The 128,114-nt window shown below is 47.2% G+C and overlaps 1 protein-coding gene, 1 long non-coding RNA gene, 3 other non-coding genes and 2 pseudogenes across 6 annotated transcripts; 4 read left to right on the top strand and 3 right to left on the bottom strand.

Annotated features, from left to right (window-relative positions):
• Nucleotides 1–41,811: 41,811 nt before the first annotated feature.
• TRNAS-CGA (transfer RNA serine (anticodon CGA)) lies at nt 41,812–41,883 on the bottom strand. The gene has a single exon. It is a non-coding gene; the product is annotated as a tRNA-Ser (tRNA).
• Nucleotides 41,884–42,202: 319 nt separating this feature from the next.
• TRNAS-CGA (transfer RNA serine (anticodon CGA)) lies at nt 42,203–42,274 on the top strand. Its single transcript has one exon. It is a non-coding gene; the product is annotated as a tRNA-Ser (tRNA).
• A 4,114-nt stretch (nt 42,275–46,388) lies between these two features.
• On the top strand, nt 46,389–54,362 carry LOC149357881 (uncharacterized). Its single transcript, XM_089576680.1, has 3 exons — nt 46,389–46,508; nt 48,651–49,007; nt 54,333–54,362. The coding sequence occupies exons 2-3, from the start codon at nt 48,687–48,689 to the stop codon at nt 54,360–54,362; spliced, it is 351 nt and encodes a 116-aa protein (XP_089432806.1). The 5' UTR covers nt 46,389–46,508; nt 48,651–48,686.
• Nucleotides 54,363–55,754: 1,392 nt separating this feature from the next.
• Nucleotides 55,755–90,990, top strand: LOC149357878 (uncharacterized; annotated as a pseudogene). Its single transcript, XR_016289374.1, has 10 exons — nt 55,755–55,925; nt 60,886–61,203; nt 66,437–66,793; nt 68,207–68,418; nt 73,752–74,016; nt 79,581–79,767; nt 82,496–82,746; nt 84,206–84,303; nt 89,485–89,671; nt 90,568–90,990. The product of XR_016289374.1 is annotated as an uncharacterized LOC149357878 (transcript).
• TRNAT-GGU (transfer RNA threonine (anticodon GGU)) lies at nt 58,645–58,718 on the top strand. Its single transcript has one exon. It is a non-coding gene; the product is annotated as a tRNA-Thr (tRNA).
• On the bottom strand, nt 71,046–71,788 carry LOC149357879 (uncharacterized; annotated as a pseudogene).
• A 10,296-nt stretch (nt 90,991–101,286) lies between the features above and the next one.
• On the bottom strand, nt 101,287–102,049 carry LOC149357877 (uncharacterized). The gene is made up of 2 exons (XR_016289929.1): nt 101,806–102,049; nt 101,287–101,408 (listed from the first exon to the last, which is right to left on the bottom strand). It is a non-coding gene; the product is annotated as an uncharacterized LOC149357877 (long non-coding RNA).
• Nucleotides 102,050–128,114: the final 26,065 nt, after the last annotated feature.

Here is a 128,114-nt window from a genome sequence, read left to right as displayed (position 1 = left end):
ATATGTACAAATTTTGTGGCTTTTCTAGCTTTGTACACACAGATGTGTTATTGCATCGACTACCAGTGACTGGCTACAGACGTGACATATTTACCATGCGTAGCATGCCTCTGACCTGAACGTGGGCTTGGCCCCGATCAAAAAATGCGGGAGTGTAACATTGCGTATTGTGTGCCGTAAAGCATTGAACAGCATGTGTTCAGTCTTGCTGTGTAATGCTGTGTAATGCACCTTTGCTGTGTAATGTACAGTGCAGCATACGAACAGAACATGGGGTGTAGTCGTATAAACAGATCATGTCATGTTAATTCAGTTGCAGCACATATGCTGTACATTATTATGACGGTTGATGTAACGTCAGCATAAAAACAGCACATCCACCGTGGTATACAGAACATTTGACGTCATAACAGAGTACATAGCATGTGTGCGTTAACCTTGTTGCCGCTCAATGCACCGCACTACTTCACCACGGGGCACGTGCACAACGGAGTGGTACAGCACATGTTGCGGCAACAAGGTTAGCGCCCACATGTTACGTACTTTTGCGGGATTTATTCTTACAGTGTACAGTTGACTGCGGTACATGAAGTGACCACTACCCAGTCACTTTCAGTAGTCCGTGCAATCCAGTCAGGGCGAGTGGTTCGGCACAAAAATTTATCAATACTGCACTGTTCAGGAACCTTCTAGGTGAGGCCCTCTCGTCTGTTGCCCCTCCGATAAATCTAACGGGGGTCTTCAAGTATTAAATTCCTCGCCACTCGGCGAGCAGTCTTTACAGTCCGGTCAGGCGTAAAAAATAAGATTCCTTCGGGCTGGTGGCATGACGACTGCGAAAAAGCCTATCGTCAAAGAAAAGCCGCATGGAAGAGTCTAGCGCATAACCAGTGCCCAAAGAACTGGATAAATTAGAAATTCTTTGCAGCCTCTTTTGAAAGAACAATATCTAAGGCTAAAGATGATTACAATGCCAGTCTGAACACCTGTTTGTCTAACCCTGTCAACCAGAAATCTCTCTATAGATTGTGGGAATCTGGCGCAACCGGCCCAACGGTCGACACGAGAGAGAGAGATCACAGCACTGCCGCGGGGACATTCTCCTGCAGCGGCGTGTTAGCGGCGCGCATTACTCTGGTCGCTTCGTGCGCGCAGCGGAGCCTTGCTCCTCGCGCGCCCCCGGGACGGGGTGACGATTGAGTGTGTGTGTACTGCTGAAGGACGACGTGAATAAACGTCTCCTTGGTGAACTTGGAGGCCTATTTCTTTGCGGCGAATCGCTCTCCTCCCAGCGGAGGTTGAGTGCGCCGCATCGGTGTCCCAGTGGTGTGTGGTGACGGCTGATCGGGGCCCTTGGCTCGCGCGAAGCTCGAACCCGCGGTGGGTGGTGGCCTGTGTCCACGTAGAAACCCACAAGATTCATGGAACGTACTAATGTGCTGCCCTCCTCTCATATCTCTCAGTCCACAGTACTGCCACTTCCGGACAAAAAAGATCAACTAGAGTCCATAGCTCAAGGCCTTGCTGTGCGTTTTCGTGCTCGTACTACCTTTCCATCAACCCCGTTTCGTTTGGGTGGAGACTTCACTAAGGTACTTATATCTGATTTAGTGTCGGTAGTTCATTGCCTGCAATCTGCTGCCCCTGGGATTGACGGAGTAACAGATGCTGAAAATCCTAATGCAAGACTTTGCCCCGTACCTCTCGCAGATTGTGAACTGGTCTTTGGAAAAAGCCTGGGTTCCTCAAATTTGGAAAACAGCGAAAATTATTTTATTGCTGCAAGAGCAGGGGAAGGGTTTTGATCTCGACAATATTCGGCCGATTGCTCTCACATCAAATTTGTATAAGCTTGTAGAGCGACTAGTCTTCAGCCGCCTCACGAGTCATATTCTGATTGGTTTTGTTGGGTTTAACGTCCCAAAGCAACTAAGGCTATGAGAGACGCCGTAGTGGAGGGCTCCGGAAATTTCGACCACCTGGGGTTCTTTAACGTGCACTGACATCGCACTGTACACGGGCCTCTAAAATTTTGCCTCCATCGAAATTCAGCCGCCGCGGCCGGGGTCGAACCCGCGTCTTTCGGGCCAGCAGCCGAGCACCATAACCACTGAGCCACCGCGGCGGGGAATATTCTGAGTCTTCAAGGATACCTCATTTTGCCTCATAGCAACCTTAATACGGCTCTCCAAGTCTATGTGCGCGGTCTAAATCGAACACCCCCGGCGGAAACCAACCTGAGCCTCACTATATTCTGAGTCTTCAAGGATTTAGTGAGGCTCAGTTTGGTTTCCGCCGGGGGTGTTCGATTTAGACCGCGCACATAGACTTGGAGAGCCGTATTAAGGTTGCTATGAGGCAAAATGACGTATCCGCTCTGGTTACTTTAGATATTGCAAAGGCTTACGACAGCGTTGAACACAGCATTTTGCTTCATAAACTGGCTAATGTACAACCTTCTTTGTACCTCTTTGAGTGGATAAAAGAGTTCTTAAGGAATAGAGCATTCTTTTGTTCTAAGGGTACGTTAACTTCTACAACATACGCCCAGTCTAGAGGTGTCCCACGAGGCGCCGTTCTTTCACCTTTATTGTTTAACATACTAATGCGTGATATCCCTATTCACCCAGCCGTAAAAGTTTATGTGTATGCGGATGATATTGCTTTTTTCGCTTCTGCCAAAGATATTCATATCCTGTACCAATTATTGCAAGAGTATTTAAATGCTCTGGAAGTTTGGCTAGACCGCCTGAAGTTAACTTTAAATGTCAACAAGTGTGCCGTCCTTGTTTTCCCACAGGCAACTCCTCTTTACATCTCTCTGTCGTATCACTCTATCCTGATCCCGCAAGTTGTTTCAACAAAATACTTGGGTATAATATATGACCCGCATTTAGACTGGTGGCCAAACATTAGAAGCATTGCGCTTAAGGGTGAGCGTGCCCTTGGCCGGTTGGGGAGGATCAGCAACAAAAAATTCGGTATGCGACGAGACACTCTACTCCTTCTTTATAAGGCTTATCTACGGCCAATACTTGAATTCGGCTCCGTTCTCTTTTCTGGGTGCCCAAAGTACAAGCGAGAACCCCTGTTTGTCCTGTTTGTTATGGAGCGACGCACTCTGCGCCTTTTCTTAGGTCTGCCTAAATCAGTAGCTAATATTTTGTTGTACTTGGAGGCGCGGATACCTGATCTCAATTCGCGGTTTGAGCTTATCACTGTGCGGACATTTTTAATGTCTTTGAAGCGTGTTCCTGGGTTGGCTAACCCTATATTTACAATGAACCCAACTCTCTTCTTTGGTACTACCTGGCCTCGGTATAAGCTCCCTCAGGTGGTGTTCACTAATTCCCTGCTGTCAAATATTTCTGTGTCAATGAGATCATTAGTACTAGTCAACCACAGGCGGGCTGATACGGCAGTCATCTTTGACAACACCCTCCCAAGGAATGCTAAGAACCTGCCAGCCAATGTGTGAAATGGGCTTATAGAGGAGTACCTAGACAATTTCCCTAATCATATTGCTGTTTATACAGATGCCTCCCAGCAAAATGAAAAGGCAGCTATTGGCATTTACTCAGGGGCTCTTGATTGGAGCTATTCATTTCGGGCCCCTGACTATACCCCTATTTTTGTAGCTGAGTTTCTGGCCATTGAGTTGGCCTTAATAAGGATTCCCTGCAGTATCACTCGGGTTATTATACTCTCAGACAACCTTTCTGTTTTGGCAGCGCTCGAAACCTCGAGAGATACTCCTATGAGCCGTTCCCTTCAATTTTTTATTCCTCCACATATTACAGAAGTGCGCTTTCACTCGGTCCCTGGGCACTGTGGCATTGTTTCTAATGAGAGGGCTGATTTTTTAGCAAAGTCTGCCCTTGATGGACCTATTGTCCCTTCCGTCCCAAATACTGTTTACTTGACTCTAGCACGATTTCAGCGATTTCAGCGTCTCCACTCCTTGTCCCATGAGCCTCTCCTTGCTGCAGCGCATTTTCAACACCTGGCATTTTCTTGGAATGTGCGGATGTGCACTTAGAGGCAATGTGAGGTGTCCATGATCCTTTTGCGCTGCAGGATACCGCGGCTAAATCTTTATTTATGCCGATCGGGGTTTTCGATATCCAACCTTTGTGAGTCTTGTGGCGAAATTGTGTCTATAGAACATTTTTTCCTCTCCTGCCGGCGGCTCGCTGCTCTCCGTAGAATTTACTTGGAGATCCCCCTCGCTCGGCTCGGGCTTCCTCTATCTATTCCGATTCTCCTATCCTTCGGGGCAAGCACCAAGGGATATGCCCTGAAACCAGTGTGCGATTATATTCACGATTATAAAATTTCATCTGGTAGATTCCTCTGCTAGAATGTGAATTCACTACTTTTCCTTCTCCGTATTTGTTGTTTGGTACAAATTCTAGCTTTGTGTCCCAAAATTATTAAAGTAATTCATTTACTGTACATGAGTGCGTTTGTAACCGCGAAGCAGCCTGGCCAATCCCCCGCCGGGGTATGTGCCATTAAGCCTGAGGGCATCGTCATCATCATCATCCACATTTTCGAGGATTTCTGGGATGCTGAAGGTTCGCTGGAATCACACCGTCCATTAGATGTTTGGGAATGCCTTGATCACACCTTTACCACTGCCATCCGGCGCGGCGACGTACGAAGTGATGGTCATGTCCTCGCCGTAGGTGAGCAGCTCGACGCTTAGGTAGCGTTCCACTCGTGCCGCGGAAGGGGTGGCTACCGGTATGGTATGTTGCTTGAAATTCAGTAGTAAGCTGTCTTCAGAATATTCCGCCAAGGTGAAACCCAAGGTGGCGGTGAAAAACATTATTTAATACTCAAAGAGCGTTTGGGGGTCAGAAGACCCCGCTATACATGGTCGTTATCCTTAGCCCGGAACACCGCACGACGAGGCACCGTCTCGCGCCCGCTTTACTATAGTCCTTTGGGACTCCAGTGTAGAGCAGTTGAGGAGGGCAGTCTCCCATGCTCCCAGACTGCCCTCCATGCAGGAGGGCAGTCTCCCAGTGGGGGTGGGTGAAGAGGAAAGGTGAGGATTCTGAGTATATGCCACACAATGTGAAATATATCGCAGATCTCTCCAAATTGCGGGCAGCGCCCATGTTCGGATCGAAGTGTTTGGTGATGGCAGCACAGAGAAGAGTTCCTGTCTGCAGACGCCGCAGATTTCGCTCCTCCGCTTTACTCAGCCCCTTGGCAGGTGCTGGGTAGAGATGGTGACTCGCAGTAATGAATTAAGATTTCGCGGAACCGCAGAAGCAGTTTGTGAGCTTCTGAGCCTGGAGAGCTAAGATGATGAGCCCGGTGTGTGAGCGCTCGGGCGGCCGCATCAGCGGCCTCATTGCCTCGTAGACCCTGGTGGCCAGGAGCCCAGATCACTTTTGTGCGAGTTGGATCGACGGGAGCCCATCTTAGACTTCTGGAGGCAATAGGTGATAATTCCTCAGCAAGATAGCGTTCACAGCCCGGCGAAAGTCTGTGATAACCGTTCTCGATTTTGGATCACCGGCAGCGAGAGGTACTGCAACTTCCTCCGATGGCGTTAAATTTGGAGCCCGGAAAGATAGCCCATCGACATATCATTCCCCGGTGAACTACGGCAGCCGTGTACAATCCTGAGGACGAAGGCCCTGTAATGTCCACGTAGTAGACGCCCTGTTTAGATCCATGTTGCCTCTCAAGCGTGCGAACCCGCGCTTGTAGTCTGCCTTCATGTGAAGTCGTGTCCATGTTATGCGGGAGTGGAGCGACCCAGAGCATATGGCGCCACTGCACCGGGATGTTCTCCGTCCCCTCTGATATGCATGCGTGTTGGGTGTGTAAGCGGTTTAGCAGGCGGCGCCCAAGAACCGTCTGCGATAGCCGCGTATATTGGTTCACGAGGTGTGCCTCCCGCAATTCCTGATAGGAGTTTACCACCCGCAACGCCTTCAGTTTGGCGTTGGAGGTAGCCGCCGGGAGGTCCAGTGCTCGCTTTGTTGCCTTCGTGCTGATGGCATCAGTGCGCTCGTCTTCCTGCTTGGTGGTGCGAAGGTATACGGCACGACGTAGAGGATCTAGGTGGTCACGAAGGCATGGGCGAGCCGTAGCGCGTCCCTGCCCCGCAGACCACCCCGCTTGTTGGAAACGCGGTGCATCATGCCCCCTACCTGTCCAGCTATGCTCTTGAGCTTCGCTATAGTACAGTCCGGCCTAAGCCTGTTATTGATGAACAGACCCAGGATCCGGAGCTCAGCCACTTCTCTAATGGGACCGCCCGACAGAGATATGTCTAGGGACTTGTTGTCCTTGTGATTTGCCCTGACATGCAGAAGCTCTGATTTGACGGGAGCCCATTGAAGACCAAAGTCGGCAGCATATGCATCGACTATGGAGGCGGCCTGCTGAAGGTGGTCCTTCATTTCCCCAAAGCTCCCCTCACGACGTCACTAGTGAGTTGAAAAATGTCGAGTTGGCCACAGCTCTCGAGTATACGGAGGCCACCCGATGGCTGGAGTATCCCCTTGGTTAGGCCCTTGGATAGGCGAGGTAGGTTCGACGCCACCGATTGCCGGGCAAATCGGCGGTCAAGCCTTTTCGGAGAGGAGTCGGCAGAGGGCCGCATGCCACCCTGTCCCTGGGCGCGATCGGTTCCATTGTGTGTCGCTGGGTCATCTTTGGAGTTCGGGACCAGGTCGTTTCGATCCACCGACGGTGAACCAACCATATTGGTGAGGAAATTCATCGGGGACTATAGCGGTCTCCTCCACGTCACTTCCATGCTCAAGGTTACATCCTGCCCGGTGTTGGGCTAAAATCCCAAACATAAGCGGCACAGCCCCGTCAGAGCGGGTTTGCTAGGCCTAGCGTAGGCCTAGCGGGCCGTGCCTACCGGCGAGAGCCGAAACGCAGAAATGGCCGCAGAAACAGGCAAAAGGGACCTTGCCGACGCGTCCGACGGAAGTATCCCAGCTTCAATGACGAATTCCAGGCGATAGCGGTGTTGACCGTCGCTGAATTCAGCGCTGGGCAGGAGAGTTCGCGCGAGCGTCCGATCCGCGCCACGTCTGGTCGAGACTCGGTCATCCGCGGTGTCTAAATTTTGCCGGTAACACTTCCTCCTCAAGAACCCACCCCTAGACTCGAAAAGCAAACCACTCTTTTGGAATTGGTGAAAAAGTGTTCCCTTTCAATCTTACGATTAGTCGTTCTATGGAGCTCCAACGTCGGCTTATCCAGCATTCTATTTTGGCACTGAGTACTTCCTGAAGGTCGTACTTCCTGCTTCAAGATGTTACGGTTGTACTAGGTACGTTTTGCTATCGGTTTCTTTCCTTTGACATTTGTATTTTGTGGGGTTTTAATTGGGGAGATAAACACGTTTTCCCCGTCTAACCGCGGCTGAACCTGTTCAAAACCGCCGGACCCCACCCCGTGGTCGGGTACGCTGCCGAGCGCACGCCGACCACGGTGGGCCTTGCTCTAAAGGAACAAAGGAACGACTCACTGCCTGACACAAACAAGGCATTTATTGCTACAACAACAATAACGCCAGCTAGCAACCAAATACGCTGAGGAATCGAGGACGTCCGACTCACCAGCACAGTTCCGAGCGAATGTTCGCCCACGCGAGGGCAAGGGTTAAACTCCGAGGCCGAACGGGACGAGCTGACGGGAACATGTTTCCACCACGAGGTCGCCCGCCGGCAAAGAGCGGAGCATTGAATTGAATTGAATTTATTTCTCCAGAAGAACTGGAAGGATTTCCAATCAAAAAGCTGCTTTGGGCCCTAAAAACTGTTAGATAGCAATGGCTTCGACATATAAGGTGATGGAAATAAACATAAGAAAGATACAACAAAAGGAGAACAAAAGCACACACTATAGAATATAAACAATGAAATATACTCAAATACAATTGCATGGTTAAAACAATAGCTTCTAGGCTCGTGTAGTGCAAAATGATACATAATCAATAAATACGCTTGCAATAGAATCACAAAGATTTACTTAATGTTCACTAATGCATATTTTGAACATATATGCATACATTAAAGCAGAATACACACATCAAGTTGTATGAAATGATCAAAATTTTAGAGAAATGCACAAAATTGTCTCTTTAGATCATAGTGCACCTAGAGAATCACAAGTAATGAATGTAAAAAAAATACATCACATATCAACAAAATACCTTCGCAATTGTTTTAATCTGAAATTTCTGGTATGTTTATATTTCTTGAGTACATGCGGAAGATTGTGTTGCAGTGTTTGGAGTTTATAATCAGTCCTAAAATGAGAAACAAACCAAGTATCCCTGCTGCGGGTATGAACAGAGGTATGTTTAGTTTTTAAGGACGCTGTTTCAGGAATAAAGGCAGTAAATTCTAAGGCAGTAATAAGGCAGTAATAAAGGCAGTAATAAAGGCAGTAAATAAAGGCTGTAAATTCTTTGCTTTATTCAGGTTCGTTTAAGTCTCTTCGGGGGAATTCGGCCTCCTCCAAACATGAGTAGTTCGGTGGTGTTTGAAGCAGAGAAGTCCAGAAGCAGAAGGTACGAAGGGGAAATTATATTTACAGAGTATATACAAGGCAAACTCAGTTGCAGAAGCGTGAAGTCACACCGACGTTTCAAGTACTGCAACTTAGAAGGCACTTATCTCACACAGAGATACAAATTCAGAAAATCTTACTCGTCGACCGGCGGTCTCGGTTAGTTCTTTCCGTACGTGCTAAGCACGGAGCCTGGTTGCGACTGCCATTCCTGGCTTTTTCTTCCGTTTTTATTACTTACAAAAACAAAGGCGCTGGGGCGGTCATTTCTCTTGACCCGCTCTAGTCTTTGAACAACCAATCGCTGCTTAGTTGCGCAGTAGCCACAGCCCTGCGGGTTGGGAATAGCCTCAAAACCAGGGCTCGAATAAATAAAACAAACTAATGAACAAAACATTCATAAAACGCTCTCCACGCAACACCCTCGCCTTCCCCCAAGAACGCACTTTTCGTCTCCAAGTGCATGCACGTGTGTAAGCGCCTCAGGGCCGCCACCCTCGCGTGCTGTGTCCGACCGGAAGACCTTTGTTTACCTCCCCGCATGGCTACAACGGTATCAGTCAGCCGATCAGTCCTTTGATCCGTCGCGGTGGGAGGGAGACCACCCCTTTCGGGACGACAAGGCCACGCAGTACGCGCGAAGTCTGCCCGAGGCGTCACGTCTACATTCCAGGAGGGCGTCATCCCCATGCGGGTAATTGCTTCAGCATGTGTCGCTCGCTGCACTGCGCGAGCCACGTGGGAAGTACAAAGGGGAGAACCGGCGAGGTCGTTTACGAAGCGGGATCTTACAAAGGCCTTGTAAGAACTATTAGAAAAAGAAAACAAACGTAGCATCCAGATGTCATACATGTGGCCAGTGGCGGTCATAAGGGGGGGGGGGGGGGGGGGGGCGGTCGCCCCTTCCCCCCCCCCCCCTCAAAACTTGCACATCTTCCCGAACGTCTGTTTTCGGTCTCTCACAGGGCGAGTTGTGATTTTAACGTAGAAATAGAAAGCTTTTTCGTCTGTGATGAGTCAAGCCGCCCCCGCTTTGTACGTTCACCGTGTTCGCAGCTGTCTTATTTCTACATTGTACGGTTTGCTACTTATACAATTCTTAGTAATTGTCGAGGTATCATGGTCCTGCCGTGCCCCCCCCCCCCCCCCCTGTCTTGCCTTGGCTCTGCTGCGGCGACCACAGCTGCGGTTGCGGTGGCCAGCAACCTCGTCGGGGCCATAAGGAGCCACCCACTCATGGCGTTACCCCATCATGGGACACGGCGACGTCAGCGAGGGGATCATCCCTTTTTGGCTTGACAAGGAGCGCTCACCAGCCGCCTGGTCGGAGGGTACTGTTAGCATGCTGCCGACGGGCACATTTCTCGCCCAGCCAGCCCAGGAAAGTTCCAAGAATTCGCTAACTGCTTCGACCTTCGGACAGAACGCACTTTCTACAAATTTATGGCCTGGAGAAAGTGGACGTCGCGACGTCTCCCGCACTTCAAAGGGAAGAGGAGGGACATCACGCGAGCGGGGGGGGGGGGGGGGGGGGGGGTGGCGGGGGGGTGGAAGAAACGGACCGAAGGACACACGGGGAGACGAGCGCACGAGAGGGAACAGGAGAGTCGACGCAGAACGCGGCGAGAGCAGCGCAGTTCGCACGGCGCTATCTCCATCGAAAGCGTGGACTGGCATCCCTCTAAATTTTCTTGAGCGACCTCAATAAATAGTTTTTAAACATCCACTGAGTGTGCGCTAACAGTACCAAGGGCGGAACAAAGCCCTTCCCAGGACTGAGTTATGAAGGCCGCTAACCCAGCTCATGAAATGTCAGGGCAGGTGCTTTGACCTTCCTGGACTCGCTGTGGCGGGATATCTCAGCCGTCGACCTCTATTCCCCCGGTATCAAAATGAATATTGCCCACGTGACTGTTAACATTCAAAGCAAGACTTATGGTATATCTATATCATTCGCCATTTATTTTTCAGCAACAAAGCGCACAAAAGTTGTTGTACAAATAAAATGTGAATAGAATAATCGTTGTTTCTATTTTTTGTTATTTCTTTTTTATTTTTTATTTATTTATTTACTTATTTTTGTTGTTTTCTATTTTTCATTTTATTTTTTGGCATAAGGAAGTCCGTCCGCCCCCCCCCCCCCTAAAACCAGTCTCTGGGACCGCCACTGCATGCGGCCAATGCTGATGAAGTGATACAATGGAAAGAGAACGTTTGTTGGGGATAAGTAGTGTACGTTTGCGATGTGACGAAGGATTTTCTTTTGGAGGCACAGAATCTTCACAATATTTGTTTTCGTAGTGGTTGCCCATATTAAGCTGCAATAATTAATATGATATTCGAAGAGTGCATAATAAATTTGTCGCTTAACCTTTGAGGGTAGCAGCGTGCGGCATCGTGACAGTGCTCCTGTTGTCGCAGCGAGCTTTTTACAGATGTTATAAACCTGCGTATCCCAGCTGAGATTAGCTGAGAAAGCAACTCCCGGAATTTTGTGCCCATGCATAATTTCAATCTCATTATCAGCATATCTGATTTCGCGTTGAATTTCAAGGGGTTTATTTTTTGCCCAGAAGATGATTGCTTTTGTTTTTGCTGCATTAATATTTATCTTGTTGCTCTGCGACCAGAGCAAGAGCTTGTCAAGCACATCATTGCATTTTAATACTAATTAGGTACACTTGGACCAGAAAATAAGACTGTGCTGTCATGTGCATGTATTATGAACTTCGCCGTTTGGTCCAGTGTAACAATATCATTTATATATAAATTAAATAATAAAGGCCCCAAAACACTTCCTTGTGGCACACCATGAGTAACTGTTAAAAAGTTTCACTGTTCGCTATCGACGCATACGCACTGAGTTCTATCACTGATATATGATCGAAACAGTTCTAGTAGTATGCCCCGAATTCCGTAGTGGGAAAGTTTATGCAGTAGTGTATCATGAATAAGAAAATCAAAGGCCTTCGTAAAATCAATAAATAAACCTAAAGTATAATTGTTATTTTCTATATTTTGTATTATATTTTCTTTCAGAGTAAATAAGGCTGTCTCGGTTGATCTATTTTTCCGAAATCCATGTTGAACATTGGTTAGCACTTCATGCTTATCTTGAAAAAGAATTACTCGATCATAAATTAATTTCTCTAGGCCCTTTAAAAATATTGGGAGGACAGATAGTGGCCTGTAATTTGAAACCAAATTTTTATCTCCTCCTTTATGAACTGCAGTTAATCTAGTTAAAACAGATGCTTGGGCAAGTTGGTAACTCATTTTCACCGGAACAGCGCGCACTAAGACACGGACAAGAAGGGAGACGCGACACACACGAGCGCTGACTTTCAACTAGTGTTTATTGTTTGGAACGAGGCATATATAGACAGTTCCAACAACACAAGGAAAACAACCATTCATTCATAGATTCATAGTCAATTCATGCATGTCACACTGAACAAGGACGATAACAACATTATCATTTTCCCTTCACTAAAAATGCCAATTCTTTTGAACTGATCGATAAAGAGGGGCTACTGACGCATGCGTCTTTAGACCAGGCGATGTGCGCTGCTTCGATTATTTCGCGTGTTAATTGGTCACTGTGTTTACTTAAAATTCGTGTGCTAGTGAAGTCAGGGTGGCAAGTTTTGTTTTCACAGTCTCTACAATGAATCCCGAGATGCCCTTTTACTGTGTTATGCACGTTATTATTGTGCTCCTTCAGGCGTTCATTGAGGCATCTCCCCGTCTGACCCACATACAGCTTGCCGCATGACAAGGGAATGGCATACACTACACCTTCTTCACATGACACGAATCGATTTTCATGCTTGATGTCGCAATCTCTGGGAACGAAATCAGTATTAACCATTTTGCACATCTTCCCAAGCTTATCTGGAGCCGAAAATATAACCTTAACTCGTGCTCTATTCGCTATCTTTTTTAGTCTGTGGGAGAAATGATGAATGTAAGGTACAACAGTAATTTTTTCTTTTTCCTTCCGCGTCTCTGAATCTACCTGCTTCCCTTTTCCATTTTTGCTCAAGCTACTGAGAATAGATTCGGACACTGATATTAGTAGCTGCTTGGGATAACCAGCCTTAACGAGCCGATCGGTTTGGCGAAGGAAACTATCTTGCATGGAGTGCATGCAGGATTTGTTAAGCGCGTTGTGATAGCATGACTTCACCACGGCCGTTTCACCAGCTTAGAATGAGATGACGTAAAAGAGAGCAATGGCTTTCTGCTTCGTGGCTGGTAAGACCAACACATGTGATGGTGCATTAATCTGAGTTTGAGGTCTAAAAATTGGATGACATTGTTTTCTGGCACTTCAGTAGTTAGTATGAGGGGATGAAGGCACTCAACAAAGTTAGCTTTGATCTGCGTAAAGACTGCGTCAAATTCGTCCACATTAGAGTCTATAAGAACGAGAAAGTCATCTACATATCGAAAACATTGTACAACCTTAGACCCTTTCAATCTTTCTTGAAGCATTCTACCCTTTTGTGCTAACAACAAGTCACTAAGCACGGGAGCTATGCATGACCCGATGCAAACTCCTCGTTTTTGCAGGTAAAACTCACCATCCCAGGAAATGAAGGTAGAAGTTAAATACACCTGAAGTAGTTCTAAAAAGCCTTCGGCGGATATGCCGTTCTTGTTTTGGAATTCAATTACTCCTTGCTGGTCAATACTCCTTGCTTGTCCGTGTCTTAGTGCGCGCTGTTCCGGTGAAAAAGAGTTCATCTAGCTTTCTTCATGGCAACTGGAAATACGCCCGTTTCAAGGACCAAGTTATAGATATGAGTTAGAACAGGAACAATATGCTCCAAAACATATTTAACAGGCTTTACTAGGATATTATCTACATCTAATGTTGTACTGTTCTTCAAATGCATAAATTTTGTGTAAACTTCTGATTCATTAGTTGGGTGCAAAAACATACTTTCAGGAACACTATGAAACGCCATATCTAAACTTACTGGGTTATTGTCCCTTGGTACAGATTTCATAAAATGTTCATTAAAATGTTCCGCGAGTGCCTTTCCAGTCAATTCGGAGTTGTTAAAAGTAATTCTGTTTGGCTCTGTGTTCTTCTTTCTGTGACCTAAGACCTTGTTTGCTACTTTCCAAACGATATTTGGGCTTTTTCGCGCAGTATCAGTGAATAATGCCTGGAAGTACACTCTCTTGGCCCGCCTGAATTCGGCATTCAACCTGTTTTTGGCTGCTTTAAGACTGTCTAGATCGGCAGGTGAGCGCGTGCGCATAAAAGCATGATAAAGAGCATTCTTCTTTACGATCGCTCCTAGGTGAGCCCTTGTCTTACGTATATCTGTACGAAGATTTCAATGAATGCAGTATAAGCATTACTTGGATCTTTAATGTGAAGTATGAACGACCAATCACAAAGGGCGACATCATGTTTGAATGACTGCAAAGCCAGATCTGTTATGTACTGGAATGCAATCGGGCAAGAAACATCAGTTTTAGCTCTTGTTTCTGAGTTGTAGATCATAAAGACCGGTTAGTGGTCACTAATATCTGATGTAATAGTACCAGCGTCGGAAATGACGGTCTCTATGTTTGTTATCAGTAAATCAAGTACAGGCGTACCAGATGTCGTGACGCGAGTTGGTGTTTCAGTTATATTTGTGAAACCAGAGCTGTGAAGCATTGTGATAAGGTCATTTGCCGCAGTATTGTGTTGAGAAATGTTAATATTAAAATCACCCCCGCAAATTAATCTGAGGTTATTAACAAGCATGTAGTCAAGAATTATTTATTTATTTCTGATACCCTCATGGCCCTAAGGGCATTATTGAGGGCAGTGGTACATAGATATAAAATGAAACTCTTACAAAAAGGGGGGTAACGCATACATAGACATGCCTGCAAAAAAATGACACGCATGATTGCAAAAAGAATTATGTCAAATAAGGAAAGAAAATTCGAAACAGTGCCGTCGGGGGGGGGGGGGGCGGTACACAACTGTAACCGCTTCCTGCTTATATTTCAAAGTTAACATTTCAAAATCATTGCATGATTTTGAAAACTCTGGAACTATTTCGCAGTCATGGGCAGAATCAACATACATACCCTTACGAAAATGGCAGATATCGGCCAGATATATTTTATATATGGCTGTATATACTCATATATGGGATCATATACAGTTAAATAGGTCCATATATGGTCGTATATACGGCCAGATATGACCATGGGAAACCTGATATGCCGCCATATACTGCTAATGGGCGTATAAGACCACAAATACGGGTATATACGGCCATAAGGTACCTTATATTGCCATATACTGCTGTATATAGTCGTATTTGCGTCCTTATATAGATGCTCTTTCTTTATATGGGGACCTTCAAATCCTTATATGGAAACAATCTCGCATATATGGAACATATCCTACCTCATATATGGGATGCTTGTGCCATATACTTCCGAACTTAAACAATTAACTTTGTGTCAAACATGATATTATTGGTTAATTAAGATGGTGAAACTCACCGCACAACAAGGTACTAAGCTTTGTATGATTGAGGCTTCAATCAAGTTAGACTGCTATTACATAGCGGTGTTTAATTAAGGTGAATTAAAGTACAGTGCTATAAATCGCCTTCAACTTTGCTATGATTTAAATGCACTAATACATGCATTTACGCGCTTTCTATCTTGGGTGGACTTCGAATCTTCCTGACGAACTGAACCTTCCTGTCTGGGTCTAAATAAGTTGATTACAAGTCCAGCGAGTTGGTTGCGATCGATATCATAGTTTTTAGGAACATTGATAGATTATAGAATCCCGAACGTACAACAAGCGCTTGGGGATCGAACTCAGCCCCTTCGCAAACGTGATGAATACTCAAACCATCAAGCCGGTCGTGCGGTGTACGTTCCTTCTTTGGGCGCTGTTCCCCAAAACTATGTCGTTCTGAAGGAATGGGAAACCTGCATTGTTTGCGGTAATGCCAGACAATAAACGTTTGCAAAACCGCTGCAGCATACAGCCATTTCTTGTCCAGGAGCGTAAATAAATCGCTGCTTGCGGCACAGGAATGAAGATTAAAACGCTCTAGTATAATTGTCAGATAAAAAATACAAAATGCCGCCGCGGTGGCTCAGCGGCTATGGTGCTTGGCTGCTGACCCAAAAGACGCGGGTTCGATCCCGGCCGCGGTGGCTAGAATTTCTTTGGAGGAGAAATTCTAGAGGCCCGTGTACTGTGCAATGTCAGTGCACGTTAAAGAACCCCAGGTGGTCGAAATTTCCGGAGCCCTACACTACGGCGTCTCTCATAGCCTTAGTCGCTCTGGGACGTTAAACCCCATAAACCAAACCAAACCAAACCAAAAAGTACAAAATGTTTGGAAATTCATCTATCTAGAGTTCCCAGCAAAACGTTTACAATGCAGACGAGAAAAACTCCACAGCTACCCGCAAATCTTTTACCCATCGCCTTTTCCGCGCCGCCGAGTCTCCGTGGTGTACTGACCAAGCTCGCAATTCTACTCCGACTGTTGTGCCACAGCTGAACAATTTGTAAAAAATCTTCTGCAAATAGTTCTTGATACTATGCGCGTTGGTCTGTTTATTTTCGCCTCAACTTTTTCTTCCCTTCATAATCCACCCTCCCCTGCCGGCCGATATTCAGATGCCAGTTCTGAGACCGGCAGTCACGGGGAAGCAAGACATCCTTTATTTGCGTAATAAATGAGTCGCCGCTGTGTCCACGGTCAGCCACCACTCACGGCGAAATGTTTCTTACCCTACTGAGCGAGAGATGGCGTTGCTGAGGCGGTGAAAAAGCGGACCCTCGAGACCCCCCAGAACAGCACAAACGCGACACATTGCCGCCTTCGGCGGTTCTCAGTCAGAAGATAGCTGGGGGGTGGCTAGGTGGTGTTGGCCTAGTCCAGCTCTGTGTCACTTTCCCTCTTTCTTTCGCTCCGGAAGGCACGCAGAGGGAACCAGAGCTTGGCAGAGGGGCGCTGCAAGCGCGAGTGGAAAGCACCGTCTCCCGCGACTCCCCACAATCGACCGGGCAGACCTGTCCCCCATTGAGAAGCTCCGCGTAAAGCCTTTTCTCTTGAAATAAGACCAGTTCCGCACATGCTTTGCACGTGTTGGACTGCCTGGAAATCTGTTTGCGCTGACGCTTGCTTTTAGAGCGCAGCTCTTTGGCGTCCGTTCCTGGGTTTCGCGTCGTCGTCGGCGTCGGCCTCGTAACCAGCTCCGCCCCCAATGTCACGCTTTTCAATTGGTCGAAATGCTCGTGACGTCACAGTGCGCGAATTTCAAATGGGGCCAATTGTACTTTGGCTAGTAACCATGCAACCAATCAAAGGGATCGTATAGTGATGCTGCAACTAAGTTGGACTGAGTTTAGTTAATTGCTTAATTAATCAATTAACCTAATTAATATAGAGGAGAATGAAGAGGTCAGAAGAAAAGAAAAGAAAGACGCGCGCCGCAGCGACAACAGCGTCCGCGGAAGGAGACGCTGCTGAAAAAAACATAAGTACGAAGCCGCGTTCCCTCCACCACCACGCACTTCCCCACTCAGTAAGACGTTGCTCGTTTCATATACGTTGTGTCGAACATCCTAGACAGTTCCAACAATTGACAGGTTAATGACAGAACACGATGGATAGAAATACAATGATATAAATATGAAATAGCCTAATTAACCTTTCTAGTTAGACCGCATAAATCAATAAAACCGACAACGAAATTGGTCGAGTTGGGGAATCGAACCAGGGTCTCCGGAGTGCGATACGAGCACGCTAGCCACTCCGTAATGCCAGCTGAATGGTTTGGAATGAACAAAGGCGCGTCTAGCTAATACGGCGTCTTCGTTCACTCCCATCTTCCCCCTTTCCCTTACGGCGAGGTGCAGGTGTCCACCCAGATATGCGAGAGAGATACATTTCCTTTCCTCAAAAAATAAATTTACCGTCCAGCAAGGCGTACAGCCGAATTGGCGATGGCGTTCTGTGGACTCCCTGGCAGCGTTGCAAGACGCTGTCGCGTTCCACTCTTACAGGCGAAGCTTAACATGTTAACCACGCATCAGTAACACACGCAGACAGCCAATGGACGCGTCATTCGCTGGCAGCACTTGATTCATCATTCACAACCACATTCTTAACGTACGCTCCCTTGCCGCACATGCCAAGGACGTACACCACGATCACATTCTGCGCCATTCCTCTGTACTTTGCTTTGCTGAAACCTGGATGGATCCCGAAGAGCCTCTCAAAATCATAGATTTCCTATACTGCTGTGGTGCTCGCAGAGACCACAACAGAGCGGCGGGAGTCGCTATCTACTTGCGCGCAGGTCTCTCTGCAATACCAGTCGAAATGTTTGGCACGTCACATGAAGTTGGCGAACTGTGCGCCGCAAAGTTGCCCAACGGCTTGCTGGTAGTAGCTGCCTACTTCGCCCCTACCGCACTCACGAAAGACGTCGTGCACTTCCTGCAACTCGCATTAACCGTCCATCGATCCACACCGATGTTAGTAGTGGGGGACTTTAATGTTGACATAAAGACAAACAGCAATTTCCTAACACTTATGCGGGAGAACATCCCGTTCCTCTCGCTCGTAACGCGTCCCACGGCTGTGACAACCTCGCGAGGCACTTGTATAGATCTCGTCTTTGAGAATCAAGCATTGGTGTACCAAGTCGAACATATATCAGTCTATTTCTCCGACCACAAAGCTTCCTTTAATGATTGTCAAGAACTGTTAGTGGAGTCTTTGTTAAAGGAATACGTGTGAAAAATAAAAAAAAAAATTCTGTGATAGCGCATACATGTGTTGCTCGATTTCTTTCCCTCAATCTATCGAAAAGGTGAAACAGCTTATTTGCTGCGCTCAAATTTCGCATTAGGAAGTAACGTAATCGTCGGTAATTTTTTCCTTCGTGCTAGAACGCTGACGAGATTAAGAGGATTAGGAAAATGTACAAGGGCGATAGAAAATAATGTAAACAGCATGTCGCCTACGCACTGCGAAATTGGAATTCATGTCTGTAGCGTACTTGTGTTCGAATTAGGCGCCGCGCTGTTCGCATTTCTTTCTATCGCGACAGTACCCTCTCCAGTGTAGGTTCCAAGAAAGAGTGGTCAGAGATTTTTTTTTTCTGCGCTGACTTGAAAAAAAAAAGAGAACTGACAGTGCATCAGGCCCACTTCGTGGAGCAGATTGTTGACGAAACCGCCGTTACCGTTGCGGCGAAATGTGTGTCGCAAGTAAATAGCAAGTTCATTTAAGGCGTGTAATTCGAGCTTAATACCTTTTTTTTATGGCAGGGACATTTTCGCAAAATAATTAATTTTGTTGGGTAGCTGAGCAGTTCGATGTACGTAACTTTTTTGGCCAAATTGTTGGAATTTCTTTACGTTTTTCGCTGAATAATAACGAGTATGTGTTTATTCGGACGTATAATATAGATAGGCGAGGCTGAAAAGAAAAACGAAAACACGCGCGAAATGCGCTTACCAGCTGCTCGCTTACGGCTAACAGAAAAAATGCTCTAGTTTGGTCAATCACTACGCAGTGGTTGGTACATTTAATTTAATGCCGACTGCAGCGCATGTGCATTCCCAAAACAATTTATTTGCAGAGCCATGTCTTATATTCAAATGCTCGCTCATGTGCAAGCTAATATCTTTACTACTTTTACTTTTAGACATTTTTTACATCTAGCAAAATAACTTGGAAATTGAGCCGGGCGTCACACAAAGGAACAATGAGGCGATCACTGACCTTGCCTCACACGCGTCTGCCTAACGCAGCTGTTGATGTCAGCCTCCAAAATATTTGTTTGCGTTACCTGACCGGCGGAGGGTTTTACAGGAAAAAAAAATAGTTTCGTTAGCGTGAGCTCTACGACTAAACACTGCATGCTTAGCGATATACAATGAAAATTCGTCAGAAATAATATACACGCGCAACATACCAAACCAATTTAGCAAGAGAAAACCGCCTACTTCAGTTTGCGCACAGATGTTATCCAGGCTTGCCGTCTCTCGTTCTCAATCATTTCACAGACAACAATTCCGTGGAAAACCATTTTTGAATGGGAAAAAGTGTATGAACGCATTTTTTTTTTATACACTGGAAGATTTCACTATACCAACCTCCCGTGAAATGCTTGCATGGTTTTGTTTTTTTGTCTTGCTATTAATGTTTTTGTTATCGCTCGATGCAAGCGATGGAAAAGTTCTGCAAGATTTTTCTACACATCGAAAAAATCCCCACTACCTCCAAAATTTCCTCAGCAGTAGATTACAAATTTCGAATATTGAGTTTTTTTCCAGGAATGTGGGACATATGTCCAGGAAATCTATAGAGTTACACAGGCTGCTCTTGGCTGTTGATGTTGTGAGAAACTATTATGGCAGCAAACGACACAACAATACGTTTCTCCACTCTCTCAACGTCGCGGCATTCCAGTCATGACTCACAACGAGCGGCAACCCCTCTTTTGTGCACCCACGAGCAGGAAGGCACGTGCTCACAATGAAAGAAATAGTGTCAGCAGCGCGAGCAGCACGGGTACCAGTCGAGGCGTTGCCGACTCCATGCGCTCCGCCGGCGACGTGCCCCCACAGAATTTCGGAAATGACCAGCAGGCATGAAAAAAGTGCAATATAATCGCTGTTTTACATTCGTTACAAGTCCGGATAGTGAAGCTGGCTGACTGGCTCCAGGATTGTATTGAATTAAAACGAGGACGCAGCTATTATATCGCAGTTTTTCATGCCTCACTCATTGTCGTCCCACTCATAGTGAAGTTATTGAAATTTAAACAGCAAGACAAAAATCGATTGTAAATTATTTAGCAGTTGTAGGAACACCACGTGGCACTCCATGTATAATAATGCCTCACGCATCATTACAAAGAAGAAAACACGCACCCAAAAGTTAGGTGTCCATACTCCTTTAAGAGCCCTTACAGTTTGAAGAACAGGTGTCTAATTGACTCGCATAATGAAATCAGCCGCATACCTAACATACGCATTCATAACATGGTCGGCTGGAATTGCGAAAAACGCATCGTTACTACACAAAGACAATGGTAGTGCTATATACTGGATGTCTCAGGATGAACACTGCTTTGCTTTATGTATATGTATTCCGCTCAGAGAAGCATGGGTGTAAGTAAACAAAAAGACTAAGCATTTCTTGCTGAGTATGTTACAGGACTTTTGTGTTAGGTATTTCCTCAGGGCATTCATTTAATTAGGGACAGCAAAGGAATTTTGACGTGATGTATAGCATTGTGATGATAAACTTCAGGAAGGGTTTAGCGATGTGAAATGCAATAAATTACTTTACAAAATGTAATGCACTTTCTAGTTTTCTTTCTATTGATCCAGAAAAGGGTTTTAGATGGCGGGAATTCACCAATATCAATATAAAAATTTTAAACCGCTCTATGCAACGTGATACAAATCCATACAGAAAAACTTGTAAGCGAAACATCTAGAAAAACTACATAAGCACGCTCAGAAAAACGACATCGTACCCACAACGCGCACGCATGCATGTAAAAAAACTGCCCTAACCCGCTGAACCACACAGATGTATAAAAAACCGTAGTCTGAAACTACAGATGCCCGCTCCAAGAACGCCCCCCAAAACCACTGCCTATTACTCAGCGGATTCCTTCTCTTTACACAAAGAAACAAAGCAACTCCTAGGACTCCTACCAGTGATGGCACATTGAAAACACCCCAGACTATGTAAATCCGCTCCCAGTTTGTACTCATGAATTTAGTTCTAAAATAGACTCTGTTCCAGTGGACCCTCATGTACATGCGCAAGCATGCATGATCGCCATGGAAAGAGATGAAATTTTATCTTCGATATATAAACACAGCAGTAGGTCGAGCCACCCATAATTAGCGAAGTTTGTTTTCGCTTTCGGAGGGAATATCTTGCAGCTCTCCTAGCTGACTGCAAACTGAACGAGAGAGCGACGTCCACCTCTCCCCCTTCCCTGTTACCCAGATGACGTCACTCGTGCTCGCCAAACTGCAGCGCATGGAGCCTATACTTAACTTCGACACCACAGCCATCGTTCGGCTATTAAAACCCCATTCGAAACACCATGTGAGAAAAAAAATGCTATGTAAATTATTTACTGGTCACATGTTAACAGCCCATTTTGTTCCGTCTACAGCAAGGCAAGCGAACAGCCCATGTGAACAAAACAAAATATTTCGCCTCTACTTTCAGCTGTTGTGCAGAACTAGGCTGATTCCTGTGTCTGGGTGAAGGGTCTATCTAAGTACATATTTTTTTAACTGGCTGCAAGTGAATACTTCTCTGCAATGTAGAAAAAGAAGGCGATATGCGTGTTCGCGTTTCATTCCGGCTGGATTGTACAGTCGATCCTACTTATAATGAACCTGACGCTCACGCTCATTCTGTTTGCTTCTTAGTATGATGACACCCCATATTTCCGCAAAAAATACTAAATCATAGAAAGATAGCTTTTGTCTCTTGAATTGAAGTCCATTGTGCACGCAACCAGATCATATCACGGCGCTTTCCGAGCTCTCCAGCGCCGTCATGAGCTGCTTCGATGAGACCCTTGCTTTCGACGAATAAGCGCTAGACCTCATTGTTAGCGTATGTGGTCTGGGCTTTTGTGGAGAGCGAATACACAAGTTTTGGCGAATGCAAATGGTCATAAGTGAAGTTTTGGAAACTGCAACCCTTAGCAGAGGATTGCTGATATCGCAGGACGAATAGAAAGAGCGGGAAGCGCCGGTGTCACCAGGCATGCCGAGCATTGCTTTAGGGAGCCGTCAACAGTCGACCACTGGCGCCGCTCGTGGATAACAAATGAGATCATTTTCATTGATGTGATCAATCGTCGAACATGCTTCTGGATAAAGCAGTTCAGCACCGAGTATTAGTGGTATGGAAGAAAGCGGATCTACCACGACCGGGAAGCGCCAGTTCTCCGGCTATCAAGTGTTTCATCGCAATCAACCGGTCTTCTTGCAGTGATCATGCTGTGTAAACAAGCATAGTTACAATCCGCGCATCAGAAAGAGAAAAATTCAGGGGGCACTTTGACTGTCTAAAGTGGGTAGAGGCGGAAGCGTTTTCCGCACCACCTTCGCTGTTTCTGTGGCACTGGTGGCGTCACATATAATTGAGTACTAATTACTAAGTGATGACAAATCACTAATTAATAGTTAATTACTGATTAATGCCTCAATACTAATTAACTGCTAATTAATGACGCTTAAGCCTCGCCTTTAGGAGTGGAACGCGACAGCGCGTTGTAGCGCTGCCAGGGAGTCCACGGAACGCCACCACCCGTTCGGCGCGATGCCTTACCCTTTGAACGCAACGCTTTTTGAGGAAAGGAAATGGCGCAGTAATTCTCTGTCATCTCGGTGGACACCTGAACCGCACCGTAGAGGAAGGGAGGAATTGGGAGTGAAAGAAGATAGATAAAGAGGAGCCGTAATGAAGAAAATGAAAATTGTATTTGAGGAAAGGAAATTACGCAGTAACTGTCTCACAAAATTCAGGGGGGCACTTTTTTGACCTAAAGTGTGGTCACTGATGTGTGGTTAAGATGTTAAGCTTCGCCCCTAAGAGTGGAACGCGACAGCGTCTTGCAACGCTGCCAAGGAGTCCATAGAACGCCATCGCCCATTCGGTTCTACGCCTCGCTCGTCGGTAAATTGGTTTTTGAGGAAAGGAAATGTATCTGCCTCTCATTTGTCGGTAGACACCTAAACCTCGTCGGAAGGGAATGGAGGAGGATGAGAGTGAGTGAAGACACCGCATTCACTAGACGCGCCTTTGTTCATTCCAAACCATCGGGCTGGCATGGCGGAGTGGATAGCATGCTCGTCTCTCACGCCGAAGAACGGGGTTCGATTCCTGAGCTCGACCAATTTCTTAATCGGTTTTATTTATTTATATGGCCTGACTAGTAAATCTAATTAGGCTAATTGGGTAATTAATCAAGTAACTAAGCTCAGTCCCACTTACTTGGAGCATCACTATACGATCCCTTCAATTGGTTGCATGGTTACTAGCCATAGTACAATTGGCCCCGTTTGAAATTCGCGCACTGTGACATCACGACCGTTTCCACCAATTGAAAAGCGTGACATTTTCTGTCGACAACTGCTGCTTACAACGATGAGACATTAAAGGCTTCCGCCTTACTATTTAACATAGCTTGCGTTTTATGCCATACAAACGATAACAGGTATGCAGACAACGGTGGTACTGCAGTGCAGTCGACATTTGTGTATTCCCGCTGAAATTTCACGCGCACGCTATAAATGCTGAATGACGAGTCATTAACTTGAAGCACTAAATTAGCGACAACGCAAGCAGTGTGCTAAAAAAAGAGGAGAAGAAACAAGTCAGCAGCAGATGTCGAAATCAAGAGGGCCGAAGCAGTTGCGGGACGCGGCTCTGAGGCAAGATAACGGCCACCGCCAATGACAGGGGCGGTCTCTGTTCGCATTTCATAAGCATTTGAAACCGTCGAATGTCGGCCGGACGCCGAAGAGCCTCGGAGTGCTCAACTTTCCGCTAAGATATCTTTTTCTCATTTTCCGCAAAGCTCTGTCGACTCGAATGGCGATCGGTTCGACGGGATTTCAAGCAGCCGTGTAGCACGCATTGGGCATGGCAAGGAAAATACTAGCGATAACGTCAAGGGGAACGATTAGAATATTACAGAACAAACTGGTGTCATCCATATCTTAGCACTAACAAAATGCGGAAAAATGAGCTTAGGGTGGCCAAGTAACGAGCCAAACAAAGGTCGGCGTTCAGAGTGGCAGAGTGGACTCCAAGGGCAGCGAGTCACAGTCAAAGCTTATGGAATGTCTAATGAGCAGATGTGACAAAAATCAAGGGTAGCCTGACCCTTCCCGACTCAATTCAACAACAGCTAATCGGCGGTCGATGGTAGGGTTCTTTCTCTTCTAAAATTGATCACGGATGACGATGATGACGATCCCCGTCTTCAACTTTGGAGTGAAAAGCGACCCTCACATCAGGCAATTCGGTTTTTATAGCCGTTGCAGCCTTCTGCTTCTCCTAAAGAACTACAACATGTTGTTGTGTGCTGCAATGGAGTACAGCGCACACAAAAAAAAAAAAAAATCCGACCCAATCTGTGCAATTATGCATACAAAACAGTATATATCAGCGATCTAATTTTTCCAAAGAAGTTTGCTAACTGCTGTTCCCTGGTAGAAGGCATTTACTAGATGAAGCTGAAAAGTGTTTTGTTTCATTCTAGGCAAGAGAAATCGAAGAAACATCACGAGATGCACCTGGTCATCACACCAGGGAAAAGTTTGGCGCCCTTGGTCACTCTAGTCAGGTCGTAATCACGTCGATTTAACCGGACACTGAAGATACCTCAGAACACCGTCGTTTTTTGAAAAATTCAGGCTAAGATAACGCCCTAACACAATGACTGCCTGTGTTTTCCCAAGAACATTCACTTAAGCTTCAACAAGTAATTAGAATTATAAGAGGTTTGTTAGGAAATTAACGGTGATAATTCCACCACACTATACCGCCGCCTGGCCGAATAACTTGCATACAGAAACAGCTGCGGTGTACCGCTAATCATTTCTTAATATAAATTGTGAAACCGCACCTTCACAACATCATTTATGTGTGCAAAAAAACTCATGAAACCTATTTGTCCAAAACGGAAATTGCCGTTTGACTAGCTACATATTTTATAGAGAAGGCGCGCCGTTACCTTTGATAACCAGCTGAAACGTTCCCGTAATCCACCCTGTCCTAAAGCAACAAACATGTAAAATGACGTGATTATGTGCAACAACGGGCAGCTAGTATAGGCATTCAAGAAGAGAAGACCGCTCACGCATGGGGTGCCGAATCTGTGGAACAAGCAGATGCTAAATCTGCGAGCGAATCCAAACGTCAAGCTGCGCATCGTATCAATCTTCAGGAAAGGCGATTGGGACCTTTGTGATTTATCTGCCGTGATATATGGTCGAATTCACTGCGCAGTGTCCAGCACAAGGAGCAGAGAGCTAGCGAGTTTCGAAATTTGCTTTAACAATCACTTCGAATATAACAGGTATCAATCAAGCCTCTCTTTGGTTTATGTAGATAGGACGAAATATTTATTCGGTTCAGTTTACATAATACGTCCTACAGAGTGATCCGAAAACACGACGCAGCAGGGGTATCGTTAGTTATATTTATGTTGATAAAGATACACGCGATATAAAGCCCCACCTCGATGGACACTTCCAAGGCGTACACGCGAAGGGCCTGCGCGCCCAAAGGCCTGCTGGCTGTTCCTTCCCCCCCCCCCCTGAGCTACGTCACGCGAAAGAGGCCCACATAGAAGTTCCGTGCAGCACGTCTCGAAGCTACGAGCGGCGCACTCGTGTTGAAAATGAGGCCTGGAAAGTACACAATGGTTAACCCCACCTGTACCGAGAAGTCAGAGTGGGGGACGAAGGAGACGACAATGTGATCGGTTCTGGAAACACGTGACACTCCTTTCACTGCCTCGGGGAAAGTCGCGGCATGCCGCGACATGCTTCCGAACGCACATTTTTTTCTAGACGTTGACTGTGCCTACACTTCGTGCTGCGCGTGCGGTTGTGTCCGAGACGATGTTCTAGTGCCATCGCTGGAGTAGAATGTGGACTGCGCTTCTGCCAGGATATGTCTAACAAGTGCTGCGTGCCCAATTGCCGGACTAATTACAAATCTTGTCCCAAAAACCACGTTTTCAAGTTTCCCCGGGATGAAGAAGAACAGAACACCTGGATTAGGGCAATACCACGAGATAACTTCGTTGTATCACCGCACTCCAGGGTAAGATGCTCGCAACTTTTTCAAAGAATAGTTACTTTTGCAAAATATGATAAGCTTAAGCGCATGCATTGTAAAAAAAAAGTGTATTTAAACTAAGCAGCTGGTTAGCACTGCAGGTAGCGAATGCAGACTTTCAAGAAAACTCTTTCCAAGTTACAGCTGATACTTAAACAAAAATTTAACTTCGTTGTAGGTTTGCGAGCTTCACTTCATTGAGGCTTACATCGTGCGAGGGGCCTCCGACATCGACGAGGTTACAGGCATTACAGGGCGCACCACCACTGCACCACTTTCGCATCTGCGCCTTCCCCCAGGCGCAATCCCATCAAAGCTTCCGGGATGCCCGTCTTATACTTCTAAGCCAAGCACCTCAAGGAATCGTATTCATCTAAAATATGATCTTGGAGCAAATACATGTATCTCCAATAAAAATACACATACGCAGTTGTGAAGCTAATCGAGAGTGTTTAATTCTTCATTATCGCTGTGCTTCATAAAACTAGGTGAAAAAAGGACAAGTTAGCAAATTCGTTTCAAGTAATGCATAAAGAAAAACATCTACTCAGAAAGACGAGAAAGCGCAATGCGATAGAGGTGCTGACATCAGTGCTTAAACAATCTTTGCACAGATGGTTTGCGGCTAGTGCCTCAAAATAAATTCCGCGTAAAAATGTGGACTGATAAATGGAAGCTTATTGCTGCTAGTTGATTCCAGTCGCGATTCTTTAAACTCCGCCATAAGTGGCGGCGACTATGGGTCTCTTTTCGTGACGTCACGGGAGGAGCACTCAGGTCTTGTCAAAATTCCCAGCACGCGCCGCGACGGGTGTCGAAAAGTGGCATGAACCTCCATGCTCCTGGTGCTGGCTCGCTCCCCCTCGCGAGCCGACTGAAAAAAATGTCAAGCCTTGAACAAGAGATGGTTGGGGAGCTGTAAGGATTCCAAGAAAATTTAGGGGAGGCTGAAAGAGCTTCAAGCCATGAAGAAAAGAGTCCCCGAGAGCCCAGCGGTCCTCCCATTGTTGTAAACCGGACCCCGCTCTGAAGCGTGCGCGAGCGCCCGTGCACAGGTGCCGATATCTGACATGCACAGATATCTACGCCCCGCTCGCGCGTCGCGCATCCGCAGACAGGCTCCAGCGTAGGCGCTTCGCGTGTACACCTCGGAAGAGTCCATCGAGGTGAGGCTTAAGGTTGTTTCAGGCTGCTTACATTTCACTTAATTTCACTAATTGTTCTTTCGAGCTCCTTGAACGCGCTAGTCGCTTTGTACACTAGTCCGCTTTTCCCTGTCTCGCAAGGCCCCGTCCTGGCTCTCTCCAGTCTCCGACTGTGCCTTGAATGGGGAACTCGGGGGGCGGGTGACCGGAAGGGCAGGAAGGTAGTAGCGAAGCTGCTTCTCTTCCTAGAATTCTCCTAGAAGTTTTTTCTTTGGCAGCGTTCAAGCAGGAGGAAAAAAGCACGCGCTGTGCAGATTTGCAACACTACAAAGCATGTGCAAAACTGGCCTTTTTCAAGAGAAACCGCGCTACGCGCAGCTACACAATGGGAGGGGTAACCGGTCTGCCTGGTTATGGCCCGGTCAATTGTCGGTAGTCGGAGGGAAAGGGCTCTTTTAAGTGGAACCTGCAGTGCGCCCTTGCGAAGCTGTGTGCTTCACCGTCTATTTTTGAGTTCACTTGAGATCCCCGTGTTGTCGTTGGCAGAGACCTCTTTTTTATTTCTTGTTTTTGCGGTTTCCTTTTTCTTCGCATCTTCAGTTCTTCACGTTTTTGTTTACCCTGCCATTTCCAACACAGCAAGAGTGCAGTGGCTAGAGTTGTAGCAAGAGCAGCGATGTTGGTGCACGGCTCATCTTGAGTGGTCGGTGCAAGGAGCAGCAGTTGCTAGTGGCGCTGTTAAGTAAGGCATTGGTGGCGCCACCCTTCACTGTCGGTCTGTTGAACAGAGCTAGAAGCCGGACTCTGCAGTGTGCTACGCACTTTCCTGCCGGGCGAGCAATTTCCGCTTATACCCGTTGTTGCATCCACTTGTTTTCCTTTTGAAATCATGGTCCAGCGCCACACTTGTGCGTTTTGAGGAAGAAGACACTTTTGACGTCGTTAAAATGACCTGCGCTAAGCATGCATGGGATGATGAGCCATCGGAAGGATCCAGGGTGCAAGTGAGCGGGAAATACCAAGGTTTCTGTGAACCTGCAATCGTCAATATTTCAGGTAAGCCTGAACAACCATTTACTGTTTTTCCCGTATTGCTTTATTGTTTACCTTTGTGAATGTTGTCGGCAGCTTTCGTTGATAGGGCTTTAAATTAAGTTAAATGGTATCATAATGCATGATTTATTTGTAAACTGGGCTATGCTCAGTCGGAGAGTAATCTCTCATTTTTCAGTAGCGAATTTTTTACCGCCACCGAGTTGCGTTCCTGCCAGCGGTAGTTCAGGTACATGATATGAATTGTGTAACGCAAAAAACATAGTCTAACCTCGCTAAGCACATTGCGGGGCTAGTTAGGGATGTATTTTTTAAGTAACGAGACGTAGACAACAACCTGTCATGGATTCTGTCATATGCACGTATCAGGAACTGAACCCTTTTCATTGTCGTAAGTAATAGTGCTAATTCTATTTTAACACGGGATCAGCATTGCGGCGTTCTGCGTATCTAATTAGGTTACAATGGCCCCATTACATTTGCCACAAGGCTTGCGCTCTACAGCTAAGCAGGAGCAGTGGAATGAAGAGCTGGTACGCGTTTTATTTCGGGTGGTTAGTGCGAAAGAACGTGTTTCAGAAACAATTGGCGTATACCTGTTTCCGTTCGCGGTTGTGCCAGGAAATTTGAATGGTAAAGACCGAAAAAAAAAGCATGAGACTAAGCTTTTAAAGGGGCACCGCGATGATTTGCTCAGTACCAGTTAATATCATTAAAAAGATTCATCATGCGTTCCAGAGACCAGAGCAAAAAGAATTATTGAAATCGGAGCATGCAAGCGAAAGTTATTCCACTCTGAAAATTCGAAATGAAAAGCTCAGACGAAACCGCATTCCACTCTCCCATTTTACTCACCCAGTACCGAGATTGGGCGCTACCAATCAGAACCGCGCCTAGCGCACACGCAGCAGAAGCGTGCATGCAGTTGTTGCTTTGTCGGGGCTGTAGACAGCCGCGCATTTTGACGGCGTCTTCCCCCAGTGTACGCGACGCCATAGTCAGGGCAGGGGCGACTAACGACAAAAGAAGCTCCCCGAAGTTTTTTTTTAGTCGGACTGTAAGGCTGTCAGCGGTAGCCCCCCGCCCCCCCCCCCCCCCCCCCAAACTCGACTCCCGTCTCCTGTCCGGCCTTTCTCTTCACAATTTTGGGCAAGGTGTGTCGACTGGATTTTTTTTTCGCTGCCGTCTTGGTATGGTCACGGCCGGTCTCGACGCGCGCGCTTTCTCATCTGAGCCAACGTTTTTTGAACAGCGCTGGCCGCCACGAAGGTTTGAAGCGGAATGGAAAGTGTCGCCCCTAGCTGTATTGTTAGCTTTCGTTCGCTTTCCCTGCTTCTTTCTAGTTTTCGTGGCATGCGAAAAGCTTTCAGTACTCAGAAACATAATATTTTGGATCCATTTCGCAAGTATAAAGGAACAATATGGAAACTGGACGCCCAACCAATCAGAGAGGCAGCGCCCTATCTGTATGCCACCTCATTTCCGCTGCCGCAAATGGCCGCCGCGTTGCGACACCATCGGCTCGAAACAAGCATTTCTAGCGAAGATTAAAATATCAAATATTATGATTTCGGTGATCTCATTGCGCGTTCAGGACTCACAATGTCCCTTACTCTGCATGCAAAGAATAAAGAACCCATGCTTTATGTACGTTGCAGGGCACCTTTAATATCCCATAATGCATTTTACTGTAGGGTGTCTCGGATTCAGTGCATAATTCTTCCGACTTATGCTACTGTGGCCATGTGCACAAGTTGTGCGCAGATTTATATCATGATCGCTCTAAATTATCTCCCACGCAGCCTACACAACGGCCTTGCCGACCAAGAAGGGGCGGGAGCTCTCCGGAAAACTGCTCTTGCTGGCCGTGGGCACTAAACTCAGCTAAATAAGGAGCGAGAAAGAAAAGCATCGACGATAAGAAGCATGCAGAACTATATAACCACAAGAGCATTACGGTGGCGGTTCCACTGCCGCCATCTTGCGAGTAGTTCAGATTTTGCCACCAGGCTAGGACACTGATCCATGACTGGGAAAGTGTCTACCGGTCTTGCCCCTGAGGGACCCGAGACTAGTTCTGGTTGAGATGTTGAGATGTGTTTCCGGTCCTTTCTTGACCCGTCCACTGCCTGAAGACTTTTCTTTTGTTGCTGCCCCTGCCTTCAGAGGGTTACAGATGAACCATGGGAAACCCGGCTGCTTGTCCCCGTCGTGGGTGGGGGGAGGTGTTGGCTGGGGTGATTCGGCATGCTTCTTTCTCTGCCTGCCCCTTGCTGGTTTTTCCACAACCACACACGGTAGCCTTCTGCGGCTATGTAGCCAAGGCTAAGCATAGAGGGAAGAAGGGTCTTGTCCTCGCGAGTGGGGCTTCCTTTGTTCGGGTTATGGTGGTGGAAGGGTGAAGGGAAAAAGTTGGAGAGCTGGGACAAAGAGGGTACGGTCTTTGCCCAAACGGCATCGGAGGGAGGATTATCTTTGTTCGGGATAAGGATGCGCGGCAGGGGAACAAAGGACCGCTTCCCTCCCTCTCTTGTTTAGCCTTGGATGCATAGCCACAGAGAGCTGTATGGTCGACGTTACTGTCTGGAGGGCCTCATTTGAGGGTATGTGCCGCTTCGTTCTTGCGTTGTACCCGACTATAGACTTTTCTATTTTCAATGTCGATACATATATTAGTGTTGGCAAAGGAAAAGAAAGAAAAATAATGCTGCCCAGCACGCACTAAGCGAAAAGGGAAAGCGGACGACAAAAATAGAAAGGTGTGACATCATGCAAATTATATCTGCTTCTTTATGTCCCAGGTATATAATTCTGGCGTTTTTGTTTTTTTTGCAATGAACCTTATAGTTGAAGTCGGTGCCTTTCTTGTGTTCTTCTTTCTGCCCTCGTCTTTTGCGCGTACAATCGCTTCGTCCCTGTTGATGCGTAGTAATGTTAGTAGTAGTCGGAACACTCCTTGTCTAGAGTGTAACCTGCCGACTCGAGCGCTGAAAAAAATATTTTTTATCAAATAATGTTACATCTATGATAATACAACTGTAACAAAGACAGCTAGAAAACTTCAGACAACGCTCGACGGATGCCTGTCCAACCATAGAATCTAGGGTTGGTGAAGAGCAAGGTTTAGAGAAGTGGGCAAATGTCAATTTCTGTTTACCGCTGAGATGAATCGATATTGCACAAGAGACGTAAAATTGCTACCGAGAGGGTTACCACCGTAGCGTGTCGGAATGAGTTCGCCTCAGAAAAAATATTCGTCGTACATGCGGCGGCATCTTGCAACCAATTCGGGACGGTCAATTTGAACAGAATTTTGCCAAGGTTGACAAAAATGCAGTATAGATGCATATCATTCACCAAGCGGACTAAGTCTAAACACTGTACGAGGAAGGGGGGGGGGGAGAAACGTTGTAAAAAAAGGGGCCGGCTATAAAGGGATAGTTCTGTAGGCACTTAGGGCGTCCCCCTCCCCTCTCCCGTTTGGATCCTGAACTGTGTGCTCTTATTTATGTTAGAGGTACACCCCCCCGTCAAAAGTATGCGGCCCAAGGGGTTTGCTTGTGAGGCCTGCTGCGTGCCTCGTTATGCATTCTCAGCGACCGTGACCTCTCGAGAGAGGAATAGCATCGCTTCCTCAACCCTCCCAATCTTTGGAGTGCTAGATGTGCTAGGGAGCCCCGCTAAACAGCTTAGAAGCAAACCCCTTGGGCTGTATACTTTTGACGGGGACTGTACGTCTTTCTTCTTGCATCCAGTTTGCCTGATTAGGTTGCTTACTGCCTCTAGAATTTTCCATCGCCTGCTGAAATGTATATCTTACTCGTCTTGCGTCGATTTGCCCTGATTTGGGGTTGGTCAAAGATAGAAAAAGCGTGCGTGCGTGTGTGCGCGTTCACGCACGCGTACCTGGAAATTGAAGCGACAGCTGTTATTTTCACACCGTCTGTTGTCAGGCAACTATAACGTCCTTCTAATCATTTTTTGATATTTTTTTCCCGCGATATTTTATTTGACACTGAAATGCGATGTCAAGAGCGGCACGCTATGGAAGAACGTTGGCAGCTGCTTCCATGTCTTGCTTGAGCTTCCCGTAATAATGCACGCGCTAAAAGCAGAGTGCATGCCTTTGTAGTTTTCGAACCAATATATTGGGTGGACTACTGTCCATTATTTCAATGTAACCGGAGTGTATTGTCATATTTATTGCACAGGGAACACGCAAGAAACGTGTGTACAGTCAGGCCGGAATGAAACGCGAACAGAGCATGTCAAGAAAACAAAATATTTTACCTGCCTACTTTCAGCTGAAGTGTACAACTAGCCTGATTCATGTGTCTGGATAAAGGGCCGACTGAAATGCATAATCGGAAATAGGTTGTAAAGGAATATCTCGCTGCAAAGCAGAAATGTATGACATATGCGTGTTCGCGTTTCATTCCGGCCTGACTGTACTGTCATGAAATTTATGAGCGTGAACACGGGAGCGCATGGCAAGTATTCTCAAGACCTACTTGTGGCGACACGCGCCGGCTGCTTTCGTCAACGTGGTGGAAAGGGCTATGCCGCCTTGCCTGCTTCCAGCAAGCTGAAGGACACACCTCCCTTTCCACTTTGTTTATGAAGGCGACCGCCGCGTATCGACAAGAGTAGGGCTCGAGGCTATCTGCCACGCGCTGCTGTGTTCACGCTCAACAATTTCATGACTGTACTTTCGTGTTGAGCCCACCCTTTGGTTTCATGGGTTAGTAGCAAATCATTTTGAGATGGGCCAGTTGCCATGCATTCACACATTCGCAGCAAAATAATTCGCTTCCGATTTTTATTCCATACAACACTGTCCATTGCGTGCGTTGCCGGTGACGTCGTTACTTGTAACGCGTTGCCGACAACACTGTTGAGATGTACCCAGTGTTGTCAGTAACGTGTTACTTTTTTTCGGTAACTTTGTAACGTACTTGTTACCATTTCGGAACTGTAACGGGTAACGTACTTACGTTAACATTTTTCGGTGACTTGAGGTGTCACGTTACTAGTTATTTCTTATTTCAATTGCCCAGTCCCGCCTATTTTTCAGAAAAAAAACGCCGAAAATGATGTTGCAAATAAACAACATCTACAGGTGCTCTCGACGACCCTTGTTGGGGCTCGCATGCATGCCAGAAAACACCTGCCCTTGACGACGCACTCAAGAAAAAAAAAAAGCACGAACACGCATTCACACACTTGCCCCCAAACCACTCACGCACGGAACTCTCTAAAGAGTGGACGCATGACGAGCCACCAATAGACCATTTGCAGAAATCTGTAAGTCAGTTTCTCTGTAAGCTTGTTTTCCAACCAAAAGGTCTTGTTCCTAGGCGACACTCTCGCATTCTTTGTGGAAGCAGTTCCCCCTTCTGAGTAAACTCAGGAATGTCGCCAGTTTACTTCAAGATGGCCCCAAGAGAGCCGTCGAAAGAGTACAATGGTACAGCACAGAAAAGGGGACTGCAGTCAACCGGCTTTAGCACTGAAGTATCCGAAAAAATAAGGAAATGGGCCTTTGTTCCTGTGCCCGCAGTAGTGAGCTACCTCATACTAAACTTTCTAAAAACTTTCTGCTCAACAACACTGTCACTCCAACTTTCTCCCTTCATAGACATACAACCCCTCCCCCCATTTCTCCCCTATCCAGAACAAGGAACAACCCACTCCCCCACTAACAACCCCACTAGGAAGCGAGGCAAGCTGTCCGATGACAGCTTTGCAGTGCAGCTGCAGTAACAGCTAGCTGTAACTATTAGAAAGTTGTCGTTATTTATCAACATTGTTCTCAAAATAAAATTTGCTTATTTCTATCTGCAACTGCGGCTACGTTTCTGTTTATTGAGTTCCTAAGCGAGCGAGGCTGACCTTGAACACCTTGACATAAACACTCACATTTTTGTGATAATTATGCAGGTTCAAGTGACAAAAAATGTTAATGTGCGCAAATACATTTTTTTTTCCGGAACTAAGCATTCCTTTATTGCTACACAATTTCCGCGTAATTTCGTAAGCAGGAGCACACCAGAATTACTGTAAATTTGTTGAGTTCAGCTATGTTTTCTTTGTGAGGTCGGAATTATGTGAAAAATGAGCTTGATAAAATTGTTATTTTCAGTTCTTACAGCGAAGCCGCAGTGTAATTATGGCCATGGAGTAGCGGCAAAGTAACGTGCGATCCTTTCTTTCGGCAATGGTAACGGTAACGCGTCATCTTTTTTTTGTAGGTAACGTAGGCGGTAACGCACTTTTTTTTAGCGTAACGAGTAACGTATTTAGTTACTTTTTTTCGATAACGCCTACAACACTGGTTGTACCCGACTTATAGATCCGTTCGATTCGCCTGCACCACATGAACTGGTTCCCGTGGCACTCCAGCTCACATGGCTTCATTTCAGCGGTGAAACACGGTGCGCTCTGAACCACGGCATTCGTTTGAAAGTAGTGCGAGTGTAGTTCAGGAAAACTGCAACCCTTCTCGGTGGTTAGTGCCGAAATAGTGCAGCTGCAGCCGCCATGAAGGCAGATGATGGTTTGCGCGTAGTGATAAACGGCGGAGGCTCAAGTAATTCCACTCGTCGACAAGCTAGAACACTGCTCGAGTTCTCCAAAACAACGGCTACACGTAACTGACACCACTGTAAAATACAAAGACGTGCATGCAGCATGATGCACGTCGACACAGTTCAGTCGCGGCGTTTCGCGCCAGCTGTCACGAGGTGCACATGCACGCATCGAGGCTGGTTCATGGCAACATTTTATTGTGATGTGCTCTTTGTACGTTTCTTCACGAGATACGATATGTTGGCAGCCGCTGATGTGGGGTGTAAACAGAAACAGCTGGCTGCAATTCACTGGCGTCACCAGGGCTAGCAGACGACTAAGCCTGCACTCGACCATCCGTTTTGGAAGCAGACAGTGCCAAACTGCGCTCAAACCACGGTGAAAGACATAGCATACTCTTACACCGTGGCTCAAACTGCCGGAACTAGCGCTACCAGCGCTACACACTCAGGGGCACCGCCGCACAGCTTTGCCGAAATGGTACAGCGAGTGCAGGCGAATCGAGCGCTCTCCAACTTCCCCTCCACAGCGCTAGCCGGAACAACGAACAAAGCTGTCCTCGAAAAAAAAGACGACGCCTAGAATGCTTTTCGTAGCGTCAGGGAGAGGCGGGAGATGCGATGGAGAGCGCGCGGCAGCGGCGGCGGCCCCGGCACGCTAGCTATGCGCCGCTACTGCGCATGCGCAACTGGCGAGCGCGGCGGCGGCACCTCAGAGTCACCGCCGCAGCGACGACGGCGGCGCGCCAGCTGTGCGCCGTGTGACGTTAAGCCCCACCTCGATGGACACTTCCGAGGCGTACGGGCGGAGCGCCTACGCGCACGGGCGTACGCTGGAGCCTGTCTGCGCATGCGCGAGGCGCGACGCGCAAGCAGGCGCGAGCGGGGCGCAGATATCAGTGCATGTCAGATATCGGCGCCTGCGCACGGGCGCTAGCGCGCGCGTCGGAAGCGGGGTCCGGCTGACAACAATCGGAGGACCGCGGGGCTCTCGAGGACTCTTTTCTTCATAGCTTCGTGTTCCCCGAACTTTTCTTCGCGGTTTAATTCGTCCTTTCAGCGCACCCCAAACATCTTTTGTTCACGGCTTGATATTCTTTCAGTCGGCTCGGGAGGGGGAGCGAGCCAGCACCAGGAGCATGGAGGTGAATGCCACTAGAATGCTTTTCGTAGCGTCAGGGAGAGGCGATGGAGAGCGCGCGGCAGCGGCGGCGGCCCTGGCACGCTAGCTATGCGCCGCTACTGCGCATGCGCAACTGGCGAGCGCGGCGGCGGCACCTCAGAGTCACCGCCGCAGCGACGACGGCGGCGGGCCAGCTGTGCGCCGTGTGACGTCAGTGCTCCTCGCGCATGCGCAGTACCTCCTTTCCTCAGCTGTGCGAAATGGCTAGGCGACTCGCGTAGTGTTGCTTTCGCAAAAAGCAATCCAGCAAAGCAATATGGTGTAAATCTGCTCGGAAGCTACAGAGGGCAAAATGGAAGGGAACGTGCAAATATCATAGAGAAATGATTCCCTCTCGTTAACACCTCCTGATTTTAGGTGTTTGGCAGCGCCACACTTGTCATTTTTCTGAACTGTGACCATTTAGTACATGTGCGGTAATGTAGATGGCGCTACTTACTACATTGATCGCATGTGGTTGCGTTATTGCTATTATTGTTTGTAATTTGTGGACTTTGTAGTCGATAATTTTTACAAGTTGAATAAAAGAATAAGAGCCCGATATTTTAAGAGTATATTTACATGAAAAAAAGAAGCTGCGGAACGTTCCGAGAGCTTGTGCCCTTCATAAGCACAACGAAAAAGGTAGCTAAAATCAACATTTTTTCAACTGAACAGTGCACGTTCCCTAAAAGTCGTAGAGTAAAGGCGATGCTTAGCCGCGTAGAGCGCAGTACTAAGTTTCTTCACGCAAAATCTCAGAATTATAAAGTGCTGGTTAACTGAACAGTATTGCATTCCGTTTTTAACTATTTCGAAAAAACGCGAACTTTGATCAGGAATAACTTTTAAACTAAACAAGGCAGATAGATGCAATTTTCAGAATGGATGAGCGATTGGACAATTTCAAACTGTACAAGAAGTCGCCGCAGTGCAATGCATATCCCAAAAGTTATTGCAGATTACATTGTTCTGTTTTCTATGCTTTTCAAACAAGCGTGGCTAATAAACTAATCTATACACGTACTTCTAAATGCTTAAATATGCGCACTAGCATCACATCTCAAAGTATCTCGAAAGATATTTCTGTACGTGCAAGAGGTTTTTCACAATTTTGCATTTCCTGAGACAAGTTGAGCTCAACTGCCAGTTTTCATCTTTGCGTTTTCTTTTACAGTTGAAACACATTTGCAGCTACCGTTAAACCAAATGCATCTTTTGAAAGCAGAGAAAACTAGCTCTTCGGAGATATCTGAACCATATTTATGAAGCGAACGAGCGAGGTACAGTCGACGTACAAATGTCACCAAAAATGGTTCCCGCTATTTCCTGCGCAATTTCTGTGTGGTAATTGTGTTACTTTGGGGAGAGGTATATACCTATGCTATATGATTATCAGGAGCTTTAGAGCAGCATAAAACCGAGTGGTTTTTCAATTTAAAGCAGCACCTAGAGATGTATTGGATGGATTTTTTTAACGTTTACAGATTTTTATTTTACAAAGTGCGAGAGATATGTCGGTGTGGTCAGTGAAGGTGGACCGCACAGCAAGACGGGCATTAGGTACGTAATAGGGCTCAATAGTTTGAAAAATGATTAATTATAGTCAACTAATCAGCTTTTATAATTTTGATTTGGGGGCGTAAGTCTGTACCGCGAAAATGAAGGCCGTCAATCAAAAAAGATAACCTTAGCTTTTAAATTTTCGTCATCGTTAATGAAATACTGAACATAACACTTGTAAGCTCTGTGAATTGCCTTGTCTGCTTCCCATATTCATAAACGCGTCGGTGCGCGTCGTATCGCGTCGCCGAATTCACAGAAACTTTTTCTACATCATAAAATACACAAACGGTGTCCGTGTTTGATGCATAAAAAAGTGACCGACAGTTTTATGCATTTTCAATGCGGGTAAACCAACTCAGCGAGCTTTGAAATGCATAAAATCTGGCGCTCGATATTTCAAACCCCTATACCAATTTAAAAAAAAGTTAGAACCTGGGCTCACCTTTTACGATGACGGCTTTTAATTTCGCAACATAACATTGCCCCTTAGAATCAAAATAAATTGTTCATTAGTTAATGTTAGTTAATTAATCGTCTATTAAATCAGGTTTATCGCTTACATAATGTTAACCATCCTGTATAACCCCCCTACACAGCACGAACGTACGTATCTCTTAAAGTTTTAAAATAAAAATCTGCGTCAAAAATTTAAGCTCTATTACATATCTGAAGTAGTAGCGGTAAGGACGTACTGCACAGTCGCTTACGTCTGCATGTGGCGATAACGGCATATGTATGAGAGCATTCTGCAATGATTGTGACTAATTTCATTACATCTTTCTAGATGTAATGAAATTCGTTTCTAGACTGGGCAAAGGTGTTCATTCACATATATAGGGTCACTCCCTTCCAGTCCTACATCGGTGTTTGTGAAGCGCATTTTCTTGACTTTTCTGAGCGTTTCATCGCGTTTCGCTCGTGATTTGAACTGGGCGAGAATGTTTGGTGTTTTTCCTTGTCGGGTGAGTAAACGATGACAACTCTCTATGTCAGCTTCAGAAATAGGCTCACTGATAGCCTTCCCAAGTTCGGAAAATATCTCCAGAACACTTTCACTCTCTTTCTGTTCTACACTCTGAATTTAAATGTTCACCTTTCGCGAGTAAATCTCTAGACGAACAAGGCGTTCCTCCAGTTCTACAGTGTTTAGCTCTAGGGTCCCACATTTGGAACGAAGCATTTCATTCTCTTCTTCTAGCTTAGAGTTTTTTTCAATTTCACTGACCACTTTTTGCTGGAGCTCCTCCAGTGTTTCGTTCGCATATGTAAGTGCTTTGTTCGTTTCAATCTGCTCTGCTCGTAGTTCCCGAATTTCATTCCTTAAACTCCGCTCAACTCATTCTTCCATCGTCTTCATTTTTTGTCGGAGCGCGTGAACGTCAGCGCGCTTCCCCGGTGCCGAGCAGAAGAGGACCGTCTCTACCCCACGCGCGCGCAGCAAACACGCCCTCCGTGGCGCTAGTGTCACCGCGACGCCAGCGCCCTCCCCTGTTAGTTGAAGTAACGCAACTAAGGAGGGTGCATTGCGGGGAAGCGAAACAGAGGGGACCAGTCGCGTCCCCACAATTTATTACCAAGCCATCTAGTACAATTCGTCTCCATGTAGTGTCAGTACTGCATCGGTATAAGTACGGTACTTCATACTGCACCTTACTTTTTGCCTCACGCGCTTCGAATGTCGACCACCCCGTATCACCTTGAACTGCGTCATAGTTGTTTCCATGTACCCCCAAGACAAGCCTGCTTTATTTCATCTGTCAAGCATGTTTTGCTGTGTTTTGTGTTGGGTTTAATGGCACATAAGCGGCTAAGGCTATCATGCGCCAAGCATGTTTTGCGGTCTGCTTTATTTCTAGTGCCGAATTTGTGGCAGAACCCAAGCACACCACAGCGTTTGCAAACGTCAAGCCCGGTACCATTGCACCTTTCCAGATTCTCGGAATAACCATATGTTTTGTTGCGGAAGCAACACTACGCTAGGTGTGAGCGATTTCGCAGAGCCATGGAGAGCCCCAACTGCGCATGCGCGAGGAATGAGTGACGTCAGAACAGGTGCCGTCACCGCTGCGCCAACAGTGCATTGTCCAAAAGGAGTGACGTCAGACAGCGCATAGCTGCGGCGCTGAGGCCACTGTCAACTCCTCCGGGTGATTCAGAGGTGCCGCCGCTGCGACTGCCACGCCGTTGCCCAATTTATACTATCTGATTTTAAAACTGACATACTAAATTTTTCTCGCGGTAGAGTCCACGTCCCTGCATTTCGCATACTGAACTCCCTCGCCGCACACCCGCCCCGCCACGTGGAGCTGATATGGGTGCCTGCCCACTCCGGGAATGAGACCGCCAACGCTTTAGCCCGAGGACCTCTCAATCGAACACCGGCGGCCTCCGATCTGGGGTTTTCGCGGGAGCGCATGCACTCATTCAGTGAAATGACGCAGGCCTGCAAAGCCGAGCGTCGACTCTACCCCCCACCCCATCCCTCCCCCTCCCCTTATATACGCTCGCGCTATCACCAAGTCCAACAAACCCCTCCTGTACCCTCTGCCACCACCCCAAAGCCACTCTCGACCGTATCCTTTTCCTCTGCGCGGCGGACCCTCCCCCGCGGGGCCTGGAGCACCTTACCACTTGGGAGGCATGGGAGACCCTACTGCGCTCCGAGGACCCGGCCAAGCAAGCCATCGCCGTAGGCCGGGCTGCCAGCGTCATGAGCTTCCGGGACATGAACGTTTGAGTGCAGTGGGGCCGTGCGGGGGCCCAGGGACCTACGTGTCCCAAACTCCCCAGTTTCAAAGTTTTCACCACCACCACCACCGTTGCCCGCAGTTCTACTCGGGATGGCCATTGGTCAAACCACAGCCAATTTTTTGTATCCCCGGGCCGCACGATTCTTCTCCCTCCTTTATCCCTTCCATTACGGCGCGGTTCCGGTGTCCACCGAAATGTGATACAGATACTGCACCATTTCCTTTCCTCAAAAACCAATTTTAAATTTTCAGCTACATTTTTTTTTGCTTTCATAATTTCCTCTTTTTCGTCTCGCTGCCGTCATTTAGTTACATATACAAAGGTACTTGTAAGTTTTGTAGCCTGAAATCTCAGTCCCATTTGCGGAAATGAGGCCTCCGCCTCATTTACGCAAGGGTCTTCCTATCTTGAAGGCCTCTCGCGCCGTCCGCTAGAAGAACGATGTCATAGGATATCGTGCAACTTGTCTCCAGTTGGCCCCTTCGCCGCCACGACACAGTAAACCCTAACCCGCTCGTTTCGATCTTCCGTTCAGTCTCCCTGATGTAGAGCGTAAATAGGAGTGGCGATAAAGGACATATATATCCTAGTGTAAGTCCCTATTCAATCAACTATTCCTGCACCTTCAATATCCTGCCTATTCAAAGCTATGAGAGAAGCCAATAGCCACAGAAACCAGGAGGCACAGGGGCTTTTTTTTAATTTGTTTATTTATTTTGTGGTGTTGATCAATTTAGAATATTACTGAATATGTTTCGCTTAAAGGTAATTCATTAGAAAAGCAGAAGAAAAAACAACCGCATGCCGCCGATGGGATCCGAACCCACGACCTCCGAATTACGCGCCCGGTGCTCTACCTCTGAGCTACGGCGACGGCTGTCAAATCTTCTGCTTTCGGGGGTATTTATGTTTACAAATAACCGAACCTTGAGAGTGAGAAAGAAGCCAACAGCCACAGAAACCAAAGGACACAGGGGATTTCTTTTCTTGTTTTTTTTGTGGTGTTGATCAATTTAGAATAATACTGAATATGTTACCGCTTAAAGCTAATTGATAAGAAAAGCAGAAGAAAAAACAACCACTGCCGCCGGTGGGATCCGAACCCACGACCTCCGAATTTCGCGTCCGGTGCTCTACCTCTGAGCTACGGCGACGGCTGTCAAGTCTTCTGCTTTCGGGGGTATTTTTATGTTTGCAAATAACCTATCTTGAGAGTGTTCATCAGCGCCACCCGCGTTCGTAAGCGGCGGACGTAGCACGTCCTGAGGTACCGCTGGTGTGACGTAGAACGTCATCTAACGGCGAGAGTGGAAGCTGTGTGAGAACCCTCTTACGCTTCCTATGGCATCATGGCTGCCAGAACCGAGACCCTCGCTAAGCAATTAAGCAAACAAGGGGTGGGAAATGAGGGGCTCTCAAGATAGGTTATTTGTAAACATAAAAATACCCCCGAAAGCAGAAGACTTGACAGCCGTCGCCGTAGCTCAGAGGTAGAGCACCGGACGCGAAATTCGGAGGTCGTGGGTTCGGATCCCACCGGCGGCAGTGGTTGTTTTTTCTTCTGCTTTTCTTATCAATTAGCTTTAAGCGGTAACATATTCAGTATTATTCTAAATTGATCAACACCACAAAAAAAAAACAAGAAAAGAAATCCCCTGTGTCCGTTGGTTTCTGTGGCTGTTGGCTTCTTTCTCAAATTTATAACGAGCCCCTCATTTCCCTCCCCTTGTTTGCCTAATCTTGAGAGTGTTCATCAGCGCCACCCACGTTCGTAAGCGGCGGACGTAGTACGTCCTGAGTTACCGCTGGTGTGACTTAGAACGCCATCGAACGGCGAGGGTGGAAGCTGTGTGAGAACTCTCTTATGCTTCCTATGGCGTCAAGGCTGCCAGAACCGAGGCCCTCGCTAAGCGATGAAGCAAACAAGGGAAGGGGAATGAGGGGCTCATTATAAATATGAGAGAAGCCAACAGCCACAGAAACCAAGGGGCACAGGGGCACATGTTGTTTTCCTTGTAACTTCTTGTAATAAACACATTGTGTCACAGCTCACACCCTATTTACAATAACAGGGCGAGCTTTACATTGTCACAAGCCCCTTGAATGTCTAATAATCCCATCCACAGCGGTCGTTCTCGCAGCTATTTCGATGCACTGTGTAAAATCAAGCTGTCCATCTTTATTTGTCTTAATCCATTTTGCGGTTCTCCCAGAACTACAGTCACTAGTGTTTACGGATGGCAGCGCTATCTAGAAGTGAAAAATAAAAGCTGTTACTTGATAACGTTATTACGTTTTGAAACCAGTTTTTTTTCTTCTTTTTCTTCTTGTACTTCCTAATTTACCTTTTGAGGATCTGTTTCATTAATTTTTTTTTTGCCAGAAGGTTGTTTGTTTACTAATAATTTATAACTTTGAAACTGAAACACAGTTTGCGCCATTGGTAGTGTCGCTGCAATCCGTAAACCTAAATTTTGGCCAACTTGAACCACCGTTTTTTTATGCATGAACCCTATGGGTATCTTAACTGTAATATTCTTGGTGGCTCAGCGTAGAGCAGCAAACGGTTGCATCAATCAGTCGCCGCCGGCGCGTCAGGGCTGTGGCATGTTGCAAGTTGCGCGTCCGCGCCGAGGGTGGCGCCCCGGTCAAAACGATTGCAGCGATCCTGGTATCGGCGGTAAACGGGGCTGCAGTTAAGCCTAATAAAAGTGAAATTTTTCGACCACTATCAATAACAAAAACATGCTTATGAACTAAATTATAACCAGCCATAGGTATTAAAAATAAGACATCAAAGAAATTAGTTGCGAAGATGACGACGCGGGTAACGCGGCAGCAGACGACAAGCAGACGACGCACGGTCAGCCGCGCAAGCGAAAACGGCGACGTCGGCGACATTCGCACTGCAGCAGCGTCATTGGCGTCATGTCGAGTCACACAGTGAGCTTTTCTTGGAGTTTTTATACGAAGCACTAGCACTGCAGCATATTATGTTGTCCCTAGCCCAACGCACTGTGATTTCTTCTACACCAGTCAAAGGTTGAAAATTTTCTCTGCGTGTGTTTATTCATAGCCACAGACTGATGCGTTTCAATACAGGTCAGATGTTTTACTTCTCTGCTATTTACCTAAATCTCTTACAAAGTCGCGTACAAACGTATATTCAGTCATGTAGCATTTTATTATGTATACTGTACCTTGATACCTTTTTTTATCCCCTATATATTCTCTGTGCGCTCATGTCTGCTAGGTTTACATAATGGCGTTTTTTTTTTATTTGGATTTTTAGGATGCCTTTTACTGATACTGCAATGTCACTCATACTTAAAATCACTTTTTGGACATCGATTGTCACTGCTGATGTTCTTTTAATAAATTGTTCTTTGTACAAAAAACCATTTACGCTTTTCGTTCTCGATCGAGCGCAGCTGCTAAGCAGTCGCGCCGCTCGCCACCATACACCATGCTACATCAACAGACACATCGAAATACAAAAGCGAGTGAGCAGATTCCGTAAGTACTTAGGAAATCAAGCGTGAATGCAGCGCGGGATCAGTTAATCACCACTATTTACAAAGCTTGGATCGAGCTAGCGGCCGCCAGCACCAGGAACGCGCGGGTACAGTGCACTGTAGCGCGAGCAACCGGCCACAACCAGCCGCCTAAACGCGTGCCGCCATATTGGATTTTTGATGCGTTTACCGCCTCTCCCAGGTGCCGCCACCATCGCCTTCTAAAAAAAACGTCCCCATTGGCTCTATGAGAGTGTCACTCCCTTGGGCGCGTGCACCGCGGTAGTCGTGGCAGTGGAACGCGCTATCGTGGCTGCGCGTGCTCGCGTTCGATCTGCCACAAAGACGGCGACAGCAGTGGGTGCCATGCCGTGGTGAACTCTAAAGGTAAGGCACGGCGGGTTTATTTCTCGCATAATATGCAGACTGTAATGAATTGTTAGCTTGTTAATCGTCTCGCTGCGCGCGGTCTTGCAATGCTTTCCTTGATGACGGTTACAGGGTGACACATATACGCACACACCGTCGCGTTCGTTCTGCTGCCGCCTAGCTGCCGAACGTTTCGGGCCTCCCGATTTTTATGCTTACCCGATGCAGTCGGCACAGCATGCTTTGTCATGCCGCACCGGTCGCGCTACTGATGACAGCTGTGTTCATTCATTTGATACAGCTTTCAAGCGTTCACATGTAACTGACGTGGCTCAGTTCTGGCTACTTCGAGGATGTTCTTAACTGTTGCTGCTGTTGTAGTGAGGACCCGTGCAGCCCGATCGCATGCATTTTCAGAGCTGTTCGTCGTCTGCTCTTCTGTCAAACTGCGTCTTTGCGTGAGCGCTGGTTAGGTTAGCGACATCGATATTTTTAGTTCGATTGTACGAACTGGCGGACTTTCGATCTTGTTTAGAGGCATGGCAAATCTGGGGCAGATTTGCAGTTTTTAGGGTGTATTCCGTTATAAGTTACGGCCTTTTATTGTGGCTCACCCGAGTGTTTCAGATGAGTCTCACGGCCCATATCGCCCATATGATTACAGGCGGGGAATGCAGTTGCGAAAAAGCAGTACAGACCAGCCGGTGTCGCTGCGCATTTTTGCCTTTTTCATAAAAGCGAAGGATTTTTTTTTTCGCATATTCGAAGTTGCTATGTGTCACTTCTCGCATGAAACGCTTACGAGTACTTGCCTTTGGGAAAGAAATCCGCCGTTTTCGAAAGATGTAGCGCCCTCTGGGGAGAGGCGAAAATCCGTGTGCTAGTGGGTGAAATCGAACGCTCGTGGGAGAGGCAGGCGCGATCTGGTTCGACAAGGAACCACCTGTGCAAGCGTAAGTGGCAAGTGTGCAAGCACTTGCTTACACGTGTTTTAAAATAAGTGTTTTTCATATCTACATAATATATATACAAAATATCTCTTTCAAAATATGTCTGGATGTGAGTCCTTCTGTTTGGAAACAGCCAGCCAATATATATACAAAATATCTCTTTCAAAATATGTCTGGATGTGAGTCCTTCTGTTTGGAAACAGCCAGCACACTTACTTATTCTAGTATTACATCCTCAAAGGCCCCATTAAAGGGGTATTACATGAGACGAGTTCTGGGCACATGGTTGATTCAATGGATGATCTGAGTGATGATAAGTCTCGAATGAAGTACGACGGCATTGGGCAAGTCAGTCCAGTCCTTTGCAGTGCAGACAGAAAATGATGATAGATGAGCCCTTGTAAAGGCAAATACATTGGGCATGTTTATAATGCACCCTAACGATCGTGCACACAATGCGACAATAAATTTTCACAATGCCAGAATCTCGCCGCCCCCCTATCTCGTATATACAGGGTCAGTCACACTTAGAGGGAACACGGCTCCACGTGGCTGCGCACACGAGGAGCCGTGCTCCCTCTAAGTGTGATTGACCCTGTACAATGACAGGTAAACGTTTTATAGTGTGGTAATCTGTCGATACAGGCAAACTTCAATCTTGCTGCAACGGCCCTTCAGGCGTTTTAATAACAAGTTTCATGTTGCTGCTTACACTGAGGTCTGCCCCATGTGATTTCTTGTTGCGTGTGCAGAATGCGTTCCCAGCTGAAGTTTCAGCTGTCGTGGCTGATCGCGGAGAATGAGCACAGTCATGACGGTCGGCTCGCTGCCTACCGAGCCTTCTTTGCAAAGCAGGCGCCTCTCCTGGACTCCGATGCGTCGTTTGTGCTCAGCGAAGTGTACAGGAAACCCGTCAAGAACCTCTATGAAGAGGCCATATACCAGGTGGACTGCACGATTGAGTGGTCAGCCACTCTGTGGTTCAACCTGTCTTACAAGTACCAGCTGGTAGGGGCATGGTTCCGAGTTGGCCTGGACATATGGCTTATTTTATATTCATTCATTTATTACTTGCTACTGGTGTTGTACAAGGTCTTGGACAGGAGGGGCAGAAAAATTAGTAGAAGGGGAGTAATTACTCATTGGCATCCACACAAGCCCAGCCATACAGGTACAGAGGTCAGTAAAGCTTTGTAGGGCGCTAGCTGGTCGTGCATACTGAGACTGGGGAGCGCTAGGTTCTATACAAGGGAACAACACACACAAAGGAACAACACGAGACACGAGCGCAATTTTTTTTACTTACAACTGAGTTTATTTTCGACATGGCATAAATTTATACACATCTTGTCATGGGACACACAAACATAAAAGCGTTAAAACCAGCCAAGATAGCCGAGCAATCGAAAACCATGCAAGATACAAGCTATCCTCGCAAGTCATGAATTTTAGATCTGACCAGCTAAAAACAATCGCTCGTGTCTTGTGTTGTTCCATAGTGTGTGTTGTTCCCTTGTCTTGAACCTAGCGCTCCCCAGTCTCAGTAGGTACAGAGGAAAGCTGTAAAGCTTCCGAAGAAACTGCTTAGTTAAAGAAAAGTTCATCCTGGACCTACGAAGTCTCTGTGGAAGTTGTATACATATCCTTTGTAGCAGTACGGCTGCGCTTGGGCGGGTGCCAGTGATAATAGACACTTTGAGTTGGGCGTACGCAGTGAGCTAGCATACGCAGCGACTCTGCGGGCAACGAATGTGCATGCACAGAACACTGCATATCTCGCAGTGGAGCTCTAAGCCCCTTTCAATATGTAGGCCAGTTTCTTGCCATCCCTCATGACTGTCATTGCATCAGGGTTACTTCCATTGCAACATGCCATGAAATGCTACCGTTGAACAGCTTTCTTGCACAAAAAGATAGCGTGCTTGGGAGTGTATATTCCCCCCCCCAAAAAAAATGTATAATGGGTTGTTTGTGTGCGAGGAGTGTGCTCTTGTAAACCTCATTGTCAAGAAAAAAAATGGAACTGCATTAAGAGACTCTGTGCATGATTGCTTGCAGTTGGCCAAGCATAATGAATGTTGTACATGCTGTGCTTTGGCTGCCACCCTAGGTTCTAGCGTGTGTGTGATTAGTGTGGTTAATCTGTGGCAGTATGATTAGTAAAAAAAGTGGTTGAAGGAACTGTGGGAGAGGATTAAGGCATGCTTACGTGCTTGGAGAAACTAAAAACTAAAAAAGCACTCAGAGTAAACCAGGGTTTCTTAGGAACCCAGTTTGAATACCCACGTATACTGAACATGCCTATACGTGCTCATGTTCCTGGCACGATCACGTGGTTCTTTGGAGTAAACAACCTCACGTGGTGACGACGGGAAGGATGGTTTATTGGTTTATTGGGGCTTAACGCCCCAAAGCGACTCAGGCTATGAGGGACGGCATAGTGAAGGGCTCCGGAAATTTCGACCACCTGGGGTTCTTTAACTTGCACTGACATCGCCCAGTAGACGGGCCTCTAGAATTTCGCCTCCATCGAAATTCAGCCACCGCGACCGGGATCGAACCCGCGTCTTTCGGGTCAGCAGCCGAGCGCCGTAACCACTGAGCCACTGCGGTGGGGTAAAACGGGAAGGATGGCAGATGGTCCATGGGCTTGCAGCGATGATTACGCGCTTAGTTTTGGCAAGTTTCACAAGCTTGGAGGTGTGACGTTGCACAAGCTTGGAGGTGTGACGTTGCACAATATCTGTCATGTGATGTCCCTAAGAAACCCTGGGTTACTTGGAGTGCTTTTTGGTTTCCCCAGGCACATAAGCATGCCTTAATCCTCTCCCACCGTTCCTTCAACCACTATTTTTTTACTAATCATACTGTCACAGATTAACCACACTAATCATACACACACGCTAGAACCTAGGGTGGCAGCCAAAGCACGGCATGCGCAACATTCATTATGCTTGGCCAACTGCAAGCAATCTAGGAGGTGTGATGTTGCGCAATATCTGTCGTGTGATTTTGCACAATCCCTGTCGTGTGATGTTACATAATCTGGCATGTGATGGTCGTGGTTGTTTCCACATTGCCGCACAGGTGGGCCAGGCATGGTGTAAAGCAGGCAGGGAAAATATGGAGCAGGACGGTGGGGGGCTTTTCCAGTGGTTGATGCCCAGCCCCGTTGAGGCCTTTCCACTGGCCACCCACCCGGTCGACCGAGATGCCGCCTTGTTCTCCGTCTCGTTCGGCACGCTGGCGGGACTGGAGACATTTGTCGAGCACCAGCTCTTTTCAAGGCGGAAGGTGAAAGACCACCGCAACTACCACATAGGTGCAACCTTCCAACACGACCAGCGGTCCCTACATGTTGACCTCCACCTCAACCACCACAGTGCCTGTCCACAGCGAGTTGCGGAGTACCGATTTGCGGTGCCATACGCCAACATCCTCAAGGTGCGTGGATTCTCCAGGCCATGTGTGGTCTTTTCTTTTATTATTTTTGGACAAGAGAAAACATGCATGAGCACTGGTCGTGTGGTTAGCTAGCAGGCAAGTAACAGATTCAACCAATGCAGTACGTTATTGCAGATGACAGAATGCATGCAATGTACAAAATATCCAAGGAACAAGTAACTCCAAGTCTACATATATTAGAATACTATACTTATCTTCTATGCCTGCTCTCATTAGATATAGCTGTTACATAACTGTAAGCAAGGGCAACGGGCACAGTAGAAATTACCTACCACTTATGCACAGTTAGGTAGTCTTCCGCAGACATGTTTGCAGAATTGCCTTTGTTTATTAGTAACAAATAATAGAAAACCATCCGATGACAGGATTTCAGCTTGCAGCGTTGTGTGCAAACCAGGTTGCAGCATGCCCGCTGTGTCCTTGACAGGATGAGTTTTTCGTGTCCTATCCACAGTCTCTCTGGCCTGCCGATGTTGTATTATGTCTGCGGCATTTTAAAGAACCAAGGCAGGACTTCGCAAATATACAAAATGTAGATGCTGCTTTTATTGCAAATTGGACATCTTTTAATTAACAAGCGATCAACATTAGTAAATATATTGGTGATAGAGCCTAGCGCTACAAAGTAGCTTTTCGTTTCTCATTCTTTATGCAGGGAAAGTTCTACATGATGTAAGCTAGAGTGTACACTAAACCTTTCAGTGCAATAGTACTATTGACTTCGGTGAAGGTCTTCAAGGTAAATGCTTTCAGGGTAAATACCTTTGTGGTATAGGTCTCTTCTTCAAAGGCCATTCTGGCTAAAGGCCTTTGTCCAGATTTAGGCCAAAGGCCTTTTGGTAGTTTTTTAGGCCAAGTGCCTTTAGCACGTTAGGACCTTAAGTGCCCACTATAAAGAGTGTTACTGCACATTATTCCGCTCTTAGCCATGCTAAGCTGTCTGCTGCTTTTTGTTAACTCAAAGCCCCAAGAACAGAGAAAAATTTATAGTTAAAACCTTGTGGAAATAAGTAAGCAAAGTACAGAAATTTTCATTGTGCTGGTCGTGCATTTTAAAAATAAGTCTTATCTTTACTTTGCAGTGCAAAATTTACCATGCTGACTGAGCTCTTAACTTGTAATAAAAGCAGTACCCCTTTTCCCGCAGTTAGGTTGGTCGGTTGGTTTATGGGGTTTAACGTCCCAAAGCGACTCAGGCTATGAGAGACGCCGTAGTGAAGGGCTCCGGAAATTTCGACCACCCGGGGTTCTTTAACGTGCACTGACATCGCACAGTGCACGGGCCTCTAGAATTTCTCCTCCAAAGAAATTCGACCGCCGCGGCCGGGATCGAACCCACGTCTTTCGGGTCATTAGCCGAGCACCATAACCAGAAATTGAGCTTCATTGCTCTTCTGGCTCAATAATGGCTCTCTTTCAATGAAACACTTAAACGGCCTGCTTTTTTGACTCTAAGTGTGTGCTTCGATTAGACGCTTCATCGCTGAAGTGGGTGCATCTAGCTGATGAAATTGTGGACAGCACGCAAACAGGAAAAAGCACAAGAACGCACCCAGACAAACATTCTGCTTGTTGTCGGTGGATATGGAAGAGCAAGAAACAACATTCTGTAATTAGATTATGTGGTCACAACTGCCTTCTAAGTGACAGCTCGAACAATGCTTGCTGCTAACCTAGGGGGGGGGGGGGGGGAGGCCAGAGGCTCTTGCTTTTTTTCCACACATCCCCCTCTTTGGACCTGCCCAGTTGCCTGGGTAATAGACTCTGTTGTCAGGTTATGCAGAGCTGGTACAGGAATTGCTCGATGCACAGAGCAGTAGAGAGAGGATGCTTGGAGTGCACATCGAGGCCGACTATCACAGACTTGCTTGTTGTTCCATGGTATGGTTTGCTGCCTTATCTTACCGGTTTCTTGCTGGTATCTTACCGGTACTCACCTATGGGGCAGAACCGTGGAGGCTAACGAGAAGGGTTCAGCTCAAGCTAAGGACAACGCAGCGAGCTACGGAAAGATAAATGATAGTAGGTGTAACGTTAAGAGATCGGAAGTGGGCGGAGTGGGTGAGAGAACAAACGCGGGTTAATGTCATCCAAATTGAAATCAAGAGGAAGAAATGGGCTTGGGCAGGGCACGTAATGCGAAGGCAAGATGACTGGTGGTCCTTAAGGGTGACGGAGTGGATTCCAAGGGAAGGCAAGCGTAGCAGGGGGCGGCAGAAAGTTAGGTGGGCAGGTGAGATTAAGAAGTTTGCAGGGATATGGTTGCCGCTACTAGAAAAGGACAGGGTTATTTGGAGAGACATGGGAGAGGCCTTTGCCATGCAGTGGGCGTAGTCAGGCTGATGATGATGAAGAAGGTGGTAGTTTGCTGCGTGACCTGCAGGCCTGGCAAACCACTGGCTGATGGCATTTTGTTTTGACGTGCCATGTCTGGAGATATTCACAAAAACCTTTTGAGGTACAACTGGTGACATACACATTGTAGCTATTGGTGTTTATAGTCCCACGTGAAAAACCTTAGGCCTAATCAACATTTCTAGGTCCTATGTGGACTTGAGTGAATGAAGGGGCTTGCTGCAGCATATATCTTAAGGCTTCTAATGCTGTTTTGGCTTTCCTTCGTTATTTGTGGCCCCCTATTTGTCTATTTGTCATTTCCTGTATTCTTCATTGCAGGTACCATTGTGTTGAGCCTTTTGCTGTTCGTGGGCAACTGATAATAATGAGCAATGATAAAATAATTTAGTGTGTACAACAGAAAACACATTCACTGTACATTGCACTGGAGGATAAAGTTATGGTGGAAAGGGTGTATACAGAAGCAGCAGCATGGTCAGTGAACAATATTAGAACCTCTTACAGGGGGGGCTAGGTGTTTTTAGGCCTGTAGATGTTAAGAATTTTATACTCTTCGGTGATGGAGTTCAATTTAAGACCAAAAACTTCGGAAGGGAGCAAGTCAACTGCTAAGCTGCCATTCATGGAAGGAGAACACCCAGGAGTGCAAACTCCATCGGGGCCGTCCTGAGCAAACAGTCTGATCACGTCATGCGAAAAGGAAACACCAGTAGAACCGTACACATTAACAGTGACTAGCCACACTAAATACAAGGTAACCAATCTGCATTATTCACGGTGAAAATGCTCGCTGAATAAGTTTCAAAGTTTGTTTCCCATCTAACAATACAGATGGAGTAATCATAGAAATTGCTGCCCTTAAAGGTGCACTGAAGAGGAATCTGAACTTGTCTTTTTGCCGCGGGAACTCGATCTACACGTTTCTAGCATTCTTAGAAACTGCGACTTATTGCCCTGTGTGGCCAATTTCCCTAATTAAATCGAATTAACGTACGGCTCCCGCCCTTTTTTTTGAATTCTGCCTCGTACGGTGGGCGGAGTCGACCAACGCGTGGAGTGCCTTTCACCCAGTCCCGTGGCGGCTTGCCGCTCTGCCATCGGCGGAGTAATACGTAGTAGTCCGTAGTAGCAAATAGTCCGCGCGTATTTTTATTTCGGCGGGCTTATTTTGCGGCTATATTATCTGCGAATGAAACTATTTATTCATGGAAACCTAAAAAACAAAATAAAGCGAAAGCAAAGCCTCCACGGAGCTGGCTGAAAGGAACTTCACGCGTTGGTCGACTCCGCCCATCGTACGAGGCAGAATTCAAAAGAAAGGGCGGGAACCGGACGTTAATTCGATTTAATTAGGGAAATCGGCCATACAGGGCAATAAGTTGCAGTTTCTAAGAATGCTAGGAACGTGTAGATCGAGTTCCCGCGGCAAAAAGACAAGTTCAGAATCCTCTTCAGTGCACCTTTAAGCAGTTTGACGAGTCCGCGATCCTAATGATTGGCAGGGAGGCAGCATGAGAGTTTATACAATTTTAAAAACAAGCACATCAAGGAAACACCAAAGAATGCTCAAAACAGCAATATGTATACATAAGGAAACTTAAACCGCGTTATTAAAAAACAAATTATGAAGTTCTCGGTGTGAACAGGAAAACAAATCGAAATTAATGTGGATATACCTATTTAGAAGAGATGGAAGAGTGTATTGAGAGCATTCTTTAACAAGATTTAGTCGGGGTGTCGGCACTGTCCATTCTTTGCCGTGTTTGTTGGATACACCGATTCTTTTTTCTTTAGTTCTGCTAAATTGTTAAGATTTGTTATATTATTCTTGATTTCTGTTTTGAAAGTGACACTAAGGCGATACAATGATTATGTGCTTTAATGACTCTGGAACGACGAAAGTTGTTGTTGTTGTGTTGAATTTATTGGCGCATAAGCAGCTAAGGCTATCATGCGCCAAGAACAAGGTATGGAAAAATTGGCTTGGTCAGAGTTTGAAAACAAAGTGGATAAAAACGGTGGTGTAAAGGGCCTAAAAGTTATTTTTACTAACTAGCTGATGAAAGACAAGAATTTTAAAAATGTCTGAGAGCAGAAACTTTTAAAGGTTGGGTCGCCTCTGCAGACATCCTTGGCTCGGCAAGGATTTCGAGGCTCCCAACAGCTCAGATAAAGACCTCAGCCTCCCTCTCATGATTGAGAAAGTGGCTGAGGTGTATAACTGTATGTAGTGAAGCACAGGGTGAGTAAATTAGAGTTTGTGAAGAATACTGGCTTCCCTTAAAAAGCTAAAAACACAGGGTATACTGACAAGTGCATCTTTGCCTAAAATCAATGCTGGATGAAAAGGAATCTGTTCTTTGTAAAAGGTAGTAAAATGTTTTTTCCTTATAGATTCAAGTTCCGTACATGAGAATAATATGTGGGTTACTGTTAGTTCATCTCCGCACTTTTCACAAACAGGTTTGTATTCTTTTGTAAGTAGGAAGTTGTGTGTGAGATGTGTGTGTCCAATACGGAGACGGCATAAAATAACTTCGATGAATCGTTTTTGGTGTGAGCATGATTTCCATTCGCCTAGGATGGGTTTTACTAAATGTAGCTTATTATTTCTTTCAATATTCCATTGCGACTGCCATTTATTTCTTAGCTTGCACTGTACCAACTTCATACAATCATTGTAGGGGATGTTCACTTTCTTGATTTCTTTGTTCCGAGCTTTCCCAGCACATTAATCTGCTTTCTCATTGCCAGCGATTCCAATGTGGCTGGGAACCCAGCAAAATTTTATGTCTTGTCCCTGTATTATCGCGCTTGTTATGTTGTGTATGATATCCCCGATTAGTGGTGTCACTGCATTGCTATGGTGAAGTGAGGTTAGTATGCTCAGAGAATCAGTGTAAATGATACTGTTCTGAATGTTCTCATTTATTATTTTTTCTACAGCCACCAAGACTGCGTAACACTCGGCGGTGAAAATGGATGTACACTCAGGTAGCCGCACTATTTTTTCCCAATTATTCTGAACTACAGCACTTCCCACATAGTGCGCCGATTTTGATCCATCGGTATAAAATGCTTCGTATTCTCCGTATTTTTCGTTGAGTGCTAAATATTCCTGTAATATCTGTTCATGTGGAGTATGTTTTTTCTGAAATTGTGTTAATGTGAAGTCGCACACAGATGGTAGGCAGTACCAAGGCGGGAGTGGATCACGTTTGCATGGGCGTCCGGAAGGGGGGGCAAGGGGGGGCGGTTGCCCCCCCTTGGAATTACTGATATTATTTATGCCCTAGTAGAAAACAACTACAAACCTACCGCTTCCCCCGTCCCCAGACATCGGGTGCACCCCCCTGGAAAAAGTTCTGCGGACGCCCTTGCACGTTTGCGGGCAATATTAGGCAATGTGTCCATTATATCTAGTTCTTGGCATTTCTCTTCAAAGCGGAGAAGGAGTGGTCTGATTGCTAGAGGTTTGTTGGTAAATAGTGTTCGAGATGGACACTTTGTAACGAGTGGGTAACAGATGTGTTTAGGCTGGGAACGGATCTTTAAAATGTATGAGCATGTGAGCGTTGTTCTTCTGTCTGCAAGTGGTGGTTCATTGGTTTCTACGTACAGGCTTTTTATTGGTGACGTCCTGTATGCACCAGTTGAAAGGCGCAATCCAGAATTGTGCACAGGATCCAGTCGCTTCAAGTACGATGGCCTTGCTGATCCATACACTATGCAACCATAATCTAAAACGGAACGTACTACAGAGCGATAAATGTGTAGAAGACATACCCGATCAGAACCCCAGTGTTTGCGTGATAGGACTTTCAGTATGTTCAGTGCTAGAGACGCCTTCTTTTTCAGTGCGTTTATGTGAGGCAGGAAAGTTAGTTTTTTGTCGAAGGTGATGCCTAGAAATTTGTGCTCGTTTTTGAAAGGCAGCTCGGTTTGGTTGAGGTGTAATGTTGGATTTGTGTGCAAGCCTCGTTTGAGTGAAAAAAGTAAGGCCACCGTTTTCTGTGTTGAGAACTGGAAACCATTCTTGTCTGCCCATGTTGCCATTTTGTTGATTGTAAGTTGTACTTGTCGTTCGCATGTGGATATATTGGAAGATGTACATGCTATATATATATTGGAAGATGTACGGAAAGATAAATGATAGTAGGTGTATGACGTGATCAGACTGTTTGCTCAGGACGGCCCCGATGGAGTTTGCACTCCTGGGTGTTCTCCTTCCATGATCGCAATATCTGTCGTGTGATTTTGCACAATCCCTGTCGTGTGATGTTACATAATCTGGCATGTGATGGTCGTGGTTGTTTCCACATTGCCGCACAGGTGGACCAGGCATGGTGTAAAGCAGGCAGGGAAAATATGGAGCAGGACGGTGGGGGGCTTTTCCAGTGGTTGATGCCCAGCCCCGTTGAGGCCTTTCCACTGGCCACCCACCCGGTCGACCGAGATGCCGCCTTGTTCTCCGTCTCGTTCGGCACGCTGGCGGGACTGGAGACATTTGTCGAGCACCAGCTCTTTTCAAGGCGGAAGGTGAAAGACCACCGCATTAAAGACAAAAAGTCTTTAATGGAGTTGAGCATTCTGCCACGGATGCCGAGCTCAGCTAAGTCCTGGAGAATCCCGAACCTCCAGGTTGTATCATATGCTTTTTCTAAATCAAAAAAGACGCTAAGACAGTGTTGTTTGTGTATAAAAGCTTCTCTGACAGTATTTTCAAGGCGGACTAAGTGATCTGTAGTGGAGCATCCTTTTTTAAATCCACACTGATGGATATCAAGCAGTTCACAGGATTGAAGAACAAAGGTTAGTCTTATATTTAGGACACTTTCGAAGGATTTGGCGAGGCAACTGGTTAAGGCTATGGGTCTATAACTGCTAGGAGAGGTTGGGGGTTTACCAGGTTTGAGAAACGGTACAATAATAGCTTTCTTCCAGGCTACAGGTATTTTCCCTGACATCCAAACTGTGTTGAAGAATCTTAAAAGTGCTGCTATGGCAGGCTCAGAAAGATGTGCAAGCATTTCATAATGTATATGGTCGGGTCCTGGAGCAGTTTTTTTTCCGGCAGACAGTACTCTGTTGATTTCTTGGCGGGTAATTAGACTATTGTATTTTTCATTTGCACCTCCAGTTGTTGGCAGCCGCTGTTTTTCAGCTGTATTTTTGTATTTTAAAAAGGACTGCGTGTAGTGTGATGAACTTGAAACTGCAGTGAAATGTTCCCCCAATATGTCTGCCTGTTCCTGTATGCTTGTTTGTGTGCCAGGTGTTGTTAAAAGCGGAATTGTGAGTGGTGAAAAGCTACCGTTTAATTTGCGAACCTGCTCCCACATTTTTTTAGATGTCATCTGACTGTTAATGGATGAAACATAACTCTGCCATGATGCTTTCTCGGCACCCCGACGGACGTACCGAGCTTTGGCTCTTGCCTTCTTAAAATTAACGAGATTTTCATGTGTCGGGTACCGGCGAAATTTACCCCAAGCTCTGTTTTGTAGTTTTTTTGCTTCCTTGCACTCTTTTGTCCACCATATTTTATGACTTTGTTGCACCACTCCTGACGACTGTGGAATAGCTGTGAGTGCGGCAGTTATGATACAATTAGTGAACTTTTCATTTATCTGGTCGATGGAGAGATTATCTAAAAGTATATTTTCTAAATTTGCCTTTGCTCTAAAAAGTGACCAGTCGGCGAGGTGAAGCTTCCAGCGCCGTGGCCTTGTGGGGATTATTTCCGGTGGGGATGTTAAAGTGATTAGTACAGGGAGGTGGTCACTGCCATTTGGATTGTCAATGTCATCCCATTTAAAATCATTAAAAACAGAAGGTGAGCTAAAAGACAAATCTAAAAAGGTCATTTTCCCCGAGGCAGGGGAGCAGTAGGTGGCTTTTCCTGTATTTAAGAGACATACATTGTTTGTGAGGATAAAATCTTCGATTATTTGACCCCTAGAGTCACAGTGCTCGCTTCCCCAAAAAGGGGAGTGAGCGTTGAAGTCCCCAACTACTAGATACGGTTCTGGAAGTTCATTGATAAGTTCTTGTAAATCGTGGACTGTTAATGTAGAATGTGGAGGAATATATGGCTTTAATGACTCTGGAACGACGGAAGAAAGTTGCACCTGGATGTCGGGACGGTGAATTAAATATTTGTATTTCGGAGATATTTTTGCATTAAGGGGGGAAGAGGGTCTTTGAAATAAATTTTTATTAAGGAAGTCACAACTATGAAATCTTAAGGGAACATGCATTTTTGCATGCTGATTACAAATATGTAATTTAATTTTATCTACAACAAGTCCTTGTGCACTTATGCAATATGTTAAGTAACATTTGCTGATAGTTTCAAAGAAATTCTGCTGCAGGGAACATGTTAGATTGCATGCCATTGGTTTCTCTTAACGTCAAACTGTGCAATAAGGGTAAAATTATCATCCTGACTGTTATAGAAAGTGAGTTATAGGATTTTGAAATCATCAGTTTCTTCCCATTTGTGAAGTGGCAAATTCAGAACCATGCAACTTGACTTTTACGATAGGCAGGATAATAATTTTGCCCTTATTGCATAGTCTGATGTCAAGACAAGCCAATGGCATGCGTCCTAGCAAGTTTCCTGCAGCAAACTTTATTGAAAGCTCTTGGCAAAAAGTTAAATAACATATTATATAAGTGCGCAAGGACTTGTTTTATATAAAATTAAATTACATATTTGGAATCAGCATGCCAAAGTACATGATTCTTCAAGATGCCGTTATGGTGGCTTCATTAACAAAAATGATTTTTTTCTAAGACCAGCATCCCCCTTTAAATGAATGTGTTCAAGGTTAGTGAATGTTGTAGTACCCCCCACTAACTGGCAGTAGCTTAAATGCGAGTTGAATACTGAATACTGGTCAAATATTTAGGGGTATCCCCCAAGGTGGAGTAGATTTGTGATAAGGGAGTAATTACTGATTGACATCCACCCGAGCGCAGCCATATGGCTACGAAGGAAAGCTTTGCAGCTTTCTCAGAAACTCCGCAGTTAAAGAAAAATTCGTCCTGGTCCGGGGTTCGAACCCGGGACCACGGCTTCACCGGAGCAGTCGCTGTACCAATTGAGCTAACCGGGACGGCAAGCTTATGGTAGGGCAAGAGCAAATTGATCAATAACTTGAAGTGGGAACTGTGTTGGCCAAAATTTTTGACCAGCACAGTTCCCATTTCGAGTTATTCATCAATTCGCTCTCGCCCTACCATAAGCTTGCCGTCCCGGTTAGCTCAATTGGTAGAGCGACTGCTCTGGTGAAGCGGAGGTCCCGGGTTCGAACCCCGGACCAGGACAAATTTTCCTTTAAAGGGGTGGAGACACCAAATTTGTGGTTCGCGGGTTCTTAGTTTCAAACGTTTCTTATGGCTCCAGGAAGCATGATACACACTCAAAGATTCATATATTCACAGTGAATAATTTATTATAGCATTTTTAGGTGAACGATTTTCGGTTTCGGTTTTGGAACGCCGAGTTGTACAGTGACGTCACAGAGGGGGAAGATCAACTGCTTCGCTTGGTCACGTGGGCCCACAAAAGTTGTGACGCACCTACTGCTGCATCGTCTGCTTTCCCACACACGTGCTGACCAGCGCATATGAAAACAAACAACTGCACGTCTAGTCCCAGCAGCTCGGATTCTGACAGATATCTGATTCCAACGAGTGAGGACATCGACTTTTTTTTTTTGTTCGCACGCTAATATCGCCTTCGCGGGTTCGCGTGAGGATGCGAAACACTTTGCAAAATGCCAGTAAGCATCGCTGCGCCGCTCTACCCAAGCTGCGCCCACAACCGGTGTCACACTTCGCTGCCGTGCAGCAGTACCTGAGCGCTGCTTGGGATGGAGTACAAATATCACAAGAAAAGACAAGATCGCCTTGTTATCAGAACTGCCAGCTATACTCGAGCAGCGACAAAGCATATCTGCTTATGTTGGGAGCTTTCGGCAACGGCACCGCTCGCGGGCGCTCCGGGCGACGAGCTCTGCTGCTGCCTGGCTGCCGTGGTCGTCGCTAGGCCTATAGCCTGTTTAGCGAGCGGCCGGCGCTTCGGAAGTCGCCTGCGCTATAATAAAAGGCCTACTTTTCACAAATAGCTGTAGTGTTAACAGAATCATCTCACAATAAAATAATAGTATGGTCAATCTCCTCGACGCCTTCGGCAGCGGAGCTAGCGGGCGCCAGGCGAGCCGGACCCCGACGTCGCGCCAGCGGCAGCTGCTAGGCGCGGTTGTGAGAAATTTGCTCATATCACAGTTGTTACCTCGACTAGCAGCTCAGTATTGGTCAGCGATCCTCAAAAATGACACTTTTTTCACATTTCTTGTCCCATGGTTTATTATTTACGTCAAGAACACTCTTTAGCTCGCTTTTATGACGTCGGCAGACGGTATCCAGGCTGACCTACCGGCCGGCAGACTCGGCGTACTTCACGTACGCACAAGAAAATACAAAACAGCCATGCTACCAGAAAGGATGCTTTCTAGATTCGAGATACGACAGCATGACTGTGCTAAAAGTGGATCTTTCGGCAGCGACACTGCCTGCGGCAACGCCGGCCGACGACCTGCGCGCTGGTCCCAGACTGCCCTAGTCGTCGCTAGGCCTAGCTGCTTTCGCATATCGACTCCGCAGCTGAGGGCGCTTCGGGACTGGCCAGCGCTCAGAAACGTGCTCCGCTCGGCACCCATTTACTGTGAATTCGTCCCATAATAAAAGATATGCTCGATTTCCACGACGTCTTCAGCAACAGAGCTAGCAGACGGCAGGCGAACCGCACCAGGTAGCAGCAGCACAAAACCGGCTATGGGATGAAATTTGCTTGCATCGCAGTCATCACTTCTACCAGGAACTCGGTATTTGCCAACGATCGTCACAAACGATGCATTTTTGATATTCTTATATTCCAGGGTTTGCTATGAACGTGAACAAAATACTATCGCGTTCTTCAGATGCCAGCGTTCGGCACGAAGACTGGCGCAGGCCGCCCGTGTTTTGGTATGTGTTTTGGTATGACGTCACTAAAACTTTATTTTTCTACACCCCTTGTGACGTCATGGTTGATGGCGCTAGCGAATGGGTCTAGGTCGTGAGAGTGAGCATTTAGGTAAGCTTTGGAACCGAATTAAAATATTTTTTAAACGTTTGTTGCGTCCAACACCTGGCTGTGACTGCCCTTGCATACATAGGAATCCCATAGCAAGCTTTTTATAGCTTCAAAATTTGGTGTCTCCACCCCTTTAACTACGAAGTTTCTGAGCAAGCTGCATAGGTTTCCTTTGTAGCCGTATGGCTGCGCTCGGGTGGATGTCAATGAGTAATTACTCCCTTATTACAATATTGAATACTGAATATTGAAGCAACAGGAAATGCTTTAGTAGTGTCCGTGTTCTTGGAAATTTTATCTCAATGCCTGTTGGTAAATGCAGTGTAATCTCTTTAATTTGAACCGACCCACCAGGTGCTGATCAACGTCAAGAAGCGCTTGGGGGAGGTAGTGAACGAATATCATGCGAAGCCCGGCACAGCAGCGGCAGCGGCTCCGCTTCGGTGGGAACGCTACCTCAGCCTAGGCTGCAAGTGTCTCGGTGGCTGTGTGGAGGGTACCTCGCTGTGCGGAGGCCTCATCCTCAAGCTGGTCATCCGGGACCACTCCCTGGCATGGCGGGTGGTTGGGTGGCTCTCTCAGCGCTGCACCCACGGCACCCTCTTTTGCTACGCTGCGGTCCATACCCACTGCCCTAACGTGACTGCCAGGTGCAGGACCGTCGAGATCCAGGTATGGTCAGCGCGAATGGAAAGGACTTGCAGGCACCGTGTTTTTTGGTGCCATGGTTTTTCTTTTGATTGTAAAAAAAATGGCTGTGGCTTAGCTTGGTTAAGCCCGGTAATTGCGAAAGCAATATCCGTAGCTACGCCATGGTTCAGCTGGTAGTGTAGCTGGTGGTGGTGCTTGTGGTTAGACTTGTGGTGATGCATCGGTTATACAATCCAATCCAGTCCATTGAAATAAATTCAATCCAATCCAATGCAATCCAATCCAATGTAATCCAATCCAATGTAATCCAATCCAATCTAATGCAACGCTGAAGTGGTCGTGTGTAGATTACCGTTATCCCGGTGTGTGATGAAGAGTGCTGAATGGCGCGCCGCGCGCGGCGGGCGCAGGAGTTAGGCAGCAGCCACCACGTGCGGCCTCGCCTCGCGACGGCACAAGTTGGAGCCCTGCTCTTGCAGCTGTGACGTCACACCGCTAGGCGCGCCGCTCAAGGTCAATGGTAGCTACCGCGGCCTCGCCACGCGCGGAGCTGAAAGTGAAAGTAGTATTGCTTTTGCAATAAAATTTCAGTATACATGGATCACCATGTACCATATTTACTCGCATAATTTGCGTGTTTTTTCTTTATATTAAGGGGGGAGACTGGTCTTAAAAAAAAACATTAATGAAGTCACAGTTCAGAAATCTTCAGGGATAATGTATTTTTGTGTGCCAATTCTAAATATGTCAGTTATTTTATGTAAAACAATTCCTCGAGCACTTATGTAATTTTTATGCATGTATTTTTGAAAAGCTTCGAAAAAAATTTCTTGCGGGGAACTTTCTGAAATGTATGCCATTGGGTTCTCTTGACTCCAAGAAATGCAGTAAGGGTAAAATTGACTGAGGGTTAATTGACTTCCTGGCTATCATAGAACTTGACTTGTAGGGTACTGAAGCTGCCACTTCAGAAACAGGAATACACACTTTTCTTTTCATTTCTGAAGCGACAACTTCAATACCCTATAAATTAGGTTCTATGATAGGCAGGAAGACAATTTTACCCTTATTCCATCCCTTGGTATCAAGAGAACCCAATGGCATACATTTCAGCAAGTTTCTGACTGCAAATTTTCTTCAAAACTGTTCGCAAAATACTTGCATAAAAGGTGCAGAAGTGCTCAAGGAATTGTTCTACATGAAACTAAAAGACATATCTAGAATGAGCTCACAAAAATACATGTGCCCTGAAAATTTCACAACTATGGCTAGATTAATAAAATTTTCTTTTCAAGACCAGGCTCCCCCCTTAAGGTTTCAAAAAAGGGGGTGTGCAAATTACGCTCAAATTTTTGTGACACTCAAAAAAAACTGCAAAGGTCATAACGTACTGTATATACTAAAAACTAAACATGTTGACAGATTTGCGTGTCTGGTTGGGTTTGATGGCTTTATTATAAATAAACTCTGATACATCTCCAACCAAAAACTTTAATTTGAAACCCAATGTTTGGAGCCTTCTCGGCTCTTTCTTCAGGGGTGACTGGAGGCAGTAGCTAGCGTCTTTAAGTATGCATGGCGGAGATCCGGAGGTAAAAAAAAAAGGTCATGCGAAAGGCGCAGGGGAGGGGTGGTGGAGTTAAGGCTGTCAGTCACGTTGTCAGAATGTGCGGAGGCGGTCAATGGTGACTTGGCTTCTCTGAGCTACAGAGCGGAGTTCCTGTGTAAATACTACGGGCAGGCTTCCGTTTGTGTGGTCAATGTTGTTCGGGGTAGTTGGAATGTGCCAGGAGTCATGTAAGAGCCTTTCTTGGTAATTTGTTTCGGTTCCGAGGATTTCAAACTAAGGTTCTCGATTGGGGATGTGTCAGAGTTTATTGTAAGCAATAATATATGCTGTACATTGCCACCTATTCTTAGACCCCCTCCCCATCTCGCACCCGTCATTGGCCAAAAAAAAAGAAAAAAAATTACTCGAAATATAAGGCCCATACTGCCTCCTGCCCCGCCCGGTGTTTTATAGTCCCCCCGCAGGATGGCATGGTGGCGGTGCACAGCTCAAAGCAATGAACGTATAATGATATAGTCGCGAAACCAGCAGTGGGAGGCGAAGGAGAGAACTGGCAATAAAACGGTGCCCTCACGTGCGGAGGCCCGGCTGACTAACCGCAAACTGAGCAGCAAACAGTTCGGTAGTTTTGGATTTGAGCGTGCGCACAAAAAGACGAAGGTTGTAGCTTTTATTGTCAGAGAGTGTCTGCACCAAACACATGGTGGCACACACGCTTTTTTCGCTGCCGTGCAAGCGTTGTAAAGAAAACAAAGAGGTATAGAGAAGTTGTGCACCCGCACCATGGCTAGGCTTTTAAGAGAAAGGAAGAAGACGAGAAACGGCAGACAGACATAAACCAAAGCCACAAAGCGGTCCAGGCACTTCTGGTGAAGACTTAATGCCGACAAAAGCCACAACCCTCTTAATTACCAGCGGCTCAGCAAGGAGTCGGCGGGTTTGACACTAAGTCTGCTGCTCTTCAAAGCAATCGCCACTTTATAACTGCTTGTGGAACCTTTTAGAGGGAAAAGCTCTACTACTCCCATGCTGAGCCTGAAGGTCATCTGGCTCTGAGATTTGACCTCTGATGGGAGGTGCATGCATGTGACTATGATGTCATGCCATGTGACTCGCCTATGCCGCAGCTGCGCTCTTGGCAGTCACGTCCACCGCTGCGCTGGCTGCTGTTCAGCCGCTCCTCCTCGCCACTTGTGGGATGTGATGTGTCACGTGATTCGCTCTTGCTCTTGGCAGTCACGTCCGCCGCTCTGGACGCTCGCTCTTGCACTCGTGGCAGGCGATGCATCACGTGCCACGAGTACGAGGTTCCTGGCTTTGCACAGAAAGAATGTAGTGAGAGTTTTGAAAGTGCACATTTATTCAACATATTGCCCCCTGAGTCTGATATGCGCTTGTTGCATCGTTCTTCCAGCTTTTCTAGTCTATTTAAAAAAAAAATTGTGTATTAAGTCGTCAAACCAGCTTTCAGCAGCAAGTTTGATGTCAGCAGTGTCGTCCAAATGACGACCCTTCAGATGTTTCTTCAAGTTGGGGAACAGATGGTAGTCAGAAGGAGTCAGGTCAGGTGAATAGGGGGTATGGTGGACCAATTGGAAACTGAGGGCTTTCAGTTTGACAGCCGCAAATTTGGACGTGTGCGGAGGTGCATTGTCCTGCAACAAAAGGATTCCTTTGTTCAGCTTTCCTTGGCGTTTCGTCTTAATTGCCTCTTTCAGCTTGTCGAGGAGGCCAGCGTAATATTATCCGCTTATACTACAGCCCTGAGATAGGTAGTCCACCGACAGCACACCATCTTTATCCCAGAAAATTGACGCCATGACTTTTTTGGCCGATTTCTGTGCCGGAATTTCTTCGGCCGCGGGGACCCACTGAGGCGCCATTCCTTTGACTGTTCCTTGGTTTCGGGATGATAAATGTGGGGCCATGCTTCATCCTCAGTCACTAATCTATCCAAAAAGTGTTTTGTAGAATCAAAATGGGTCAAAACAGCCTAAATGCCTCAACTCGAGCCTCCTTCTGTTCACTGTTCAAGCATTTCGGCACCAACTTCGCTGATAGCTTGTGCATGTCTAGGATATTGGTAATAATAAAACCAGTGCATTCCTGGGAGATGTCCAGTATCTGGGCTATCTTTTTGGCGTATATTCGCCGATCCTCAAGAATCAGCTTATGGACAGAACCGCTTGTTGTCGGGTCTGTTGAGGTTGTGGGGCGCCCACTACGAGGCTCATCTTCAACAGTGAAATGACCAACCTTGAAACGAGGAACCCAAGATTTGACAGTGCTGTAGGAAGGACGCTTCTGCCGTAGTGTTTGTGACATCTCACTGTGAATGTCTTTTGCAGACTTTCCCTGCAGAAACAAAAAGTTCATCACGACCCGTAACTCCACAGGTGTGAAACTTGCTTGTGCCTCTGCCATCTCACGCTCTACCTGAAATTCAAGATAGTTATAAAAATCAGAAACATCTGATTCTTACAGAGTTGCATAAACAGATATCGTGAATTTTTGTGGTACCAAACTAATTTTTCAATTTGACGTCAAAGGGGGCAAAGCCAGGAACTTCCCAGCATCCCCTCGTACAAGAGTGAGCGTCCAGAGCAGCGTTCAGCGCAGTGGCAGACGTGACTGCCAAGTGCAAGAGTGAATTTGCCCCCTCTTATATATTGCAGTGCTTGCTGACAGCTTTCACTCTGTATATCCTGGCTGAGCTGAGTTGATAAAAGCACGCTTTCTGCGGCAAGTAGAGTAAATGCCACTCATTCCCTGGTTGGTGTGTTGTTTTTACTTAAAAATGCATATATATATATATATATATATTTCGCGCATTGCGTACATGGGCTGCATCCCGAAAACTGGTCCTCTGATCTGGAAAGAGAGCGGGGTCCTTACATGCGTTTATCCAGTAAACTAGGCGCAGTCTACGGGAGACCACTTTTCTGTGAAAAATGAGTTCGGCAGACGGGGCTGTGCCTGAATAAAAATTTCGTGAACACTGACGTGCATGCCAGCGAATGAGAAAACCTGGAGACTTGGCAACGTATTGTGTGTGAGATATTGGTGTATGTTGGGTTTAGAAAAGAGCGATGGTACAAAAAGCAAATGAAAGAGAGAAAAATGTCAAATATGTGATGTGATAAAGGTGGGGTTGGTCATTGGCGACTGAGAAGAACCGCTCTAGAAATCTGTTGAAAAATGGAGTACAGATCTTGGAAGGAGTCATGTTGGACCAATCTCTCCTTACATTTCGCACTTAACACATTTCTGTTTATTTGTTACTTAGTTCTGTTTGCTCCCCCCCCCCCACTTGACAGACAGCATGTATAAGAGACCTAAATGGTGTCTGATAACACCGGTTACAGCATAGTTCACTGTTTGCATAGATCCTTTAGCTGCAATATCGCTTTGTAGACAGCAGTTTATGCTTAACTGTCCAGTAGTGGACAACACAAAGTGTACAGGGGAGGGGGAGCATCAGGGTGCTTAGCCAACGTTTCGGCATGAGGACTTGTCGTTGTCCCCCCTCCCCTCCCTTTTTCACTTCTTCGTATTTTCAGAAAACCCATCTTCCTGTCTTCTCCCTACCGAATCTAGTAATAGGTCCTTCTTTGCACTGTGTGGTCCACAAGTCAAGGGTGGTGGGGATCGCAGCACAACTCTCGGCTACACTTGGCTGTGCAGAAGCGGTGCGAGTCCATCCAGAAGATCCTGACATTCTCCTGCGCCTATGCCTTCAAGGCCACCCTGCACATCACCTTCGATGTCCTCGACCAGATGGTGCTCATGTCCGAGATGGCGTTCGACACGCTCATGCGGGAGCTCGAACAGCAGTCGAAGAAGGAGCAGTCCATGGTGGAGCGGGCACTCAGCCACATTGTGTCCAGCATCGACGCGGGAAATGTCGTGCTGTTCAAGCAGGCGTTCGAGGCTTGCTGCGCCCTCTTTCGGGACGAGAAGCCCCCGCAGCTTGCTCGCGGCACCTGTCTTGTTCGGAGCGTGTTCATCACGCCAGGGCGAATCATTCTGCGTCCTGCACAGGTGTGGCGCTTGACTGTGTCATTTTTTTTAATGCTAGCTCTTACGGTTCCTGTCGAGGAATTACAGGGATTAGTCGGCAGGCTCTGTATCAATGCATATGTTAGTCTGCAGAAAGACAAGGTCTGAAAAATGTCTTTTCCCTAAAACTGAATTGTAGCAACCTGCTATAGTAAACTCTGTTATAGTAAAACCTCGGATATATACTAAAGTGAAGCTGTGGTCCCATTTCGCCTTCCATAGATGGCTGTGCATTTTTTTTTGCTTATAGTGATTTTTTCGAAGGAATGGCTATAGTAAAGAGCGTCTGGCTGAATTGTAGCACCCTGCTATAGTGAACTCGGTTACAGTGAAAACTCGGATACAGTTAAGTGAAGCTGCGGTCCCATTTTGTCTTCCATAGCTATACGGCTGTACATTTTTTTTATTATAGTGATTTTTTCGAAGAAACGGCCATAGTAAAGATCGTCTGGTCGTGGCGATGTACTCTCCGTGCAATGATGACATTACGGCATGTGCGAAGTGTAGGATCGCGAGGCAAATAAATACCAAAGGCGCTCTTTGAGGTGGCTTCACCATCAAGCTAAAATGTTGCGAGAAGAAGCCAACTTTTTGAAGACCTTCAGGCCGTGAGGCAAAGCGTGCAGCGCGTGCAGGAAAAGTAAAGCTGGGTATGAACGTAGAAAGAAGGCGGCGCGGGCATGCAACAAAGAGGAAAATGATGTATTGAAAACAATACTCGTTCACTTGAACACGCAGGTAATGAACGAGAAAAATCTTAACTCTCGGAGATGGAGCAACTTTAGATGGCATTCCAGTTTTACGGTTTGGGGAGAAAACTAATTACCGAAGCTATATGTTTTATGTGAATATTTAAGTACTTCTGAAAGATTGTTCTCTTGTTCTTTGTTTGTGCTAAAGCCAGCACTTGGCTTAATTTCTGCCAAGTTTCAAGCTGTGCAGCATTTTTTTACTTCTACTTTCTTTTCTTCTACTATTGTTTAATTTTCAATGTTTGCTGTTTAAAGTACGTCTTTTGCTTATGCAAGTGGTGGTTTTATTGTGTACTGCGTACATAGCTTACTGTCTCCTTAAAGGTGTTACCTTTTTGTTTTGTGTTCCATAGAGATGGTATCTCTTACAACATCAAAACCAATGCTGAAAACTGGGTGCCTGGGCCTATGCAAGCTGTTTTTATGCAGCCTTTTGCTCAGATAGCATTTCGAGGATTGTGCATGCTTCTAGAAGAAAGAATTGAATCGAATTCTCTTGCACGGCTTTGGGCACACCCTGATCCGGTGTTTTTCGGTGTGCAGACCTTTCATTTTGCGGTCCTGTTTTTATTCTCCGCAGGCTCATTGGTAGCCTAGAGTAGCTTCAAGACTGCAGCACTGTTTTATTGCGCGTCCGCCGCAGGTCCACTTTGAGAACAGAGTGCTGCGGCACTTCAACGCCGAGTTCGCCACCCGCGTGTCATTCAGAGACGACAACCTGGACAAGCTGTCGTTCACGCTCAACTTGCACTCGTCGCGGGACGACATCCTGGAGGCGGTTGTTGCCCGCTTCATGCGCGAGGGAATGCGTGTTGGCCTGCGGGAGCCCTCTACCAGCCAGCTTCGGGACCACGGGTATGCTACTGCCCATGGTCCTTCTTCCTAAGTGGCGTATATGCTCGTGCACAGTTACTGCTCCATTTCCTTTTCTCAAAAACCAAACCAAACAGTAACAAGGTAACCATGTAAAGTACGAGACACCAGGAGAAGAAGAACACAGGACAGCGCTGGACTAACAACTGAAGTTCAATCGAGAAACGGCCAACCTAGGTCACCAGAAGACGCGTGCATATCAGACACACTTAAAAACAAACAAATACATATGTGGCGAATCACCAAGGAGTGGATACACGCTCCATAATTGGCAAACAATCAAATACAGATAATAGGCCTATCAGTCTTGCACGCGCACACTTCTACTTAGGAAATTAACTTCCTAGTAAGATGCAAAGACGGTGCACTGACGCATGTGTCACTACTGCCTTGCAACCTAATATGGTAGGCCTCAAGGATTTCACTCTCCTCCCTGTTTTTTTCTTTTTCTGATTACTGAAATGTTGTTAAAAGCCGGAACACAGTTTTTAAAACTTCTGCAATGACGTGGAAGATTATTTTGATAGAAAAATTTTCCAGGAAATTGTTATGTTCACGTGCCTGGTCATTAACACATCTGCCAGTTTGGCCCGTGTACACCCTACCACATGACAGGGGTAACTTGTAAACGACACGAGTCGAACAAGCAACAAACTTGTTGGCGTGCTTCACAGTGCAGCTGTTGGACTTCCTCCCCTCATTGGCCTGCGCGATCTGTGAACATAAACTAGACATCTTACAAGGCGCAGAGAAGACTACCGTCTGCCATGCCGTTGGGCCACTTTTTTCAGGCTATGCGAGACACCGTGAAGATAGGGCGCCGCCTCAACTTTCTTCCCCTCCACTCTAGCATTTCCGGAATCGTGTGTGTTATGGTTCTTAATTATCTGCAGCATTGACTCACCAACTGCTGTCAGCACGTCAGCCGAATAACCCACGTCACTAAGGCGGCGGACTTGCTGGTGAAAGCTGTCATTCACTGCATGTGGGCAGCTCTTCTGCAAGGCATTCCCTAGGCAAAGGCTAGCCATGCCTCTTTTAATCAGTCTGGAGTGCGGTAAAACATAAGGCAATAGCACTTTCTTAGTTCAGGAAGAGTAGCTCCAACAAATGTGGCTTAAGTCCAAACAAAACCGCATTAAGCATTAAAGGGGCTGCGAAACACTGCTCGGGGGGATACTGGCTATACTTCAGGTGGATTCTTGATGTCACACAGATGCCGACTTAAAAAGAATTACAGGAATCGATGCACAGGAACGGGAGTTATTCAATGAAGAAATTTCAGAATACAAGCAAACAAAACGCTGCCCTCAACTCGATTTTGCCGGGTCCCACTCCTGTTTCGCTCTCCCAATGACGGCACCTGGCGGAACCAATCCAAACAGCCTGCCAGAGCACGTCACGGAAGTTTGCACTCCACGGTTTCCTGCTCTCTGTAACTCGTTCTTGCTGAGGCTGGCAGCGTCGTTTCCACGCGTCGTTTCCCCTGGTGGTGTATTTTTATTTTACTTGCTTTGCAGAGCTTTTATCTAAGACTTTTATCTAAGACGAAGAAGTTGTTTTTGTTGATCTAATTTAAAACGCAGACAGGTGACAAAATGTTTCTCTATTTATTCACACAATTTGCAGTATATTCACTGTTTGTCCCATCATCAAGCTCGCGCCACGTGATGTCATATCCGCTGCTAAAACCTGCCTCTGTGTGGGGACACTATCGGAGACATGAATGTGTTTTTGGGAGGACATTACAATATTAAAAAACGGAATATACGTGGTATTACCGACGCTAATAGCACCATTGTAACTTACTGTATGCGATCAACAGGCAAAACAGTCAACTAAGATAGTGTTTCTGGGCACCTTTAAGTCCAAACTAAACAGGTTGGGGCACTGGCGTTAACAATGTTGTAGAGCTTGGTTGATTTTGACGAAAGGAAAGGCACGGAACTGGTTTCCTGGGTCAGTGGACACGTCAGTTATAGTGTACTAGAATTAGGAGTAGTGGGTCGAGGGAAGGCGGCGGGCTGAAGCTGTTTGCGCCGACGCCGACAGACGGCGCTGCCGCTCCCTTCACCTGGCTAGCGCTCGCTCGCAGCAGCTCGGCGAGTAGCTGGTGATCAAGCAGCTTTGCTCCTGAAGTTATTCGGGCTCTACGAGGTTTAATCTTACATTAGACATTTATGGAAGAAAGGCAGGTAGTCCTCTCTTGTAAAGTCATAAACGTTCCGTGTGACTTATGGCTGGCGTGCGTTCACTGTAGCTCACATAGCCATGTGAAAAGTCTGATTTCATTGGTAATATATACAAGCCTTTATTTGCAATAATTCGCAAATATTTCCGAGAAAGCGCAAAGCTGCATTGGTTGAACTGACTGCCGCGAATTTTACACACTCCTGCTCACCTTAGCAAGTTTGGCTATTTCCCTTTGCGCTATTTTCGCTGTTCAGTCCTTTGACGAGAAAGTGCTAGCGCGCATGGAGGAAGGAAAGAACTACCTCCATGCTAGCGCGTAAGGACATAGAAAGAGACCACCTTCATGCTGATCTCTTCCTTGTGTGCACTGCACCCAAGAGCATTAGAATGAATGAATGTTTGCCTCACAAGCGATATCACGTCGGAGATGCTTCGCTCAGTGAGCTTAAAACCTTTTCGGAAATCAGTGTCTTGCGAACAAACGTGCGGCAAAGCACTGTACTTGGGCTTTCTCCATAGTTCATGAACACAGATTTCTCTATGCTGATAGCGTGTGTTTCACAATTGAGGGAGCTGTGGACGAAAGCAGCACCATCGTAGTTCCAAAACTTGTGCAGTGCCCAGAGCTCAGATGGTTTAGGGACTTCGCTTAGCTGAAACACATAATTCTCGCGAGGCTCACATAACTCCGCTGCTTCGTCATTCTGGGACGTAGTAATCGGTGATATATCCACTTGTGTGCATTGCCTCTTGGCCGACAGGTAGCTGGGCACTTGCGAAGACGTTCTTTTTCTTGATGGCCTCTCGCGCGAGGGCTTTTTTGGACAGATACGCGGGAAGCTAGGCAGAATTGTTCGTTCTGCATCTGACGAAAGAAATGCCTTGCCACGTGGTATGCGCACCTTCTTGCCGTTGATGATATGCACTTCTCTTCTTAATATGTACTTAATATGTACTTCTCTTCAAAATGCAGCTCACAGACGGCATCCGTCATTTCCAGGGGCTTGTCCGCACGGTGCAAGTTGTGCTGCCATGTGCGGCGCCTTACTTCGTCTTCAGAAACCCCGAATAATGATAACTTCGGAGCATCCCTCACTCCACTGTAGCCGGTCCTACAACCAGGAGCAAAACAATAGTTCATCCGCCGAGGTTCGCTCATCTCGTAATATCATGGGCTGCACAGCGCAGCAGAGATGAAATCAAGACGCACATGAATTAACGTACGGAGGAAAAACGCTTGCCCACGACGATCTTGTTGAAACCAGCGCGCGTACCCTACGTAGATGAGTGCATGTGCTAAGATTGCTGCGCAAAGTGTTCCCTTTCTCATACGGTGAGTGGATGGCCCCTATCTGTTTCCGGGAGAAAGTCACGGGGTGCACTGAATTGTTTTCTGACAATGGAATTTGGGGAATTACACCTATGTTAAACAGCATAACAGAGCATGACACACTGAACATGCACTCCAAGGCAGAGCAAGCCCCCCGTGTAACAAGCCGGCGCCTATCGCAGCGAGCTCCGGAGTATGAGGGGGCTGCCAAGTCGCCAAGTGAAAGGCGCAGCAGCGCCGCCGCGCGGCAGCCTGAGATTTCGGCGCCGCCTGCTTCACGCGCTCCGCTGGCGCGGAGCTTCACTCGCCCCACTACTCCTAATTCTAGTACACTATAACGTCAGTCTTGCTTTCATGTACATGGTGTTGGTGTCCACCTGCAAAAACCTGCTTTCGCTCAATATTTCCTGCTTAGCAATGCTAAACTGCCAGCAACTTGTGTATTGTTGTGGTTAAGTCACTGGGTCAGGCGATTGGGTCTTGTGGTTTCGGCTACTTGAAGAGAGTGACGTGGTTAAGTCTGGGTCGGGTCACATTGGGGCTGAACCATGCAAAGTGTACAAGAAAAGCTAAGCTGATGACCGTAGCAGATCAACTGCTCCAAAGCTTTCTAGCCAGGATGAGGGCAGACACCGACACCTCAAATCTAAATTTCATGCTGGCAAGCTGAAGGACAAAATAAACAGTGGAAAGGGTGGTTTAATTGCCAATAAGCCTGTCACAAGTGCTACCGTATTTGCTTGATTCTAATGCGCACCTTTTTTCGGAAAAGAGATCATCTAAAAATGCCATGAATGTTAGAATCAAGTACAAAAATGAAACTACACCAGCAGCACCCTATTGTCATCAGCATCACAAAATGGCAACTTGGTATCTCTCTTTTGTTGATATCGACATATCACCTATCGCATTCTTGGATGCTGATAGGCCTCGTGAGTATCTGAAGTGTCCCATCACCTCCGACCTGGACTTGAGCTGACAAGGAAGCATCAGTTGCAAGGAGACTCCTTGTTAACACCAACGCAGGATTAAAAAAAAAAGGTGATCTTGTGTGAAGAAGCAAGTGGCAGTTGGATCACCTTATTGTGCTCAGTTTTAATGAATTTTGTGTGCGTGATTGGTGGCAGCATAAAGACTGGATTTTCGCCAGCAAGTCTACTTGAGAGGCCTTCGATGGGCCTTAGACATGGGACACTGATTGATTGTACAGTTTAGGATTGTGTAGAGTGCACTGTAACATGTAACTTTGTTACGCTTCGAATGCAACAATGCAAGATACTGCCAACTCCAAAAAAAAAGCAAAATGCTGTGGCATCGTCTTGTAACAACCCCAAGCACTTCAACGACATTGTTAAAGGGGTGCCAGGTTTTCAGCGTAGGAAGACATATTGAAAAGAGCCTAAACCATATCAAAGCATAACGAGCTTATTTCAGTAAACAAAAAAGACAACACTGCACATATACTGAGAACGTGAAGACCATATTTCACTGAGATACAGTCACATGGTGGCATACAGCAATAGTAACCGTTGCTTCATTGCAGAGTGTTGCTTCAGCCTCTTTATGCGACTTTCATTGCCAAATTAAAATTATAAATCCTCATTTCATTGGTTTTGATATTCCTTATTCTGTTAAATGTGGTAACACTTTTCCATTCCACTTGAATCTAAACAAGTTTTGATCAGTGTTTGGTAAAATTCACTTGCAAGCCATCTAGCTTTCTAATGATTTCTGGTATGAGGAGATGGTGTTTTGTAAGCAGTGCCTGCATCGATATCCCTGTCGCACGCAGGACGTGGATGTACGCGGTGGACGAGAAGCGCAACAGCGCGATGACCATCCGCGACTGGACGGGCCGCTTCGAGGGCATCCACAATGTGGCCAAGTGCATGGCGCGCATGGGTCAGTGCTTCTCTTCGACGGAGCAGGCCGTGCGGGTGATGCCCCACGAGGTCGTCGACGTCCCAGACCTCGTTGGTGGGGCCCACCCTGTCAGCGGCAAGCCGTATGTCTTCTCGGATGGTGTCGGCATGATGTCCGTGCCGCTTGCTGAAGAGGTGAGGGGGCATGCGGTCTGGTGCTGGCCAGAGCCAGGTGGCGATTGCAGTAGGCTCGTGTTAGTTCAAACTCGTTTGGCCGCACATTTGTGGCGTTGTTCGTTATGGGGAGGCTTCTGCCGGAATTTGGTCGTTCGAAGCCGCGCTTTATGACTTCAGCTTTGAGTCTCCAGAGTACGAAGTCACGGTGTGGGTGGAACCACCCTCTGTCAGAGATTGTTACAACTGAGCCATTTTCTCGTATGTAGGGGTTGGACTTCTCGGTATTTAATTTATGAAAATTTGGCGGACTTTTTTCTTCTTTTTTGCGCCGAATATCAATGATTTTCGAGGAATGAAATACTGACTTTTCGCGGTGATTTAGTGCAGCAATCTTGCATGGTCAAGTCAGTTGAAGCGTACCTCAGTGTTTTTGTAATCATGGACAATTTATTTACAGTAATGAGTGTGCAAATGCTAGTACTTTGAGCTGTTTTTGTACGTGGTCCGCCTCTTCATGCCAGCGATGGAACTGCCGCCCAATCGTCGCAGTAGCCGGAACATACTTTTTCGTGACGCCCATGTGGGCTTTCATGTCAGTGTCCTGTAAGTAGTTGATTAGCCTACTTAACCGACTAACTGCCCTAAGCAGGTGATGACAGTGAACAAACAGTGCTTAGCTTGCAGGCTGTGGTGCTTCCTGGTCTGCAGAGGTGTGTAAGCTAGCGGAGCAGTACCTCAAATTGCACAACTACGCTACTTATCCAACAATGTACACCATTGTCGCATCATGCATTTCAGCTTTGACTGAGTGTAACTCACATTCATCAGCCAGCTATCTATGTCTTGCATGCCAAGAATACTGACCTTTTTCGGTTAAAACCAAATTTAGAAAACTGAAATTAGCGTACTTTTGTCGGGCTTTTTTTCCCCCCAGTTTAAGCCGAAATGTCCAACCCCTACTCATATGGTACCAATGGCACCTTCTATTGGAGGCGGGTGTAACTTGAGTCGGTTGCCTTTACGATGCTGCTGATGTGGCTTAAAGTGCCGCGAGGCAAAATTGAAGTCTTTCGTGGCTAAATAACTGATTCCTTCTGTCGTGGAATGTTCTGGGTCATTAAACTGCACAAAAACTGAGGAACCCGCTGCAAAGAGCTAAAGTAAAAAAAAAAAAGTAAATTCTGGACAGCAGAAGTGGGCGACGGATTCGTTATGCGAGTGGGTTCATAACGGGAGCATATACAGTGGAACCTCGATTATACGACGTTCAGGGGACCGCACGAAACCGTCGTATAATCCGGGTGTCGTATAATCGAAAATCAAAGAATGCGGCCAGTGGCGCTCGGCCTTGCGCCGAAAACGGCTTCAAGCCCGCGGCAAGTACGCCAATCAGATTAAAAAAGACAAAACCCAGCATTTGTTTGAAACAGATTTGCAAAAAAATCTTTATTACCGTTTAAAAAAAATCGGTAACTTTTTTTTTTTTTTTTGCACCTTTGCCCAACCTCGGCGCATCAACTTTCTTTCAAGGGCTGCCACGTCCGGCAGTAGGTCGCCAACATCGTCGCGCAAGCAAAGCGCCGGATGTTGTCGACGCTCTGCAACACGTCCGCGTAACTAGGAATGGGAGCGCAAACCTCTGCATCGTTGTCCACTTCCTCTTCGTGGGAAGTTTTATCGTGGGGCACAAGCATCCATTACTTCCATTACAAAAAGCGCCGTGGACGCCGCTGTCCTCGCTTGGGCGAGCGCGGCCTCGCCCGCTTATCTGTTTTTTCATCAGCGTCGGCTCCTGCGGACGCATCTGTTGCTGCGACCGACGCGCGTCTTATCTTTTCTCTTTATCTTTCCTCTGATCTTTTAACTCTCCTCGGCAGCGGTGGTGGCTTGGCTCACGCCAGTAGGCGGGCCCGTGCGCTTTCCTTTTCATCCTTCTCTCAGTCGCAACAACAACAGGCAGGCCGCGCCTCCTTGGGACTCCGACTGCACAGGCTCGACGAAAAAGAGAGCAAGTGCACTTGGCGGCCTCGGCAACGCTCTCTTCCGCGCAAAAACGGGGGTGCTTAGATTCGCATGCAAAGTTTTTTTGTTTTTTTTTTTTCAGAAAATAGGCGGGGGGGGGGCTTAGAATCGCGAAAATACAGCACATCCCGGCCTGCGTTTGCTGACGACCTTTTTTGACGGACGGTACGAGCCAGCCGTCGTACGAAGCGGGGTCCTTCTAAAATTTGCGTCGTATAACCGAGGTTTTTAATGCATTGTCTCTATGGGGGTTTTGCTGGGACCGCACAAATTCGTCGTAAAATGCGGGTCGTCGCATGACCGGGGGACGTATAATCGAGGTTCCACTGTATGGTACTTTACCTAAAGAAGTTTTGCAGAGACCACAGCTTGAATTGAGCTAGTATAACAAAAGTGCGCTTGCAACCTCGTGAAGCAGCCAAAGTTTAAGGACTCTGAAACGAAACACTATAAGTATGAATGGGTAGAGTTTGGATTATCACGAGCTGACTGCGGTTATCAGCGGTGCCCTCGCCGACGGTAACTGTTCCGATGCCTGCTTGAATGGTGTAGTGCTGTGGCATCTGTCTGCCCGCCATGTGCCCGATAGTAGTACGCACGATGCTGATGTGATCACCTTGCATCGGTCTTTTTGGCAAGTGACCGACGCAAGGATCGTTCACAGAGCACTGCCCGTCTACCCAGTTCTTTCACCAGCATGGGGCCTGTGTGTTGGTTGCACCGCTCCTCTGCCATCGCACTGCTTGTCGCCATTGTGCACTTGACCGATGCATGGGTTTGTCAGAGATGCCTTGCCATGGTGGTGGTGCCTGTGTGCCACTGGGTAGCATTTTGTGGGAAATTTCTGAGACAGCGTCAGTGTATCTGTTCTCCTCGGTGTAAATGTGAGCAGATGGTTATTGTGACTTGCGGGTGCTGTACTGGTATCTCAATGGGGATTGAAACTCTCTTGGACATCCTTCGGATATCTTAGACGTCCGAAGGACATTCGTGGGAGTTTCATTGTCCATTGGGTATGGGTGCTAAGGTCTTCACCATGCCTGCCTGCTGTGTAGAGGGGTGAGTCTTGTTGAATGTCGGTGTCACCATTACCTGTAGGGCATGGTGGAAGGGTGGTGTTTTCAAGGTTTTGTTGCTTGGCGGGTGTCTGATTGCCGGTGGACGCTACGCAGCGGTTCTTCTGGCTGCAATTCGTTAACCCTTACCAATGTGGCGAGGTGTCCTTGTAGCTGGCAGACACTGCTCATTTCAGACTCACGAGCGCCTGAAGAGCTGAGCAAGAAGAGATGAGAGACACGCCTATACACAACCCTCAAAAGTACAACAATGATGCTGCATAGATATTGGTCATACAACTGCGGAGAGCTTTATGGTCTGTTGTAGGCTGCAATTGCAGATTTAAAAGCCGTATGAAGTTTGATGTGTATGTATTACGTCTGGAAGGAAGTGTGAAAAAAAAAGTGGCAGACAATTTAGCTTAGTTGGGTCGAATACGGATTAGGTGTGCTAGCAGTTTGGTTTCGGTTTGAGGCTGTTTTCAAGATCAAGTAGGCTTGATGTGTTAATGGTTTGTTGCCCATATATATGCCGAATTAGTCATTCTCTGCTTCACATTCATATATCCCTGGGAGTCCTCACACAACTCCTGCCACAGTGGTGCAGCGATTAAGCGGTGCGCCACTGCCCCCTGGTGGCAGGTGCTGCCACTGGTGGGGCTTGTGTGACCCAGGTTGCTCTTCCCGAGCAACCTCTCGACACAAGTCATGAATTGAACTGCCACCTGCTATGGGGAGCACGGTGGTACCGAATAGACTCACAATGGTGAAATCAACATGGGGGGGCTCTAGTCCTAGAGCACTAAAAAAAAGATCATGAAGGAAAGACAACAACCTAAATCGTTTTCACAGCTGCATGTATGCGGGCCAAAATACTACAACACAGTGAGGAAAACATGCAAGACATAAGTCATGGAACGCAGATCTAATTGAGGCAGAAAAAGAGAAAAGGCAGAAAATACCTTGATTGTAACACACACACAGTTTTCACGGTCAAAGAATGGTAGATTGTCTTCAGTCGTAATACGCCCAGATTTTTATGCTTCTTGCACAAAGAACAAACGGTGCTTGACGAGCGCACAGTTTTGGCGCACGTGAAGAATCACGTGGGTGGAAGTGGGCGAAACGCCCAGAGGTGCCAATCAATGCCCTAAACAGTGCACCCCTGTGTTCGGTTGGCTGGCTGATGTACGGTCGACGGCCGCCATTGCTGAGTTCTGGCACTGAGCTCAGGAAAACACAAATGAAACTAAGCGTTAGACTGGTCTCAGAGGCAGGGGCCGTCCATTTTTCATCCTGCCTTCCGTTGGACAAATATCAAAGGTGCGTGGGCAACTCTACAGCATGCAATTCAGTTTGAGAAGGGCTATTTTGATGAAAACTTCCGTGCCAGCCGTACCTGGATGCACCTCCTTTAGTGAAGCGGTTCGAAGGAACTGATGTGAGATACATGGCGTCTGAATTAGTGAGCGTCTGATGCCATTGACTTCCATGGGCACCGGACGGGACTGTGCAAGCTGTTCGAATTATCTGTATTTCCTAATTGACGGGGGTCGAGTTAACGAGCCTTGACTGTATCAGTGCACCAGCAACACCAAGCCACAATTTTTGTGATGTCAATTACAATAGCTTCGTTGCCTTCATTTGTATTGCTTTGTTTATCTTTTTCCTCACCCTGCTTGGACCTGTGCAAGGTTTGCAGTATTGAATAAAGAAAGAAAGAAAAAAATGGGGGGGGGGTTGTTTCTTGCATAGTTTCATTTTCGTACTCAATTCTAATTCTAACCTGCATGTCATTGTTATAAGAGTTTTTTGGGGAAAAAAATTCGTGTTAGAGCCGAGTAAATATGGTATACAGTATAATTTTACGTGTGTTAATTGAGCAGTGAACCATTAAATTCTCAAGCAGTGCGCCCTAGATTCAAAATGTTTTTTTTTTGTCAAAGTTGCACTTCACAAACTTGTCACATTGAGTGTACATTAAGAACTTCGATCAATTTCGGGTGACTTGATTCCTTGGCAAAAACGAACTAGTATAAAGGCAGAATTGTTGTTTCATCTTTCCTTTTCCAGTTCTGCATCAGCACAGTCTTCTGACATTTTAGTCTGTGAAAGCAGTGTGCCGAGTGATCTCAGCTCAGACAACCAGAGGGAGAGCTTTCATCAAGTCCAGCTTCAAAGGGCAAAAATTTTGAGGGGGCACTATGGTGATCTAAAGTGTGATGAGGCTAAATTCCCGCAACACTGTCCAGCGCCCTTACACTAGACAAGGAGAACTGCATATCCGTTGGCAGGGAGTTGGCATAGCATAGTGATTAGCACGCTTGGTTGTGTGGCGCCATCTGGTGTAAACACCACAAATCACAAACGTTTCATGTAGCGGACGGACGGACAGAGCCATGGCCGAGTTGTGTGGCTGCGACGACGTCCATGGGAATCATCTCATCCGCTACTTTGCCACTGGCAACTGGTATTGTGAGTCTCTGACCCGAATATGTCGTGCAGGTGTACAAGGTCCTGAAGCTGAAGGACCACCCTTCAGCAATCCAGATCCGGTATGCGGGCGCCAAGGGCATGCTCTGTGTTAATCCCACGCTGTCGGATTCCAAACTGCTGTGCCTGCGTCCAAGCATGCGCAAGTTCCCATGCACCAGCTCAGAGTACCTTGAGGTGATCAAGATCTCGGCACCGCGTGAGTATCGGCTTCTTTGACTGTCTTTTTGCGAGCACGCTTTCATTTCATTTCATTTTTATTTCCTTAAAGGCCCCTTCTTGGCATTTTACGTAAGGGGTGAGCTGCAATGAGTTTTACTGTGCATATCAAAAGGCATCTGTCTATGTGCATCTCTAGTAGAGATAAGACATGACGGTGTAATAATTCATTGACATCCACCGAAGTCAGGCACATAGCCCCAAGGCAATTTTGTTGGAAAAGGGGGGAGGGTACTTGGCATATCAAGCTCTAAACCTTCACAAGCCTGATGCATTTATTTATTTATTTATTAGTTACCTGCATCGCGCTGCAGGATATTACAGCAAGGGGGGTACTGACTTCATTTTAGGTATCAAACAATTATTGCAGTGCTTGGATGTTGAGATAACTTGTGCTAATGTCACGAATTGGGGTGACGGGTCCCCGACTGCTGGAGGGGAATGCTTTCTCCTGCAGGTTCGAAGAAAAGAACAGAGAAATCAAACAAAACAAAACGAAGCCGTGTTTACAGTGGAACCTCGATTATACGACGTTCAGGGGACCGCGCGAAACCGTCGTATAATCCGGGTGTCGTATAATCGAAAATCAAAGAATGCGGCCAGTGGCGCTCGGCCTTGCGCCGAAAACTGTTGACCGGCTTCAAGCCCGCGGCAAGTACGCCAATCAGATTAAAAAAGACAAAGCCCAGCATTTGTTTGAAACAGATTTGCAAAAAAATCTTTATTACCGTTTAAAAAAACCGGTAATTTTTTTTTTTTTGCACCTTTGCCCAACCTCGGCGCATCAACTTTCTTTCAAGGGCTGCCACGTCTGGCAGTAAGTCGCCAACATCGTCGCGCGCGCAAGCAAAGCGCCGGATGTTGTCGACGCTCTGCAACACGTCTGTCCGCGTAACTAGGAATGGGAGCAATGGGAGCGCAAACCTCTGCATCGTTGTCCACTTCGGAAGTTTTATCGTGGGGCACAAGCATCCATTACTTCCATTACAAAAAGCGCCGTGGACGCCGCTGTCCTCGCTTGGGCGAGCGGGGCCTCGCCCGCTTATCTGTTTTTTCATCAGCGTCGGCTCCTGCAGACGCATCTGTTGCTGGGACGCGCGTCTTATCTTTTCTCTTTATCTTTCCTCTGATCTTTTAACTCTCCTCGGCAGCGGTGGTGGCTTGGCTCACGCCAGTAGGCGGGCCCGTGCGCTTTCCTTTTCATCCTTCTCTCAGTGGCAACGACAACACGCAGGCCGCGCCTCCTTGGGACTCCGACTGCACAGGCTCGACGAAAAAGAGAGCAAGTGCACTTGGCGGCCTCGGCAACGCTCTCTGCCGCGCAAAAACGGGGGTGCTTAGATTCGCATGCAGTTTTTTTTTTTCAGAAATTTTTTCCGAAAATAGGGGGGGGGGGGGGTGCTTAGAATCGCGAAAATACGGTACATCCCGGCCTGCGTTTGCTGACGGCCTTTTTTGACGGACGGTACGAGCCAGCCGTCGTACGAAGCGGGGTCCTTCTAAAATTTGCGTCGTATAACCGAGGTTTTTAATGCATTGTCTCTATGGGGGGTTTTGCCGGGACCGCACAAATTCGACGTAAAATGCGGGTCGTCGCATGACCGGGGGACGTATAATCGAGGTTCCACTGTATATTTTAAAGGAAAGGAGCCAATAAAAGAAACGAAAACACCAAGGAAAACACACACTAGAAACGCGTACAACACTAGAGACAAAAAGGAGAGAGTTCACCGGATACAAAGCGTCCCAGGTGGAGCGGGAAGGCCTTGCAGGTAGCACAGACGCGAATTGGCGAGTTGCGATGCGTCGCTGGCGTTGCGTCCAGAGAGGCAGTGGTAGAGAGCCAGGAGATGAGGAACGGAGATGACACGGGAGACGCTGACGAACTCTTGTCAGTCGCCCCCAAGAACTGGGCAGCTGCAGCAGGAAAACTGTAGCCAGGTCCTGTCGACAGCGTTCCGCAAACACCGTAGGCTTGTGCAGCCTATCCCAGGAAGCCGTGGCAGCAAAGTGGCGATCGCAGTAGGCCTGCGTCGTTGATTCAAGGGAGGTCCACAGCAGCACAGACCCGAAGTCTGACGGCTGCCACCTCCACGCTTGAATGAGGCTTAATGATCTTGCGTCGATGATCCAAGGGAAGTCACTGGCAGCTCGAATCCAACGTCCGACAGCTGCCACTTCCACGCTTGAATGGGGACTCGATGGTCTTGAGTCGATGATTCAAGGGAAGCCACCGGCAGCTCGGATCCAACGTCCGACAGCTGCCACTTCCACGCTTGAATGACCAGACTTGTGCTGCTATGTCTTCCTCAACACCTCGGTTTGCTTACACGTAGCTCTACGCTCCTCGTGCCTGCCTCACGCACACCACTCGCAACGCGGGGCTGGCACGTACGGTGCTCCGCTGTCCGATGCACCACTGCCAACACGCCGCGTTCCAAAAATCCCTCACCAGTGTGGTGTGCATATCACAGCTAAACGTGGCGCAGTCTCTGCAGTGAACGATTTGATGGTCATTGGGCCACGTCTTTGTACTAGCCGTGATCTGCCTTGTTCTCCAGTGCCCTGCGCTTCTTGTCCACTGGGTACTGTATATCTTGACTGCTCCCGAACGCTGCTGCTCGGGTGACCTTGGTGGTTCATGTCTTTGTGGATAGCCTGATTTTGGCAATCTGAGTGGCAGGTCTCCTATTTCCTTTCGTTTCCAGGGTCAGTGACCTTGAACCGACCACCATCATCCTCGAGCAGCTGGGCATGACGACGGATACGTTCCTGCGGCTGCAACAGGACATGATCCTTGAGTTCACTGATGCGCTTGTCCAGGAGTCCAGTGCCATTGAAGTGCTGTCGGTGTGGTCTAAGTTGCTGCTGCCATACCAGGACTTGTCCAATGCTGGGTTCCAATTGACCCTGGATCCCTTCCGCTCACTGCTTCTCGCTGTCTACCGAAATGCAGTTGGTAAGTCGAATGGTTTCTAGTGCTTGTGTGACATTGGAGTAACAATGCTAGTGTGTCGCGTAGTTGCCGCTGGTTCATAGTGCAAGAGCCACGCTTTTTGAAGGCGGGACACCGTGTGCACATAAGGGAGGACAAGGGTCTTTGAGCTGTTTTTGTTGATGGAGCAGCTGCACAAGACCTGTGCCTGCAGTACTCCATCAAAGGTCAAAGGTTGAGGCTTCACACATACTCCAGGTTTTTCAGCTTTGCTGGCGAAGCCGCGCTTTCTCTCTAAACAGAAGAAAAGATCACGCCACTGAGTTTACTGGTTAGAGTAGAATCTCAGTGACACATGGCTGATATGAATTTCGGTATCGTGCAAATTTGTAAAATTCCCTGTGGGAAGTTCGTTGTATTGAGTGGGCAAAATTGAAGTGTTCTGCGCAATCTCCATAGACTGTAACGATGGTGTGGGAGCTGCGACCACACATAGTAACTTGGGTGGGTAAGCTACGTCTGGTCTGGCATTTTGGTGGCCTCCCAATGCCACTCAGCTGTGCCGCAGCTCATTTGTTTTATTGGGGACCAAAGTCTCTAGGATGCCTAGAATGCAATTTAGGCACATAGAGCCGTGTTTGTCTACAATCGCATGATTTCGCTACCACGTATTAAAGAAAAGGGTTTTGACTTTTGCCTGTTCAAGTGTGGTCTCCAGCCAATGGCTGATAATAGGGCTATCGGCTTTGTTTATGGTGCATGCAGTTCAGAGACCTTTGTCGCCAACTGTTCATGCCACCTTTCCCTTGGCTCAGAGCTTGAAGTTACAGATAACCGAGTGTTTTCATTACGGAATTCCATCTATTGTGCGAGTCATGATCAGCTTGACTACGCTCACTGCATGGCAAAGGCCTCTCCCATGTCTCTCTAATTAACCCTGTTCTTTGCCAGTTGTGGCCACCGTATCCCAGCAATCTTCTCAATCTCATCCGTCCACCTAACTTTCTACCGCCCCCTGCTACGCTTGCCTTCTCTTGGAATCCACTCCGTTACCCTTAAGGACCAGCTTACCCTTAAGGACCGTTACCCTTAAGGATCTTGCCTTTGCATTACATGCCCTGCTCAAGCCCATTTCTTCCTCTTGATTTCAACTAGGATGTCATTAACCCGTGTTTGTTCTCTCACCCATTCCGCCCGCTTCCGGTCTCTTAACGTTACACCTATCATTTTTCTTTCCATAGCTCGCTGCGTTGTCCTTAACTTAAGCTGAACCCTCTTTGCTCCCAAACCAATTAACACTATTAAGCGAGTAAATGTACCCAATGGTAAACAAATTCCCTTGGACGTCCAAGACGTCCACAGGACATCCATGGGAGTAATAGTGCCCATTGGGTAAGTATAGCTGATGTGACAACAGTGAAAGTGTCATGGCCACAAATTTCTTGAGGTGAGTCCTGCCGTTTCCGTCTTGTGAACATTTCAGCTGGCCTCCGGTACAAGACACGCATCGCGTTGCCTGTGGACTGTGCCCGCAACATGCTTGGTGTAGTTGACACGACGGACAAGCTCCAGTATGGCCAGGTGGGTGTGCCATTGGTGTTGCTGCTCGGGTGCTGGCTGGCTGCCAGCTGTAGTGCTTTAGCAGTTGAATTTTGCTCAGCACTGGACTGTAATTTCAGTATGTGGCCCCAGGGATCTTATTGAGCACCCTTCTAGAGGTTTGTGCATTTTGTATTTGGATGAGTGCAGTGTTGTGGGCGTATCTTTGTCCTGTTGGCAGAATGCTGCTTTGTGCGTCCTTAATTGCCTTCAGCCACAGTTACACTGAAGGTTCTGCTCTGACATCGTGTTTCGTACAGATTTCTGACGCCAAGCCAACTGGGCTTTGTATTCTTTTGAGTTCTGTCTGTTATTTGCACACTGTTGTTTTCTTTCATTATAGACAGAGGGAGAGAGAGCTTTTTTTGTTGAAAAAGCAAAGGCTTTAACCAGCATGTCGAACTTGTCAACATGCTCTCTGTGTAGGGGATGCCAACTGTGGAAGGGTGTAGGTGAAAGTACTGTGCAGAAAATGGTGAAACAAATGGGGAATAAGAAATGATAGACTGTGGTCCTGGAATTGAAGTATGGACGTAATAAAATGAGAAAAAAGAAAGCATTGAACTGTTATGAAAGGTTTGTCTGGAAGATAGGTGAACAAAAAGTGGAATGCATGGCTCTGCTTGGGAGGAAAGGTGAAGAATCCTATTACATTAAATACTTGCTTGTTACATTCCCGGATGCTATATTCCGGGTCGTTACATTACCAGGTTTTCTCAATAGAAACCCATGTAATGCAGACCCGCCCGTTACATCGCAACTGTGGCAGTGTTCTAGCATACTATGTCATGAATGCCACTTTGTGGTGGTGCTTTACTTCAGGCCAGCATTTTGACAGCCGATGTTTAGCGCATGCGGAAAGGCGTTGGCAGACCGACCGAAGCAGGATCTAAACTTGATCGGCGACTTCCGGCATGTTGCACCAAACACTGAGCGCACTTAAGGCAAGGTAGAAGGCAAGGTAGATAGATGCCAAGCGAAGGCGAGCGTAGGAGGGGGTGGAGAAGGTCAGCGAGGAGGATGAAATTAGGTACGCGACGTGGATAAGGTGGCCGCTGCTGAGAGGGGTCATGGTTAATTGGAGGTCGATGGAAGGCGTCTTTGTCCTGCAGACGACGTGGATACGCCGATCTTTGCTGACGTTGTTAGGCTGATTACCTATCTATGCGGCTATTTCAGAAGAGTATGTGTAGAAAAAATTTAATGGGCGTCTTGTCTCTAAATCAGCACCAAAGAAGCGCAACCCAGCGGTGTGAGGAAAAAAAACAAATCTTAAAAACAACAGCGCAAAAGAAGGGGCAACGAAGAGACAAACAGGACGAGCGCCGACTATCGACTGACGTTTCTACTTCAGAAGGCGTGAAAATATGGTATTTGAAGGCCTGAAAACAAATATAGAAAGGTCGTTGTAATAGGCACAACTCTTGATACGAAGGCCAAAGGAAAGGCACGTGCCACGCTCAGCTGCTAACAACGTGGGGAGGGGGGGAGGGGGTGTAAGATGAAAAATCATAAAACAAAAACAGAACCAAAAGGAACAACAAAAAGTATTGTAAACACTAATTACAAAAAAGCTACAGTAGAGCTTAGCACGTACCAAGCAACTCGTAATTAAACAATGTGATTTCCTTTGGGAAAAATAAGGATGGTGTGTTGACACAGGTTTGGTTTTTCTGGTCAATGATGAAGGTTTCCCAGATTTCGCGTATGTGCTGGCCGAGATCTTTCTTTCAGATGCGTTTAGGTTAAGCAATCGAAAACAATTTTCACAGTAGGCGCAGTGACCACCAAGGTTGCAAACTGTTGTCGATCTAAGTGAATTGCGGTGCTTGAGAAATGTGCCATTGATACACCTTCTGGTTTGTTCTACGTAATATTTTCCACATGAGAAGAAAATTTCATGTACAACATGCGTTTTCGAGCGACAGCTCAGCACGCGTTTTGCTGTGAGGCTAAGCTCCGCGAGCAGCCACTGCCTGGTAGAGCAGTCAGAGAGTACGGCGAAGTAGGCGCCATGAACTTAGCAGCAAAATTTCGTGGCTGCCCACACTGTGGCAAAACCTGCGGCTCAGACGAATGACACTAAGGTTCGGTCCAGTTGAATTAGTGATTTCCATATCCCATAGGCTGCTTCGCCCTGCCCGAACCAGTGTTGACTAACAAAGCCCCCAATCGGAACATGGTGGCGTCTGTGGAGAAGAATGTCTCGGCATCCTCTGCCCTCTAAAGGTTCAAACAAGCAATCATGCATGGTCTGCGGCGTTCTTAGTGGCGCAAAAATAGCAGAAGATAGGGGTTACTCGTGCGCTGTTTAATCCAAAAGTTTTGCATCCAAATTAAATCAAGCTTCAAAACAAGTCCCCCAACAAGGTAGGCAAACTTTCGTTAGGCTTTGTTCACAACCCACCTTTATCATCCTCATTGTTCACCAACGCAGGACGCAGTATAACAGAGCTCAAGTACTCACCTCGCTGACTGTAAAAAAACTGTCTCTGCGAAAGTATTTCCTAGTTGCGAAAGTTTCCGCGTCACATGTGTCCGTCATATGACTGGCAATAGTAAACCGCTTGCTGCACGGTAACGTCAGCAATGCAGCGGAATGCGCACGAAATTATGCTTCAGGCTGTGTGGCCAAGCACCAAATCCACTTGAGAAAAATGTTGCGTACAGGGGCGCTGGCAACGCAAATGTAGATCTATGCAGGTGTTTTACCGTGAGCATCAAATTCAAGAGAGCCGACAGCGTTATAAAGCATGGGATCTAGTTGGCTGTTGTCGTGGGTACGCTTCACGGCACCAGCTGGACTCATACGTTCGTCTGAAGAACGTAACCCATGAACGTAACCCACAGAAAGAGTTGGACAAGCTGCTGATTCACAGCAGCGAAATCGAGGAAATTTTCCGCCTTATGGCCTACCTTCTACCTGTTGGGTAGCCAGAAAATTTACTGACGATGGCCGATGCAGTACCATGAGAAGTGTCCTGCCCCTCCCCCACGCGGGATCCTTGAGGCCCACAGCTCGTTTGAGCAGAGCCGGACGGTGAAACTGGGGAACTAGCTACACGAATTGCGGCATGGCATCTCTGGTAAGATGATTAAGGCAGCTTAAAGAGTACCGGGTAGAGGCAGGCGAAACGTGCGTTTTATGCCCTGAGATTTGATTACATCTGTAAAAAGAGACCACTACTTAACACGCCCAGCTCTGGGCACATGGAAAGGCTTTCCTGATGAGATTTTAAATGTGCACAGCACGGCAGCAAGGCTGTCCGAAGAACCCCGGTGACGTTTTCGTAGTATTGTTTAATACAAGTGATGCAAGTGCGCGTAGCCGAAGCGCGGCGAAGACAGTGTCTTCATTAGCGATGCGAAATCTGCTCACAAGCTCTTTGCGACGTGTCTGTAGGCCTTCAGAGTGCTTCCACTCAGGTTATGCTCAAGCGCGGTCAGGTTACTGTATTGGTCTAGGATGAACCAATACTAATAAACTAGTGGTAACACTAGTCCAAGTTGGTCGAACCGTCATAGCTTTGCGGTCTCAAGTTCATTCACGGAAGCTCTAGTCCCAGTCCGTTGGGAACTATTGTTGCTTCGAGGGGCTCCGCTAAAGGTGGCCGGACGGGCGATGACGAGGGTTCCTCGAATTTTCATCCCGTGTTACAGCAGGCGTGCCAGGTTCATGCCTGACGGGGAACAGGAGGAACCTCTAAAGGATGTACACGTGACGGTAGGGCACCTACCCACCGACCTCAGGTCGCTTTCGCAGACGCTGCTTGCTCTTGAATCCCTTGAAGATCAGCCAGTCCCTCGAACTCATGCTGCTGGAAACCTCTAGTGATGTCTCCTTCCTCGGCTCGAAGCAAGTCAGTCGTGCAAAAGTTATGAGTGGTGCGTTTTGGTTTTAATCGCTTGCACCAGATGGAACAAACCGTGGGACAACCATGGGTAAAAATTGGGACATGCGTCTCCCTGCCCGGCGCCCGGTGTTGTCAGGACAGTGCACTTAGAGAGGAGGCTCCGCAAATCACGCTGCGCCATTTACGGGGCAAACCCACTTTCAAACACCTCAGCTTGGAAAGGTTGTTTGTCTTACCGATTTTACACGGTAACCTAGTGTTGAATTTCATACGATAGAACCAGAGAGTATCGCCAGATGTATAGGGCGAACTCTCACTGTTGAACAGTTCATGGACGTTTAGAAGGGAAGATTCAAGAGAAACGTGAGGTAGATTTAGGTTGCTTTACGGCTGAACTAATCACTGCCCCGTCCACGGAAAAGTGGTTGAGGCCATTTTCCCAAGATGTTCACCCCAGAAAAGCCGAGAAACAGGCCGCGGGAAATCATGTACCGATACGAAAACCGTTTGGTACCAGGTGTCGTGGGGATATAACTCTCCACTTCAGACGAAGTGTAGCTTGCTTGCGTCTGAAGTGGGGTCCGGGACTGGGACATCCCTAAACTGGTTCAGTGTCCCCTGAAACGCGACGTTCTCCGAAACACAGCTCACAGCTGCTCCTCCTCGCCGATCTCGCGTTAACTCCCTCGTGTCAATATAATCTATCCCCACATCAATAATTCCTTAAAATCGAAGTCTTTTCAAAGCGCAGCTGTTTAGTGCCCGCAGGCTTGATATTGCAGCGTTGTCGGCAGCTTTAATTCCAAGGTTTGGAGAGGTCAAAGCAGGAGGACGTGAAGGGATTTAAAGAGCTCCGATAAAGGGCGAAGTGAAGGAGCTCAGAATAGGTGAAGATAAATTCGTGGGATCTAAAGAGCTCCGAAGAGGGGGGAAGTGAAGGAGCTCAGAATAGGCGAAGATAAATTCGTGGGATCCGCCGCGTACGTCTTAGCACTGTCCCCGCTCACAGATCACGCTACAGCTCGGCGCATATGACTGGTTGACTGTTTCCGCCAAAGTTGACCTCATTGATAAAGAACGACCGGAGGTCTTTGAGGGTGAGGCGTTCGTGCGGTGCAACGACCGCCAATATAAGAACACATGAAACTGCTGCGCTGGTTTAACGCATTAATGATAAGTAATAATCATAGACAATTTTTTTCGGTATTTATTGAACGTAACCTAACTCTCAAATGACGACGAGCAATGGCCTGCATGGGCCACTTTTTTCTGCCTTGACCTGCCTGTGCGCTGCTCTCGCCTCACGCAGGAGAAGCTGAGCGGGAACTGCGACTTCGCGATGGCCATGGGCATGTGGATGACGATCACTGCCCGGTGGACGCACCCCGTTTCGCACGCGTTCTACACAATGGACAGTCGCTGGATCGGCGAGGGGAACAGCAGTGCGCTGGGTCCCATGCTTGCCAGATACCCAGCGCAGAGGAACTACCTTCTTGGTATGTACGCAATGTACGGCTTCGTCGAAAGTGAGTGCATGCCACCTGCTGAATGAGATCGACAATTAGTGAAAATGACATTACTTGTATTCACTTCGCTCGTGACACCATCTTCTTATTTATTACAGTGCTAGCTGAATTATTCTAGTTCCTCCGGTTCCTTGAGTTTGGTGTTGTCGTGCGTGCTGTCTTCTGGTCCGCATTCCTCAATGCACAGCCAGACAGCTGTATGCGCGGTGATTTTTTAAACCTTTATATATCCAACAATATTAGAGAAAAACAATTTTGAACGGAGTTGATGAGCAGTCTTCTTTTTTCTTGTAATAATTCACATTAACAAGCAGTATATGCGCAGATCTCTAGTGGGCAGGCTTGAATTTTTTTGTTTATATATTTCCTATTGTTAGAAGCGTTTCCGGTTTCATTTTTTATAGGAGCATTATCTGCTCAGCGCAGTCGAAAATTGTGTTATTTTCCCAAAGCTGGAGCACGAAGGCTATATTCAAACATTTGAACTACTTTCTCTAATTATTTGCCGTGCAGCGAAATCTCTTCCTTACAGCTTTGCTACATACTCCATCCCTTAAAAGTTAGTGATCTCGGCCCGGAAATCAAACCTATGATTTTAATCAGAACAGCAGGGCTAAACAGAGCCTCCGACGCGAGTGTTTCACCAGCTGTCACGCGCACTCGCTCAATAGCGATAGCTTTGTAAAGGCATCTCTCTGGTTCAGCGGCAGTTGCATTGCTTTTAACAGTGTTCACCGGTTTCCTGGTATGATTGCAGTGACATCCATAGTTTTGTTAGGATGGTAAACACCGATTACAATGCATGAAAACCACTTTACTTTCTCATTTACTTTTTTTTTCTTTTTTTTCTATTGACTTCTACACAGCCCGCAAAATGTGGAACCACTGGCCATCATCGTTCTTGCTGAGGACCTGGCCCGAAGATGCCTTTTCTTCCTTGGGGAGGCTATGAATTTCTTCCCCGAGGAAAATTCTATTACTATGAAACTTTAATGTCTTTATGTACTTTTATCGCGTATTCTCAATGCAAATTATACATCTGTTATGTGTCTTGGCTTTTTTTCATTAGTTATGAAGGCTCCTACAGATTCCTCTATTCGAAAGGGAAGAAGAACTTAGCCCAAAATGAAATATTTTGAGTTATATCTCTTAATTTCAAAACCGGCTCCTCGATGCTATGGGCTCAGAGGAAAATTGTAAGACAGGAAAAAAGGTGCTTTACCCACATAATTTGTAGCAATACTTAGTTCCCTCTCATACAGGAGGGACCAGCATATAAGGTTATGGTTTGGTTTATGGGGTTTAACGTCCCAAAGCGACTGAGGTTATGAGAGACGCCGTAATGAAGGGCTCCGGAAATTTCAACCACCTGGGGTTCTTTAACGTGCACTGACATCGCATAGTACACGGGCCTCGAATTATTCCTCCAAAGAAATTCAACCGCCGCGGCCGGGATCGAACCCGCGTCTTTCGGGCCAGCAGCCGAGCACCATAAGCACAGAGCCACCGCGGCGGCATATATAAGGTTATATATCATTCCGTTAATCATGTGTACATGCTTTGCCTGCTGATGCGGGCAAGCTATTTCCACAAGCGCAAACAAACCATATCTGAGTGTATAAATACCGGATTAGTGACCCGCTTACAAAGTACAGCAAGTAAATGTTGTGAAAGAAAAAACCCTAACGGCATGCTTTACCTAGAATGACTAAAAATATTAGGCCAGCTAACAGACGAATAATTGTCGCCATGCAATAATTGTTGCCATGCATTTCTCGCAATACATGATGCATTAGTCCCCTCTCACTATTTAAAGAAACTTTTCGAGGGGAGAGGACACATGGATTGACCTTAAAAAGATCATCATCATCATTCGCCTGTCTACTCCCACTGGAAGGGAAAGACATCTCCCATGTGTCTCCAATTACCCGTGTCCGCCAGCTGCGGCTACCGTATCCTCGCAGAATTAATCGCATCCACCCATCTAACTCTCTGCCGCACCTTGCTAGATTTGCCTTCACATGGAATCTACTCCGTTACCCTTAAGAACCAGCGGTCATCTTGCCTTCGCATAACATCCCCTGTGCAAGCCCATTTCTTCTTGAATTCGACTAACATGTCATTAACCCGCGGTTCTTCCCTCACCCGCTCTGCCTGCTTTGGGTCTCTTAACATTACACCTAATGTTTTTCTTTTCATAGCTCGCTGCGTTGTCGTTAATCAAAGCTGCGTTCATTTGAAAGTAATTCGAGCTAAAGTGGAAATAATCTGCATCATTGTTATGTACAATTGGGATAAAACTTTGCGGGGCGCCAGTTCTCGGAAAAACGGTTATTGTTCCTTCACCTCCCTGACGTTGTTACGAGAGGAAGGAGCATTTAGCCCTTTGGGCCTTTAATACCTCTATACAGGCGACTGGGTAGCGAGGTAGAGTTACTGAAAAAGTTTTTCCAAGAACTAGCGTCCTGCAAACTGGTGTCCCCGAGAGTACATTCTCTTGTAGTACATGCACACGTAAATCTTTTCGTATAGCTTCTGCCCACAGTGTTCACAGCAGTACAGGTGCCGAAGAAATAAGTAAGAAATAAGTACTAAGTACAAGACCTTCCTTTACGCATGGTATGTATTGCATACATAAAAAGCATGTAGCTTAGAATGAAAGTTTGGTGCTTTGGTGAGTACAGATACATACATTTCATTTTCATGACAAACTGCACACACTGTACCTCTGCCTGTTGCTGTCGGATTCATCTGAAAAGCATACGATTCATCTCAAAAGCATAAAAAAAATCTTCCTTTCGTAGTCACCCAGTATAAATTATGAATTGCACAACTACATTTCAACCACCTGCTACTGAACAACCGGCTGTCGTAGAAGCTTGCAAAAGCCTTTTACTGAGAACCACTACGATTCATTGCCGAAAATTCATTTTTCGTAACAAGAAACAGTAAAACCTGCAGGACGAGAAAGAAGCAGACAGAATGCGCTTACCCTACGACACTGTGTGCATGAAGCTCCTTACAGTTGTCTGTCATTTCGTGCAAATAGAAATTAGCTCAGAATGCGTGCCAATACAAATAGATGCAGATGCTTTTATGTACATACATAGTTCTCAATCCACAACTTAGCGAGGAAGGAACGATGGTAACATCTAAAATGCGCAACACTTGTTCACAACAAATTTGGAAGGGCACTTCCCGCAAACCTTGTGCTTTCACTCACAGTTCTGATTATTTCAGAGTGTGCAATAAAATGTACTGATCTGTGACGTCAAGTGAAAAGGTAGTCAGAGATATAGGTCACAGCTCACTAATATACTCCAATACCTCGGGAGTGTGCCTCGCGAGGAACGGATTCTCAAGTTGTCAGAATGGGCTCTTAACAGAAATTTAACTGAAGGTCGTTGCCATGTGAACCTTTTTGAAACGACCCAGAAAGACAAATTGTCCTCATGTGTGTGGTGTGAAAAGCCGCAAAGACATGGGTCTCTCTGCTCCTTCATCAGCTGTGAAATGTTTGTTATCGGTGCTGCTTCGCACAGCTTCAGTCTCATTTTTATCACTTGGTTAAATCATTCTATATCTCCCGCAAATCTCCCTCACCAATATTTGGCACTAATGGGGAAGCAAAAATAACCATTTCCTGGGTTTTTTTCACATTCAAGGTAATAAAGGAATGCTCGCCTTTTTGGGTCACCATTGCAACGAGGTCCATGAGGCAACAAACAATGAGATAGTTTCTGCAAAGAGCGGTTCGTGTTCTGAAGCCTAAGAATTATTTCCTCGTGACGTGCCCTGTAGATGTATCAAATACCTCAGTGAGCTGTTACTGGGTCCTGTGAGTGCACTGTCACTTGGCATCAAGTGTATGTACTTTTGCTCGACACATGCAGCGATGAAGTATATGTCAGCAAAAGCATAAAAGATTTAAAGTGCACTTCCATATTGCTTACATAGGGAACTGAAGACTGTGGCCATGTTCAGCTGCTACCTTTACTTCTTGCTCATTAAGTTCTGCAACGAGTACTACGTGACGATAGAAGGCGTCTGCATAGACTCGTGTTTAACACCCATGTTGAGTGACTTTCTTCTGCACAGTGTGTCATCAGGACCACTGTGTTCTGTCAGCTTCCAGGTCCTGAGGTTGGTGCTGTGTTTTCCGTTCTGAAAGTAATTACTACCTTATTCTCAACTTCATGAAGCATGAAAGTGCCACACTGGGCTGCTCCACGCGTCGTGCAGTCACCTTGGAATTTTTTCATTCATCGGAGGCATTCAGCACTCAAGCCATGCTTCTATATTCAACAGATAATTGTACATGTGAGACAGATATCATGAATTACCCATTCTCAGAGTGGCATCTCGTGCAAGAATAACTAAATGCGCTTTTTTGTCTGGTCAAATTTTCTAAAATACAGGCTCTTATTAGGTGAAAAACATAACTTGGTCACATAACCAGTGATGGGAATGGCCAAAACCATTTTGTAGCAGGCCTTGTAGCACGAAAATATTCGCTTTGTAGCAAGCGTCACTTGTTTTGTAGCAAGAGCCGGCATTTCCGAAAAAAAAGCTTAGAAGACAAATTTATAGTTTATTTGTAACAGCATACATCAATGCAATGCAATACAGAAACACACAAAGTGTATATTGACTAGCACTGGTAATCATTACCATGGTAATTGTACCGCAAGACAAAGAAACATTGTCTTCACCAGCAACAAAGAACTGAGACCGAAGTACTCAAAATATTAAAATAAATTATGAGTGTAAACAGGAGCAGCCACTGAACTAAACCTGCTTTCGAGAAAAAAAGGAACTGACCATCTTGGATTGCAGTAAGCATGTATGACAACCCTTCGCACAAGAATCAAGAGAAATGAAAGGGAATTAGGCATGTGCTTTAAAAATACTGATATCAGATGGACAGGCCTATGTTCCTTTCTTTGAGCCCTTATTAAAGGCAGCCAGATGAGAGACACTATCATTCATTTTTTCCCTAGCTTGGCTCAATATTGCCTGGCCACTCGCAATGTCACTGAAGTTCTTCAGCTTCATGCCCCGCTCAATCAGCAATTCAGCATTTCTGAACATGTGCTGCGCTTCATCTACCTTCTGTTTCGCTTGTGCTTTAGACAAGCTGGCACTTGCTAGCACTGGATCCGCACCTGCACGTGGCCTTTTCGACTTCTCTTGTTCGCAGGCAATGCGCTCTGCATACCGTTTCGATGCGCCTCGAACGGCCCTAATGACATTTGGACAAATTGAAAGCTGGCATGGGTCACTGTTGTACCTTCTGGCAAATGACATAATCTGGCGAATACCATTCACGCTTGCCAGACAAAGGTTCGACCTCTCATTCAAAACCCTTGTATTCTGGCTGAAGCCTCGCTCAACATCAGCGTTCCCATGCGGAAGCGAAAGAAGGGCCTTGACAAGCTTAGTCAAAAGCGGATATTTTCTCTCACCTTGAGCGCCCTTGATGATAAATATATTATGCCAGTATTTGTCAAGTGGCCCATCAGTGCCCACATTCAGCGCTTCAGAGCTTAAGAGTGTCACCTCATCAAGGAGAGATGAAACTTGGCTAGGTTGTATCACTTGAGCCGCACATTTTGCAAGATATCTGAACGATTCTGCTGAAGACTCCTGGGAGTGGGTGTTTGGGTGCAAGCACCTGAGGTGCTGAAGTGTCAAATTCTGAAGAGGAAGCCTTGTCAGAAGGTACTTTGAGCACGCTATGTAAAATGACCTAGCTCCTAGTCGAAATTCAGCTTTCTCTGAAGCAGACCGAGATTTCATAGCTTCCTCAGTATCTGCCCCAACTACTATGCTTTCCTTCCAATTCTGCGAACTTTCGACATCAATGGAAGCGAGCTCATGTCCCTGTTTCAACATGAACACCTGAGGCCTCAGAAATCTGCCCAAAATTTTCTTCAACATCATCACCATTTCATCATAAAGAACATGCAGCAAAGGTTCACTCTTTTGAAACAGCGTCAGAAATCCCACAACTAGGTCACCTGCATTCTTCACAAACAGAGCCTTTGCGTAGAAACTTTTGTCATTCAGGTTTCTGTTTAGTCTCGCCCTCATGCTACCTGCAGCACGCACTGGTTTCTGGGAGTCTAGGATGCTCTTTAGGGCAGAAAACTGCTCGACTAGTCTTTCCACGGCTGGTACAAGAGACAACCAGCGACAGTTGACATGACGCAAAAACACAGTTTCAGGCAATCCAAGAGCCTCTTGTTTTTCTTGGAGCTGGGCACTTTGCACCGAAGATGTCTTGAAAAAGTAATACACGTCACTGACTACAGTTTCAACTTCACTACCAAATGAATCAAGAGCACATGAAAACGCGTTGTGCACCTTGTGCAGCGAGCACTCTCCGATTTCCATTAAGGGGCCGTTTTCCTGGGTCAATTTTTTCTTTAAACACTTCATTACATTTGGACCATCACTGAAAAATGAAAAAAACCCTGCTCGAGGAATATTTTCAGTGGCTTCATTTACACATTTCAAAAGGATATCAGCCGTTGCCCTCCCCAAACGAAACGACTGCAGGTGCTCGACCACTACTCCTTTTTCAGCACCAGAAAAGTAGCGCACGAGAACATCAAACTGCTGGCACCGCTGTTCTGGCAGTGGTGTTTCATCTACACTGATACTGTAAAACACACCAGGACGATTCAGTTCCTCATGCACAAGTCCCTTGAAATAAGGCCCAAGCCCATCTGACACAACGTAAGACACTTTTTTCCTACTACAGGAGAAGTCTTTAGCCACCTTTGAGTCGGGAAACATCAAGCGATGAAGGGGTGTAGCCGTATCCGCCCATGAGTATGGGAGACCTTTTATCGTCAATGCCAAAACAAAAAGTGCTTCGCTAGCTGTGACACGGTCTGCATGGGTCATCGTGCCTGTCGATGAAAAATCCAACGATGCTTGAACAGCAGCTGGCCTCTTCAGCCTCCCGTCAGGGCCCCGAAGCTTGCTGGTCAGCTCCAAGTGCTTTTTACTCTGTGAATGCCGTTTCACTGCTGTGACACCATGCTGTGAGCAGTTGATTGTCTGGTTACAAATAATGCAATAAGCATTTTCTTCCCTTTTTCCTGGTCTGCACCACACCTCGAAGCAATCTCCATTGCAGTCGACATCTTTCAATATGCCAGAGTTAAATTTGCTGTTGCGTCCTGCAAACGATAAATAATAATGTTAGTTTGATGAAATAAAAAGCTGTTATGCAAGCAATATGATCCTGTAAATTAGAGAATAATTGTAGAGTGCTTAAACATATTCTAAAAAAAAAAATAAAGACCCAGGAAACACTACGGTTCTTTTCCCACAACAGTCATGGTTAACAATTATACACTTCATTCAAACGTGGCAGTACAAGTTATAGAAACACGTTCCTCGATACAGAACTGAATATTAAAAATTAACTTTAACAAAATTTCAATGGAGGCAAAATTCCAGAGGGCCGTGCGATGTCAGTGCACGTTAAAGATACCTAGGTGGTCGAAATTTCCAGAGCCCTTCACTGCAGCGTCCTTAGGTTGTAGCTGTTGCACTAATAGCTGCAAAAGTAGCTTTTTCAGGGCTTTCAGAGCACCTGAGCTGCACATACCGGCAATCTTTCCTGCACTAATTTGATGAATAAACGTTAATTTGGATAAACGTTAATTTGAACACGTAAAAACAAAAGAGCAGTTTGTTATAAATCCAGAATAAGCAAAGTGCCAAAAATTTGCAGCTCACTAATTGCAAAGTATTGAAGGCTTCTGTCTAGATGTTTGGCAGAGCAAGCTCCATTCTAAAAACCGGACACGTGTAATTATAAAAGCAGTACCACTTTCGCCGACAAAGAGCGCACCTGCTTTGAGCGCGCGATCGCGCTATCATGCAGTCCTCGACCGCCGAGGAAGGGTGGAGGCTTTCTCCCACGTATCCCTTACCCGCCCGTTAATTGCTGCCCTGAAAAACGACCTTGTTTCCCCTTACTTTTTGAAAGCTTCCGCCGTAAATTCGCGAAGCCTGCCAAGCTTCGACAACAGGCAGGGCCGTCAGCGCAGCGCCAAAATCGTACGAACGTAGCGGGCGCGCCAGAAGACGCTTGTTGCTTCATCGTATAGCCGGAAGGCTGCAAAATACCGCGTTCCGTGGAACTTTCTTTCATTTTCGCCTCGGAAGTTTTTTTAATTACGGCAGCAACACGAGCACGAAGGCCAGAAGGCCCACCAACTCCGTGAGAAATGTACGGCGTCATATACGTCCGCGGTATACACTTTATTTCAGAAGCCGCTACATAAAACTCCTTAGCATGAGTTCAGTGCTCATATCCATATAACACTTTCAGCTCAAGCTGCAAAGGCACCGCTTTAAGGACGTCTTTCAATCAGCCAAGTGATGTCAGGAAAACGCATTCCGTAGGCTCCGCAGCCGGACAATCCGAAACTACCAAGCGACCTCGCATGCCGAGTGAATAAAGGAGCGCGTGAATGGCCCGGTCGCCGGCGAGTTTTATGCATTTCGTGCCGCAAGGTTGTTATGGGCAGCCCGGACTTCACTGTAGCTTTATTTCAACCACGGAATTCGTAGAACTGCGGATGGCAATATGAAATTACTGAGCGACGTTACACGGCTGCCCAGCACGCCACGTGCTCCAGGGCTTTCGAAGCTGATACTAGCGTAAGACGAACGCCACAAAACTACAAGTACTCTTTCATAAAAAGTAAACAAACCGGGAATTAACAGCACCCTCTCTTGCAGGCTCAAACTACCGCGGTTCTGCAACGTGCATCCACCGCCATTCGCTCAATTTGCTACTTTAAGTCATGTTCAGTTTCTAAATTTGAACCCCGCCACACTGACTCATCAGCTCTTATGTCCAGAAAGACTCATTTGAATAAACTAAAAGGCGCAAAAAACGAGAAAAAGCTTACCTTTCAGTTTCGAGAGCGCCATCGTGACGCCGCCACGACGCCGCTGAAACCGCTGAAACCACGCAGTCGAGGCGAACGAGCGGCGGGAAAGTGCAAGAGCGCGCACCGACGCGCCAAGGCCTAGCCACGGCCCACTCCACCAACTACTCGCCTCCGGTGCCGGCCCACCGGAAACGCTCGGACGCGGTGGAAAGCGTGACGCGTTCACGACACCCTCACTCAGTCACACTCTCCCATCAGAGACGAAGTAGACGGAGCACCATGCGGAGCACTCTAGACGAAGACTGAGAACTGGATCGTATTGGATTTTACCGGCTACTCTCAGACTTCAATGGCGGACAACAGTCGCAAGCATAGTTCCCTCACAGGGCAGTACCTGACGTTGGCGACGGCTCGTTTTGGCGCAGCTTTGGCGCAATTTTGCAAAAAGGCCCCTTTTTGGAGCAGCATGTAGCAGCTTTATCGAAATGGCGCAGATTGGCGCAATTGGCGCAGCATTCCCATCACTGCATAACTTGCAGCGGAAACTCATCCCCAAGGAGCGCACCAATTGTCTGAAGCGCTGTGCGTCAGTTCTCGTCTCATCATGAATACATGTACTTTTGTGTGAACACTGTCTATGTCTTCATCATGCCATCCCGCTCAAGAACGCAGGTAAAAAATTGCCCTCTAAAAAAGTAGTTTTTTGTTGCAATGGCTGTATTTAATTCTTTATCTATAAGGTACTTTGCATTTTACTTCCTCATATTTAACAATACCAATAGTTCATCACCCTTTGAATTTGATCACAAAACGTGGTGTAATTATTATGTTGTTACAAATTTTTTCTTAGATATTCACGTATCTAAGTATGAGTCCAAAAAATCTGGGCAAGAAAGGGAAGGAATCTAGCCAGGAAAGCAGGATGAATATTTTCAGTTGCATGCAAGTGTCAGCATCCTTGCACACAAAATGTACAATCTAGTGTGTTTCATCTTTCCAGATAGAATTTCATGCTCAACATTATCTAACCATAATTAACTATGCATAAATATTTCAAATATCCATTATGCAGAAAGGAAGAAAAATTCCCTTGTTCGTTCCTCACAAGCCTCTTCAAGTAAACATGAACATAGCACGATTTACATTTACATTCCGTTTCTATATGCTTATCGCTATATGATGTATCCTAGAATAAAACAAGGAATTAAACTTAATTTTATATTCTCTGTGCTACTGAGGAGGCACAGAATTTAAAAGGAAATGCTTTTTTCCCCATTCATAAAATAGCTATTATAGATACCACTCTTCCAAACTGATGATCTATTGTGCAGTTGTGGTTAATAACTCACTGAAGATATAAAATGTGTGTTGCACGGAAAGCCCTAGTTCGTTCTTGTTGTCATCTTTGTTTTTGCTACATATTTCCAGTGACAAATGAAGGCTGTGAGAGCATTAAAAGAGGAACAATAAAAGTAGTAAGAGTGCACGATGTCATAACCTTTATTATATACCAATTGCTGAGTATTATGCCGCTATAGACAGCATACCATATCTATTTGCCATACCAGAGCATTAAAAAAAGTTAAAATACTAAACGAAGGCTTGCTAATCCCCGAAGTGAATAGCTGAAAAAAGCGAGGCTGGCTGTGATGTCGCAGAAGGATAGAAACTTGGGCAAGTCGGTATAGTGTCATGGTGAATCTACCAGTGCGAAAGACAGGGACGAGAAAAGAGGCAGTAAAGTTTCACAGGTTCCCTATCTTCCTTGCACCAGAGGTGCCCCGCCAGAGACGGTTGGTAACTCGAAGACTGAAGCGTTCCTTCGCACCAGGGGTGCCCCGTCAGAGACGGTCTTGTGATCCCTTCAGAAATCTCGTTTTCGCTCTCTGCGGCATTTCCTAACAAAGAGGCGTTCAAGGCAATAACTGAAGATTTATATGCAAATATTTACAGAATATACAAGTTAGATACAACGGCAAAAAGACAAACAACCAACAGGCGGAACTGGCTAATACTAGGGGAGGCCCCTACTCGGCGTTGCCGAAGATGCGTAGCATCTCCCCTTAGCGCAGAACCCCGCTTGGAGCTCCGGGGCCCGGTTTTAAAGACCTAAAGGCCCGGCCCACATTTGGTGGCTTCCAATCATGTTACAACCCAGTAAACCATAAAACGTACCATAGACATCAGCAAGATATTTACGCTGGACATTAGACACCTCCATTAGACATCCATATTAGTACCGTTTACGAAAAATCTATGTACCTACAACATGAAAATTTGGGTCCAGTTCACGTAGGTACGTACTGCAGACATCACGCTCTACATTTATCAGATATTTGTGAACATGTAAGTACGCCCAGTCTACGTAGCCTAGACGTCTATATAAAGAGAATATGACTATATATAGATCAATATCCAGGTGAAAATTTCTAACTGGTTCCAGTCCTACTGTTTTAAGAGACATTTCCAGACTGGAACCAGCTGCAATACGAGATGCAGCTGACACCTGTTACAATTCCAGAAGGAACGGAGACCTACTGCATCCCAGCCACAGACTTCCCTATGGAGTCGTCGGGACGTCCAAGCACTCTAGCTAGCTCAAATACAGTTGAGTAAGCGAGTACATGGCCATCATGGGAGCCCAAAACACTGCAGATGACTTCCTAGTGCGTCAGTATTTTATTGCGCTCGGCGCTTTCACTGAATCTTCTCGTTGAGCATAATCGTCAGGTTAACAGCTGAGGTGGCATCAATACTCTTCTGCCGAGCCCAATAGGCCAGGCTTGCTGCAAAAGAAAGCATAATTGTTCACTTTTACAGGTGACAAGAGAATGGCACAGCAACCACAACAAACAAACCCAGTAATTTACGCCACTTTTACCGACGCAAGTCTATGAAGCGTGAAAGGTTGCCCTTGCAGCACTAAAAGGCAGTCGTGCTGAGCGGAGTGTGCTTGCACACGCACTTCGGCACACCATCCGAACGCATGCCCACATTTCGGTAGTAGAGGCCAGTTGCATACATCACCAGCCTTTGTTTCAATACACAGCGAGTTTGGCAAAACAGCCAAACGAGTGAGCGTAAAAATATAACGTGCCGATAAATGCGTTATAATTTTTTCATTACGAACGCAAAAATAGCATAAAATACACTTCAATGAGTAAACTGAGACTGAGTACGCACCAAGAAAGGTCACGATCCCAGCCGGTGAAAACGACTTGTAGTCCTAATTCGTACTGACGGGTCCACTTCACCGAGTAGTAAAAGCAAGCAAACTGTCTTCCTTCAGCTCCATCAAGGAAAGAACGGTTGAACAACCTCGCCAGCAATAATAAGGGAATAATTATAATTCTGTGTCGAGGTTCTTCAAACACAATGTTCCCACGGAACACGATTGAAATCGCACACGCCCTGCGCTCTACCACTGCCGCCATGGCTAAACCTAGCCTCGTGCGGATGTGCGAAACTGTCACATATTTTGTATCGTCTCTTTTTTGTACTTAGTAGCAGGCTTGGTGTGGCATGAAAAATAAGTTAATTATTTTTAAATTGTAGCATATTACTTTTTTCACAGCTGCAATCGCCATGCGCAGTTTGCGCTATTATTGATAAAATACGATACGAACTACAACGCGATGGCGGCTTTGACAATGCACCGCACTTTCCCCGCCGCCGCCTGTCCGCAGCATAGAACAGGCATATGGGCAGCGCATGTAGCATGAAGGCAAGATGACCAATTATCATTAGGGTAACGGGCTGGATTCAGAGAGAATGCAAGCACAGCAGAGAGGATCAGGGCAGGTGGGCAGATGAGGTTCGGAAGTTTGCTGGGATAAGGGGGCCGCCGCTGGCACAGGGTTAACTGGAGAAATTTTTGGCCTGCACTGGACATGATTACAGTGTTGACGTGATGATAAAAAGCGGGACTCAAGAAGTTTATTCTCAAGAAATATGAGGTCACACATTCAGCAACACAAATGCCTAAGCTTTCCTCAGCTCAACATTCCAATAGTTATCATTGCTAGAGCGATTAGCAGATTTAAGACATTTTTGAAAAAAAAAATAACTCCCAAAAATTGAACTGAACCAATTCTTGTATTTTAAATAGTTGGATAAGTTGAATAAAACATGCTTAATCAGAAAAAATGGTTACTATATAGTCCTGGCTGCTAAATAACAAACAAGTTTTTTAGTGTGTCCTCACTTTTCAGTGTGGTTGAGATAGCTTGCAGGCTGTAGCACAAGGTATAAATTGAATGTAAGAATAGTAATGAAATAACAATGCGAATCCTGACCAAAGTGACTGGCATTTCAAACCAACTGCGTACAGTTGAGTCAGAAACCTGATGCGTGTGCATTCAGATTTGTCTTTACTACTTCCCGTATTTTTCTTCTTTCTAGGCAGGATAATGTTGCCGTGAAGCGAGCACGAAAAAACACAGGCAGCGCTGGTCATGCCTCCAATTTGTAGTCAACAGCGATTTCAAACTTTAAATGCAGTAAGGCAACACGAAATATCGAACGATTGAAAAATATGGAATTCTTAAATTATACATCTCACTTACATACCCAGGACGTGACAAGTAATATCTACGAGAAGTCTAGGTTAAGGCAGATATGATGTCGTGGGTACGTCTGCAGCTTTTCCACGAAAAAAGGTTGGTAGATAAGACGTCTGAGAGATTTTGGTTTGGTACATAGACGTTCAGACTTAATCTGGACATCTATGGGAGGTTTGTGGTTTGCTGGGAATGTTCACATGATTGGTTTATCGAGAGCCTGGCCAGCCCTCCAGCTTCCGTAACACAAACGCACGGTCGTGCCAGCATGTGTGGAGTAGAACATTCTCTCCACCACAAAATAAAAATAAAAAAACACAAATACACACTCGTGCCAGCACGTGCGCGAATCGGTTCCGCGGGGGGGGGGGGGGGGGGGGGGGGACACCCGTACTTCTCGGCGCGTTCGCGAGCGGCCGCGTTCCAAGAAAGGAGACGCTTCGCTCTGAGCGCCCCCAGCCGCGTTCCGATGACCCCGCGTACAGTACCGATCCCTTACACGCCCTTCCCAAGATTCTACAAAGGGCTCAAATGCCACTTTTAGAATTACAGCAACAAGGGATCGGTCCAACTCATAAAATCGCCGCGAGGGCGACGTACATAGAGCAGTCACATATCGTGTCATCACAAGCAAACAAAACCTGACGCAAAATGCACACGCGCACCAACAAAACAAGCGAAATGCACACATTCAAGTACGCGTCTCACACAATCAAATACATACAGTGGCATGCCTGGCGTGCGCCGTAACACGGCGTCTATGTACCCAGTTCACTTGCATGCACGTCCTGCTCGCAAACGAGCACACACACACACACACACACCGACACTCGCACACTCGTACACTCGTACGATGTCCTTAAGTGGCCACGTGAGCCTCCTTAGTCGCACCGAGCGTCCTTGTGTGCGTTCGAGCCACTACGCGTCTCAACACAATTAACGCCTAACTGCCACTCGGCTCACTAGGCTGGTGCCACAGCGGGGCAAAAATTCAAAAATTGCAGCCCTCCAGGATCAAACACTTTATGATCCTCGATAGGTCCAAATACCTCAGCGCGCGACACACTTGAGGGCAAGCTTTCTCCGGCGCGCCGGTTCGAACCATGTACTGCGTGAGGAACACAGTCCCTGTCCAGTCTAATCATATCAGTACGGCCACTATTGCCACATTTGATTTGGCGTTCTGCAGCACGCAACGTACTATTCCCCGCGCCGCCTTTCAACGTGAAAGCCACGCACCTGCCTCCTGTTACTCTGCCTCGCTTGGAGCCATTGGCATTCTTCCTGCACGGGCAAACCTTGAAAACGCCGCGTCCTGCTTGATCGGCTCTTGCTGACTTCGTGGCATCGTCTAACTCTGAGGCTGCATGAGATCCCTGGCAGTCGCTTGACCCTAATTCGCCTTGTGGCAAGTCGCCACGCATCTCCTGTCCTCGAAGGACCTGGTCGGACGCACATCGGGTGCGTTCAGCAACTGCACGGCGCTCGGTCCCGTCGGCCCATCAGGCCAACCTTCGTTCTTTGCCTCGGATGGAAGATTCCTGGCATCAATAGCGCTACGGGACACTTTATGCGCCATGCCCGACACGGTGTGCCGCTGCGGCAACGCTAGACTTCCTCCTTTCACTCGCTCGCCGATCTGGCATCTGTCTTCACTGACCGTTTCCTGTTGAACGAAATGCTCTTTTTGGCAGCTTGCTCGGGAATGCGTTTTTAGAATTGCCAGACTCAATTGCAGCGTTCCTGAACTCGCGTCCGTGTCCCTGGTGTCATTTGGGGTAGAGTTAACCGGTGCAGCTGGATCGTCGGAGTGCGCGTTTACCGCCTCTGATACCGCGACGCTGCGTTCCGTCACGATACTTTCTTCAACTGCGATTCCAGCTTCGCAGAAATCTGGCTCACTTTTTATTTCTGCCTGGCTGTTTTCCTCACCTGTGCTTGACAGGCATATGCCTTTGCCTTCCAGCATTGGCGGCCTCTCTGCTCGAGACTCGGAGCAGTTCTCTCTCGCTCGCTCACTAGCTCTCCTAGACTTCTTGAGCTCAGCGAGCTCGAGCTCTAGCTGCTGGCGCCTTGCTTCTAACAGCTGCAAATCCGGAGGTTTTTCCTCGCATAGCGGTGCCTTTCCTCCATTCACTTTTGCAAGCTCAGCCTGAAAATAAACCAAGCGCGCCTTCGCCAGTTCTACTCGGTACTTCACATCAAGTGAGGGCCGGCTTGGATAGCTTTCCATACCGCCTTCCGTACCCCTCAGCTGTCCTACCGGCTCGAACACAGGGACGTGAACAATGCGACCAAGGAAACTCACGGTTTCGATGCGTCGATCCGCATTGCCAGCTCCTTGGCGTCGGAGTCCACCGCCACTTTCCCCGGACGCTGCGATGAGCTGTCGCACGCCGCTGGTCCGCCGCCGGTGACCGTCAAGTTATCGACGCGCTGCTTTTCTGGACCGTATGCAGTCCCGCGTCGCTGGACTACTGCCGTGGTCCTTGCATCCTTGCCGCCGTCTCTAAGCAGGTCCTTTCTCGAACGCTGCTGTTGCCTGATCGTCGCCTTTCTCCCTGCGTTCAATCTTCTTCCTGCGCCGTCTTCCGATGGCCGCAGGATCCTGTCGACTTACTTATGTACAGTTTATGTACAGCAATTTACATTAGATACACAAGTTTGGGCACTAGAGACAAATTAAACGGTAAAAGGGACAAACAAAACAAAAAGGTGGGACTGGCTAACACTAGGGGAGGCCCCTACTCGGCGTAGCCGAAGATGCGTAGCATCTCACCTTAGCGCAGAACCCCGCTTCCAGCTCCGGGGCCCGGTTTTAAAGACCTAAAGGCCCGGCCCACATTTGGTGGCTTCCAATCATGTTACAATGTTCACATGATTGGTTTATCGAGAGCCTGGCCAGCCCTCCAGCTTCCGTAGGACAAAACGCCCTTTCCAATAACACAAACGCACGGTCGTGCCAGCATGTGCGGAGTAGAATATTCTCTCCACCACAAAAATAAAAATAAAAAAACACGAATACACACTCGTGCCAGCACGTGCGCGAATCGGTTCCGCGGGGCGGGGGGGACACCCGTACTTCTCGGCGCGTTCGCGAGCGGCCGCGTTCCAAGAAAGGAGACGCTTCGCTCTGAGCGCCCCCAGCCGCGTTCCGATGACCCCGCGTACAGTACCGATCCCTTACAGAGGCAAAACAACTGCTGACTCCCAACTAAAGTTTATTGAAGTGAACAGGGAATACAGAGAAAAGCCAAGCAACACCATATACCACACAATTACAGATAAGCGTACATCACAACGTGAGTGAAGAATTGCCCCGAGCATTCCTCTAATCTGGATGGTCCAATTCGCCGCGTGTTAACGTGGTGGACACACATGTCCGCTGCCCTACAAAATATTGTACGCTGATAATCGTTGCTGAGTTTGTCACCAGTGAGTTGGCTGTATTAAAGGTTCCCCGTAATAATTCTTCCGTCATTATACTGCTGTCAGCAGCGCTCGAAGGCTCCGGGGACACCCTTTTGAACCGTTCTCTTCAGTTTTGTTTTTCATTGTACTATATGCTAAAGAGGTGAGATTTCACGGGACACTTAGGCATTTTGACATTGCATCTAATGCGAAGACTAATGTTTTTAGCAGTGGCCGGGGTTTGTGCACCGGATCTGCTTATTACAAACACAGTGCAATTGACAATCGCACATTTACAACGTTTTCAGCATCTCCACTCCTTTATTCTTCAGCCACTTGTTGCTACAGGGGATTTTGCCATTCTGGATTTATTTTGGTGGCCCGTTTATGGAGATCACGGCGATGCGGGATGATCGTGACTCTTACACTGCAGCTTACGATGACACAATCTTTATTGTTGCGTGTAGGGGTTCTTTTCATCAAACCTTTGTGAGCCATGACGTAAAATTCCATCGCTTGATTACTTTCTCCTTTCCCGCCAGTGGTTTGCGACTGAGGAAAGGACTAATTTGGATATCCCTGCCACTCGATTGCGACCTACTCTTTCTATTCCGCTTCTCTTCTTCGCCAGAGAACAAGAAATTAGTGCGCGAATTTCTCAATTATTTTTTAGTAACATCAGAGAGGTTTCTTTGTTGGGTGCACTTGCTGGGTGCATCTTTGTTGGGTGCATCTTTTTTAAGTACAAAATTAAGCAATCTCTGCCTTACTCAAATAAGTGGACGTGTACCTCCTGTTGCATTCGCGGTGCACCCTGGACAATCCACTAAAGTGCCATTCCAACCTAGGCCAACAATAACCACTCCTTACAAGCAACGCGCGCTGAGCACACAGAGCTTCCAGCGAAATGTTTCTTCTACATTTGACGAACAATGCGATTGTGAGGGGAGCGTCTTGGTGAAATTGTCTGGCACAGTTATATGCGACATTTCAGAATCTGCTCATCGCAGTCTGAAAAATGTAGAGATAGGAGAACTAGAACCACCTCATTAACTTCCTCCTTGGCAGAAATTGGACAGTTATGAAATTCGCCGTGTATCAGTGGTTAGAAATTTGGGCTACTGAGCTCGGGGGTTCAGCCTGGCCACTGTAGCTGCAGTTCGATGCAGGCAAATAGCAAAATTGCACTGTTGTGCTGTGCGATATAAGTGCGCGGTAATTAGCCCCAGGTGATCAAAACTGTATCATGTTGATGAAATCCACAGGCTTAACGGCACATACCCGCGGCGGGGACTGGCTAGGTTGCGTAGCGGAACCTAATACATTCATGTACAAGGAGTGGAGTATTTGGATATTTTTGTGTCTTATACTAGAATTCGTAGAAAAAGGCTTAGGAAATAGAAAAGAAAAAGCAGTGAATTCTCATTCTGGCACAATAATTATAGAGCCTGGAAAATGATAGAGATACTGCGGGAATCCTTATTAAGGCCAACGCAATGGCACGAACCTCAGCCATATGGTAGGGGTATAGTAAGGAGCCCGGAATAAACAACTGCAATCAAGAGCCTGAGGAAATTCCAGCTGCTGACTTTCCGTTTTGCTGGAAGGCGTCTGAAGAAACGGCAGTATGGTTGCAAAATTTATCTAGATACTCTACTCTAAGCAAATTTAACACACTGGTAGGCAGATTCTCAGCATTCCCTCAGAAGGTGTCATAAAAGGAGACTACCACGTCAGCGCGCGCCGGTTGTTAACTTGTACAAAAGATTTAACAATACAGAAATCTTTGACAGCGGGGCATTAATAAACACAACCTCAGGGAGCTTATACCTAGGCCAAATAGTACCAAAGATGAGTGTGGGTTCGTTGTAAATATTGCCGCGAATCTTTGTTGCGTTTTTGTTGTGTTTATTTGTTCATGCTTCAAGGCTGCTGGCACGCCGCTTTATCGCTTCGTTTGTGACGCAAGACGCGCCTAGAATTATCTCGATTGATCGCATCCAGACGGAGCCGATTCGACTTTGTACCAGAATATTTTAGTAACTTCCCAAGCTTTATCTCGAAGGTTCGCTATCGGCTTTAAAAAGAGCACGGCCGACGGCGGCGGGCATTCTGTGGGACGACCGCCGAGCACGCTTGTTGCTACGCCGCCGCCGAGGGATTCAGTACTTTGCGGGCGCAAGTCAGCCCGAATAAAGAGCTCCGTTTCGAAGACGTCCTCGCTGTTTTCCTGTTCGCCGGACTGCAGGCACCACTACGTGACAATATGGGATTAGCCAAACAAGGAACAGCTTCCAAAGACTTCCAAAACGACCGCACAGTGAGGAGCTGAAACAGCGAATTTAGTTAGATCAGGTATCCTCGCCTCCAAGTACAACACAGCATTCGCCACTGTTTTCGGCACACCTAAGCAAAGGCGCAGAGCGCGTCTCTCCATAAGAAACAGGGCTTCAAGCTTGTACTTTCGGCACCCAGAAAATAGAAAAGAGCCGAATTCAAGTACTGGCCGCCCATAAGTCTTTTATAGAAAGAGCATATCCCCACGCATACAGATTTTTCATTGCTGATCCTCACCAACCGGCCAAGGGCACACTCAACTTCAAGCACAGTGCTTCTCATTTGGCCCGCTCGTCTAACTGCGGGTAAATATTATACCAAAGCATTTAGTAGAATGAACCTGCGGGATTAGGATCGAGTGATGCGACAAATAAGGGTAATGAGGGGATGCCTGCGGGAAAAGAAGGACGGCACACTTGTTGACATATGAAGTTAACTTCAGGCTGTCCAGCCAAACTTCTGGAGCAGTTAAATACTCTTGCAACAAATGATACAAGTGTAAAGAGGAAGACGCTTAGCAGACGGAGCAACAGAACCGATGCGCGGCGCGAGGCGATAAAAAGACGATCGGCAGCTGAAGCAGCAGAACCGACGCGCGGCAAAAGCATCAACTGTTCCGGGACCGGACCTGCCCTTGCCCGCTCTAACCGGCCTTAACAACCAGTCATCTCTTGCCAATAAAGGCCGCTACATCTTGGTGGAGGTTGCGGGATTCCGTCCTGGAGCTACGTAACCGTACCATCACTACCCCCATGCCTGCCAACGCCAACCAGCCAGCCAGCTCCTCGCCGGAACCCGTTGCTTGCCATGGTGCGCTCCCCCAGCGCGACCCTGCCGTCTTCAGCGGCACGGACGATCACGACGTGGAGGATTGGTTGTCCTCTTACGACAGGGTGAGCGCTCATAACCGCTGGGACGACACTATGAAACTCACCAACGTCATCTTCTACCTAACCGGCGTCGCCCACCTTTGGTTCCAAAACCACGAATCGGACTTCACCACCTGGACAGAATTTAAAACCAGCTTCACCGACATCTTCGGCCGTCCGGCAGTACGCAAACTTCGCGCCGAGCAGCGTCTTCGCGTTCGCGCACAGCAGAGTGGTGAATCATACACCAGCTACATAGAAGATGTCGTCAATCTCTGCAAGCGCGTCAATGCGTCCATGGCGGAGGCCGAAAAAGTTAAACACGTCCTGAAAGGAATCGAAGACGACGCTTTCAATATGCTTGTGGGCAAAAACGTCACATCTGTCACCGATATATTCGACCACTGCCAAAGCTACGACGAGCTCCGCCGACAGCGCGTTTTCACTCGGCAGCCCTCTGTACAGACAGACATAGTAACTAGCCTGAGCATGACGACAGAGGACAGCTCGCTACTGCTCCAGATCAAGCAGTTTGTCCGTGAGGAGGTTGCGCGGCAGCTTTCGCTTCTTCCTACCGTTCCGAGTCCATATAACCTAACTCCGACACTCCAGCGCGTGATCCGGGAGCAAGTGTCCGAGGCCCTGCCGCCGGTTTCCTCCCAGTCTCCCGTCTCTGCGCCACTAACCTGCGCCGAAGCAGTCAGGCGTCCCCGCCCAGACACATTCGTATGAATACTTTTGGCAGAAGAGGAAAAAGCAGTATCATCCGAATGCACAAACTTTTACGACCGAGCGAATAGCGGCATATCGCAATAATATATTAACCAATCACAAGGAAAGAATGGAGCCCTTTGGAACGCCTCTAGACTGGGCGTATGCGCTAGAAGTAAATGCACCCTTCGTGCAAAAGAATGATCGATTCCTTCAGAACTCTCTTATCTATGCAAAGAGGTGCAAAGGAGGTTGTACATCACCTTCCTTATTAATCAAAATGATGTGTACAATGCTGTCATACGCCTTTGGAATGTCCAGATTGACCAGAGCTCGAACTCTTTTTGCCTCATAACACCCGAAATTCGGCTCTCTAAGCCTATGTGCGCGGACCGAGTCGAAAACTCAGCAATCCCTTCTACGACTACGTTTCATGTGTTCACAATTAAAGTCACCAGCAGCACGAATTCTCCTAGCGGGTCCTCCGGGTTCGTATTCGCAGTGTCGGTGATTGCGGAGAGCGAGTTCGCAAGTTTTAGCGAACACAAATGGTCATCGAGTATACTTTTGACAACAGTGACCTGAAATCCAGGACTGCTAGCATCTTAAGACGCAATCAAATCGAGCGGGAAGCGCCGCTATAGGCGATGGAACCTAGTCTCTCGGCCAGTGCTGCAGGCGCCCGGGGCAGCAGCTAGCAGTTCGCGGCGCTTCAGGGCAAAAAATTAGGCCATTTTATTTATCGCAAATTGGCCTCGACCATACTTCTAGATAATCCAATTGATATTCAAGTACTGTACACATCGCAAAAAGCTGTTATAGCGAGTGAGAAATTCAGGTCCCACACGGTGTCTAAAGCCTGGCTATAAAGCGTTCCTGAGGCTGGAGGTCGCATTCTTCGGCAATTCTTGCAGAGTTAACACACTTCGTAAACAAGTAAAAACGCACAATTAGCGCAAAAGAGAAAAGTCTGTTTCACCGAAGCAGAACGCAGCTTGCAATTCATACCGAACTACGGCACAGTTGCTGCCTATGTACAGATGCGGATATATGTACACAAAAGTAGCGCCGAGTTGCAGTTGTCGCCATGGGTGCATTACTGAGGGTTGTGGGAATCCTGGCTTTCCGCCGTTGCCTTTGCGCGGGTGTGCCGGCTTCCCGCGTTGTTTCTCCTCTTTATCTTGCTCCCGCCTCAGGCGGTGGAGAGGCGGCTAGGTGACTAATCACTGTCATTTGGCCACAGCTCCGCCCCGGCTCCCCAACGGCCTTTGCCATTGGTGCCTTTTGGCGGCATTTCGGGACCCGCTTGGGCGGCCGCGTACCGCGCGACCGTCCGAGCGGGGCCCAGAGAGAGATCCCTCCGAGACAGCGTAAGGTGCGTACGCTACTGTTTGTCCGTGCCGGCCTTTTCCGTTCGGACCAGTGCTTACTCGAGCTCGCCCGCACGTGTCCTCTGACCTGCAGCAGCTCGAGCCTGTCCAGCGGGGTCCAGTGACCTCCGACAGGCGTACCTTGCGTTGATTGCCCACTCTCTCTCGCAACCGGCCCAACGGTCTACACGAGAGAGAGATCACAGCACTGCCGCGGGGACATTCTCCTGCAGCGGCGTGCGGCGCGCATTACTCGAGTCGCTTCGTGCGAGCAGCGGAGCCTTGCTCCTCGCGCGCCCCCGGGACGGGGTGACTATTGAGTGTGTGTGTATCAGCTGGAGGACGTCGTGAATAAACGTCTCCTTGGTGAACTTGGAGGCCTATTTCTTTGCGGCGAATCGCTCTCCTCCCAGCGGAGGTTGAGTGCACCGCATCGGTGTCCCAGTGTGTGTGTGTGGTGACGGCTGATCGGGGCCCTTGGCTCGCGCGAAGCTCGAACCCGCGGTGGTTGGTGGCCTGTGTCCACTTAGAAACCCACAGGGTGTTACGTAATCGTGCGGTAAATGCTGAATCCTGTGCAATTGCCTGGAAGCCTTCATTTATCGAATACATAGACTGTTTGCTAAACAAGCCGCAGATATCGTAATCAGCAGCAACGGGACCCTGGGCAGTCTCGCAGTGTGGCTGGGCGGCCTGAGCGAAGCGGAGGGAGACGCGTATTGGTTGGTACAAACTGAGGCATCGCGTAGCTGTAACGTGACCAGGGAATTGGCCAATTGACGTGCTGTCAGCTACGGGCAACCGACACAGACGTCTGCCTAGCGTCGGCGTCAGCGTGGCAAAACGAAATACAAAGCCGAAATGGCGTTGGCACACGCGGTATGCCGATTGAGATCTGCGCTACAAAACGCCTCTTGAGCATTCTGTGGGTACCTGGGCTGGGGTTACATGTACCTAATAACAAAGGTGCAAGCACGTAGTATAGTGGGTGGTTAGCTGGACATTACCTTTGAAGGTAGCGTTTAAAGGAGGAATAAAAATGTGCAGATATATAAATACAACACATAAGTTTACGTCTCCACTCGCTGAGTTTCGCTACTTCCGCTGCAGGGTAAGCGCACTTATGCTTACATTACATAGCGTTCAGTGTTCCGTAAGATGCCTTCGAACTGCATTTCCGCGTTGGTAGTCTTCACCCAATCGCAGGCCCCCAGAATTGTTTACTTCTAGCTCCTATTGGATTTTATTTCTGCCATCTTGGCTTTGTAATTCCATCCCTACGCCAGCCTACCCTTAGCGAAAAGTGGATGTGCTTAAAATGCATTTCGAACATATTGTATTAATTTCATATTTATTTCGCATTTTTTGTCCCTATGCTTAAACTGCATTACGAATGCTTGCTAAGCATGCTACGAATAATATATTGAACGTTCTTTAAAATATCTGAAAAGTACATTTTTGCCCGCTTAGCATATTTGTAATGAATTAAAAATATACTAAAAATACCCACTAAATACATTAGATTACTCTAGAAATACACTAAAAATATACATTTAATACATTAAAAATATACTTTGGCTTAAAAAATGTGGACTTCACAGAATGATACGGGTTAATGCTTAAACTTCAGAACAAATTGTATAAGCGCAGTTATCGTCAATCACAATGTACAATGGAGGTCGTGGGTTCGGATCCCACCGGCGGCATGTGGTTGTTTTTTCTTCTGCTTTTCTAATCAATTAGCTTTAAGCGACCATATTCAGTAATATTATAAATTGATCCACACCACAAAATAAGTAAATTAATTAAAAATCTCCTGTGCCCCTTGGTTTCTGTGGCTGTTGGCTTCTCTCATAAGTATAACGAGCCCCTCATTCCCCTTTCCTTGCCTGCTTAATGAGATTATAAGGTCACGTGACGGCATGGGAACGGCAAAGATACCTACACAGCAAACCACGGCGGAAGAGCCGCAGCAAACACCAAATGCTCCGACAAACGCGGTACTTGATTTGCTTTATATATACCCAGCGAGAGCGACGCACTATCTTGCCCGGTGAGGCGTTTATTTGCGCAAGGACTGTGGGCCAAAAAATTATCCGAGAAGTGCCCTACTGGTCGCGTTCGAGTCGGAAGGCTATCTAGAACTGAATTGCTAGTCGAAACTTGCGTCAGAAATAGGTCAGGAGCCGAGCTGTCAACCAACAGATACACGGTAGTCTATGGGAGCCGTTCGGCCTTGCCGGTCGTGGTCCTTTTCGCTGGCATATTGAGGCCCGGAAATACCCACGGCGCCTTTGCCGGTATCATGCTATCACGCTCACCGCACGTAGTGTAAATAAGTGTTGATTACCTTCCTGCTAGAAGTTACCATAAACGAAAGGACTTCAGAACAGAAAAGGCTTGGGCAGGTTGGTGATTCATTGCAACACAGTAATCATAGCGCGGGTACAACGCAGACGTTCTCGTCCGGTCTCGTCTTTGTCCTGCGTTGTTCCCGCGCTATGATTACCGTGTTGCAACGAAAGGACGACAAGAAAGGGAGAGTTTTCACTGTTCCCTGAACCGTCATTTCGAGCTCTAGATTGTTCCATGGTAGCTTGAAGTGTGATGCAAATATGTTTACGCGGACTGCCCATTTGTTCGAATCGAAGTATACTTGGACGGATTAATTCCGTATTTACGAAAGTACACTTTAAAAACATTGTAAACACCAAAATGCGATTTCCCTAAACTCGATTTCGAGCATTAGGTTGTTCAAAGGCAGCTCGAAGTGTGCTGCAAATATGCTAAGGCGGACTACCAATTTGCTATTAAGTATTCTTTAGACGAATTAATTGCGTATTTATGGAAGTACACTTCAAATACGTTGACAACACGCAAATCCCTTTTCTCGAAACGCGATTTCGACCACTCGACTGTTCAACGGCAGGTGGAAATGTGCTGCAAATACGTTTAAAACGACTGCCCGTTTCTTAGAATTGAAGTATACTTCGGATGAATTAATTTCATATTTACGAAAGTGCACTTTTAATACATTAACCAGATGCTAAAACTGCATACATATACGTTTACAAGGACTGCCCGTTTTTTAGAATTGAAGTACACGTTGGATGAATTAATTTCATGTTTCCGAAAATACACTTTTAATACACTGACAAGATGCTAAAATTGCATACATGTTTTTTGACGTATTTGAAAAGTGCTCGAAGTATGTTTTAAGTGAGGTATTTTTGACATATTTTAAGAATATATTTCGAATACCAAGAATGAAATTTCAGGAACGTATTTCCTACATATTTTTAGTGCATTCATGAATACAAAATATGTTTCAAATACAATTTAAATAGCCTACCGTATATTCCAAACGTATTAGTTTTTGCTAAGGGTACACTTTTATTACACTGTTGCGCACTATTGCATTATTAGCAATAATTGCGAAATGCGGTCTCCTTGGAGCATTTTGGGGGAAAACGACGCTTCTGCCACAAAAACTTATCGCCGTCTTCAAAGCGTTTATGCTAGCGTAATTGTCCTGTGTCCGGAAGCGTGGAATGAAATAGTGCGAGACAAAAAATGGGTCTCTTTCTCAAAAGCAGCTTGCGTTGGCGTGGAGCTTATGTGTGGCGGTTTCTACATCGAGGTGGTTTCTACAACTCTCAACAGCGCCAAGTATGCGCTGTTGAGAGTTAAAAACCATTCACGCTTTTTAATATACCATTCACGGTTTTGTAAGCAAAGGCACCAGTACCTCCAAACCCCATATACTCTGAGCGCAACTTAACTCTGTCGTCGTTAGCGAAAACCTGCGCTATGCTTCCAACGCCGTACTATAAATCATGTACTGTAGAGATCTAATTGCACAGCCCACTTGAATGCGATTTCTTTTTCAATCTACCGCTAGCTCCTTCACATACTGCGGCGAAGACGACGACTGAGGACTGCTAGCTCGAGCCCGGAGTACCGCGCTCTGTTCTATTGCTTGTTTACGTGTCTCTTGGCTTCCCCGCTACGCGACTGAGTGCAGAACCTATAATCATTGTCTGTGGTTCCTGGTCGAGCTACTGCATTCCAGCGATAGAGGAGTGAGCCGACAGCACCCAGGAGCTCTTCGCACGCCCATTGTTCGGCGACGCACCCAGCTCGCCAGCACCGGGCCTTCAGTAGTTGCAAGACGCCGAGATAGTCAAGCTCATGCGCATCTTGGAAACAGGAAAACGTATGGACGGCCTTTCTGCGCCAGTGGACTACCACCGTGAGTGTCACTTCAACATTCCACGCGAGCTGGTTACCGTCCACATGCCGGATGATGAGGAGCTGAATTCAATTTCTCGCGACCTGACTGCCACGAACTGCCACGACCAGAAACGTAACTGCGGTGACAACCACAAGACAACGAGGACGACGACAGCAACCAATACACCCTCACGACCACAGCAACCACAACTGCCACAAAACCGCGACGACATGAAAACCAAGTCGACCATATCCAGGACGACGACCACAACCATGACAACCACAACGACGGCGATAACCACAATTACTGGACAACCAGAACAGCACACCAACCAGCACGACCGCCACTACCACAGCCAGTCCGACCAAGACGACCATAATTACACCACAACCAAGGTAAACGCCAGGACCACGACTACCGCCGCGCCCACAAGACGACCCGGACGACCCCAATAACCACAACTACTACACCATCACGACGACTACACAACTACCAGCACGACGACCACAACCACCACGACCACAACTACGGCGATACCCACGATTACTGGACAACCAGAACAGCACACCAACCAGCACAACCGTCACTACCACAGCCATTCCTACCACGACGACCATAATTACACCACAACCAAGGTAAACACCAGGACCACAACTACCGCCGCGCCCACAAGACGACCCGGACGACCCCAATAACCACAACGACTACACCATCACGACGACGACACAACTACCAGCACGACGACCGCAACCACGACGACCACTACTGCGGCGACAACCCCGATGACTCAACAACCAGAACAGAACACCAATCAGCACAACGGTCACTACCACAGCCACTCCTACCACGGTGACCATAATGACACCACAACCAAGGTAAACGCCAGGACCACAACTACCGCCGCGCCCACAAGACGACCCGGACAACACCAATAACCACACTACTTCACCACCACGATGACACAAGCACCAGCACGACAACCACAGCTACGGCGATACCCACGATTACTCGACAACGAGAACAGCACACCAGCCAGCACAATCACTACCAAGGCCACTCCTACCACGACCACCATAATTACACCATAACCAAGGTAAACGCCAGGACCACAAGTACCGCCACGCCCACAAGACGACCCGGACGACCACAATAACCACAACTACTACACCACCACGACGACGACCCAACTACGAGCACGACGACCACAACCACGACGACCACTACTGCGGCGAGAACCAAGATGACTCGACAACCAGAACAGAACACCAACCAGCACAACCGCCACTACCACAGCCACTCCTACCTCGGCGACCATAATGACACCACAACCAAGGTAAACGCTACGACCACACCTACCACCGCGCCACAAGACGACCCGGATGACCAGAATCAGCACAACTACTTCACCACCACGAAGACGACACAAGCACCAGCACGACAACCACGACTACGGCGATAACCACGATGACTCGACAACCAGAACAGCACACCAGCCAGAACAACCGTCACTACCATAGCCACTCCTACCACGACCACCATAATTACACCACAACCAAGGTAAACGCCAGGACCACAACTACCGCCGCGCTCACAAGACGACCCGGACGACCCCAATAACCACAACTACTACACCATCACGACGGCGACACAACTATAGGAACGACGACCACAACCACGACGACCGCTACTGCGGCGATAACCACAATTGATGGACAACCAGAACAGCACACCGACCAGCACAACCGTCACTACCACAGCCAGTCCTACCACGACGACCATAATTACACCACAACCAAGGTAAACGACAGGATCACAACTACCGCCACGCCCACAAGACGACCCGGACGACCCTAATAACCAAAACTACTACACCATCACGACGACGACACAACTACCAGCACGACGACCGCAACCACGACGACCACTACTGCGGCGACAACCACGATGACTCAACAACCAGAAGAAAGCACCAATCAGCACAACGGTCACTACCACAGCAACTCCTACCACGGTGACCATAATGACACCACTACCAAGGTAAACGCCAGGACCACAACTACCGCCGCGCCCACAAGACGACCCAGACGACCCCAATAACCACAACTACTACACCATCACGATGACGACACAACTACCAGCACGACAACCACCGCCACGACGACCACTACTGCGGCGATAGCCACGATGACTCGACTCCCAGAACAGAACACCAACCAGCACAACCGTCACTACCACAGCCACTCCTACCACGGTTGCCATAATGACACCGCAACCAAGGTAAACGCCGTGACCACAACTACCACCGCGCCCACAAGACGACCCGATTGACTTAAATAACCACAACTACTACACCATCACGACGACGACAGAACTACCAGCACGACGACCATAACCACGACGACCACTACTGCGGCGATAACCACGATGACTCGACAACCAGAACAGAACACCAACCAGCAGAACCGTCACTACCACAGCCACTCCTACCACGGCGACCATAACGACACCAGAACCAAGGTAAACGCCACGACCACAACTACCGCGGCGCCCACAAGACGACCCGGATGACCCGAATAAGCACAACTACTTCACCACCACGAAGACGACACAAGCACCAGCACGACAACCACAACTACGGCGATAACCACGATGACCCGACAACCAGAACCGCCACAACAAGCAGCACAACCGCCATTACCACAGCCTCTCCTAACGCGACGGCCATTTTACCACAGCTATTATACCGCCACGACCACAACTACCACGACGGCCACAAGACAACCAGGACGACCCCATTAACCACAACTACTACACCAGCACGATGACTATGCAACCACCAGGACGATGTCGACAACCACGACGGCCATAACCGCGGCGATAACCACAGTGACTGGACAACTACAACGGCCACAACAAGCAGCACAACCGCCACGACCAAATTCACTCCTACCGCAATGAACATAACATGACAGCCAGGACGGTTGCCACGACCGGACCAATACCTACCGTGACAACGACGAGACAACAAGGACGACCACAGCAACCAATACAACCGCCAGGGTCACAGCCACCACAACTACCACATAAACATATATAGCAGGGGGACCACATCCTTGACGACGACCACAGCGACGACATCCACAACTGCGGCGATAACCACGATGACTCAGTAACCAGCACGGCCACAATAACCAGCGCAACCGCCGCTACCAAAGCCACTTCTAACGCGACGGCCATAATGAGACCACAACCAGTACAACTGCCACGGCCAGAACTGTAACTACCGAGAACCACAAGACGACGAGTACGATCATAGCAGCCGATACAACCGCCACGACCACCACTAGCTCGTAGACCACTGCAAGAAAAGTCGCCTTGACCACAACCACCACAACATTTGCACCACCTCGGTCACATGAAAACAAGGATGACCATATCTAGGATGACGACCACAACCACGACAACCGCACCTTCGGATATAATCACAATGACTCGACAACGAGGACTGCCAGAACAACCACAAGTATCACGACCGCTGCCACTCCTGCCGCAACTCAGATAACCGCCACGACCACAACTACCATGATGGACACAAGACTATGTGGACGAAAATATTTAGGAGGACAACCGAAATGAGGACAAGCACATCTACTGCAATAACCACAATGTCTCGACATCCAGAACGGCAAGAACAAGAACAACCCCCATGGTCACAACCACTCCTTCCGCAACGACCATAACCGCTCGCCAACCAGGTAAACCGCTATGACCACATCCATAACTGCCGTGACAATTTCAAAGCAACAAGTACGAGCACAACAACCAATACAACCGCCATGACCACAGCAACCACAACTGCCAGACCTCCACGACAAGAAAACCAGCCTGAACATTTGCAGCACGATGACCACAACCACGAAAACCACTACTACGGCATTAACTACGATGTCTCGCCAACCAGGATGGCCACAAGAACCAGCACAACCGCCACGACCACAGCTACTCCTACCGCGACGTCCATAATGACACCACAACCAAATTAGAGGCACAACCACAACTATCGCAATGACCACAAGACAACCACGACGACCACAATATCAACAACTACCACATTACCACTACGACCGAAGCATCAGGACGACGACCACAACCACGACGACCAAGACTGCGGGGGTGACGACGATGACTGGTCAACCACAACGGCCGCAACAAGCAGCGCAACCGCCCAGTAACTCCTACCGCAACGACAATAATAATATAACAACCAGGACAACTGACACGACCAGAACTATACCTGCCGTGATAACCACAAGACAACGAGGACGGCAGCAGCAGCCAATACAACCGTAAGGACCACAGCAATCATAACTATCGCACAACCACGAGGACATAAAAAGGAGTACGACCGTATTGTGGACGACGACCACACCCACGACAACCACAAATACGGCGATAACCACGATGATTCGACAACCAGAACGCCCACAAGCAGCAGCATCACAACCACTGCGACCACAGCTACTCCTGCCGCGACGACAATAACCACACGACAACCGCGACTACTGCTGCGACCAGAACCAGAACCACACCAACCGTGACAACCACAAGACAACGAGGACGACCACAGCAACTAGTACAAGCGCCAGGACCACACCAGCCACTACTACGTCACAACCATGATGACATGAAACCAGGAAGTGCATATCTATGACGGCAACCACAATCACGACAACCACAACTACGGCAATAATCACGATGACACGACAACCAGGACGGCGAGAACAACCAGAAAAACTGCCACGACCGCAGCCACTTCTGTTGCGACGACCATAATGACCCGACAACTAAGATAACCACCACGAACAGAGGCATAACTGCCGTGACAACCACAAATCAACGAGTACGACCGCAGCAACCAGTACAACTGCCAAGACCACAACTGCAGCTGCAAACAGGAAGACCACCTCAACCCCGAAGACTGTGACAACCAGGACCAACCACCACGACCAGGAAATCGACGATGACCATGAAGTTTACTACAGCCACTTGACCGCGACGACCACTATGATGATGCCTTTTTGAGAACGATGCCACCGTTTAATAATCTCCCATTAGCGATACTGACTCACGGCACCAGTATTCTTTCTCTCTTATAAAGTTTATTGCGAAAATGACCATTTTACCAGCGCACTTTCCCTCCAGTACAGCGAACTGTACGAAATTGGACCGGTTGTAAAGCTCAAAATTTATCAGCAGCCATGCGTTTACTGTGCCTAGTGTAAAGGCTACGAAATTTTAAATAGATTCAGCAGGTGAGCACGTTCTAAATACCAAGCGCCCGGCTGCGCTCACATCCTGCCGGTGCCGTGGCACCCCAAAGTCGTGGAGCCACATGCGCTCTCAGCGCGCGCAAAGGGCCAAAATCTAATTTGAGGCTTCCTACACTATTCCAGAGCATGAAAAAAACTTTCAAGTAAAGATTTATTTTCAATAATCTCCCCCTTAAGGATTTGTTTGAGCGCGGTGAAAACTTCTAGCTGAATAAAGCATGTAATGAAAGTGCTTCCAAAGTTTACAGATTTGAAACCTTTTTTTTATGAGTGCACCCGAAATCATGCGCCTTTTGTTTTTCACTAACTGCCGGAAGTTGATTTTTATTCGAGGAGGAGATAGCAGTTATTAAGGCGTAAGCCTTACCTGCCCCCTTGTAATAACTCTAGGTAGTACCCATAAAAGATGGCGACCTGGTTCAGCCTCGCAAGTGGTGGACATGCATCTTTTAACCCTCCCTTCTTTCTTTGACCGAAACGCCATATGTTATGGCACTTGCACAAATCGAACACCCACTCGTAATATCACAGCATTCTTTTAGGTCGCCTTTATGGGCTTTATGGGCTTCTGCTTCATGCTACGCGAGCAGCATGGAGCAGAAGTGTTGAAATATTTCTCGTTCCAAAGAAAAGAAAAAATGCATTAACTTGCATAAAATTGAATTGCGCTTTTAAACATATGTTAAGATGAAATATACGCCAAATACCCCTCCACTGTGCAGTGAACAAAAAACTTTGCAGCCGTGGTGGCTCAGTGGTTATGGCACTCGGGTTCTTACACGAAATACGCGGGTTAGACACCGGCTGCGGCGGTCGAATTTCTACAGGAAATATTCTAGAGGCCCGTGTGCTGTGCGATGTGAATGCACATTAAAAAACCCCAGGTGATGTTAATTTCAGGAGCTTTTTAATTACGTCGTCCCTCATAGCCTGAATCACTTTGGGACGTCAAACCCCCATAGACCGTAGACGGACAGTATGGCACCTCACCTAGAATTTTCTTCAGCAGTGCATTATTAACAAATTTTTGTGTGGAACCAGTCGCCTTAAGTGGACTCCATGCAATGGTGAAAGTGTATGGGTAGAGGTCACATGAAGCACCGTAGTCAATTGTAGACCACGAAGGTACCCCTATGTCATTACAGCTGCCGTTAAATCAATATCTGAAGGAGCATTTGCCCTTTAGGTAAGTTATGGCGCGACTGTTGTAACAGCACACATCATTTGCTCTCATCCGAGACCGAAGTAACTGACCGCTACAGTCTCTTCTGAAACCGCATATAACATGATGCGATTTGAAGACCCCAGCCAGAGCTGCTGTTTTCTTGTTGCGCGCTAAAGCATCCAGCCCATCCGTCCAACGGACACGTGCAGGCAAACCGATATTCCACAATGTAGCGGGGCACAATGCGGAGCAACTGCAAGTATCTCACAATCAGGACGCATAAATTTTTGAGATCCTTTAGTACTACGAAACAGCTTCATTGAAATTTATATTAACGAGCCTCTACTCCAGCCGTTTGGGCGATCAGCTCTAAAATTACAAAAATTTTTAATTGCGAAGGTCTGATTAGGAGAGCGCCAAGATTCCTCTAGTAGAATAATCTATGGAGTAAGTTTAACGATACGCTGCTTTAGGTCGTGAAAAGAAGACCAGGTAGAGCGACAATTTTACTGGAGTACATATGTTTACGCCTTCATTATTGCTTTAAAAGAGGCAGCAACAGCGTCTTTCCACACAGCTGATTGACTTGCAATTCCAGGGGAACCTTTCTTAGTCTTGACATGCGGATGGTCAGATTTAGAAGGAGAAGGGGAAGCACGACGCTTGTGAGATGGAGTGTCATTCTACCCTTCTACTTAGTTTTTTTTATCGCACCTTGGCATTCAGCACCATACCTCGGACGATCACCCGGTGTGGGTATGTCCCATGTTTACTGAGGAGAAGAGCAAGAACATGGCATTTCAACATTTGCTGACAAGCGTTAGTGAGGGAGACTGGGTCACAGTCACTTTCACCCACAGGCGTGGCGGCAGAAGAGGTGGTTGGTTGAATATTATCTACAGGCGCACAGCAAGAAGCGGAGGTAGAAGAGGTTAGTGTACCCAAAGCCGATGAGGCAGCCTGCTTGGAAATGACTTGTGACAACACATAGCTGAATTCACTGAGAATGCCATTATGTACACCATCAACAGTCTTCGTCACCGCAGCAACAACCAACTTTTTTAAGTTGCCTCCACATCAGTAGCGGTCGTGCGGACAATAATTGTGTGCGAGCTCTGTCTTCTGTCAAGAAGAGCGTAAGCACCCGAGCGCTAGCACCTGTCAGCTACATAATGTCCAAGACACTCTGTTCATCGGCACGCTTCGGACAGGTAGGATCACCAGCTGTGCGATCAGAGTGGCAAAGGCAGCAGCTAGATGACTCACAATGCAAAAGTCTGATACATGATCACCGCCGCAAACGCGGCAACGCGTTGCTGACTTGCTAGATTTGCCACTGCGACCAAACCGCCAGCAATTCTCAAGCTGTCACGGTCGGGGCTGCACTGGGTCAACACCGTATACTATAGGCCAATCGTTGATCTCACGTGGGGAAAAGGACCCTGCAAACGATGCAACAACTGATTCAGTTGGTATATGGGAGCCTCCAGCCTCTCTTTTAAAGCGGTATGCTGAGAGGATGCCAACACCGGCGTCATGAAAGATTTTCTCCTGTCGTAGCGGAGGAATTCACATTGCGGATAATTCTTTTTACACAGGCAAACTGCTCAAGAATAAACGCTTTCACCAGGAGTGAGGCGAAAAAGGTTCTCTGCAGCAAGTCTGCAACACAATTGAAATCGGCTGATTGCCACAAAATTCCTCTTCTATAAAAAAGCAGCACCTCGGAAACCTCAGATATCGGCTGGTCGCAGCCTAAACATTGTATGGCTGTGTTTGAGGTTTCGTGCTATCACTAGATTGTTCACACTATTGCGTCCGAACGAATGAGCTTATGCAAAAAGAATGGTGCCATCGTATAGAACATGAAAATATTGGCCATGAGAAATCAAAGGGCTCAAGCGGAATAGTTAGTGAATTAATGACAGCAAAAAATTTCCAAAAAGTAGGCGGGGCCAGGCCAAAAGTGGCGCCAAATTTGAAAACGCCGGTATCGTGGCACCACGTGACCGGAAGTAGGGCGGAGCCAACACCTGGCGGCAAATTTGAAACCAAAGTGTGGCGCTATCGATTACTTACCCCGCGACTATAGGGCGGCCCTACTAATCAAACCACTCCCCAAAAACATGCACCCCTTACACCATGAAGGTAGAAGACAAGCACGAGCCAAAGCCTTACATAAAAAATACAGACAGTGCGCTGCAACACTTTATGTAGATGCGGCAGAATACAAAATACCAATGCTTTGGCAATCGTTGTTGTGAACGACAATGGTGACCACATCGTCTCGGCGACAATCAAAACGAAATCCTCTGAAACGGCAGAAGAGGCGGCTATAGCCCTCGCCCTAGCACATACCCAAGGGAGCATCATCCTCAGCGATTCCAAAATGGGTATCAATAATTTCGCTAAAGGGCGAATTACAAACACCTCCCTTAGAATCCTTAACGCAACCAAATTCTCACCAAATTATTCCGAATTGATATGGGTCCCAGCCCATTCGGAGAATCCGGGGAACGAGGCAGCCCACTATAAAGCCCGAGGTTTCGTCGACCGGGCAGTGGATGAGTCTGACTCCCTGAATTTCACGAAGGACTCAGTGATCACATATCATGATCTCACCAATCATTTTAAATTAGAGAGGAGAATTTTCCCCCCTCCAGACAAAAGACTTACTAAAGAACAAGAGGTTACGTGGCGTCGTCTACAGACGAGATCGATACGCACCCCATCACTCCTCGCGCACATTTATCCAGATCTTTACAACCCAAACTGCAAACACTGTGGCCAACGTGCTACCTACGATCACATCCTGTGGGACTGCAAAATAGAGCCACCTCCGGGTGATCTAGTTACAGCTCCTTCTCTCGAGCGGTGGGAGACCGTGCTGGCTAGCTCTGACCCCAGAACTCAAGTTTTGGCGGTGGAGTGGGCGGACAAAGTCGTCGAGGGCTATGTACTCTCGACCACTTAACACGACCTCTTGCCAAGCTCTTTCCGGCGAATAAAATGTTTTACAATCAAAGTCTGAAAACTGAGATGGGCAGCTGATGGAAGTTCATTAAGTAAGACAATCAATTGTGGTATTGTGGGTTTCTACGTGGACAAAGGCCACCACCCACCGCGGGTTCGAGCTTTGCGCGAGCCAAGGGCCCCGATCAGCCGTCACCACACACCCACTGGGACACCGATGCAGTGCACTCAACCTCCGCTGGGAGGAGAGCGATTCGCCGCAAAGAAATAGGCCTCCAAGTTCACCAAGGAGACGTTTATTCACATCGTCCTTCAGCAGATACACAAACACTCAATAGTCACCCCGTCCCGGGGGCGCGCGAGGAGCAAGGCTCCGCTGCGCGCACGAAGCGACCAGAGTAATGCGCGCCGCTAGCACGCCGCTGCAGGAGAATGTCCCCGCGGCAGTGCTGTGATCTCCCTCTCGTGTCGACCGTTGGGCCGGTTGCGAGAGAGAGTGGGCAATCAACGCAAGGTACGCCTGTCGGAGGTCGCTGGACCCCGCTGGACAGGCTCGAGCCGCTGCAGGTCAGAGGACACGTGCGGGCGAGCTCGATTATATGCACTAGTCCGAGCGGCAAAGGCCGGCAGGGACAAACAGTAGGCGTACGCATCTTACGCTGTCTCGGAGGGATCTCTCTCTCTCTCTGGGCCCCGCTCGGACGGCCGCGCCGCCAAAAGCGGATCCCGAATTCCCGCCAAAAGGCGCCAATGGCAAAGGCCCTTGGGGAGCCGGGGCGGAGCTGTCGCCAAATGACAGTGATTAGTCACTTAGCCGCCTCTCCATCGCCTGAGGCGGGAGCAAGGGAAAGAGGAGAAACAACGCGGGAAGCCGGCACAGCCGCGCAAAGGCGACGGCGGAAAGCCAGGATTACCACAGTATCGATAAGGTATTGGTAAGATATCGATCAGTGATCGCTAATTGTAGGATAACTGATTGATGAGTGATCGATAAGGGATCGATTTCCGCTTTGAGGGTCTCGACTTCCGGTCACGGCTCTTAGTTGACGTCAAAAGTGTGGAAGTGCTACGTAGACGTCTTTTTGTGAGGTCATAGGGTGTGACGTCATAAAGTTGGACGTGAAGCTTACGCATTTCTGCATTTCAATGAGTACAGTTTTTATCTCGCTTCTCATGGCTCATAGAATACTTCAAGACTGCTGCATTTCACCAATGGTCATGTCAACCACGATAACGCACTTGATATTGTCACGTTGTAGTGACGGCAGTCCAGCGGTCAGGAAGACACCGGAAAGACTTGGAAATGAAGCTCTTTAATTTGGGCTGACTTGCGCCCGCAAAATAACTGAATCACTCGGTGGCGGCGTAAGCAACAAGCGTGCTTGTCAATCGTCGTGCTTGTCAATCGTCGAACTACGAATGTCAGCTGCTCGCGGCATCGCTCAATTTAAAGCCGGCAAGGAAACTTCGAGATAACAGGTCGAGATCATCTAGAGTAGCCTAGAAACACGTCGATGCAACTGATCATGGCTGTGAACAATCGAGATTAGTCCGGTCGCTTCTCGCGTCACGAACAAAAATGATAACTGCCCTTTCCTGCAGCCTTGAGCGTGAACGAACAAACACTACAATGATACGTGGCATTACCCCCCTTCCAAAGAAGCATCGTCTCGATGCTTTAAAATGGAATTAAACACGGAGAATGCTTCGAGAACTTAGAGTCCTTTAGCGTTCCTAATAAGGTGCAAGGGCCGCGGTAAAATCTTCAAGTCTGGCCGTGTCGTCGTCGTCGGTGTTGTAGTTTTTGTCGTCGTATTTGTCGTCGTCGTAGGGATCGTCGTCGTCTTAGGGGTCGTCGTCTTCGTAGGGGTCGTTGTCTTCGTAGGGGTCGTCGACTTCGTAGGGGTCGTCGTCTTCGTAGGGGTCGTCGTCTTCGTAGGGGTCGTCGTCTTCGTAGGGGTCGTCGTCTTCGTAGGGGTCGTCGTCGTCGTAGGGGTCGTCGTCGTCGTAGCGGGCATGGTCTTCTGTTTTCGTCGATGGAGGATCTTAGTTCTTGCGCTCAGAAGCAACCTCACCTCCAGAGGCTGCTTTATTCAGTTTAACCTTCGGGGCTGGGAAGGCGTCCACGCACTGCGTAGCCTCGGTTAGGAGATACTTAGCGCGGTGACGATGGCGACGGACAACGCGATAGGCGGCTCGGCGATGAGTATCCTTCCCGACGCAAAAAATCCTCGATTTCAGCTGGTCGCTGGCTGGGTCGGGGTCGTGGGGCGTCGTAAGGGAACCCTCGGATGCCCATTCTCCTGTATGGGCAGTACCGGAGAATGTGACCGGCTTCTCCGCAGTGGAAGCATTGTGGGCGGCGCTGGTCGGGTGTTCTCCACTCGACGCATTTCCTCGGCCGTGTACGACGCTCGTAGGACGGGCGAGTTGGGGCGAGAGGGCGGCGCTTCAGCGCAGCTGGCTAAGGGCGATAGGGGCTTGGGTGCCATCGTCGAGGTACAGGACGGCGCACTGCTGCGGTGTAAGTCAT

This window comes from Amblyomma mixtum, chromosome 3 (genome assembly GCF_055824585.1).
Source record: "Amblyomma mixtum isolate Tamu chromosome 3, ASM5582458v1, whole genome shotgun sequence".
In the NCBI taxonomy this organism is placed as follows: Eukaryota; Metazoa; Arthropoda; class Arachnida; order Ixodida; family Ixodidae; genus Amblyomma; species Amblyomma mixtum.
The sequence above is the reverse complement of the archived record's forward strand: the minus strand, read 5'-3'. Positions and strand labels throughout refer to the sequence as shown.

Excerpts from the sequence above, each read along its gene's own strand:
- LOC149357881 (XM_089576680.1), top strand. The coding sequence starts at position 48,687 with ATGGAGCAGGACGGTGGGGGGCTTTTCCAGTGGTTGATGCCCAGCCCC. Across the intron at positions 49,008-54,332 it reads CATACGCCAACATCCTCAAG|CCACCAAGACTGCGTAACAC; the intron begins GTGCGTGGATTC and ends TTTTTTCTACAG.